The sequence below is a fragment of the Tachyglossus aculeatus genome, chromosome 15, assembly GCF_015852505.1.
Source record: "Tachyglossus aculeatus isolate mTacAcu1 chromosome 15, mTacAcu1.pri, whole genome shotgun sequence".
Taxonomy (NCBI): domain Eukaryota; kingdom Metazoa; phylum Chordata; class Mammalia; order Monotremata; family Tachyglossidae; genus Tachyglossus; species Tachyglossus aculeatus.
The window spans coordinates 21,372,115-21,512,278 of NC_052080.1; the positions used below are offsets into that span (position 1 = coordinate 21,372,115).

Genomic DNA, 140,164 nt, shown 5'->3' on the forward strand with positions numbered 1-140,164 from the left:
ATCCTCATTTACACCTTAAATTTTCCCATCTACTTATGAAAACACTAGCAAGAAGCAAATTTCTGGGAATAAAAGTCAGATTCAAAGCGGAAGCTGTTTTTTCATTTTGTTCTTCAAGTCAGTAAAACTCCCGCAAGCTCCCAGAGTGATTCTGCTCTCGGACTTGACGAAACCAGGCTTCCTGGAGGTGGTGTGGCCTAGTGGAAATAGCATTTCTCATCCCAGACCACAGGTCTGATGTGCGACCGTGGGCAAATCACTTGATCTCTCTGTGCCCCAGGTTTCTCACCTGGAAAATGGGGATCAGTTTCCTGTTTTCCATCCTCTTAGACTGAGAGCCCCATGTGGCTCTGAGACTGTCCAATTATAATAATGAAGCTAATAATCGTTAGGTGCTTATTATGATGGTATTGATGCCTGTCTACTTGTTTTGTTTTGTTGTTTGTCTCCCCCTTCTAGACTGTGAGTCCATTGTTGGGTAAGCATTGTCTCAATCTGTTGCCAAATTGTACTTTCCAAGTGCCTAGTACAATGCTCTGCACACAGTAAGCGCTCAATAAATACGATTGAATGAATGAATCTGCCAAGCACTGGGTTAAGTGTAGGGGTAAATACAATCACAATAGACAAATTCCTTGTCCCACTCGGGGCTCACAGTCGAAGTAAGAGAGAGAAAAGGTGTTGAATCCCCATTTTACAGATGAGGAAATTGAGGTATGGAGCAATGAAATGACTTGCCTGAGGTCACACAGAAAGCAAGTAATGGAGCCAGGATTAGAGCCCAAGACCTCTGACTCCCAGGTTGTGCTTTTTTGGTCAGTCAGTCAGTCATATTTTTGGAGTGCTTACTGTGTGCAGAGAGAAGCAGCGTGGTCTAGTGGAAAGAGCACAGGCCTGGGATTCAGATGACCTGGGTTCTGATCCCGGCTCCGCTGCTTATCTGCTGTGGGACCTTGGGCCAGCCGCTTCACTGCTCTGTGTCTCAGTTCCCTCATTGGTAAAATGGGGATTTAGACTGGGCGCCATATGTGGGACATGGACTGCGTCCAACCTGATTATCTTGTATTTACCCCAGCACTTAGTACAGTGCCTGACACATGATAAATACCTAGCAAATACCCTAAAACAAAAGAAACAAATACTAAGTGCTTGGGAGAGTTCAGTATAACAGAGTTGGTAATAATGATAATAATTGTGACATTAGTTAAGCGCTTACTAGGTGCCAAGTGCTGTACTAAGCACTGGGTGGATACAAACCAATCAGGTTGGACACTGTGGGTCTCCACGTGGGGCTCACAGTCTCAATCCCCATTTTACAGATGAGGTAACTGAGGCCCAGAGAAGTGAGGTGACTTCCCCAAGGTCACGCAGCAGACAAGTGGCAGAGCCGGGATTAGAACCCATGACTTTGTGCCTGAGGGGCCCGTGCTTTATCCACTAAGACAAGTTCCCTGCTCATGGGCTGTGTTACTTCCCAACTGTGGTTCTGGTGGGTTCTGGTTCAGAATAAGGTGAATGAGACCCCCTCTCAGTTGGAGACAGAGACCCCCTCTCAGTTGGAGACACACCTTCCCCCGCTGTCCCCGGAACCCAGGCACCCAGACCCGGGAATAGGGTCCCCTCCTGAACACCCTTTGGCTGTTTTGAGCACCAGGGTGGTCTTGTCAGTCATTCAGTCAATCGTATTTATTGAGCACAGCACTGTAATAATAATAATAATAATGATGGCATTTATTAAGCACTTACTATGTGCAAAGCACTGTTCGGGGGGCTCACAGTTTTAATCCCCATTTTACAGATGAGGTCACTGAGGCACAGAGAAGTTAAGTGACTTTCCCCAAGTCACACAGCTGGCAATTGGTGGAGTTGGGATTTGAACCCATGACCTCTGACTCCAAAGCCCGGGCTCTTTCCACTGAACCACACTGCTCTTATATTTATGTCACATGGGAGCCCACCCTCTTTCCTTGGAAAGAGGAAAGAGCTCTAGTGGTAAAAGCTCGGGCCTGAAAATCAGAGGACCTGGGTTCTAATCCAGCCTCTGCTGCTTGTCCACTGTGTGACTTCAGGCAAGTCACTTAACTTCTCTGGACCTCAGTTATCTCATGAGAAGCAGCATGGCTCAGTGGAAAGAGCCTGGGCTTTGGAGTCAGAGGTCATGGGTTCAAATCCCGGCTCCACCAATTGTCAGCTGTGTGACTTGGGGCAAGTCACTTCACTTCTCTGTGCCTCAGTTCCCTCATCTGTAAAATGGGGATTAAGACTGTGAGCCCCACGTGGGACAACCTGATCACCTTGTATCCCCCCAGGGCTTAGAACAGTGCTTTGCACATAGTAAGCGCTTAACAAATACCATTAAAAAAAAAATTGGGATTGAATTCCTGTTCCCCCTCTTATCTAAACTTAGTGCCCCTTTGGAAGAGGGACTGTGTCCAACCTGATTGTATATCCACCCCAGCGCTGAGAACATAGTGCTTAACACATGCCATTGTCATTATTATTACTACTATTGTATTATTAGTAGGGATATCCCCTAAAAAGTCTGTTGCATTCTGCTTTCCCGAGTACTCAGTACCGTGCTCTGCACACAGTTAAGCGCTTAGTAAATACCTAGTAGTAATGATAGTATTTGTTAAGCACTTAATCTGTGTCAAGTACTGGTGGGTAGAAAGAAGATAATCATGTTGGACATAGTCCCTGTCCCACGTGGGGCTCACGGTCTAATAAATACCATTAATTGATTATTAATCTCCCATCCAGGTTGCTGAAAGACCCCAAGGGCCCAAACTCCTTGAACATTCTGTGGATTTGCCTCCTGATTCTCCAGATCCCTTAAGACACCAATCCTCAAGGATGAGATTGACTCTTTCTTGGACTCCTTCTCTGCTGGCAAAGCATCTGTGAGTAAAGTAGCCCAACAAGGCTTCGCCCCCATAGTCCTGGACCCCCCCGAAACACACAGACACCTCCCTACACCTTGGCTTAAGACAGGTCCTCAGTCAAAGAATCTCCCCTTCGTAGTCAGTCAATCCAATTTATTGAGAACTTAACATGTGCAGAGCACTGTACTGAGTGCTTGGGATTGTATAATATAATGGATACATCCCCTGCCCCCAGTGAGCTTACAGTCTAGAGGGGGAGACAGACACTGATATAAATAAATCAATTGCAGAAGTGCTGTGGGGCTGGGAGGGTGATGAGTAAAGGGAATAAGTCAGGGTGACACAGATGGGAGTGGGAGAAGAGGAAAGGAGAGCTTAGGGAAGGCCTCTTGGAGGAGATGTGCCTTCAGTAGGGCTTTGAAGGGAGTGGGGAGAGTAATTGTCCGTCGGATTTAAGGAGGGAGGGCGTTCCAGGTCAGTGGCGGGTTGTGGGCTGTGAGACAGATGATACCGAGGTGAGAAGGATGGCATTTAGAGGAGCAAAGTGTGTGGGCTGGGGTGTAACAGGAGAGTAGTGAGGTGGGAGAAAAGCAGTGTGGCTCAGTGGAAAGAGCCTAGGAGTAAGGACACCTGGGAATTAATCTCAGCTCTGTCACTTCTCTGCTGTGTGGTCTTGCACAAGTCCCTTGAATTTCCTGAGGCTCAGTTTCTTCGTCTGTAAACTGGGGGTTAAATGCTTGAGCCCCAGTTGGGACAGGGAGGGTGTCTGACCTGATTTTCTTGCCTGTAGACTCTAAGCTCATATAAAACCAACTCTGATACATTGTAATATCCCAAGTGCCTAGTACAGTGCTCTGCACACAGTAAGTGCTCAATAAATACAGTTCACCGATTGTCTCTACCCCAGTTCTCAGGATAGGGCTTGGCAAAGAGTACAACCGTTAATAATTGTGGTATTTGTTATGTGCCTACTATGGGCCAGGTATTTTCATTCAATAGTATTTATTGAGCGCTTACTGTGTGCAGAGCACTGTACTAAGTGCTTGGGAAGTACAAGTTGGCAACATATAGAGATGGTCCCTACCCAACAGCGGGCTGTACTAAGTGCTGGAGGATAATAGTAATTATAATGATGGCATTTGTTAAGTGCTTACTATGTGCAAAGCATTGTTCTAGGCACTGGGGAGATTATAAAATGATCAGGTTGTCCCACGTGGGGCTCACAGTCTTCATCCCCATTTTACAGATGAGGTAACTGAGGCCCAGAGAAGTGAAGTGACTTACCCAAAGTCACACAGCCGACATTTGGCGGAGCTGGGATTTGAACCCATGACCTCTGACTCCCAAGCCCAGGCTCTTTCCACTGAGCTACACTGCTTCTCATAGGAGGGAGTGGGATTTAATACCCATTTTCCAGATGAGGTAATTGAGGCATAGAGAAGTGAAGTGGCTTGCCCAAGGTCACACAGCAGGTAAGTGGTGGAACTGAGATTAGAACCCAGGTCCTCTGACTCTGACCAGGTCCTCTGAGGAACTGGGTTCTAATCCCGGCTCTACCACATGTCTGCTGTGTGACCTTGGGCAAGCCGCTTCACTTCTCTGTGCCTCAATTACCTCATCTGGAAAATGGGAATTAAGACTGTGAGCCCTGCCTGGCACACAGTGAGTGCTTAACAAATATCACTATTGTTGTTATTATTATTACTACTACTACTAGTAATAATTATGATTATTTTTACAGGCTCTAGCAGCTAGTTCTGGAGCTCTCAGGGCAGAAGCAGAGAGAGATGAGTGCACCATATCGGATCCAACCCACGAAGAAGGACAGTCTGTCCTTTATCAACGGCCAGACCGAGAACGTCAAACAATTTCGAAACTCCATCTCGAGGAAGAGGCCAAAGAACACAAAGCCGTCACCCCGCGGGGAGGCCAAAACCCCTCCAATTAATCCGGCCCCGAGTCAGAGCTGCCTTGGAATAGCATTTTCTCGTCCCTTTGGCTCATCCGGAGGGCTGCAGATTTTTCCCTTCCGTCAGAAGCCGGGTTTGGCCCTGGGCTGACCGGAGTGTCGGAAAAAGAAAAAAAAAAATGAGAGACACATCTGTACTAAATCTTGTTTCCCTCCAGAGGCCAAATACCTTGGTCCGCTGCCAGGGGTTAGGTTCCAGCTCCGGCTGGCCGTCGGCTTCCCGATGGCGAGTCCTCCACGGGCGAGGTCACCCGAAGAAGAAGCGGTTGGTGGCGAGAGCCTCCCGTGACACTGGAGAAGGTTTTTGGGAACCTAGAGATGAAGTCACCCTCCAGCAGCTATAAAAATTGAGGCCCCAGCCCAGATCCTGAGGTCCTGGTGGACTCCTATAAAGTCTGTGGTTCGAAGAAGAGATCGTTAACCCTCAGCTCGTTGGCTGTCCCTCGGAGAGAGATCGCCTCCACAGAAGTTTCGGGTTCATCATCCCGAACCCAGAAAGATATCGTGAAACACCGACCATCCCCGTGAAAATACATAAAGGGCTGGACTCCCTTCCGGATCTGAGTCTTGGACCTTCCCCAGAAAGATGGGTTTTAAACCGGGCTTGCAGATAAGAGCTGACCAGCCTTCGGCTTCATTCATCTTGCATACGCCAGCATGGTTTTTGGGGTTTTTTTCAGGGATATTTATGGTGCTCCTAGTGAGTTCCAAGCACTTGGGAGCGGACAACAGATTCAATAATAATTATATAGCATTGAAGCGCATACTATGGGCCAAACGCTGGGGTAGATAGAAAGGTAATCGGGTCAGCCGCAGTCCCAATTCCACATGGTGCTCATGGTCCAAAGTGGAGGGAGAACAGGGATTTAATTCCCGTTTTCAAATGAGGAAATTGAGGCACAAAGAGGTTAAGTTGTTTAGTGACTTTCCTAAGGTCACACAGCAGGCAAGTGGCAGAGTCAGGATTAGAACCCAGGTCCCCTGATTCCCAATTGTGAGCTCTTTCAACTAGGCCACACAGCTTCCCTGTCCTCAAGAAGCAGGCAGTCTAATGGGTACAGACATATAGAGAAGTAGCGTGGCTTAATGGATAGACGACGGGCCTGGGAGTCAGAAAGAGCTGGGTTCTGATTCCGGCTCAGCCGCTTATCTGCTGTTCGAACTCGGGCAAGTTACTTCACTTCTCTGTGCCTCAGTGACCTCATGTGTAAAATGGGGGTTAAAACTGTGAGTCCTATCTGGGACCTGGACTGTGTCCAAACTGATTAACTTTTATCTTCCCCAGTGCTTAGTACAATGACTGGCACATAATAAGCACTCAACAGCCAACATTCAAAAGGAAAAAAAAATGGGCTTCAAGGGCACAATAGAAGAATTAACATCCAATAGCTTAGGTGATGCCGACAATAGGTCTCTTATTATATGCAACCTAATTTTCATTCTAGTATTCCATAGAGAAATAACAGAACTTCTCACTGAATTTGAATATAACATGCTTCGAGTCTGCTAACTTATGCTTTCTTCCCTGTGCAGATCTAACTGGAAGAGGAGGTATACATGATTGACAGCTGATTCCTGGGGTGCTGGAGACCCCTAACCCCCCCAAACTCCCCACCCTCTATCCCTAAAAGCCCCCTGAGGGATAAGGACCGTTCCAGTTCCAGCTGCATATTCTTTCCCAGAGTTAATAAGGCACTCTGCACACAGTAAGTACTTAATCAATTTGATTGCTACTATAAACTGTCATCAGTGGCACTTTGGGAAGTGTACTGACTCTCCCAGGAAATCAGTGTAGTAGTTTCCAAGAAGCTGAAGACCGTCCAGAAGTGTCTGGTTACAAAAAGGGTTTGTCTTCTGCCTGAGCAAGAAATGGCCTGAAGTGAGGCATGAACCCTAGGCAAATCCCGCCATCACGGCCACCTGTCTGAACCAGTTAACAGTGGCACGGCCTTAACTTGGTCTTAAAAATGCGGAAGTGGCTTCACCACTCCAAAGGGCTATTGAATGGATGTTAACTTCGCGAAGGTCTTTGCGATAACAAAGCTTCCAAGTTTCGAAAGGCCCTCCTTGGTTTGATCGAGTTACACGTTTTAAAACCAAATGAGAGAATTTGTATATTCAGTAATTACTTGAAAGGTGGGTTTTTTTTAAGTTTTCTATACAGCAATTGCTTAAGGAGTTTTAATTACCAGTTTCTCGGGCTGTCAACGTGCTTGGAAGACGAGACTATAATTTAAGTCCTAAGGATACTATTTATGCTGATTTTTTGTGGTGGTTATGGTATTTGTCAAGCACTAACTATGTGCCAGGCACTCTACTAAGCACTGGGGTAGGTATAAGCAAATCAGATTGGACACAGTCCCTGTCCTGCCTGGGGCTCGCAGTCTTAATCCCCATTTTACAGATGAGTTAACGGAGGCATGGTGAAGTTCAGTGGCTTGCCCAAGGTCACACACTAGTCAAGTGGTGGAGCCGGACCTAGAACCCAGGTCCTTCTGGCTCCCCGGGTCTGTGCTCTATCCACTAAGCCGTGCTATTGATAGAAGTATTTTCAAGATACTAGTCTTCACTGAGGCTGAACACACCAAGTGATGTTTTCAAACAGTAATCATAATCATCAAAAGAGTAGCCTAATTCCTTTCAGCCGAGGAAATTTGAGCATGTGAGGTGGAGGCAGATCTCCAGTGATTTTCCAAACAAAAGGCATTTAGAAAACTCTAAAAAGGGGTTTTCCCGGAAAAATTCATTTCAGTTTTAAATTTATCACTCCTTACAGACCTAGATCACCTTGCCTCTTCAGTCACCAACTGGAGGTCACAGAAGTTTCTTGAGTCTTGATTTTTGAACCTAGTTATCACAAAGGAGGCCTTCCCACATTGATCCTCTTCCTTCCTCTCCCCGTCGTCCCCCTCTCCATCCCCCCATCTTACCTCCTTCCCTTCCCCAGAGCACCTGTATATATGTATATATGTTTGTACATATTTATTACTCTATTTATTTTACTTGTGCATATCCTATTTATTTTATTTTGTTAGTATGTTTGGTTTTGTTCTGTCTCCCCCTTTTAGACGGTGAGCCCACTGTTGGGTAGGGACTGTCTATATGTTGGCAACTGTACTTCCCAAGCTCTTAGTACAGTGCTCTGCACACAGTAAGCAATCAATAAATACGATTGATAAAGTTTTCATGATTCTAATACCAGGTGATGAAATCCTTTCCCCAAATGAGGTCCGATGGAGAGAAATCCCTAGTTTCGAAGTATAACTTGTTGTTGCGCTCAAGGCCTAAAATATTTGTACCTCTTTTATCTATCAGTCAATCTACAATATTAATTGAGCACCTATTGAGATCTTGTCCTTCACTCTGCCCAGAAGTGACCTAAAAATAAATAGAGTATTGTGACAGTGCTGGAATCACCCTTGCTGCCTTTGATAAGTTCTGAAAAGATTTCTTTTTCTCCATCCAGATTCTGATATCTTTTGTGCATTTTGGAATCGAACAGCATGTGGAGGAAATTTAAAAGAAGGAGGAATGATATTAAAGGTAAGGGAATATTATTTTTCTGATCATTCATTATGTAAAAGGCATAACAATAACTGGAAGTCTCAGAAATATGGTCATTAGAATTGAGCTGAAAAGGCTCGTGAGGCTGACAAGCTTCTTTATTCTTTCCTTAAAATAAAGCCTCTATTATTCCTTGTTGCCCATTTTGTCGATTTTCCTTTAGCTTAGGAGGATCTGTCTGGTGGAGAAAAATGCATGCTGAGTTGCCATTTCCTTCTTAGAAAGGCAACAATGAACAAAAGACATTTCTCTTCCAATGCCCCCAAGTCCAGAAAGTTACCGTTCTTGGTGTATTGTCATAGCTCCCTGAAATCAGACTCAGTAGAAATTTCTCGTTGGAAGATTTCAGCCTTTGGCAGGGACTTTGAACGGCTGGGGACAGAAGCAGGCTGTCGCGTGTGGCTTGTCCTCTTTTAGATCACCGGAGTTCTTTTTCGTTGTTTATTTTTCAATGGTCTAGTTGAAGAAAGATTCTCCTACTCGGACTTCAGCTCGGCTCTGGAAAAGAGATTTAGCTGAGCCCTACAGGATCGTTTTAGCTTTGAGCCTTGTGGCCCGAATGTCGGCTTTATGAGAACTAGACGCTAATAACTGTGGTGTCTGCTAAGCGCTTTCTATGTGCCAAGCACTGTACTGAGCACAAGGGTAGAGCCAAGACAATCAGGTCAGGTACAGGCTCTCCCTGCCCTTAATGGAGCTTATGGTCAAAGAAGGAGGGGGAACTGGTGTTTGTTCCCCATTTCCCAGAGGCGTGGAAAAGTGAAGTGAATTGTCCATGAGCACACAGCAGGCAAGTGGCTGAAAACGGATTAGAACTCAGGTCTTCTGACTTCTAGGCCTGTGCTCTTTCCACTAGGCTGTGCTGCTGCTTCTCGAGTTTAAATGACTAGTGGTGGCTTTGTTGAAGAATTGCTGTTTGTTTCAAAAACAGGGACCTTTGCCAGGCCTCAATCGATCCTTGGTATTTATTGAGCACTTACTGTGCACAGAGCACTGAACTAAATGCTTGGAAGAATGCCGTAATAGCAATAATAATAATAAGAAGAAGAACTGTGACATTTGTTAAGCGCTTACTATGTGCCAGGCACTGGATTAAGCTCTGGGGTGGATTCATTCATTCAGCCGTATTGAGCGCTTACTCTGTGCAGAACACTGTACTAGGTGCTTGGGAAGTACAGTTCAGCAACAAATAGAGACAATCCCTGCCCACATGAGCTGACAGTGTACAGGGGGGAGGCAGACATTAAAACAAGTAAATAGGCTTCAGTAGCATCATTTTAAATAGAAAGTATTATAGCTACAAGGCAATCAGATTGGACATAGTCCCTGTCCCACATAGGGCTCACAGTCTTAATCCCCATTTTCCAGATGAGGGAAACGAGGCCCAGAGAATTCAAGTGACTTGTCCAAGATCACTTAGCCCAAGCACTTAGTACCGTGCTCTGCACACAGTGAAGTGCTCAAGAAATACCAGTGATGATGGGTAATGATGAATTATTATCATTACAACAATACAAAAGAGTAGGTAGATGAGATCCCTGCCCCCAAGAAGTTTACAGATTCAAAGATTCCCACTTCTCAGGTCACTATCTCCTCCAGCTCTTTCTCCTGGGGAAAAACCAATTGTGAAACTCCTTCTTGGAGAAGGTCTGGTTGAGAAGTAGGGGTGGGAGAGGCCCCGAGAGGAGAGCAGGTTTTCAGGAGGAGAACAACAGATCAAATCACAAAACCCCCGCCACCTTTCTGGATGACAAATTAGGCTCAGACCACAGTTTGTCCTGTTCCAAGAGGCACTGGAGAATGAATCACTCAATCAGTGGTACTCACTGAGCACTTAATATTTGCATAGGACTACACTAAACCCTTGAGAGAGTACAATATAGCAGAGCTTGTAGGCATGTTTCCTGCCCACAAGGAGTTTCAGTCCAAAGAACTGCGTCCTTCTAGTTCCCTCACCCCGCCACCTTTCTTTTTTTTTTTTTTTTTTTTTGGGTATTTGTTAAGTGCTTACTAGGCACCAGGCACTGTAGTAAACCCTAAGGTTTACTACAAGCTAATCAGCTAATCAGGTTGGACACAGTCCATGTCCCTCGTCCCAGTCTTCACCCCATTTTACAGATGAGGTAACTGAGGCCCAGAGAAGTTAAGTGAGTTGACTGAGTGACCCAGCAGACAAGCGGCGTAGTCGAGATTAACACCCAGGTCCTTCTGATTCCCAGGCCCATGCTCTATCCACTAGGCCACACTGCATCTTACTGCCACCCCTCAGGGTAGCCTCGGGCACGGAGAAACAGTGCTGCCCAGTGGAAAGAGCACAGGACTGAGAGTAGAAGACTTGGTTCTCTGCCATTTGCCTGCTCCGTGACTTTGAGCCAGTCATTTAACCTCTCCGCCCCTCAGTTTCCTCCTCTGTAAAATAGGGATGAAATATCTGTGATCCCTCCCAATCAGTCTGTGTCCGATCTGATGGTATTATAATACTAATTGGAGTACTTAAGTACTTACTAGATAAAATGCGATTAAATCTGACAACACCCATGTCCTGCTTGAGGCTCAGGATCTAAGCGGGAGAGAGAAAACTGGGATTCTGTCTTCCCCTCTGGACCGTGAACTCATTGTGGATAGGGACTGGTTCTGTTGTACTCTCCCAAGAGGTTAGTACAGCGCTGTACACACAGTAAGCGCTCAATAACTACGACTGACAGACTGACTGGAAGGCGTTTCATCCCCATTTTACAGATGGGGCCAGAGAAGCCAAGTGACATGCCCCAGATTCCCCAGCAGACAAGAGGAAGAGCCGGGCTTAAAACCTAGGTTTCCCGGCTTTGGGACCCGCTTCTCGTGCTGCCTTACCCACCCCGGCGCTCGGTACATAGTAAGCGCTTAAAGGATGCTATGATGATTAGAAGCCGGCTCCCCTCTTCCTCTCTTCACCGAGTTAAATTCCCCCGGTGCCCGTGCGGCCTCCGGATTGCCCCAGTTTTGAGATGTTAAATGAGCACCAGGGCCTCTGGTGAGTCAGGCCCACTGCATTTTCCCTGCCAAGAAAGTACTGGAGAGCCCTGTGGTCTCGGTCTCTCCTTGCAGACAGCTTTGATCACAGTGGCCAGCTGCTTTTACTGCTGCTGCTGGAAATGGTCCCCTTTTGGAAGGAGCCTCTGTCTTAACAAGTCCTCTCACTAGTTTGGGAGTAAAAGCTGTAGAGATCCCTTCCCGATGGGATAAAACGGGTGGTTAAGCGCTTGCTACGTGCTAAGCGACGGGGTAGGCGCAATCGGCCAATTCATTGTTGGTATTTATTGAGCGCGGGCTGAGTGCTGTACTGAGCACTTGGGAGAGTACACTATAATTAATTTAAAATGGTATCTTTGAAGCGCTTAATGTGTGCCAGGCACCATACTAAACACTGGAGTGATAACAAGCGAATCGGGTTGGACACAGTCCCTGTCCCGCATGGGGCTCCTAGCCTAATAATAATAACAATAATTGGGGTATTGGTTAAGTGCTTACTATGTGCTAGGCACTGTACTAGGCACTGGGGTGTATACGAGCAAATCGGGTTGGACACAGTCACTGTTCCACGTGGGAATCACAGTCTGGATCCTCATTTTACAGACGAGGTAACTGAGGCCCAGAAAGGTGAAGTGACTTGCCCAAGGTCACACAGCAGACATGCGGCGGAGCCAGGATACGGGCCCTACCCAACAATAGGCTCACAGTCTAGAAGGGGGAGACAGACAACAAAACAAAACAAGTAGACAGGCTTCAATACCATTAGAATAAATATAGTTATAGCTATATACACATCATTAATAAAATAAATATAGTAAGTAAGTACAAGTAAAATAGAGTAATAAATATGTAGAAATATATACAAGAGATGTGGTGAGAGGAAGGGATAGGAGCAAGGTGGGACGGGGGCGATGGGGAGAGGAGAGCTAGGCATTAGTAGAAATAAATTAGTAGACATCAGTAGAGATAAATAAATTACGGATATGTACGTGTAAGTGCTGTGGGGCTGAGGGAGGGATGAAGAAAGGGAGCCAATCAGGGTGACGCAGACGAAAGTGAGAAAGTCCGAGTGAAAGGGCGACGCAGCAGGGAGTGGGAGAAGAGTAGAAGGAAAATTGATTTAAGAAGCGGGAATGTCACTGTAAACCACTTCCCCACAATACACCCCAAAAGTTCCCTATCTCCCAAGTTTCTGAAAATAACTGTGTTTTTTGGGTAGTGAGAGATGGAGCAGGGAAAAACATATGCTATTGTTTAGCTGAATGTTAAAAGTGACCTAATGCAAAAAGAGTGGTTTCTGGGAACAAAAATGTAGAAACATCATCATGAATGGTATTTATTGAGTGATTACCATATGCATAATGCTTAGGACAGTACAATGCAACAGAGTTGGTAGACACATTCCTTGCCCACAGTGAAATATCTTCACAAAGCAACACGAGCCCATGGAAAACGAAAAAGTGCCCCAAACAGCAATTTGAGATGAAGCTTAGCAATTTTTTTTGTTCCTCCCCAATAGTGTGTATGTTGACTTTTCCCCGGAAAAACCTAAGCCACCATCTCACCCCAGTGGTGAGGTGAGACAGGCAGAAGCAGGGCAAGGATTTTGTTTTGGGGGGAGTTTTTTGGTATCGGTTATGTGTGTCAAGTACTATTCTAAGCTCTGGGGTAGGTACAAGATAATCAGGTTGGACACAGCCCCTACTCCAAATGGGGCTCATGGTGTAAGTCGGAGGGAGAACGAGAGTTGAATTCCCATTTTACAGATAAGGAGATTGTGACCCAAAGAAGTGAAGCAACTCCCTTAGGGTCAGACAGCAGGCTGAGAAGCAGTGTGGCTCAGTGATTAGAACACAGGCCTGGGCATCATAAGGAGCTGAGTTCTAAGCCTGGTTCTACCACTCATTTGCTCTGTGACCTTAGGCGAGTCACTTCACTTCTCTGTGCCTCAGTTGCCTCATCCGTAAAGCAGGAATTTAGACCGTGAGCCGCGTGTGGAACATGGACTGTGTCCGACCCAATTAGCTTGTGTCTGTGCCAGTGCTTAGTACAGGGCCTATATGAAAACAGAAAAGCAACAAGTGTCAGATCCTCTGAGCCACAGGCCTGGGCTCTTTCCTCTAGGCCACACAGCTTCGACCGAAGAATTGCGTAGGTTGACTGGGTTGGTGGTCTGGCCCGGGGGGAGCATGGGTTACTAAGGCAGCTCCCCTGGCAACCACCTGCAGGGCTAGATTGCTATGGACACAGCATCAGAACCATGCTGTGGTCATTTGTGCATTAAATGTTTTTTGTACATTAAATCTGGCATACATTTAGGCCTGTGAGGGACCGTCCTGTCTGATGATCTCATATCTACCCCATCGTTCGGCACCTATTGATCACTTTACAAATACCACGATATTATCATTATTCTCTAGACTATAAGCTGGTTTTGGGCAGGGAATGTGTCTACCCACTCTGTACTGTACTCTTCCAAGTGCTTAGTACAACGTTCTGCACACAGTAAGCACTCAATAAATGCCGCTGATTGTTATTTCAACTGTGTCTCTTAAAGCACTGAATCACTCTGCCCCCTCACACCTTCCATCCCTGATTTCTTGCTACAGCCCAGCCCATACGCTTTGCTTCTCTAACACTAACCTACTCACTGTCCCTCGATCTCTTCTTTCTCCCCACTGACCCCTAGCCCCCGTCCTGCCTCTGGCCTGTAACGCCCTCCCTCTTCATATTCGACAGGCGATATTTCTCCTCTCCCTCAAAAATTTTTTGAAGGGATGTCTCCTCCAAGAGGCCTTCCCTGACTAAGCCCTCATTTCCTCTTCTCCCCCTCCCTCTGCATCTCCCTTGTGCTTGGATTTGCATCCTTTATTCATCTCTCCCTTAGGCATTCATTCTTTCAATCATATTTATTGAGTGGCTACTGTATTCAGAGTACTGTACTAAATGTTTATAATTATGGTATTTGTTAAGCACTTACTTTGTGCACTGTTCTAAGTACTAGGGTAGATACAAGGTAATCAGGTTGGGCACGGTCCCTTTCCCACATCAGGCTCACAGTCTTACTCCCCACTTTGCAGATGAGGTATGGGGCACAGAGAAGTTAAATGACTTGCCCAAGGTCACACAGCGGACAAGTGGCAGAGCTGGGATTAGAACCTTAGGCCCACAGCATTTATGTACACACCAGTTGACAGACTGACAAAATCGGTAGCTCCTGTCCACAAAGAGCTTACCTTTTCAAGGGGGAGACAGATGTTTCAAATGTATTATGAATATGTAGGCAAGTGTTCTGGGGCTGAGGGTGGGGTGAATATCAAGTGCTTAAAGAGTACAAATCCAAGTGCTAGCGCGGCGCAGAAGGGAGAGGGTTCAGGTGAAATGAGGGCTTGATCATGGAAGGCCTCTTGGAGGAGATATGCTTTTAATAAGGATTTGAAGGTGGGGAGAGTGATTGTCTGTCATCCAGGGCGATGGTAATAATATCAATATAATAATAATAATTAATAACTGTGGTATCTGGTCAGTGCTTACTATGTGCCAAGCAATGGTCTAAGTGCTGGGGTAGATCCAAGATAATCGGGTCCCACGGAGGGCTCACAGTCTAAACAGGAGGAAGAACAGGCAGTGTGGTTCAGTGGAAAGAGCCCAGGCTTTGGAGTCAGATGTCATGGATTCAAATCCCGGCTCCGCCAATTGTCAGCTGTGTGACTTTGGGCAGATCACTTAACTTCTCTGTGCCTCAGTTCCCTCATCTGGAAAATGGGGATTAAGACTGTGAGCCCCACCTGGGACAACCCGATCACCTTGTATCCCCCCAGTGCTTAGAACAATGTTTGCACGTAAGCGCTTAACAAATATCATCATCATTATTATTATTATTATCCCCATTTTGCAGATGAGGGAACTGAGGCACAGAAATGAAGCGACTTGCCCAAGGTCACCCAGCAGGCAAGTGGCAGAGCTGGGATTAGGACCCAGGCCCTCTGAGTCCCAGCCCCATGTTCTTTCGGCTAGGCGAGCTGCTTCCCAGCACAACCTTCTGCTAATCAATCAGTGTTATTTATTGAACGCGGCTGTGTGCAAGCACTGTTCTAAGTGCTTGGGAGAGTACAGCGTAACAGAGTTGTTAGCATGTTCCCTGCCCCAAAGGTGCTGGTTTTGCAGGCTCTAAAATAGCTGGGATGTAAAGCTGCAGAGCTTCCAGGCCGGGCTTTATTCGAGCCCCCGGCCACTGGGGTAGAGAGAAAAAAATCTCTCCTTCAAGGAGAGATTTCTTTCCTCTTTGCCATTTAGTCTAAAGTAGAGGTCCCGGACACCACACCCAGGAGGGTGAAATAGGAGGTAATTTTCATTTAATGTGCATGTTGTTTGTTTATGCACTCACTGACCGTGCAGTCTGCTTTTTCAGAAAATGTTCTTGTTTAAAATGCTATCGCCGTTTGCCTTGAAATGGTCGTTCCTCGATGTTTCCCTTCCTGTTCCTTCTCCCCCATCCATTCTCACTGATCCACAGCCCTCACCCCAGAAATATGGGGCAGGAAGACAGCATGGGCTAGTGAACAGGACCCAGGAGACCTGGGTTCTAATCTTTGCTCTGTCACTTGGCTGCTGTGTGACCTTAGGCAAGTCACTTAACTTCTCTGTGCTTCAGTTTCCTCATCTGTAAAATGGGGATGATGCCCATTCCCCCTCCCTCTTAGTCAACCCAGTGTGGGACAGGGACTGTGACCTCTCTGATTCTCTTTTCTGATTCTCTGTTGCCCAGCACGGTGCTTGGCTCACTTTAAAAACTTTCTAAATATCACCATCGTAATTATTATTAGGGAACTGTGAGTTCCGGGTTGGCATGAGCTGTGTGTCTTTGAGATAAGGACTCTTGGTGTCATTTGGGAAAGTGACGCTGGTGGAGACTGTGTTTTTGTGCCCGTAACCATGGCATATCTGAGCATTTATGAGTTAAACTGCTCCCAAAAAGCAGACTTAGGGAGATTCCGGAGTTGCGGGGGTGGCGGGCAATGCCTCTCGTTGTGGGCAGGGAATGTATCTGTTATATTGTACTCTCCCCGGGGCTTAGTACAGTGCTCTGCACACGGTAAGCATTTGGTACATAGGATTGATTGATAGGAAGAGGCCACCCACCCCTGGTCAGTGAAGTGTGTCATTCCCTGGGAAGGAGGACGGATGAATCTTGAGTTCTGAGCCAAATCCTGGGACTGCAGCCTGCTTGTTCTGGGCAGGGAGCCAAGTCGGCTTCCCCCCAGGAAGAGCTAAGAGTGGAGATGGAAAGGGTCAGTCTGGAGCGGTCATTTGGACTGACCCCAGCCAGGATCAGGGTAGAAGACCCCCAGGAGCCCCACTTGAAGCAGCCCCTTGGTCGGATAGGTGGCAGAGGTAGCGATGAAAGGGGATGAGAATTTCATTTTTTTAGGGGTATTTGTTAAGCGCTTATTATGTGTCAAACATCATTCTAAGTGCTGGGGTAGGTAAAAGTTAATTAAGTTGGACACACTCCCTGTCCCACATTGGGGGCTCACAGTCTAAGTAGAACAGGTACTCCCATTTTTACAGCTGAGGGAACTGAGGTACAGAGAAGCAGAGGGACTTGCCCAAGGTCACACAGCAAGCAATTGGCAGAGGTGGGATTAGAACCCAAGGCCTTCCAACTCCAGGCCCGGGCTCTGTCCACTAGACCATATTGCCTCTTGAGGTTGATGTCCCAACCCATCCTCTGTGGGTGAGAATCTGTGAGGCCCAGTGAAAATAGCATACGACTAGAAGTCGGGAGAGTGGGGTTCTAATCCCGGCTCTGCCACTTGCGGGCCGTATGACCTTGGACGAGTCGCTTCCCTTCTCTGTGCCTCAGTTTCCTCATCCGTAAAAGGGGGAGTCCATATCTGTTCTCCCTCCCCCAGCCGGTGAGCCCCAGGTGGGATGGGGCCTTGGATCTAAGCGTATTGTATCTTCCCCAGGCTCTTGGCACATAGTTTCTTTCAACAACGATTATATCTATCGTTATTTATGCCCACTTAAGCGATCCCAGAGGAAAGGTGAGGGAGGGAGGCGATGGCCGAGGTCAGGCCGGGGGGAGGGCGTGGAGCCTGCTGGGGGCAGAACTGGGCGGGGAGAGTTGACCGGAGATGCCCGGCGGGGCAGATGCCAGCTCGTAGTGGGCGGGTAGAAGCGCGTGCTCCAGGCCAGAGAGGGGGAGAAAGGCCGACAGGCCAATGTGGAGGGAAGGGAAGGAGGGAGGGAGGGCCAGAGGCGGCTGGGAGCAGACCCCTTGCCCTGTCCCATGGAGGACAGTACAGCCCAGGGCACCCTGTTACCTCTGCTGCATAAAATTCCTCGCTTGCCCTTCACCCCCCTTGGTGCCCTTCCCTTGGCAGCTGCCAGGCTGGGACACAGCCTTCCTCCCTGCCTGCAGCTGCAGGAGCAGCAGGAGGAGGAGCAGCAGCAGGAGGAGCAGGGAGAGCAGCAGCAGGAGGAGGAGGAGGAGGGGAAGCAGCAGCAGCATTAGTGGGAGCAGGGAGAGCAGCATCCTCTGGGAGAAGCTCCGAGAGCCGCAACCGTTCTTCTCCCCGGGATCCGGCTATCCTGCTCTACTCTCTCTCCTCCTCCTCCCGGCTCTCCTCCCGCACCTCCTCCTCCTCCCGGCTCTCCTCCCGGCTTTCCTATTGCTGCTCCTCCTCCTCCCGGCTGTTCTAGTGCTCCTCCCTCTCTTCCCGGCTTTCCTATTGCACCTCCCGGCTCTCCCCGTGTTGCTGCTGCTCCTCCTCCTCCCAGATTTAGCTCTTGCTGCTCCTCATCCTCCTTTTTCTTCTCCTCCTCCCTCCTCCCGGCTGTCCTCCCAGCTTCATCTCTTGCTCTTGCTGCTGCTTCTTCTCCTACTCCTACTGCTGCTTCTCCTCCTCCAGGCTCTCCTCCAGGCTTTATCTCTTGCTCCTCCTCCTGTTCCTCTCCTCCTGCTGCTGCTGCTCCTCCTCCTCCCGGCTCTCCTCCAGGCTTTATTTGCTGTTCCTCCTCCTCCTGCTGCTGCTGCTGCTCCTCCTCCTCCTGGCTGTCCTCCAGGCTTTATCTCCTGTTCCTCCTACTCCTCCTGCTGCTGCTGCTGCTCCTCCTCCTGGCTGTCCTCCAGGCTTTATCTCCTACTCCTCCTCTTCCTCATCTTCTTCTCTCCCTCCTCTTTCTGATCCTCCTCGTCTCGGCTCTCCTCCAGGCTTTATCTCCTGCTCCTTCTCCTCCTCCTACTGCTGCTCCTCCTCCTCCCAGCTCTCCTCCAGGCTTTATCTCTTGCTCCTCCTCCTCTTCCTCTCCTCCTGCTGCTGCTCCTCCTCCCGGCTCTCCTCCAGGCTTTATCTCTTGTTCCTCCTCCTCCTCCTGCTGCTGCTCCTCTTCCTCCTGGCTGTCCTCCAGGCTTTATCTCCTGCTCCTCCTCCTCCTCCTTTTCCTCTCCTCCTTCCCCTCCTCTTTCTGCTCCTCCTCCTCCCGGCTCTCCTCCAGGCTTTCTCTCTTGCTCCTCCTCCTCTTCCTCTCCTCCTCCTCCTCCTGCCCCCCGGGCTCACTGCCGGAACTTCACCTGCCACGGGTGCCCACCCCTGCCCACCCCTGCCCATCCCTGCCCACTCTTGCCCACTCTTGCCCATCCTCTGCCCACCCCACCATTGGAGAGTCCCGGTGCCCGGCCTGTGCCCGCCCCGGTGTCCACCGCGGTGCCCAGCCTGGTGCCCGCCGGGATGGGCCGGGGCCGCCGTCGTGCCCGCCTGCTGACCGTGCTGCTATTCGGGGCGCTGCTGTCCGCCGACCTCTACTTCCACCTCTGGCCCCGGGTGCGGCAGCAGCGGAGGACTCAGGCATCCCCAGTCCCCTGCCCCTGCCCTCCGGGGCCCCCCTCCGGACGCCCGAGGGCCCCCCCTCTGGTCCGCTCCAAGCTGCGCCTCCTCTTTGCCCACCCGCTGTACAGTGGGCCCCAGGGGCAGGGGTCCGGCCCAGTCTCCACCCAAGGGGCCGCCCCGGACCGGGGGGCGGCCGACCCCTTGCTGGCCACCCAGGAAGCCGTGCGCTACTACCGGAGGAAGCTGGCCCGCTGGAATAGGTGAGCCCAGACTCGCCCGGGACCCCCTTCCTTTCCACGGCCCCTTCCGGACTTCATCCCCCCCACCCCTCCCTCAGGAACACCCAGCAAAACTTTCCATCCCCGCCCCACCCCCCAATTTCACCCCAAAGCATTTTCATCCCCTCCCTCCCCGTCCCACATTCCTTTCCAAGACCCCTCCTGGACTACATCCCCCCCTCCATCCCACCCCCACCCCCAGGAAGACCCAGCCAAAGTTTCCATCCCCCTCCCACCCTGCCCCCCAATTTTGCCTCAAAGCATTTTCATCCACCCCTGCCCCCATTCGCTTCCAAGACCCCTCCTGGACTGCATCCCCGCCATCCCACCCCCAGGAACACCCAGCCAAAGTTTCCATCCCCCTCCCACACACTCCCCAATTTCACCCCAAAGTATTTCCATCTCCACCCACCCTATTCCCTTCCATGACCCCTCTCGGACTGCACCCTCCCATCCCACCCCACCCCCAGGAAGACCCAGCCAAAGCTTCCATCCCCCTCCCACCCATCCCCACCCCCCAATTTCTCCCCAAGGCATTTTCATCACCCCCCTCCCATTCCCTTCCAAGACCCCTCTCGGACTGCAATCCCCCCATCGCACCCCACCCCCAGGAAGACTCAGCCAAAGTTTCCATCCGCCCCCTCCCACCCACCCCCAATTTCACCCCAAAATGTTTTCGTCATGTCCACCCCTGCCCCGCACTTTGCTCTGCACTCTGAACTTTTTTCCCCGTAGTCCGGTTTCTCGGCCAGTCCGTCCCTGAACTGGTTTTCCAGGATTTGCTTCCCAACGGCAACACCCGGGAGAGAGTTGGATTAAAGCCCTTCTGAGCTTTTGGTTCAGCCCAGCTCTTGGGCTTAACCCCTTAGCGCTCCTCTCCTTCTGATGGTCATTTTCCTGTGTCCTAGGTTTAAAAGAGGGCAGGACCCTGGAAAGCTAGCAGGGGTGGGAGGAGGGGTTTGGTTTGGGAGGAAGAGGAGAAGTAGTGTGGTCTAATGGTCAGAGCCCGGGCTGGGGTGTCAGAAACACCTGGGTTCTAATCCTGGCTCTGCCACCTGTCTGCTTGTGTGACTCTAGGCCAATCACTTCACTTGTCTGTGCCTCAGTTCGCTCATCTATAAAATGGGGATTAAGACTGCGAGCCCCTTGTGGGGCAGGGACTGTCTCCAACCCTTATATCTACCCCAGTGCTAAGAAAAGTGCCACAGTAAGCACTTAAATACCATTAAAAAAGACCAAAAAAATAGGAGGAGAAAGGTATTCTTCAGTGCCGAAAGAGTCAGAGAATTTTCCTGGACAATAATGGCATTTTATTAAGGGTTTACTATGTGCTAGTAAGGATATGATATCACCGGACCGGACACAGACGCCGTCCCGCATGGTCCCCCCGGTCTGATTTAATCTCCGGTTTACAGATGAGGGGAGGGGGAGCTCAGAGAGGTTGAGTGACTCGCCCAGCGTCACACAGCCGTCCAGTGGCCCAGCTAGTCCCAAATACAACAATTTAGGACTAGTAGAACCTGCCAGCCCTGTGCTCCTTCTACTAAGTAGGCCACACTGCCTGAGGGAGTTGCCTGCCTGATCACCCTTTGAAACAGTTATTTTCTCCTGCCAGCATTTCAACTCGATGGCAGTTTTATCACCTCCCGGTGGATCTGCCTCACACGTCGCTTCCTCATAGAAGGCGGTGATCCGCCAGGGTGTTAGAAAAGCTCCGGACCAAAATGGAATGGAAAATATCAAATGTGTTTAAATTGGATGTTTCCCCATTGGAGACTTATTTTTGCAAGGAGGGTTTGGGAGGCAGAGTGCTTATGGCTGGAAGCTTCCAGATCGTGATAAATGGCCTCTGTGGTGGGCGTAACAGACTGAATCGGAGGGAGAAGGAGTCGATCCCCATTTGACAGATGAGGTAACCGAGGCCCAGAGAAGTCGAGTGAGTTGCTCAGTCAACTGTCAGAGATGGGATGAGAACCCAGATCCTCTGAGTCTTTCCACCGGGCCACGCCACTTCTCGTTTCCAAACTCCATTTCTAAATATCATCCCTCACCCCACCCTCTCCGTTTCTTCCAACGAGAGATTTTAAAACAGAAGGAAATCTGACCGTTGTGTGATCTCCGTGGAAGAGAACGTAAGCCCTACGTTTCTCCACCCCGTGTTGGCTCTTCACCGTTTGTGCCGTTTCTCCGAAGTTATCGCCGTGAGGTTGGAGATAACTTTCGGTGGTCAGAAGCCAGAGAGCGAACAATTTCATTTTTTTTTCCCAAAGAGAGAACCACCGGCCGTTGTCCCTGAAGCAAAGTCCAACTGCAGTTCTACTTCTGTGGACATTGCCGCTTGAACCTGGAGAGGAAAACCAGAATAGACTGGTTGCTCACTGTGGGGCCTTCCAGGAGCAATTTGGGATTGCTCTGTGTGCTAGGATATTTAGCGTTACCTTTATAGTGGATATAAATGCTAGCAGATACCTAACCGGCAAGGGATATTTGATAAGGAACAGTAAAAAGGATTGGAAATTTACCCCAAAGCGAGAGGCTTCAAGGAAATAATAATTGCGATATTCGTTCAGCGCTTATTGTGTGTCAACCAGTGGACCGAGCACCTTGGTAGATTCGAGATAATCAGCTTGTGCACAGTCCCTGTCCTACATGGGACTCACAGTCGAAGCAGGAGGGAGAGCAGGTGTTGAATCCCCATTTTACACATGAGGAAACTGAGGCACAGAGAAGTTTGGTGACTTGCCCAAGGTCACACAGCGGGCAAGTGGCATTGGCATTTTGATTTGGGACAGTGGCGGGGAGACTGGAGGCAAAGCCACTTGGGAACTATTACCTTTGTCCCTTCAGTGGCTGTGTTGGTTTAGCTATTTACCTGGGAACATTTAGAGTTCTCAGTGTCACTTTGACACCGCAGAAAATATCCAGGCGGAAATTTGGGCAGTGCAGCAAAAATCCCTATCACCGACCCGCTCGGCTATCTATCCTGGACACGGTCCTCAAACGGTGCAGCTTAAAGTCCCCCAGAACCATTTAGCAATGAGAAATTATCTTGGCTCTAGAGGGAGATCGATGAGGTGGGAGACCTTGCTGCGTTTGGTGGGCAAAGAAGAGTTCAGGGTTTATGGGTGGGATGTGGCAGAGCAGATAAGAAAGCTCTACTCTCCGCTCCCAGCGTCTCTAAGTCGGGTATAGATGCCGCAGCAGGACACGGGGAAGAGACAGGTTCTGGAATGAAGGAGCTGAGTCTGACAAACTCCTCCATTCCCCCTTGGTTAGAAATGACCGTGAAATGTCAGCGTGATCCCCCAGTAACACCGTTGGATCTGTCAGTCAGTCAATCATATTTATTGAGCACTTGCTGGGTGCAAAGCACTGTCTTAAGCGTTTGGAAGAGTGCAATATAACGGGCAGACACATTCCCTGCCCGCAACGAATAGAGGGGGCGAGGCAGCGTGGTGTATTTCACTTCATGTTGCTGCACATTTTGTTTCCCCATCTGATTCCCAGTCCCCTATTCCAGCTGTCAATTCCAACTCCCCTTTTCCCGGCCCCACCTTCACCACCCCGGCTCTTTGAATCAACCAATCGGTCTTTCTTATTGAGCGCCCACTGTTCGCAGGGTGTAGTTCTAAGCGTTCGGGAGAGTACGATATATCGCAGTTGGTAGACACATTCCCTGCCCGCAACAAGCTTACAGTCTAACCACCATCCCTGCAGATTCCCTACAAGCCCCCGCCCCGGCAGTGTCCGAGATTCCCCAAACCCACACCCGTTCCTGAAGTCTCTTCCGCCCCCTCCTCATTACATATATATATATGCATATATATATATGCATGTAATGCACATTTTATGCAACAGTTGTTAGGCAAAAACCTGGCTTAGAAAATGGTCTGTTAGCCACATAGCCTTGAGGCTGGAGTCAGGGACTACTAAATCAGTGAAATAGTCAACAGAACATGGTGCAGGATTGCCAGGGTGATCAGTCATGTTTATTGAGTGCTTACTATGTGCAGAGCATCATCATCATCAATGGTATTTATTGAGCTCTTAGTACGTGCAGAGCACCGTACTAAGTGCTTGGGGAAGTATATTGTAAGAGTCGGTAGATCCATTCCCTTCCCATGACAAGCTTGCAGTTTACAGAGGAGCTTACGGTCCAGAGGTCCCTCTTTAACCCCCGGAACGTGTTTCTGCCCACCCCCACGCCTCTCGGAAATTTCTCAGTAACGCTTTCTATATTTCTTATAGGTGTCGGGATCTTTGGCTTGGAAGGTGACACTGAGTGTTGAGAGTTTATCTAGGTTGTGAGGTGTGAAAGACAGACAGATGTGTGAGAAAAGGATTTTACTGTCAGTGGTGGCATCTTCTGAACGAAGGGTGGCTCTCTCTGGATGTGTTTACATTCTCCTACTTTTCCATCTGAATCAGTTCTGTAGTAACCTTGTTGTTTTGTCACACTAGGTCAGGCATATGAAGGACCAGCAATTGGAGCCTAAACGTGACTCTTTCTCTCTCATCCTTTGCCCTTTGTCATCGAAGTTATTCCTCGTCCTCCGGTGACGGGGACATCTCCTTTTCCTCCAGATTAATCAATCAATCAGTGGTATTTATTTATTGAGCAGTTCCTATGGGCAGAACACTGTACTCAGCGCTTGGGAGAGTACAACAGAATCAGCAGATCCCCTGTCCATAACGAGCTTCCAGTCTAGAGATGAATCCATTTCCAGGATTCCGGTTGGCATTACCCGGCGGAAGCCACAGTCTTCCTTTCTCCTCCCACGTACTTGCTGTCGCAGCAAGAACACCCCGGCCCCGGGTTCTGGTTTGAAAATCATAGCAGAGAGCCTGGGCAGCTAGTCAAACGTGACAGTCGTTCCAGGAGGAAGGGGGAACAGTTTGCCTGAATTCTTTCCTCTGAGGGGAGGCTTCTACGAGTCTGGAAAAGGCCCAGCCCAGGAAACGACACAGGGGAGGGAGCGGTGTGAAGGAAGGTGAGAAAGAGACTGAGGGAAAGTAAAATGCAGAAACACTTCATCAAACATCAGCTCCCTTCTGCCATCCGGTCTCCGTTCCCGCACCCGTCCCACGGGCCCGGATTGGGCGGATCGGCCTTCCCCGAGTCCTAGTAGTTTCTCGAGCCCTCTTAATTGCTAACCACAGAGTTGTGTGGGCAGCGCCCGCTTACCATTTTGCAGAATGAGCCCTGGTGTTGGCTTGGAAGAGAGACCCAGCGGGACGTGGAGGAACCCATACAGGAAATGACTTTTCAAAACTTGACTAGAGACCAACTCCTTCGACCACAACTGGTGTGTGTGAAAAGCAGAGGTGGTGGGGGTTAGGATTTCTTCATTTCCTTGGGTCGCCCAAGATGAAAACCCAGCCCTTTCTCGCAGTGGAGGTTCGTGTTTTTACTATCGCCCGTTCCTTGGGCTTTAAAGAGGGAGAAGATGTGCCCCGTAATTTCAATCCCGCCAGGTTTCTGGATACAGTGGGTTCTTTTAGAAGGCTTCCCCTGAGAGGTCCAACTCTGTACAACCCTATTTGCTTGTGTTCTCCCCACCCCTCCAGCGCTTCGTACAGTGCCTGGCATATAGTGAGTGCTTAACAAATACCACAATTATTATGATTACTATTATTGTTGTTCTGTCTTTCCTAGCCCTTCTCCTCTAACATTCCTCCTATTGCCTGGATAATAGTGACAGCTTTCTACTGGTAATCGTGCAATCTCTGGAACCACTGTCCATTTCTGTGGGGGTAAATAAGGAAGTGGGGAGGGGACTGGAAGCCAGGGTGAAGGAAGGCTCAGGGAAATTACGTGACTTGCTCAGTAACTCACGGAGAAATCTTGCTTGGGAGAGCACCGGTCTCGATCCGTGTTATCCCCACCCGCTAATTGGTGCCACTGTCTTCCCGGCCACGTTCCCAACAGTTACCTCTTGTGTTTTCCCTCCTTTTAATTTTTTTTCCATCAATCGGTAGTATTCTCTGAGCGATAACTCCATGCAGAGCAGCTGGGAGAGCACAGTATCATCAGTAGACATGAGCCGTGCTCTCAAGGAGTTTACAGTCTCGTGGGGGAGACAGACAGACTGTAAAATTCATTTTAGGTTGGGGAAGCAATAGAGTTTAAATATGTGTCCGCGTGTGCTACAGAGTGGAGAAGGAGTGAGTATAAGTGCTTAGGTCGTGAAGTGGCTTTAGGAGGGGAAAGAGGTTGGGGAAATGAGAGATTAATCAGGGAAGGCTTCTTGGAAGAAATGTAATTTCTGAAGGGCTTGGAAGATGGGGAGAGCAGTGTCCCACAGGAGGTGAAGGGGGAGGGAGTACCAGGGAAGGCGTGAGGATGGGGTAAGAGTAAGGAAAATGAGAACAAACAGTATGGCCTAAAGGACAGAGCATGGGCCCGAGAGTCAGAATGACCTGGGTTCTAATCCCGGCTCTGCCATTTGACAGCTGTGTGACCTTGGGCAAGTTACTTAACTTCTCTGGGACTCAATTACCTCATCTGTCTAAGAGGAATTAAGACGGAGAGAGCCCCGTCTGGGTCCAACCATGTATAAGTACAATAATAATAATAATAATAATTTTGGTACTTTTAAGTGCTTACTATATGCCAAGCACTGTTCTAAGCGCTGGAGTCTTGCCTATGTTGCTGAATGGTTTCTGACCCATAGCTATTCCATGGATGTATCTCTCTCCATCTGCAATCATTCTGGTAGTATATCTGTAGAGTTTTCTTGGTGAAAATACAGAAGTGGTTTACCGTGGCCGCCTTCCATGCAGTCAACTTGAGTCCCCGCACCCAACTCTCTCCCGTGCCGCTGCGGCCCAGCACCGGTGAGTTTTGACTTGAAGCAGATTGTCTTCCCCTTAGTAGCCACTGCCCAAGCAAGGAATGGAACGGGTATGCCTCTGCCTGACTCTCTCTCCTGTAGCTGAGACCAGCTGCTTGACTCTCTCTCCTGTAGCCGAGACCGGTAGAATACCTGAAACTCTCCAGGCATCATCCTGAGAGCAGAAGCGCTGGGAAAGATACAAGTTAGTCGGGTTGGACACAGTCTCTGTCCCAACTTGGGGTCCAAATCTTAATCCCCATTTTTTTACAAATGAGTTATCTGAGGCACAGAAAAGTGAAATGACTTTCCCAAGATCACACAGCAGAAAAATGGCAGAGCTGGGATTAGAACCCAGGTATTTGTGGCTTTTCAGGCCTGTGCTCTATCCACGAGGCCACGCCGCTTCTCTTAGAGGATGGCATTCCTGGGACCGTCTTGGTTTGGGCCTGGGCGCTTTGAGAGACAGCGGTAGGGAGTGTGAACTTACCGATGTTCTTTTCCCCGGGTAGGAGAGCTTCCGACAAGGGCTGCGAGTAGAGCGGGGATAATGGGGAGGCAGTGACCGGGGGAGATCGAAGGCTGGAAATAGCGTAACCGGAATTGAATCCCAGCCTCCCGGCTCCCGGCTGTGAATTCGGACCCCAGTGAAAGTCCGGTAGCAGCCGATCAAAGGGAAGGTCGGAGTGGCCGGAGGAAAAAGGGCACGATGACAGACTGCGCGCGTTAAGGGACCGTAGACCAGGTTACCCGGGAAACAGGTGGGCTCTTGGAAAGCAGAAGACGGTGAAGGGAAAGTTGTTTAGGTGTTTCACCCAAATGATCTTTGAACCGACATCCTAAATGACCCCGTCTGACCGAGGGTTGTAGAAGCAGCACGGTCCAAGGGCAGGGGTCTGGGCGTCACTTGTCCACTGTGCGACGCTGGGTAAGTCACTTCACTTTTCTCGGCCTCAGTTTCCTCATCCATAAAATAATGAAGATGGTGAGCCCCTTGTGGGACAGGGACTGCATCCAACCTGATAAGCTTGCACCTACCCCAGCGCTTAGTACGGTGCATGGCACATAGTAAGCGCTTAGAAATACCATTTAAAAAAAGGCTGGGATTGGTGAACGTGAAACCTAAATTTGGGCAGATTAGCCTGTTAACCTGTCTTGTGATGAGAGCAAAGAAATCTCCTGCTCTATTTGTGTCACTGGATAGGAAGGCTTATACACTCTTCACATGCAAGACTGTCGAGAACCAGGGTTCATGTCTCATTTCCGCTTGTATACTCTTCCCAAGGGCTTAGTAATACTAATAATACTAATCATGGTAGTCGTTAAGTCCTCACTATGTGCCAAGCACTGTTCTAAGTGCCGGGGTAGATACAAGCTAAGCAGGTTGGATACAGTTCTGTCCCACATGGGGCTCACAGTCTTAATCCCATTTTACAGGTGGTGGAAATGAGGCCCAGAGAAGTTAAGTGACTTGCCTAAGATTACACAGCCGACACGTGGCGAAGCCGGAATTAGAACCCGGGTCCTTCTGACTCCCAGGCTGGTGCTCTATCCACGAAGCCACGTGGTTTCTTGCTAGTGCAGTGCTCTGCACCCAGAACGTACTTGGTAAATACAGTTACTGCTACTCGTAGGGTTCTGTTGAATGGATGCCCAAGGAAGCTGTCTAATTAGTGGGGGTGAGTAACACCATTAGCTTGGGTGTGTACGGACTACCAGAGTGAACAGTTGGTTGCCGTGAGAGAGGCTCCAAAACTTCGCCCGGAGGGTGGGAGAGCAGCGCCTGAACAAGTTGGCCTTTCCAGTCACGTAGACTGTAAGCTCATTATGGGTAGGGAACGTGTCCCCTAATTCTGTTGTATTCGGTTGCTTTCTGTGTGCAGAGCCCTGGATTAAGCTCTTGGGAGAGTACTGTATAACAGAGGTGGTAGACATGCTCTCTGCCCACAACAAGCTAATGGTCTAGAGCGAGAGACTGATGTTGATATAAAAAAAAATACATTATAGTTATGAACTTAAGTGTTGTGGGCCTAAAGGAGGAGTGAGCAAAGGGTACAAATCCAAGTGCAAGGCTGAAGCAGGAGGGAGAAGAGGAAGCGGCTTAGCCTAGTGGATAGAGCACAGGCCTGGGGTAATACTTCTAATCGGTCTAATCACGGTTCCGTCACTGGGCTGCTGTGGGACCTTGGGTGATCAATTTATTTCTCTGCGTCTCAGTTACTGCAGCTATAAAATGGGGACGAAGACTGTGAGCCCCATGAGGGACAGAGACTGAGTCCAACTTGTATCCACCACAGTGCTCTGTACAATGCCTGGCACTCAGTAAGTGCTTAACAAACGCCATTTAAAAAAGGAAGTGGGAGAGGTGGCAGAAAAATGGTGGGAGGAGGGAGAAGAGAGCCTGAAAACTTGTTCCTATCCTATCTAGACTGTAAGCCCTATTCTGTATGTACCCTAGAGCTTAGAACAGTGTTTGGCACATAGTAAGTGCTTAACAAATACCAAAATTATAATATTATTAATAATAATTGGCCCAGGGCCCCACGAGAGAGGCGGGTCACCACCTCTCTGCCCCTTCGGAAGAGTGGGGGCGGCAGCGGCAGCGGAATCCTTTCCACAAAGACGCGGTCCCTCTCGGGAAGTGGGTTCATCTCTCCAAAAGGAAGCGGTCCTGTCAGGAGCATCCTCAGGCAGCATAGCCTATTGGAAAGAGCAACAGGACCGAAAGCCGAGAAACCCGGGTTCTAATCCCCTCTCCGCCTCTTGCCTGCCGGGCGACCTGGGGTAAGTCACTTGGCTTTTCTGGGCCTTGGTTTCCTCATCTGTAAAATGATGGTTAACTACTCGTTCCCCCTCCCTCTTAGACGGCGCTCCCTGTGTGGGGCTGGGACTGTACCCATCCCCATTCTTTTCCGTCTACCTCGGTGCTTGGCATCTACCGTCTACGTAGAATTAAGAGCCCCGTGCGGGACGGGGACTGTGTCCAACCTGAATAGCTCGTGTCTACACCAGAGTTTAGGACAGCGGTTGACACATAGTAAGTGTTTAAGCAATACTGTTATTATTATAGTATCTAACTCTTATCTACCCCAGTGTCTATAACAGTGCTCGACACAGAGAAAGCACTTAACAGATACTATAAAAAAGTAAGCCCTGAATACCATCATTATTTACTTTTCCAAACAGCTAGATGACAGGCCCATTGAGCCATTAGGCTCAGAAAATCAGGGGGGTGTTTGCTGAGCAAATGCACTGTGAGAATTGAAAAGGAAATCCCTGCTTAGAGCCGCTTAGCTAACATCCTTCAACAGCAGCCTTCCCCACCCACAGACATCATCCTTCTCTAGCCTAACCTGGAACATTATTATTCATTTGTTATTAAGTCACCGTCCAGTAAATCTAAAAGTAATTTGAATGTCTGTCTCCCCCCTGCGAGACTGAGAGCTCCTTAAGGGCGGGGGTCATGTCTGTGAATTTAAGAAGCCGCGTGGCCTTGTGGTTAGAGCACGGGCCTGGAAATCAGAAGGATCCAAGTTCTCATCCCAGCTCTGCCACTTGATGATGGCATTTGTTAAGCGCTTACTATGTGCAAAGCACTGTTCTAAGCGCTGGGGAGATTTCAAGGTGATCAGGTTGTCCCACGGGGGGCTCACAGTCTTAATCCCCATTTGACAGATGAGGTAACTGAGACACAGAGAGGTTACGTGACTTTCCCACAGTCACACAGCTGACAAGTGGAGGAGCCGGGATTTGAACCCATGACCCCTGACTCCCAAGCCCGGGCTCTTTCCACTGAGCCACGCAGCTTCTCTGCAACGTGCCGAGCACCGTTCTAAGGGCAAGGGTGGATCCAAGCAACTAGGGTTGGGCAGGTTATCTGCCCTTCATGGGGCTGACCCTCTTGATCCTCATTTTACAGATGAGGTAACTGAGGTCCAGAGAAGCAAAGTGACTTGCCCAAGGTCACACAGCAGACATGTGGCGGAGCCTGGATTAGAGCCCAGGGCCTTCTGGCTCCCAGGCCCATTCGCTATCCACCAGGCCACGCTGCTTCCCTAGAATATCTAGCGCACCCAAGCCCCCTTCTCCGCTCTCTCCTCGATCCTCCCACGCATTCATACGCCCAGACTCTATACAAGTTCATGCTTCAACATGAATGGCTTTGATAAAAGCTGTTCCCCAAAGCCTCATTAACCCACAGGTTTATTAGCACATGCACAGGGAGACTCCAGCTCCATCTCCACCCGTCATGACACATTGCTATTTTGTGCCAATAGAAATAATCATAAGTGGGGGCGGCGGTCCATCCGACAAAAGTGGGGGAACTTGGAAGGCAGGGAAATAATGCTATTTCCTAAGCATTTACTATGTGGCAAGCAGTGCATTAAGCACTGAGAGAGCTCAATCTTTGGCATTTATTCAGCGCTTACTGTGTGCAGAGCAATGTCACGTCATGCAGAGCACTGTCACATGAGACAGCCCCGTCCTTTCACCTCTATTTTCAGATAGGGAAACTGAGGCACAGAGAGGCTAAGTGACTTGCACGAGGTCATGCAGCAGGGGAATGGCGGATTTGGGATTAGAACCCATAGGGTAAGGATGTAGGGGCAAGGCAGAGGCAGGAAGAGAAAGGCGTGGGGCAGAGTGAGAAGGGCAGAAGGAAACCTAGGAGGAAAAAAGGAGGAAATGGTTAAAAGGAAATGGAGGGGGAAAGGGACAAGAGGGTGATTTTCTGACTGGCTGCCAGTCTTCTCCTTAGCGGACAATCATTATTAGTATTACTATTATTATTATTATTATGAATATAGTAAGTGCTTAATAAATATCAGAATAATTATTATACACTGAAATCCTGATTTTTTTCCCATACTGTACAAAAGATGACATATACGATTATGCCTCCAGTTTCTCAAAAGATAAATTTCTCCTTCCTTCCCCACGCCATCCATTAATTTCCCCATTGCTTGCAGTCACCTTATCCATTTCTAAAGGAGCCTAGGTACTTGTTAAGCGCCTACTTTGTGCCTAGCCCTGATACGGTGTTTGCAGATGGGACACAGGCCTTGTCCCACAACAGGCTCATAGTCTAAGGAAGAGGGGACCAGGTGTTGAACCCCCTTTTTACAGATGAGGAAACGGACGCTAAAAAGTGCAGTAAAATATCTAAGGTCACACAGCAGGTAAGTAGCAGAGTCAGGTTTAGATGGTGTCAAATAATTTGTCGACCTTAATAATAATAATAATAATTGTGTTATTTAAGTGCTTATTTTATGCCAGACACTGTAATAAGCCCTGCGGTAGTGACAAGATAAACAGGTTGGACACAGTTCCTGTCCCACAGAGGGGTCACAGTCTTAATCCCCATTTTACAGATGAGGAAACTGAGGCACAAAGAAGTTCAGTGATTTGACCAAGGTCACAGAGCAGATAAGTGGCAGAACCGGGATTAGAACCCACTTCCTCTGACTTTTAGGCCTGTGGTCTTTCCACTAGGCCATGCTGCTTCTCCTATCTGCCCCTGCACTTAGCGCTCATATCAGCCGATTAAGGGTATTTGTTGAGCGCTTACCCCGTGCAGAACGCTGTAGTAAGCCCTTAGAAGTCATAATAATAATACTTGTGGTATTTGTTAAGCACTTACTATGTGCTAAGCATTGGGGTAGACATAAGATATTCTAGGCAGACACGGGCTTTGTACTACACGGGGCTCACAGTCCTAAATTGAGAAGCATCATGGCCTACCCCAGCGCTTAAAGAATACCATCATCATTACTATTATTATTATTTATTGTGCACTTAATAGAGAAGCAGCCTGACTCAGTGGAAAGAGCCCGGGCTTGGAAGTCAGAGGTCATGGGTTCTAATCCCGGCTCTGCCACTCGTCAGCTGTGTGACTTTGGGAAAGTCACTTCAATTCTCTGTGCCTCAGTTCCCTCATCTGTAAAATGGGGATTAAGACTGTGAGCCCCACGTGGGACAACCAGATCACCTTGTATTCCCCCCCAGTGCTTAGAACAGCACTTTGTACATAGTAAGCGCTTAACAAATGCCATCGTTAATTAATTAAGGTGTGCAAACCACTGGGCTAAGCGCTTCGGGGAGTCCAATCTAACAATACAGCAGGCAGATTTCCTGCCGACAGCGAGCTTCCTCTACCTGTTTCCTCAGGCGCCACAGAATGTACCGAGAGGAGCTGAACGTGACGTCCCCGGAGCCCCCGCTGCAGTTTCGCCTGGAGGCCAGCTGGCTTCAGTTCCACCTGGGCATCGACCGGAACGGGCTCTACCCTCGGGCCGGCCCCGCCGTGGATGCCCTCCTACGGGACATGAGGCGGTTGAGCACCGTCAGCGCCGGTGAGGTGCCCCGGTGCCCTGCCGCGACCCAGAACCGGTGGCGTCGACCGCCGTGGTGCTCGAGAAGCGCGGCCTACGTGCCGGCGGGCGGAAGCCGTATGGCCTAGTGGAAAGAGCCCGGCCCTGGGAGTCAGAGGACCTGGCTTCTAATCCCGGCCCTGCCGCTGGCCTGTTGGAGCGTGCTTGAGCCATTCGCTTGACTTCTCCGGGCCTCGGTTTCCTCACCTGTAACGTGGGGATGCAGTACCGGTTCTCCCTCCTATTTAGACTGCGAGCCCATGCAGAGCAGGGACTGTGTCCATTCCGTTTGTCTTGTAGGTACCCCGGCGCTTTGTACAGTGCTTGGTGCGTAGTGAGCACTTCCCTGCTATTGTTATTATTATCATCATTCATTCATACCTATTGGGTGCTTACTATGTGCAGAGCACTGTACTAAGCGCTTGGGAGAGAATGATATAACAATAAACAGACGCATTCCCTATCATCATCATCCCTGTCATTATCATTATTATTATTTAAGCACTGTAATCAGATCGGACACAGTTTCCACCGCATGTGAGGTCATAGTCCAAGGGGCAGGGAGAAGGGGCACCGTACCCCATTTTACAGATGCAGACACCGAGGCCCAGAAAAGTTAAGTGACTGGCTTGAGGTCAGCGGCAGAGCGGGGATTAGAACCCGGTGTGGGGGCAGGGAGGTGAAGCGGGGTACCCTTGAGACCTTCCGTGGTCATCACCGACTTCATCTGCCTCTTCCGACCATCCCCGGTGTGTCGGGTGGAGGGGACTGCGGTCCCTGGGATCTGAGGCTGGGGTTGGAGAGGGGTCTCTCCCTGGCACGGTCGCTCCCAGACCCCGGCCGGGGGAGGGAAAGAGGCTGGCTAGGTGGAGCGGCCCTCTCCCCTCCCCAGCTTCTCACTCAGCACCGTTTCTTCGGCAGACTACAGTCAGGATGAAAAGGCCCTGTTGGGAGCATGTGACTGCAGCCAAAGTAAGTGACCCCCCCTCCTGATCCTCCTGCCACTCCTCAGCCCCTGACACACAACCACTGCCCAGGGCAGGCTGAAAGAGTCACTGGGCAAGTGGGCACATGCCCTGGGACAATGCCTGCAGGGGTCACCCCCCCCCCCACCACTGCCGCCACATCATGACTCACAGGACCAGCTTCTTTGGCCAGTCCGATGCCCTTCCGTTTCCTCACTCTCCTTTTCTCCCTTCCACCCTCCCCACTCAGATCCTGCTTCCCCTTCATGTGCCACAACGGGCACCAGTAACCCTGAAAAACTTTGGGGGGCCAGAGGGGTGGCGATTGCCAGGGTAGAGGCACCTGGAGACAACAAGAGGGGTCCACTGCACTGGGCAGTGGCTTCCCACGGGCTTGGCTTCTGCTGCCAGGGTTATAAAACTGGACAACTGAACCTGAAACTGTCCTGGGATGACCCCAATGCTCAGGACTCAGAGAAGCAGCGTGGCCTAGGGGATAGAGCACAGGCCTGGGAATCAGAAGGCCACTTGTCTGCTGTGTGTCCTCGGGCAATTCACTTCACTTGTCTGTGTCTCAGTTCCCTCACCTATAAAATGGACAGTAAGATTGTGAGCCCTACGAGGGGCAGGGACTGAGTCCAACTTGATTAGCTTCTACCTACCCCAGTGCTTAGTACAGCACCTGGCACATAGTAAGCGCTTTAACAAATAACGTTAAAGAAAGGGGGCGGAGGGGAAGAATACCAGCCGGGTGCCCGCAGTCGGCCTGTCTGCTACAGATGGGGGCCCGAGGTGTCCAGTGGTGAGGGAGGGAGTCAGATGACCTTGGGGGAAGCAGCCTTTAACGTGCCCTCTCACCCTCCGGTGCCTCCTCAGTTGTGAAACCCAGTGGCGTCCACCTGAAGCTGGTGCTGAGGTTCCAGGACTTTGGGAAAGCCATGTTCAAGCCAATGAGGTAAGCGACCGCCGGCCCGATTCCCGTCACGATATTCCCAACCACCTCCTTCGTTCCCTGATCGGGGGAGGTGGCGCAGTGGGAAGAGCGTGGGGCTGGGAGTCGGGAGACCTAGGTTCTAATCCCCGTTCCTCCACACTTAACCTCTTCCCAGGCCTCAATCTCCTCAGCTGTAAAATGGGGGTGAACCATTCTCTCTTCTTAGACTGTGTGAGCCCCACGTGGAACTGTGCCTGACCGGATTGTCTTTTATGTTTTCCCTTCATCTTAGACTTCATGAGCCCTGGGAGGGGAAGGAACTGTGTATGACCTGATTATTTGGTATCTGTCCCGGCACTTAGCACATCGTATTCATCACTGTGGTATTTAAGGACTTAATCTCTGCCAAACCCTGTGCTCAGTGCTGGGGCAGATATAAGCTACACTGTCCTTAATAGTATAATACAGCGCTTAATAAATACCATCAGCATTATTTATGACTTTCCCCCGTGGCCGGGGAGAGTCCATGGAAGGTAGTAAGCTGGAAAATTCTATCCTGCTGGCTGGTAACCCTTTCCCTCCTTCCAGACAGCTGCGGGAGGAAGAGACGCCAGAAGACTTCTTCTACTTCATCGACTTTCAGAGGCACAACGCAGAAATCGCTGCATTCCATCTTGATCGGTAGGCTCCACGCTTCCCTCTCCCTTCCTGTCCACATTTCCCTCTCCCCCTCTCTCCTCCCTGCCTTCCTCCCCCCTTTCTCTTCTGCCTCCCTCTCCCTCTCCTCTCCTGTCTCTCCTGCTCCCCTCCCTGCCTCCCTCTCTCCTCTCCCTTCCCTGTCTGGCAATCTCCTTTACGGTTTCCTTTCCCTTATACGCTTCCCTCTGCCATCCCCACTTCCCTCATAATCAATGGTATTTATTGATTGCTTCCTATGTGCAGAGTACCGTACTAAGCGCTACCCTTCACATTTCCTTCTGCTCTCCACATCACCCTCTTCTTTCAACATCTCCCTCTCCCTGCCACATCTCCCTCTCCTCACCACATCTCCCTCTCCTCACCACATGTCCCTCTTCTCTCCACATCTCCCTCTTCTCTCCACATCTCCCTCTTCTCTCCACATCTCCCTCTTCTCTTTACATCTCCTTCTCCTCTCCCCATCTCCCTCTTCCTTATCTACATCTCCCTCTCCCTCCATCTCCCTCTTCTCTCCACATCTCCCTCTCCTCTCCACATCTCCCTCTCCTCTCCACGTCTCCCTCTCCCTGCCACATCTCCCTCTTCCTGACCTATCTCCCTCTCCTCTCCACATCTCCCTCTTCTCTCCACATCTCCCTCTTCTCTCCACATCTCCCTCTTCTCTCCACAACCCCTCTCGTCACTATGTCTCCCTCTCCCTGCCCCATCTCTCTCTTCTCTCCGCATCTCCCTCTCCTCTCCATATCTCCTTCTCTTCTCCACATCTCCCTCTCCTTTCCACATCTCCTTCTTCTCTCCACATCTCCCTCTTTTCTCCACATCTCCTTCTTTTGTCCACATTTCCATCTCCCTGCCCCATCTCCCTTTTCTCTCCACGTCTCCTTCTCCACGCCTCATCTCCTTGTTCTGGGCAGGGATTGTCACTCTTTATTGTTGTATTGTACTTTCCAAAGTGTAGTGCTTAGTACACTGCTCTGCACACAGTAAGCACTTAATAAATGCAGTTGAGTGAAGTTCCAAGCTTCTCTTGACCAACGCTACCCCCATTTTCCTCCCCTGCCCCACTCCTGCTACAAATTTCCTCTTAGAATTGAATGGACTTTGAGGACCCCTAATAATATACCTCATAATAACAGTGGTAATTGCTAAGCGCTTACTATGGCCCAGGCACTCAACTAAGTGCTAGGGTACATAGAAGGTAATTGGGTTGGATAATAATAATAATAATGGTTATGATATTAAGTGCTTACTGTGTGCCAAGTACTGTTCTAAGCCCTGGAGTAGATACAAGGTAATAATAATAATGGCATTTATTAAGCGCTTACTCTGTGCTAAGTTCTGTTCTAAGCGCTGGGAATCTGGTTGTCCCATGTGGGGCTCACAGCCTTAATTTCCATTTTACAGATGAGGGAACTGAGGCACAGAGAAGTGAAGTGACTGCCCAAAGTCACATAGTTGACAAGCGGCAGAGCTGGGGTTAGAACTCACGACCACCGACTCCCAAGCTCGTGCTCTTTCCACTAAGCTACTCTGTTGCTAAGAAATTGGAGATGCCGGAGTTCGAACCCGGGAACTCATACATGCAAAGCATGCGCTCTACCACTGAGCTACATCCCCTCCCTATCGCTGTCCCCGTCCCACATAGGGTTTACAGTCTTAATCCCCATTTTACAGATGAGATCACTGAGGCCCAGAGCAATGAAGTGACTTGCACGGGTCACACAGCAGACCTGTGACAGAGCCAGGACCCTTCTGACCCCCAAGCCCGTGGTCTATCCACTAGGCCATGCTGCTGATGTAGGGATGAGAGGAGGGAAGGGAGCAAAAAGGCTTTCCTTCAGGCGGCCTGGACACATTCAATCCAGGTTGTTGGCAGGAGAGAACGGAAGGGGAAGCCTTGGGTTTCCCCTCCCGAGTGACCACGTGGCATCCGCTGTTGCTAAGGACCCCACTGTCTGGAGTCTAGCAGAAAGAGCTGTCCTCAAGCGGTCAGATGACCCGTGTCCAAGACCCGAATCCATCCCTGCCCTGCTGTGTGATCCTAGGAGACTCTGTTAACCTCTCTGGGCCTCAGTTTCCTCATCTGTAGAATGGGAACAATATACCTGTTTATTCCTCTTGGGCTACGAGCCCCAGGTGAGCTGGGAACTATGTCCAATATGATTATCTTTATATCTACCCTGGTTCTCCGCTCAGTGCTCGGCACCATAAAAATAATAATGATGATGATGAGTGTTTATTAAGTCTCGACGTCTTGGTTAGAGTCCCTTCCCCTCAACTCCTCTTGACTGAAACCTTATCGTGGGCAGGGAACGGGTCCGTTAATTTTGTCGTTCTGGATTCTCAAGCACTTAGTACAGTACTCTGTACACGATAAGCACTCAATCAGTACCACCGACGGATTGATAGATTGACCCATGGGCCGCCTTTCAGGACTGATCAGATTTCCTCCTCTCGCAGGATTCTGGATTTCCGCCGGGTGCCCCCAACGGTCGGGAGGTTGGTGAATGTGACCAAGGAAATCCTGGAAGTCACGAGGAATGAGATTCTGCAGAGTGTTTTCTTTGTTTCCCCAGGTAATAATAATAATAATGGTATCTGTTAAGTGCTTACTATGTGCCAAGCACTGTTCTAAGCACTGGGGTAGATACGGGGTAATCAAGTTGTCCCACATTGGGCTCACAGTCTTCATCCCCTTTTTACAGATGAGATAACTGAGGCACAGAGAAGTGAAGTGACTTGCCCAAAGTCACACAGCTGACTAGTGGCGGAGCAGGGATTAGAACCCACGACCTCTGACTCCCAAGCCCGTGCTTTTTCTACTAAGCCATGCCGCTTCTCTCCCTCAGCGGGTAAAGGGAGGGAAGGAAGGAGGGAGGAAGGGGGGAAGAAAAAAGGGAACGATGGAAAAATAATAATTAGAGTATTTGTGAAGAGCTGACTATGTGCTAAGCATTAGGGTGGACGCAAGATCGTCAGGTTGGACACGGTCCTTGATCCCTACAGGGCTCACAATCTTAAGGGGGTGGGAGAGGAGTTGAATCCCCATTTTCCAGATGAGGAAACTAAGGCACAGAGAAATTAAGTGACTTAAGATCACAGAGCAGACAAGTAGCGGAGCCAGGACTAGAACTCAGGTCCTTCTGACTCTCGGGCCTGTGCTTTATCCACCTGGGCCAGGCTGTTTCTAGAAAGGGTCTATCACATCAACTACCAATGAGAAGGGCCTAGGGGAAAGATTAGGGGCCTGGCAGTCAGAGGACCTGGGTTCTAGTCCTGGTTCCGCTACTTGTCTGCTCTGTGATTTTAAGCAAGTCACTTCATTTCTCTGTGCCTTAGTTTCCTCATCTGGAAAATGGGGATTCGACTCCTCTCCCACCCCCTTAAGATCGTCACCTGTCTGCTGTGGAACTTGGGTAAGTCACTTTACTTCTCTGCACCTTAGCTTCCTCATTTGTGAAATGGGGATTAAGTAGACTCGTTGTGGGCAAGGAATATGTCTGGTTACTGTTATATTGTACTCTCCCAAGTGCTTAATACAGTGCTCTGCACATATTAAGTGCTCAATAAATACGATTAAATGAGTGAGCCCCATGTGGGACAGGGATTGGGTCCAACCTGATTAGCTTGTGTGTACCCTTGCGCTTAGTACAGTGCCTGGTGCCTAATGATGGTGATGATGGCATTTATCAAGCGCTTACTAGGTGCAAAGCACTGCTCTACGCGATGGGGAGGTTGCAAGATGATCAGGTTGTCCCACGGGGGGCTCACAGTCTTAATCCCCATTTTACAGATAAGGTAACTGAGGCGCAGAGAAGCAAAGTGGACTTGCCCAGAGTCACACAGCTGACAAGTGGCAGAGCCGGGATTTGAACCCATGACCTCTGACTCCAAAGCCCATGCTCCTTCCACTGAGCCACGCTGCTTGTAGCTCAACAAATGCCCACAGTTACAATTATGTGTTCAGCGCTTACTCTGCTCCTGTAAGTGCCAGGGTTAGTCCAAGTAGGAGGGGGAAAAGGTAGTGAAGCCCCATTTCGTGGGGGTCCCGCCCACGGCTCCTCATTTCTCTCTTCCTCCTCCGTCCTCTCCGGCCGCCCGTCACCAACCCCCGCCCTCCAGCCAGCAACGTGTGCTTCTTCGCCAAGTGCCCTTACATGTGCAAGACGGAGTACGCGGTCTGCGGCCAGCCGCACCTCCTCGAGGGCTCCCTCTCGGCCTTCCTGCCCTCCCTCAACCTGGCCCCCCGCCTCTCCCTGCCCAACCCGTGGATCCGCTCCTACACCCTGGATGGAAAAGAAGAGTGAGTCGCACCTCCATGGTCCTCTGGGGCAGGGCGGGGAGGATCACAGGAGCCAGACGAGAAAAACCCAGATTGAGGGTCGGGGAGATGGGGGGAAGCTTCCAGGGGGCCTTCCCCAACTAAGCCCTCCCCTCCTATTGCTCCTTCATTCATCCTCCCTCCCATCGTCACAGCACAAACACACATATATGTAATTTATCCGTTTATTTTTAGTAACGCCCGTCTCCCCCTCTAGACTCCGAACACGCGGCGGGCAGGAACGTGTGTGTCTGTCGTTATAGCATACTCTCCCGAGCGCTTAATACAGTGCTTTACACACAGTAAGCGCTCAATAAATATGATGGAATGAACGAACGGGGAGGAGGAGGAGCTGCCTTGTTCACCTCCGGGATCCTTTGACCTCCGCAGGTGGGAGGTGAATTCCCTGTACTGTGACACGGTGAAGCAGATCTATCCGTACAATAGCAGCAACCGGCTCCTCAATATAATCGACATGGCCATATTCGACTTCCTGATAGGTAGGTGGGAGAGCGTCCGAGGCCGGGAGGGGGACGACGGAGGGGAGGGGGAATCGATCGAGCGGTCGCTGCAGGCAGGGCGCCGTACTGAGCGCTCGGGAGAGGACGATCCAACAGAGCCCACGGCGAGCTTAAAATCTAGAGTGGGAGATGGATGAGAAGCAGAGGTCATGGGTTCAAATCCCGGCTCTGCCACTTGCCAGCTGTGTGACTTTGGGCAAGTCACTTAACCTCTCTGTGCCTCAGTTACCTCATCTGTAAAATGGGGATTAAGACTGTGAGCCCCCCGTTCGGACAACCTGATCACCTTGTAACCTCTCCAGCGCTTAGAACAGTGCTTTGCACATAGTAAGCGCTTAATAAATGCCATTATTTTTATTATTATAAAAAAATGATGCCACGGGGTTGAGGGTGGGGAGAATATCAAGCCCCTAGAGAGTGCAGATCCACGTGCAGTGGGGTTAGATGGGATCATAGAGTTGCTGTGTGACTCTGGATGAGTGACTCGACCGTCTCTGGGCCTCTGTTTCTCCCTCTGTAAAGTGTGAAGAATGTCCCTTCTCCGTCCACATGCAGAGGCTCTTATGAAGATTCGTGACCTATAAAGTCACTTGGCTTACTGGGAGCCAGAGGCCCCGTGCCTGCTGTGTGACTGAGGACACGTCAATTAACTTCTCTTTGCCTCAGTTTTCTCATCTGCAGAATGGGTATTTAATGCCTGCTCTCCCTCCTACTTAGACTGTGAGTCCGATGAGGGACCTGATAAACTCGTATCTACCTCAGCGCTTGGCATCGAGTAAGCGCTTGAGAAATACCACAAGTTAGCACTATTTTAAATGGGAAAGAGTTTGGTGCTCTCTGAAATAACAATAATAATAATAACTATGGAATTTGTTAAGCACTTACTCTGTGTCAAGCACCGTTATAAGCATTGGGGGGAGAGGGGAATGCTCGTAACTATAACGATGAGAACGGCAGCGATGGAGAAGCAGGGTGGCCTAGTGGATAGAGCCCGGACCCGGGAGCCAGAAGGACCGCCTGGTTTCTGACCCCGGCTCCATCGCCCGTCTGCTGTGTGACTTTGGGCAAGTCATTTCAATTCTCTGGGCCTCAGTATCCTCAGCTGTAAAATGGGGATGAAGACTGTGAGTCGCTTGTGGGATAGGGCACTGTGTCCAACCTGATAATCTTGCCTCTACCCCGGCATTTAGTCCAGTGCCCGGCAATCAATGAATCAATCCATCGGTGGTATTTATTGAGCACTTATTATCTGCAGAGCACTTTACTCAGAGCTTGTAAGAGTACGACACAACAGAATTAGTAAGCCCTTAACAAATACCGTAAAAAAAGTCTCTGACTCTCTTCTCCTCTCAGGGAACATGGACCGCCATCACTACGAGATGTTTACCAAGTTTGGAGACGACGGCTTCCTCATCCACCTGGACAATGCCAGGGGGTAAGACATAAATCAGTCAGTGGTATTTATTGGGCACTTATTAAGAGCAGAGCACTGTACTAAGTACTTGGGAGAGTAAAATAGATTGATCTCGCAGCGACCCTTTCCCCTGCAGCCCCCTGACCCCTTGTGCTCTGCCTTTCCTTCTTCCTGAACCAGTTATGGCCGAAGGTTCTAATGTGTCTCCGTCGCCCTTGGGAGCTAATGTGTCCCGGGGGGAGGAGACACACCGGAGGGAAGACAGGGATGGATGGTTCAGGATCTAGGATGAAAAACTTCAGTCCGGGCAGCGTTCCTTGTTCTCCGGAGTTTCCACCTGTACGAGCATTTGTCGCTCCCGATTCAGTCTGGCAGGGTCCGAACATACCGGACTGGATCGGTGGAAACGTGGCCGTCCTCCCGCGGGTCCGCTTCCTGGGGCGAGCCTGCTGATTGATCGGGAAAATGTCTGATGGACAGCCGGTCCCCCAGGGGACTGGTGGCCCTCCTTTCCCCTTCAATTGCTGTCATTTAGACTCTGGGCTTCACCCCGAGTTCCTCCAGGCTGGGTTAAAGCAGAGGGTCAGAGAAACCGAGAAACGCTACCGGTCCCTAGCAACCGGGACGGGCCTCGGGGTTGCCCAGTTGTTATCCGGCATTGGGATGAAATTGTATTTTCAGCAGAAACATTCTCTCCCCAAAGCAGTCAGACAAGTACCCCCCTCACGATCCCAGGGAAAACCAGTGAATTCTTGTTTTTTCCTCCTAGGTTTGGTCGCCATTCCCGCGACGAGTTTTCGATCCTCTCCCCGCTGTCACAGTGCTGCTTGTAAGTCTTTTCTCCTCTTTCCTTCATGTGCTTATGCCAGCGCCTGCGCCTCAGGGAGGGTGGTTGGCTTGTACCCACCCCAGCACTTAGTACAGTGTCTGGCACATAGTAAGTGCTTAGCAAGTACCATTGTTATTATGATTATTTGAATGCCAGAGAAGTGGTGATGTGGGGGGAAGGGCAGGTTGGATGGATGCTTGTGGGCTGGTGCTCTTGGTACCTGCTGCCTGCCATCAGTCAATCAATCAGTAGTATTTATGGAGCGCTTACTCTGTGCAGAGCACTGTACTAAGCACTTGAGAGCGTGGCCTACCGGATAGAGTATCGGCCTGGGAGTCCGGAGGACCCGGGTTCTAATTCATTCATTCATTCATTGTCGTATTTATTGAGCGCTTACTGTGTGCAGAGCACTGTACTAAGCGCTTGGGAAGTACAAGTTGGCAACGTATAGAAACGGTCCCTACCCAACAACGGGCTCACAGTCTAGCAATACTGGATTTGCCACTTTTCTGTGTGGCCTTGGGCAAGTCACTTCACTTCTCTGGGCCTCAGTTAGCCCATCTGCAAAATAATAATGTTGGCATTTGTTAAGCGCTTACTATGTGCAAAGCACTGTTCTAAGCGCTGCGGGGGGGTACAAAGTGATCAGATTGTCCTATGTGGGGCTCACAGTCTTCATCCCCATTTTACAGATGAGGTAACTGAGGCTCAGAGAAGTTAAGTAACTTGCCCAAGGTCACACAGCAGACATGTGGCGGAGCCGGAATTCGAACCCATGACCTCTGACTCAAAAGCCCAGGCTCTTGTAAAATGAACCCTTTGTGGGACAGGGACTGTGTCCAACCCCGTTTCCTTGTATCTCACCCCGGTTTCAGTATAGTGCCTGGCACGTAGTAAGCGCGTAACAAACGCAGGACTAATGCACCGAGGGTGGATGGAGCTAGACAGGAAAGACCCTGGGAATGAAGGAAAACTGTCCTCCTTGCCCCTTCTCTACCTGAGGAGCAGCATGGCCTAGTGAAAAGAGCACTGGCCTGGGAGACGAAGGACTTGGGTTCTAATTCTGGCACCGCCACTTGCCCGCTGTGTGACCTCGGGCCACTCGCTTCCGTGCCTCATTGGTAAAATGGGGATTCAATGCCTGTTCTCCCCTCCCACTTCCACTGTGATCCCCCACGTGGACCGGAGACTCTGACCTGATTATCTTTCGTGTACCTTGGTGTTTTGGGCGGTGCTTGGCCCAAGGGATGTGATTAACCAATACTGTGATTATTGTGGCAGTGCCTTGGCTTAGAGGGCTGTTTTGCTCTGAAATCTGGAAGCTATGACGTCTAATCTTACTCAGCCCCAGGCTCAGTAATAATAACAATGATGGCATTTATTAAGTACTTACTATAATGATGGCATTTATTAAGCGCTTACCATGTGCAAAGCACTGTTCTAAGCGCTGGGGGGGCTGCAAGGTGATCAGGTTGTTCCACACGGGGCTCACAGTCTTAATCCCCATTTGACAGATGAGGTGACTGAGGCCCAGAGAAGTTAAGTGACTTGCCCAAAGTCACACAGCTCACAATTGGCAGAGCCGGGATTTGAACCCCTGACCTCTGACTCCAAAGCCGGGCTCTTTCCACTGAGCTACTATGTGCAAAGCACTGTTTTAAGTGCCAGGGAGGTTACAAGGTGGTCAGGTTGTCCCACGGGGGGCTCACAGTCTTAATCCCCATTTTACAGATAAGGTAAGTGAGGCACAGAGAAGTTGAGTGACTTGCCCAAAGTCACACAGCTGGCAATTGGCAGAGCCGGGATTTGAACCCATGACCTCCGACTCCAAAGCCCCTGCTCTTTCCACTGAGCCACGCTGCTTCTCCGTGGTACTGAGTGCTTACTGTGTCCAAGCACTTGGAAAAATAACGATAATAATAATTTTGGTAGTTGTCAAGCACTTATTATGTGCCAAGCACTATGCTAAGTGCTGGGGTAGATACAGGTCGATCAGGTTGGACCCTGTCCACATCCCACATGGGGCTCACAATCTAAGGAGGGGGGAGAAAAGATATTTAATCCCCATTTTACAGTTGAGGTAACTGAGGAACAGAGAAGTGAAGTGACTCACCCGAGGTCACACAGCTGGGATGAGAAGTGAGGTCCTCTGATTCACAGGCCGGAGCTCTTGCCACCGGGCTATGCAGACAGGAACCGCGCCTCGCTCCCGTGTCATTGTTCCCTTTTGTGCAACTGGAGAAGAGGAAGTCTTTCAGTCCAGGTTCATTAGCCCAAGAATGAGCCCAGAATGCCTTTTTTTGTGGTATTTGTTAAATGCTTATTATGTTGTAAGCACTGAGTGCTGGGTAGTTACAATCTAATCAGGTTAACCCAAGTCCCAGGGGGCTCACAGTCTTTTACCTCATTGTGCAAATGAGGTAAGAGAGGCCCAGAGACGTGAAGTGATTTGTCCAAGATCACACAGCAGGCAAGTTGGGGAGCTGAGATTAGAACCCAGGTCCTTCTCAACTCCCAGACCTGTGATCTGTCCACTAGACTACCCTGCTTCTCATGCTTTCTGCCCCTTAGATTGAATAATAAATCCTAAATATAGTATTTGTTAAGCATTTACTATGTGGCAGGCAATGTACTGAGCGCTGGGGTGGATACAACAGTGCCCAGCGCTTAGAACAGTGCTCCAGCGCTTAGAACAGTGCTTTGCACATAGTAAGCGCTTAATAAATGCCATCATTATTGTTATTATACAAGCAAACAGGGTTGAACGCAGTCCCTGTCCAACATGGGGCTCACAGTCTTGATCCCCATTTTACAGATGAGGTAACTGAGGCACAGATAAGTCAAGTGACTTACCCAAGGTCACACAGCAGACAAGTGGCGGAGCCAGGATTAGAACCCCTGAACTTCTGATCCCCAGGCCCGTGCTCTATGCGAACCCTGATTCCTACTTTCCTCCTCTTCCTCCCCCTGGCCGTCTTTGGCCTCTCCAACTGGGAGAGAAGCTTTCTGGATTACCAGCAGGAAAGATTTGGGTTCGTTGAAGGAAGCGATTCTCATTTCCTCTTCTCCTACTCCCTTCTGCGTCGCCCTTGCGCTTGGAATTGCTGTCTTTATTCGCCCCTCCCTCGGCCCCACGGCACTTACGTATATATCGGTAGTTCACTTATTTTAATGTCTGTCTCCCCTTCTTCACTGCAAACTCGTTGTGGGCAGGGACTGTGCCTAATCACTCTGTTATAGTGACCTCTCCTAAGTGCTTAGTACAGTGCTCTGCACGCAGTAAGCACTCAAGAAAGACAAATGATGGATTTATTGATGGACTGATAGTGAAGGTTGCAAGATAGGAAGGCTTAGGCCAGTTGAGGGATCGGTAATAGTGCTTGCTGAGTACCTACTTGGTGAACAACGCTTGGGAGAATACCACTGGTGCCATGATCCCTGTCTGTGCCAAAATGACTATGTAGGGTTGTGCCTGCCTCTGGCAACGCTTGATAAAAGGAGAGTCAACTCATCCGGCAGGGGCGAAAACAGGGGGATAGACTAGATGAATCAATGGTATTTATTGAGCGTTTACTGTGTGTAGAGCACTGTACTAAGCGCTTGGGGGAGTAGGCAGTGAATCATATTCATTGAGAGCTTACTGTGTGCAGAGCACTGTCCTAAGTACTTGGGGGAGTCATCAGTCTGTTAATCCTGTTGAGTGCTTCTGTGTGCACTGTACTAGGCGTTTGGGGGAGTGGTCAGTTAATCGTATTTATTGAGCGCTTACCGTGTGCAGAGCATCGTAATAAGTGCTTGGGAGAGTAAAGTACAGTAGTAAACGGACACATTCCCTGCCCACAATGAGCTTACAGTGTACAGGGGGAGACAGACGGTCATCTCAATGCTGTGAGGCTCGCGGGGGTGGGGATGAATAAAGGGCAATGCAGAAGGGAGTAGAAGAAGAGGAAATGAGGGATTAGTCAGGGAAGGCCTCTCGGAGGAGATGGGCCTTCAGTAAGGCTTTGAAGGGGTAGAGTTATTGTCAGTCAGATATGAGGAGGGAGGACGTTCCAGGCCAGAGGCGGGAGGCGGACGAGAGGTCGGCGGCGAGATAGCCGAGATGCGGGCACAGCGAGAAGGTTAGCGTTAGAGGAGCGAAGTGTGCGGCCTGGGTCGTAGTAAGAGAGTAGCGAGGCGCAGTAGGACGGGGCAAGGTGATTTGAGTGCTTTAAAGCCAATGGTGAGGCATGTGGTACAGTACAACAGAATGGGGAGACGTGCTCTATGCCCAGAGTGAGTTTACAGTCTAGAGGGAGAGATGGAGATGAATTACAATAAAGGAATTACAGATACAGACACTTTATGACACTTTAGGGAGGCCAAAAGGACCTTTGACGCCATCAGGAAAGCAGCGCGGCGTAGTGGGTAGAGCACAGGTCTGGGATTCAGAAGGTCAAGGGTTCGAAGGCCGGCTCTGTCGCTTGTTTGCCGTGTGGCCTTGGGCAAGTCGCTTGGTTTCTCTGTGCCTGTTACCTCATCTGTAAAATGGGGATTAAGACTGTGCGTCCTATGTGGGGCATGGAATCTGTCCAATTTGATTTGCTTGTATCCACCCCAGTGCTTAGTACAGAGCCTGTCACATAGGAAGTGCTTAACCGATGTCATAATTATTATTATTATTATTATTCTCTGGGCCTCAGTTTGCTCATCTGCACCATGGGATTCAGTACCTGTTCTCCCCACTGGTTGGGACCATGACCCCAGTTGAGATGGGGACCTTATCAATCAATCAATCAATCGTATTTATTGAGCGCTTACTATGTGCAGAGCACTGTACCCACCTGATTGTCTTGTAATAGTGTTTTGCATATAGTAAGGTCATTTTTAATGGTATTTTTAAGTGCTTACTATGTGCCAGGCAGTGTTCTAAGTGCTGGGGTAGATACAAGGTAATCAGGTTGGACACGGTCCGTATCCCACCTGGGGCTCTAAATCTTAATCCCCATTTTACAGGTGAGGTACAGGGAAGTGAAATGACTTGCCCAAGATCACATAGCAGACAGGTATAGCATGGCTGAATAGATTGAGCACGGACCCGAGAGTCAGAAGGACCCGAGTTCTAATGCCGGCTCTGCCACGTGTCTGCTGTGTGACCTTGGGCGAGTCACTTGACTTCTCTGTGCCTCAGCTACCTCATCTGTAAAAATGGGGATTAAGAGTGTGAGCCTCATGTGGGACAGGGACTGTGTCCAACTTGATTAACTTCTATTTGCCCCAGTGCTTAGAACGGTGCTTGGCACATAGTAAGCGCTGAACAAGTATCGTAATGATGATAATAGTTAATAATATGTGGCGGAGATGGAATTAGAACCCAGATCCTTCGGACTCCCAGGCCAATGCTCTGTCTCCTAGGTTATGATGCTTTTCGATTACCTGCTTAGCAAATACTTAAGAAGTCGTATTTATTTTTGCTGTCGTTATTATCGCTCATGAATACGCTTCTCCTCCCGGTTTTCTATTCAGTTCAAAACCCATCACCTCGTATTCCCGGCTAAGCAACATCTTTTTTCAGTCGACCAAAATGAGATGAGGGAAAGATGGCAAGACTTCTCTTGCCCAAAGCCTCTCTGGCTCACATGACACCCAGCCTATTTCCGCACAACTTCCCATCCTTCGGCCGCACTTGCTGATTGTCCTCTCTCTCCTTGCTCGGCTAAAATCGGCAGAGTTAATTTTAAAATCTGCGATTTATATTTAGCAAGCCTTTCCTTTCCAGCTGGAGATCTGGGAGCAAATCACACTAGTAGTTTCTTGTTTTAAATTAAGTTCTCTCCTACAATGGCAGTTCCAAGGGCTTTAGCAATAATCATGATGATGGGATTTGTGAAGCGCTTACTATGTGCCAAGCCCTGTTCTAAGCGCTAGGGTAGATACAAGGTAATCAGGTTGTCCCACATAGGGCTCACAGTGTTAACCCCCATTTTACAGATGAGGTAACTGAGGCCCAGAGAAGTTAAGTGACCGGCCCAAAATCGCATAGCTGACAAGTGGCGGAGGTGGGATTAGAACCCCTGACCTCTGACTTCCAAGGCCGTCCTCTTTCCACTAAGCTGCCGCCTCCTCGTTGGGGAGAATCTCCGAAAACTAGGGTGGGAGGGACCGATCGAGGTCGCAGGGGGGCTATAAAGGGAAGGGGTCAAAGGCGGAGAAGGACTGAGGAGCGATAAGCAATCGTATTTATAGAGCGCTTACTGTGTGCAGAGTACTGTACTAAGCGCTTGGGAAGTACAAGTTGGCAACATATAAGGGAGGAAGCGAACGGGAGGAAGGTGGAAAAGAACTCACCGTCTTAGTGAGCGGGGCCATTGCCGTCGAGTTGACGTTTCCCATTGCCCCTCGCGGTCTCAGGATCAAGAAGAAAACCCTGCTGCACCTCCAGCTGCTGGCCCGGCCAGACTACCGGCTCAGCGACGTCATGCGGGAGTCTCTGCTTGAAGACCAGCTGACCCCCGTCCTCAGCGAGCCCCACCTCCTCGCCCTGGACAGGCGGCTGCAGCACGTCCTCCGGACCGTGGAGGGGTGCGTCCGGATCCACGGCGAGCGGAGCGTGGTGGCCGGCGAACCGCTGGACGAGCCCCCGCCCGCCCCCCACCCGCCCGCCAGCTAGGGCCGGAGGCGGGCGCGGAGAGACCGTGTTGAGGGAAGAGGGGGGCAGAGGATGTCCGCGCTGATCTTCTCACCACCGCCCACTTCCTCCTTTCAGCTCCCTGTAGTTCCCAGGGGCCCGTCGGGAGCCTCCATCGGGGACCCGAGGGCGGTCTCGGTCGGTCCGGGGAGTCCCACCGAGTCTGAAATCCTCCCCCGTGGGCGACGATCCCGCGGCAGTAGCCCTCCCGAGCGGCCGGGCTCCCCGCTCCCACCCCGCAGCAGGGAGAGCGATTGGTACGGGTCAGCCGGCCTCCCGTAGGGACCGGGAGGGGCCGGGACCCCGGAGCCGGGTCCTTGCCCCAAATAAGACAAAGCGCATCGGAGACGAGGACGAGGGAGCGAAAGGCCGCGGCCTCCCGTCCCGACCCGGGAGTCGAGGACGGACTCTTCTTCCCCCGGACGAAGCCGAGGGGCCCGATTGCCGGAGCGGGCCTCTCCTGCGGCGGGGGCTCGCCCGGCCCGAGAGTCGAGGTGTCTCGACCTCCAAAGAACGTTTCTGCTCAAGTTGTCCCCCGCGAGGTCTCTGGAGGCTGTACTCCGAAAAAGCCGGGTGGTGGTGAGGGGCAAAGATTAGATGCCGAGAAGTCTTGAGAGGGGCAAAGTCCCCAGCGAGCGGGTCAGGGGGCACTCCAGGGGCCGGTCTCTCCTCAGCCCCCCCCCGACCCAGCCTTGCAGAGAGCCCGTTTCCCGCTCTGACCGTTTCCTTTGCACGGAGGAAGCGCTGACACCCCTCGCTCTTCCGTAAGTTAAATCTCGCTTGGTGGATCGGCTCAGGAGATGTCTACACGGCACGGAGTCGAGCGAAGGTTTGTCAGATTCTCTCCCAAACTGGATCGCCGTAAGTGTCCCCAATTGTCTTTCAGGCCTCAAACCGGCTGACTGGTAGGTCATTTCACTTTCAGCTGGGCACCCACGGCGGGGTCCCCCACTCGATCACCTCGTCTACCGACTTGGGGGGCACGGGATCACTGGTACACGGGTGCCATCTCTGAGCCACACCCTCACAAACCGGGCCGCACGGTTTCAGGGATTAGAGGGATCCCTCCAGTCGGACCCGGGGGCCGGGTCCCATCCCCGCGGCACTGCGGGCCGCCCCCTCACCCCCCCACCCTCCCCTCACTGCTCACTCCCTCATCCCCCGCCCCCTCCCACGAGCTCAGAGGACCGATTACTGCTCGGGATACTGGTTTGGGCCGAGCCAGCGCGCACACCCGTGGGACGGGAGAGGGCGGGATCCTTGTCTAAAAAGGAAAGAGGGGGAAGGGCCCCATAGTTATTTGACATGGACTCCCAGTCTCACCCATCCCGAATCTCGGCCGAGGCCCGAGATTCTCGGGAAGCAGCGTGGCTCAGTGGAAAGAGCACGGGATTTGGAGTCAGAGTTTATGGGTTGAAATCCCGGCTCCGCCACTTGTCAGCTGTGTGACTTTGGGCGAGTCACTTCACTTCTCTGGGCCTCAGTTCCCTCATCTGTAAAATGGGGATTAAGACTGTGAGCCCCCCGTGGGACAACCTGATCACCTTGTAACCTCCCCAGCACTCAGAACAGCGCTTTGCACTGGGTAAGCACTTAATAAATGTCATCATTATCATTATTATTATTATTATTCTCCAGTGAGAACTGGCGAGACCCAAAAAGGCGGGTCTCTGGCCCATCTGGCCCTGTGAACCCGTCTCCCTCCCAATCTCCCCTCACCCTAAAATCCCTGCTCCTCTTCACCCCAATCTGTCATCTGAGGGTGGGCCAAATTTGGAATCTCACTGAGGCTTAGGGATAAAATCCCTATAAAGCTGGCCCCCGATTGCTTTCTTTATCAGCCGGGCTGCCGCAGAGGCGAGGAATCGAGCCGTGTCTCCCCTCCCCACCGCCCCGTTGAGTGGAGCACGGACGTGTCCGATCCCGTGTCCCGTTGGCCCGACCTCATCCAGACATTCCAGTTTTCTGTATGTCAAAGATCCTAAGGGAAGGGGCTTCTCCCATTTCTCCCATTCAGAAACCACAGCAACCTGAATAAACTTCAATTTGAAAAACCGCCAAGGACTCGCGGCATCTTCATTTCGAACTCGCTTAATTTTGTGAACTGGTTCTTCCTATCCTCAGCGTTGCAGAAGATTCAAGGACGTCGACTGTGGTTTGTTTTTTGGTGTGTGTTTTGTTTTTTTCTTGTCCTTGTCGGGGCGTGGGGGAGAGAAATGGGTGGGAAGAGCTAATTTTAGTTTTGTATCCTGCCCCCAAAATCTAGGGGTCCGATGACTTTGGTTTTAATGAGCTCAGTAAATGCCTCTTGAGAACACAGCAGTGAGAATCAAAGTTCTCCATCTAGTGGCAATTTAGAAAGGTCATAAAGCTTTTTAGAACTCCTCACTAAAAATACGTAATGGGGAATCGTTAGGGGAAATGAAATATTTGCATCTAGTGGTGATTAATTGGAAATGAGGGAGAAAGAGGAGCCGGGAAAAAAAGGCAAGATGTAGTCTCGGCTTTGAACCGGAGATAAGAAATAACCCCCACACCTTTCTTGGTCAATCAGCGGTATTTACTGGGCTCTAACCGTGTGCAGACCACCGTACTGCGTTTGGGAGAGTTCAACGGAATCGGTAGACGCTTTGTCCGCCCACGACAATCTTAGAGTCTAGATCGGAAGAGAGATCCAGGCCGGTTGCTATGGTGAAAGAGGAGGTAAAAATCCACCTTGAAGTGTGCTAAGCCCTCAACCCGAGGTTATTTTCGAGAGGGTAGGAGCAGAAGCCACCTCTCAGGAACGCCCCTGGAAAGTTTCCAGTACTCTATCAGTCTCGGCTACGGGAGGGAGAGTCAAGCGCCCATTTCCGTTCCTAGCTTGGTAGTGAGTGGCGGGCCATCAGCTCAAAGTCAAAACTCACGTGCGCTGGGCAGCCGCGGTACAGGAGAGAATCAAGGACGGATGTTCAAGTCGACTGCGCGGAGGGAGGCAACGGTACACGCTTAGAACAGTGCTTTGCATGTAGTAAGTGCTTAACAAATACCATATTTATTATTCTATGTATTTATTTCCCCCTTCTAGACTGTGCGCCCACTGTTGGGTAGGGACTGTCTCTATGTGTTGCCATCTTGTACTTCCCAAGCGCTTAGTACAGTGCTCTGCACACAGTAAGCGCTCAATAAATACGGTTGATTGATTGATTGATTCTGTAGCTTTACCAAGAAAATTATGTATCTGCTACCGGAACGATTGGAGATGGAAGCAGGGTGTTCTGGGAGAGACGTGTCCATGGAGTCGCTATGGGTCCGAAAGGATTTGAGAGCATAAGACGAGGGGCAGAGGGGAAAGACTTTTCCGCTGGGCTTGCGTGGGGTGTCCGGCCGTCAGCTAATTGATGTGGGTTGAACTCGGGACCCGTAGCAGGTCGATACGTTCCTTCGGTTTCACGAACCTGAGAAGCGGCCTGGCTTAATGGAAAGAACCCGAGTTCGGGAGTCAGAGGTCGCGGGTTGTAATCCCAGCTCCGCCAATTGTCAGCTGTGTGACTTTGGGCAATTCTCTTGACTTCTCTGTGCCTGTTGCTTCATCTGCAAAATGGGGATTGAGACTGTGAGCCCCACGTGGGACAACCTGATTACCTTGTATCTAGCCCAGTGCTTAGAACAGTGCTCGGCACACAGTAAGCACTTGATACCATCATTATTATTATTATTATGAACCGAGTCACGGGGCTCTAACTCCGGCCCACCACCGGGCCAAGTGGTCGGGCCCGGGCGGCGCCCGTCCGTCAGTGACTCGGGGCCGAAATGGGCCTGAACCCGGTCTGGCCGTCTGGGCTGGAAAGTGACAGGATGGAGAAACGTTCTCCTAGGGGAGCGACGGACACCCAGGCTGGACATCCACGTGCCGCTTGCTGCTTGAAGGAGACTCTTCCCCGGACTCAGACGTTGAGTATAAATGGAGGGAAGGGACGCCCTGGATGAAGGTAAGCACTAGAGGTGTCAAACCCTCACTTGGGCCCTCACCCCGTTCTCTGGGTCACCTTTATGTCCGACTCACGTGCGGGAATAGGAAGCAGTTCTCCCCGAGCTTACAAAACCCCAAGGTCTCCCAGGACGACTGTGGTATCTACCCCAGTGCCGATGCTTGGCGCGTAGTAAGTGCTTAATGCCGTATGTTGCCAACTTGTACTTCCCAAGCGCTTAGTACAGTGCTCTGCACACAGTAAGCGCTCAATAAATACGATTGATGATGATGATGATTAAAAAAAATCCCGACGTGGATCCGACCGCCCTCCCCGTAATTTGGTGTAAACAGGTTAAATTATCCCACGGACCCGTTCGAGTCCTCTAGTGCCGATTTGATCCGGTCTCCGGAGCTAACTCATCCGTCAGCGGTATTTCTCGAGCGCATTCAGTGCGCACGGCCTGGGAGAGTCCGATCCACAACAGAGTCGGCAGACCCGTCCCCGCCGCGTCACTTTGATCCCCGCCCCCTGGGAAGACGTGATGGGGGAGGGAAAGAAAGAAAAGACCGATTGCCTTTAAGAATTTCAATCATTTTTATTGCTTGACCTGCCATTAGGACAATCTATAACAAAAGGAATAAGATAGATCAGCACGTACAGTATATCAGACCGGAAGTCGAGTAACGATACAAAAATGGTCCTCTGGCCATCTCTAGCTGTCTAGGGCGGGAGGTGGCTCCAGTTCCCTAAATGGGCCGGGCCGAAAGGACCGCCAGCGCCCTGGCTGTTTGCCAAAGTGAACTCTGCCCACAGTGGCTTCTACGACCTATTGAAGTTGCACGCAAAGTTAGAGCTACGACGGTGATTAATATTTAACTCAGACATAACTGGCTTGCCTTAAAATCTTTTAGGTGAAAACGACAAGGGACCAAAACCGCGAGATGAGTCAGCAGCAAAACTAAAGTCTTTTTATAGTCATCTAAATAGGTATGGATACAGATATATATATATCAAAGTGTGCCTCTCGTGGCCTTCTAAATAACCTGTTTAGATATACTGTTGGTGCTTCAACCAAGACCAAATCAAGCTTCAAAAAGAACAGAAGATCTGGATAATCAAAACATTAATAACAAAAACTTGGCAAAAAAGGAGTTGCCTACGAAGGAAAGAACTAGTGAACGACACTCGTTAGATACGGTCTTGTGAGAAACCGAGAATATCTGCCCACGGCCTTGGTTTTGTCCGATACCAAAATGAACTAAAGATTCTCCCTGCAGGACGGAGCCCTCCATTTCTCTCTCGGCCGCGTAGAAAGCGACGGCAACGCGAGACGACGACCCTGCCCGACTCGACCTGGGAAAAGGTAGGAAGGAGCGGGGGGATTTTTAAAGCCAAACGCCGCACAAAAGCCAAAATGCTTGTCGTCATTCCCAATTCTAGATGAATTATGGATCAAATGAACCTTAAGTTGCCCTCACTACAGAACTGTGGAATTCTTTGAAAAACAAAACTGTCAGACATTACTGGTGTGACCACGATATATTGTGACCCAAAGATGGTAAATACTGAAATATAGTTAGGACTCAGCAACAAGTCTTACTTTAAAAAAAAAAATGATTTTTACCATCACGCTAAGATGGGTAAACAGGCAGAATTATCGGTAAGATGGGTGGGGGGTTGACCAGCTTTTAAGAACACCCAAAAAGTAGACCCACCCCATTCACCAGAACACCAGCTGACACGTGAAAATAAACGAGAAATTGAATCTAGCGGGAGAGAACGGCATTTCCTCTATCAGTCATAAGTCCCTCCGTGTTGCTTTCAGGACTGCTGTTCCAACCCACCTGCTGGGAACGGAGGACACGTGAGCGGAAGGAAGCTCAGAGCGCTCCTAAGTAACCCGGACCCGACCCAACGGAGGAGAAAACCGGGGGCTTCGCCTTAAGCGGAAAGCAGCAAGGTAAGACCATTAGAAGGTGGGTCGCCTCAAATTCAAATAGTGCGGTGCTCCCCTTTACCATTTGGCACGAGCTGGGTGGAAGGGGAGGAACTATCGGGGTGATTTTTGGAACCGAAGATCTTTCGACCCAGTCTGGAGGGCGGGGGGACGGGGGTCGAGCCCCAACAGGAGAAGCGCGGGTCGGGGGCCGAGCGGGTAAGAATCGGTTAAGCTGTGCTGACCAAAATCCCTCAAAGCTCGGAACGCTAAACTCTACCATTGAAGCTACATTAAAACTAACGGACGTGGGCCTGTTCCCCGCTCCCCGCTACTCTCTGAATTTAGGCCCACGCCCCTCTCCATTGCGCCGATTGCGGTACCCAGAAAACGGTCTACCTTCGTGGAGCTCGGTGAGTCCCTTGGTTTAGTTTAGCTCAAGAAATACAGCAGATTATGACCACGGCCTAAAATATGCAGACAGTAATTCGAAAAGCACGTATCGTATTAAAAAAATATTTTCCGCTGTTACATCCTCGCTCTATGGTGATTCGTTTGGGTCTGGAGTGGGGGAGAGGGGTTTTCCCTCCCCCCCCCCCGCAAAACACGGCACCCGAGGCCGGAGTCGTGACGTGAACACTGCACAGAGAGAAGCAGTAACAGCCAAGTCTCCACTGAACTCTTTCTAAACTGGAGGTTGGAGCGCTTCAACTAATGCTCCAAATTAAACACGGTGCAATGAAAGCTACTTTTTATACATACACATATATGTATGTGTGTGTTTGTGTATATATGTATGTGTGCGTGTATGTATGTAATATATATATATATATTTATAAAGAGACAGGAAGCTGTAACGCCAGGGGCCACGAGGCCCCGCGAATGGAGAAAAGAAAGCAGTCTGCGTCGGCGAAGCCCGGACGGAGCAGGGGAGCGGCGTTTTCAGACGGACAGTGAGACGAAGCTGTTGTACTGCTGGATGTTTCTCTTGAGGATGTCCGAGCAGGGACCCAGGACGCGCTCGAACCGGGGCCTGTCCAGCTTGACGCATTTCAAGGGGCCCCGGGCTACCACGGTGGCGGCCCGAGGGCGGTTCATCAAGAGGGCGATTTCACCTGGAGCGAGAGGAGGAGGAGGAAGTGAGCGGGACAAAGGAGGTCACTGAGAACTAGCGGGCAAAGGCCCTCGGAGTGGGGGCGGGAGGGGGCCGGGGATACGTGAGAACAGGGTCTACCACGGCTCGGCCGCGTCCCCGTGGTCGCTGACCGGTTCGACGGCCCCGACGGCTCGGCGATCTCGCCGCCGGGTCCCGCTATCGAACGGGAAGAATAACGGGCCGACGGCGACGACCCCGGGGCCTCCCGCTTATCCCCTTGGGGCGCGGGAAACCGAGGCCGAGGCCATCGAGACGAGGGATGAGGGAAGAGACGGCCGTTGCTCACTGGCAGGGGGAGGAACTCCGCCGCGCAAAAGACACCTCGTACCGAAATAATCCGAAGGCCCCAACCGTCCCACTTCGACGAATTCTTCGTTTTCCGACCGGCGCTGGAGCACGGCGGCCGAGCCCTGGAACGGAAACGAGCACAGGGCGGTTCCGGAGCGGGTTAAAACGCCCCGGGGCCCGATTGGGTTCAGCACGGCCGCCGCGGCCCTCTCCGTGGCTCACGGACGACGGCCACGGCTCGGCCCGGGGCCGAGCGTGGGAGGGGTCCCTCGGGTCCCCCACCGAAGACGGACCCACGGCCGGGAGCATCGGCGCAACCGGCCGGCCTCCTTCCGGGCCTTCCGCTCCCCGGGGATCTTGGGCCGTGCGGATGCAGGGTCGAGGCTCTCTGCCGTACCGTTCCGGCCTCCGAGGGAGCCATTTCGGGAAGCAGGTAGGACTGCCCGAGTTACTAGTTTCTTCATAAGGACGACACGGGCGGTGCGGAATCCCGGCCATTTAATCGCCCGTTAATACGCTCAACAGTTGGGTCGGGGCACGTTTTGGAAGACGCGGGGTTCTGATGGTTTTGTCCTCCCCTCCCACCCCCGTTTTTTTTCTGGTATCTCTTACGCGCTTAGTATGTGTCCAAGCACTGTTTAAAGCGCTGGGAAAGACTCTGGTTATTCGGGTCGGACAGAGTCCCTGACCCACGTGGGGCTCACGGTTCAAGTAGGTAGGAGAACGGGTACGGAATCTCCATTTTACAGTTGAGGAAACCGAGGCACCAAACGGTCAAATGACTTGTCCTAAGTCGCGCAGCCCGAGTGTGGCAGGTGTGCGGTTAGAAGCCCGGTCCTTGACTTCCTGGTATGTGCTTTTATCCACTAGACATTCAAGCTGCTTCCCTAATTCACCTCTAAGGAGGGCCTTGCCTGCTCTTGAAATCAACCCTCGAAACAGCAGTGGCTCAAAAAGACCAGCCAGCCATTGATCCCCCTATGTCACGGATGCTGCAAAACCCAACTGGAATCCAGGTTTGTCATTCAGTTTTATGTTTGGGGATTGGTTTCTACGCTTGAGGAACCAAATGAAAGTTGCTTTTTCTGCCCCCCGGATAAGAAATCTTTGCTTACCTCTAAGATAATGAAGAACTCATCTCCTGGTTCTCCTTGCACCACAATCTTCTGCCCATCCTCAAATTGAACAGGTTCTAATGCATCAGCTACCGTCAGACGCTCCCATTTGTCCAGTGATTCTGTAAGGTAAGAATCGAAGGTGGGCGTGTGTGCTTTGTTTTTACTGGTATCTGTGAAGCGCTAACTTTGTGCCAGGCACTGTATTAAGTCCTGGAGCGGAACAAGGTAATTGGGTTGGACTCAGTCCCTGTCCCACACGGGGCTCACGGTCTCAATCCCCATTTTATGGACGAGGTATCCGAGGCACAGAGAAGTTAAGTGACCTGCCCGGGGTATCACAGCCAAGTAGTGGAACTGGAATTAGAATGCACGTTCTATGACCCCTGGGCCTGATGTTTTTTCACGAGGCTATGCTGCTTCTCTACAGTCTCTAAATTCTGCTAAATTATTCAACCTGCAGCTCTGGACTTTCTCTAACACTTTCCTGTCTCTGGGAGAACCAAACGGGGACCACGCTTCACCTGTCCCAGGAAACCGAGAGGCCGCGGCTTTTCCACTGCGTCATTTTTCAGACGACCTCCGACGCGGCAGCGACGAAGGTGCACCACCTCCTCCTCGTTGGCATTTTACCGGTACCGTTTCAAACTGACACACATTGGCACTGTTTTGAGCGAGCTGTGGGGCACTGAAAAGCCATTCATTTCTACCAATTGAGAGATAGGAATCGAGTGGACCGATGACAAAGTTCTGTGGCCAGTCGGGGACTCTTTCTACTTGGGTAGGTTTAGGTGATTAGCTAAGTGATGTTGGTAGATCTCTGGGGTTATCTGTTAGACTGGAACAATCTCTGAACGGCGAGGTCGTTCTTCCCGGGAGCGCCGTCGTGCCGATACGACGACCGATACGATTCACAACCCTCCCACTCACCTAATATAGATACTTTACTCAGGAATTCTTCATACATCTTTCGCTTCCTCAGGGTGCTTCCCTGCAAAAGGAACACGGAAAACTGAAATTTAGATGTTCCGATAAACCGCCAGGCTGGAAGAGCCAATTAAAAATAGGACTGGGAAAGAGCGAACTTCATAATCACGGTATTTAATGATAATCATTATGGCATTTATTAGGCGCTTATTATGTACCAAGCACTGGGGTGGATATGAGCAAATTGGGTTGGGCACGGTCCCTGTCCCGCAGTCTCAATCCCCATTTTAAAGATGAGGGAACTGAGGCCCAGAGAGGCGAAGCGACTTCCCCGAGGTCACTCGGCAGATTAATGGCGGAGCCGGGATTAGAACTCATGACCTTCTGGCTCCCAGTGCATACAGCGCTGGCCGTGCTGCTTCCCACCCTAGAGTGCTCGATCCGTTAAGCGCTGTTTGTCAAGCACTGACCCAAGTGCTACGGTAGATACAAATTAATCAGTTCAAAGTCCCCATCCCACATCATCATTAATGGTATTTATTGAGCACTTAGTGCATGCAGAGCACTGTACTAAGCACTAGGCACATGGGGTTCAAAGTCTAAGCAGTAAATGGGACCTTAGTGGAAAACTTCTCTGTGGATCTGATAATCAGAAAAAGATATCTGTACTTTTATGTCGTGATGCGATGGACCAGATCTGTCACGCTCACCCAGGGCTGGGGGTAGAGCAACGGCTAGTCGGCTCCACTACCCGACGCTCTCTAGTTAAACGGCGACTGGCACTCGAAACTCCAGGGATGCGTTTGTAGAAATCGAGGCCGGGCTCTTCGACCGAACCCTCTATCGCCATTTCGGGAGGAGCCAGGTTAGTGGTTTTGGCACCGCGGGTGCCGTAGCACAGACACCGACAGCTCTAGACTCTTTCCTGTTCAGTCCCGATCACATAAGGAAACTGGCTCACCATAAGGATTCTTCTATAGCTGTCTCTATCAATTCCCCACAGCTTCACATTCGTCTTTGCTTTGACAGTAGCCGCTCTGGGTGTTCCATAAATTAAAGCAAGCTCTCCAAAGCTCCCTCCTTCTCCGACGTTGGTCGCCCACTCATTGTTGACATAGACCTGAAAGGCAAGTGATCTTAATAGGTAGCTCTGCTCGCTCTCTCTCACTCACTCACTCACACACACACACACACACACACACACACACCTAGAAACAACCCTTGAGACCATTTTAACGCGTCTATTTTTCCTTTTCCCCCCAGTTTCAGGGTAGGAAAGAGTTCTTTTTCAAGACAGAGCAGAGAAAATAGCAGTATCACCTAAAGAAGAGCATTTACGCCTTTCCTGTTTGGCTAAGGAGTGATTCCAACACAGGGCATTAAACTGCACTTCTGCCCTTGCAGACAGCACGAGGGGAAAAGGTAAGGATGTCCGTTACGCTGGACTTGGACTCCAGGGTCCAAATACCCAGCGCCACCAGCCCCATTCCTCCTGTTTGAGGATATTAAGGACTTACAAAACAATTCAAACATGTCTTTCGAATATTAAAATCTTACATCCATTTCTCCTTGATCAACCACGTAGAAGTTATCTCCTTCATCACCTAAGAATAAGAGAAGGGGAAGGAAAAAAAAAAAGGCATCAGAGGACATCGCGTACGATCCTGTGTACCCTGAATTCACAAGCGGACGTTTGAGTTCAAGAATCTTTACTAGAAAATGCTAGGCTAGGGGCTGACACGGAAACAGGATGCGTTTCCTGGCCAGTGAAGGATTTTACTTTGGTGGATTGAGTGATAAGACTTGAACCACAGGGGACAAAATGTCCTGAGCGAACTTGGGAGGAGAAGTTCGTGAGGTAACAATGAATGTTGCAAGGCTCAATGAAAACAATCACGCAAGTTAGAATATACCTGATAGTTCTGCGTCTAAAAAACTAGAGGGCCCCGAACATCTCCAAATTGCTTTTCGTTCCTATTTCCTTGCAGTCTGGTTTTCGTGACTTTTCATTTTCTTAAGACAGAGCGGCGGCCGCAGGGGGAGGCTTGTTTTCAGTCCGGCCCAGCGAGATGGGAAGCGGGAGCAGTCGAGAGCGTTGAGGGCGGGTAGGGGTGTTACGGGTAAGATTCGGGACATCTGATGAAAATCAGATCCACGGGGGGAAAATCTATGCCCGTCAAGAGGGAGCTGGTTGGCTCGGGAACAAGAAACCTGTATTTCCTTGCGGGAAACTCCAGCTCTGGTTACGGAAACACCCGACCTGTTTTTCCAGCTGCCCGTGCGGAACGCGTATCGGCCGAAGGGTCGGGGGAGGGGGCCCGGGGCGGGAGGGAGACTCGAAGATCGAGTAGAAATTTTCTCCGCTCACCTTGCTGTATTACTGTCTCTCCGGCGATATAGGTGACCGGGAACATGGCATCAAAAATATCACTGCAAGGACAGGATACCTGACGTTACACTTCAGAGTATGACTTTCCACTGACAAGGGAGCGTGGCTACTGGCGGATTTTCCCTTTCGTGTTGCCATCAAGGTGTCCGGGCAGTGTCTGCAGGTGAGGTTCCCTGTCACTATAAAAGATATGCTCGCGGGCCCAGAGCCGGTGGTGTGTGGTAGCCACTGCAGGGGACAGACCGGGGCAAGGGCACTCTGGCCCTCGCTCCTTGGGTGACTCATCAGGGCACAGCTGGGAAGGAGGCTTCAACCCCAACCCCCCTGAGGTGGCCTGGACGGTCCAACCCGAGTGGGACAGTCCGGGAGACGAGGAGGGGGGAGAAGGAAGACAATCGGACCGCGGCCCGGGAAGGCTCCGGCTAACGGTTCCTGATAACGTCCCGGCCTGTCGCCGCCGCCGCAAATTACAAACTTGCTAGATCTGGATCCTTGCGTAGCTGGGGAAGAAAGCCACAGGCCTCAACTTCCTCCTCAACTGCTAGCCTGGCCTCCCTGAGGCCGCGGCTCACTCAGACACCCCGGTTCTAGAAAAGGGGTGTACCAAGTATTTTCGGTCACACACCAAGGTAGCAAAGCCCAATTACGTCTTCCTAGGCTGGAATCACGTAAGTCGACGGCAACGGTAGATCGAAGAGATTTTTGACTACCGTCTAAACCTAGTCTGGGTACCGGTCCTGATCTCCACCTCCCCCCGAACATCGACACACGTATTATCTTTTCTCGTCACGGAGATCTCGGGCGTGGGGTTTTATCTGTGGCCCAAAACTCCTTCGCCTGGGAGTAGGGAAGGTGAGAAGTGAGGAGATTTCACCTCTGTCTCCCTATCGGGAGAAGCAGCGCGGCTCAGTGGGAAAGAGCACGGGCTTGGGAGTCAGAGGTCGCGGGTTCTGATCCCGGCTCCACCGCTTGTCGGCTGCGGGACCCTGGGCGAGTCGCTTCACTTCTCTGGGCCTCAGTTGCCTCATCTGTAAAATGGGGATTAAGGCTGAGCCCCACGTAGGACAACCTGATTACCTGGTATTGCCCCCAGCGCTTAGAACAGTGCTTGGCACATAGTAAGCGCTTTACAAATAGCATCATCATTATTATTATTTATCACTGAACCTTTCCTCCTGATCTCCTATCTGTCCCCTGCCTCTGTTGGAACCAACAGACCTCCGGCGGATCGTCACCGGGTGGGCGAGGGGGTCGCTCCGGGAGCGACTGACAAGGTACGCGACGGGCGTGAAGCCCGCCGTTCCTCCTCCCGATGCCCCGCGAGGTCAAGGCGGACATTCACGAGTCCTGGTGGCCCGCTCCCCCGGGGAGCGTTTACCCTGAACTCCAGCTCGGGCCGTCGAGGGAGTCGTAAAACCGAACGAAACCGGATCGGGCCGTACCTTCTCTCGTTGTCATCGAGGTGGGCAAACAGTACGTTCTTCTCGATTGCTTTAGCCAGAGCGGCCATAGTCTTGTAATCTTTTGGAATCACCTAGGGAAGTGGAAACGATTGAAGATCACCCCCGGGGATCTCAGTCGACCGAAAGGGCGTCCGAATGTTAACGCGGCCGTCTCGGCTCTTTTATCGTCTCACGCTTATGGAGTACTTTGGATCTGCCTAGTGTTTCACAGATGCCAACAAACAGATTTCTCAATCCCGTTGAAAATCTGACATTGCTGTTATTTATTGAGCGCTTACAGTGTGCAGAGCAGTGTACTAAGCACTTGGGAGAGTACAATACAAGAGAGTTAGTGGATAGATCTGTGCCCTGAATGAGCTGATACTCTGGAAGGGGAGAAAGAGAGAGGACTCGCTCAAGGTAGCTGTCTGGCAGACAGGTCTTTATCCCAAACACAGGACTAAAGTGGATTCCAGCACCTTCCTTAGCTGTTTTCTCTGTGTCTCTTTCACCACCACCACCCCCGGGCTCTTCTCATCGCATAGGCCCTGTGGGAGCGGACAGAAACGGGGGTTTCCAGAAGTGGGTAAAGAAAACCAGAGAGGGCAATAGAAAGGGCAGATGCCAGGAAAATGTGAGTTGTCGGGGGGAGACGGGATGGCCACCATCCCTATCACAGGAAAATAAAAATCGGACACTTGCCCCTTATGGGCTCCGAAAAACCTGAGGTAAAATTCTCATCGGGCCTACGTTTTTTTCCTAAATGACGCTGTGTTTTGCAGATGACGGCAGGGAAAGGAAGCCCCCACTGTCACCGTGTTCCTGCCCTGAAAGGAAGGCATCTGAGAAACTTGGTAATGGCGGCGGTTCGGTGTGTGGGGAGAGGCTGATGACTGAGCCCAGGTTGTGGCCTAGGTCTGGTTCCCGGGGAGGGATTCTCTAACCTAAAATGGACGAGAGGCGGTTGATTCAAGGAGGGTTACGAAGTACGCCGAGAAGCAGTGCACCCTACTGTATAGAGCACGGGCCTGCGAGTCCAGAGGACCCGGGTTCTAATCCCGACTCTGCCCTTTGTCTGCCGCGTGACCTGAGGCGAGTGACTTAACTTCTCTGTGCCTCAGTTTATTTTATCTGTAAAATGGGGATGAAGACCGTGAGCCCCCCGTGGGACACGGCCTGTGCCCAACCCGATCTGCTTGTGTCCGCCCCGGGGTTCAGTACTGTGCCGGGCACAAAGTAAGCGCTTAAAAAATACCGTAACTACACGTGACGGTTTTTTTGTTTTGTTTTTTTTCGAGGGGTTGGGGGGGTGTCCTGGCATTTATTAAAGCTACTATGTGTCAAACACTGTTCTAAGTGCTGGGCCCGGTCCAAGTGAATTAGGTTGGACACCATCCCTGTGCCACGTGGGGCTCACAGTCTAAGAAAGTTGCCTCCAAAGGAAGGAGTTCAGAGGTAGGAAGCGGGCAGGACTCGGCTTGGTCCCGCCGTGTTCTCAAGAGGTGCTTTGGGCACGGGGCGGGTACTTTCCCGTCCCATTCCCAGTCCGCAAATTACCAGACACCGTGAGAGGAGCCACGGCCCGGTTTCACTCTTCCTTGCCTCCCTTAGCTCGTCGGCTCCCCGGGGGTAGGGATTGCGTCTTTTGCCTTTAGCGTCCTAAGCGCTTCAGCCGGCGCTCCGAACGAGGGGGAAGGTGCTCACTAAAACCCACCGACAGATCTGCAGGGGAAACCGGTTCCCGGTTCGCCCGGCGTGTCACGTCGGTCTCCTCTAGTTTAACAGTTTGAGAGGCAAGACGAGCCGAGGACCGTGGATCTGCCGCCCTCGATCGTCCTCTCCCCGGCCCTCGGCGCGGTGCTCCGCACGCGACGGGATTTACCGAACGCCGCCGCCGAAACGGCGTCGCCCGAGCCGCCTCCCCGTGACGCGAGTGGTGAGCTACCTTTCTGACGTAGGACGCGGCATCCTCCTCCGTGTACACTTCGGCGCTGATGGCGCCCCGTCGCCTCCGGCCCTTGACCACTGGGTTCATGGGAGGCGGGGGAGAGATTTCATCCTCGCGAGAATCTGAACGGGAGCTTGCTTTCTGCAGGTTCTGGAGCTGTTTGGCCTCCTCCTGCGAGAGACAAAATACGTCCGTCACGTGGCCCTCGGGTAGTTCGGGATCCTCCTTCGGACACACTGGGATTCACGCGGTAAACACGAAATATCTCCTCTTCTCTTTTGACGGCCAAGAGGGAGGGAGAAGTGGAAATCCGAGCGCCCGGTATGGGAGTGAGCGCTCGGTAAAGACGATGAATGGATCTAAAGGGGGAATACGGAGAACCCTGCCAAACCTTCTAAGAAGAGGGCTCGGTTCTCGGGGTTGTTTGTTATAGGTGTTATTTCCTTATGATGTTAATCACGTTTTGGATTTTTGTTCCCTCTCCCACCTCATAAGACGACAGCATCCGGAACAAAGCTCGGTCCCTAACGGGTGAACGATAACCGGGAAGTGACCAAGATGCGCCGAGATCCACCAGCCGAAAACGACTTATCCAGAGCGTGGCATTTCCACAGTACGGCTCCGGGGATCTCCCAAGGACCCAGAGGTAGGAGAGGTCCTCCGCTCCCCCACCTGCAACCCAACAATTCTTTAGGGTCACGTGTGTTGATCTGGACGTGACGGTCCTGGACCTGACCATTTGCAAGTGACTCATTTACAAGTCCCCCTGTTATGGCTTTGAAGAAGGCTTCAACCTTGCCAGACAAATTCTTACAATGTCTTTGGTCTTTGAGAGACTAGGTTCTCTGCCTTGATCTCTTGATTCACCGAACCCAGTTTCTGTACAGTTGTTCACAGACACCTGCACTAGTGCACTGCTACTCTTAGGGTGACGGAGGGGGGCAAGGGAACTGGTCTTCAACATGCCCGACTGGTTCGTGTAGGGGGGCGACAGCAGCCGCTTTTGAAAATTCCCTGACGTCCCCTCCCTGATTTATCTTCTGAGTTATAATGAGCTTCAATTCTGGTATTATATTGGTAAGCATCGTTTCATTTCTGTAGCTGCAGTGAGCTGTCAAATTTCCATCCTTCTTGACAGCGGGGGTTTGTGTCCACTGGTTTTATACCCCCCAAACCGAGTGGTGGCAGGGGATAAAAAAGCCGAGATTTCTGAAAAGTCATTCAAGTTTCCTCCCTACCTTATCTTCTGAAATGTCAAGAGCATTGTTCCTAGTATTAGAACGGTAAGCATTATTTCACTTCTGTAGCTAGAGTAAACAATCTGTTTCTGCAGCGAGCGGTCGGCTTTCCGTCCTGTTGGCAGCCGGAGACGGTACTTCCGGGAGCTGTTTACCGAGTACGAATGGAAGTAGATCAACAGCTCCTCAGAGAAAGTTTACCGATTAGTCGGTGCACTTTAGGGGGCTACGAAGCGGGTGCGGTTACTGGCCAGAGGCTCCGTTCTTTCCCCGGATTATAGATCAAATGACATTTTATAAGGAGCGATTGTCCCACCCGCTGAATCTGCAGAAACACCCCTACCGCCAAACGGGCTCCTTCCCTCTCGGTCAGGACTGCTCTTCTGACTGCCGGGAACCCGTTCTTCCGGGTCTAAACTGGAGTGGATGGCGTAAAATCTCTCTCGGGCCTTTTCGGCAAGCCAAGGCTTTTACCTGGAAGAATTCTTAGACCCGAGCACAGAGCTCCGAGGGCAAAATGGAAACGTGTCCTGCCTTTCTCCCTTTCTTAAGACCCAGTGATGTGCTGAAAATGAGGCCCCTAGGCTACGGGTCCCCTGGGTATTTAAAGTTATGGTTCTCTAGTTCGAACACGTGATCTGAGAATTCCCCCTTCTTGACTGTGAGCCCACTGTTGGGTAGGGATTGTCTCTGTCTGTTGCCGGATTGCACTTCCCAAACGCTCAATACAGCGCTCTGCACACGGCAAGCGCTCAATAAATACAACCGAATGAATGAATTCCTGGGAGGGTGGGGGTGCCGTCTTTCACTTGACTATGTACATCGGGTGAAATCAAAGAAGGCACTACCCTCAATTGGGGATCGTAACACGGATGTGAAGAAGCACTTTTTGAGCTTTCCCCCCCTCGCCAGGTTTCTCTTTACCTTCTCCAGCCTCTCGAAGATATCCCGCAGGAAAGCCATGGGTCTCTCGGGCCGGGCGGTGCACAGCTGCACGATGCAGTCCTTGAGGAGTGCCTGGATGTTGTGCTTCTGGACATAGTGCTCGCACTCTCGGAGGCTGCGCTCTTCCTCGCTGCTGGAGCTGCCCGAGGCCATCGTTTTTATCTATAAGACACACACGCACGGGCGCACCTTTCCGTCAGCCGTCCTTAAGGGCCCCGCTTCTGACCGGCTCGAGAGGAGAGGGCACCGGGAGGGCCGTTCCGACCTGCCCCTGGTGAGTTACGTCTACGTCTCCGAGAGGGGCGTGTGGCGGGGAGGGGGGCCTCGATGGGCACGGTTCTGTCAAATAATAAGAATGGCTTACGCGGTTCCCGAGGCACACCTCGGGCTCCGCGGGCAGCGAGGGACGACAGGAGGGAGCCGATTTAGCTCTAGGGACAGGGCGGAATCCCCGGGGTCCCCGGGGTTGCTACGGAGTTGAGCCGCTAGGGAGTGGCGCTCGGTCGTCCCCAGCCAGAGAAATCACGGTGCCGTGCGCCGGCTGAATGGGCCGGGGAATTCGGAGGGCACCGAGTCGGCGCTATGCGCAGTCGGGGAGGTGTGATCCAAAACGCCCGAGACTTACTTCCTGCATCTCTTATCCAATGAGAGCTCCACAGGCCACTAGGGTGTGGTTTCCGGTTGGTCAACTGGAATGGCAATTACTTGGAAAAAAAAAAAGAATTAAAAGAAAATAAGATGGGAACGCGGAGTCTTATTTTGTCATCTCCGAAAGGGAAGCTAGCTTAGATCTTCTATGGACTGTCTCTATATGTTGCCAGCTTGTGCTTCCCAAGCGCTTAGTACAGTGCTCTGCACACAGTAAGTGCTCGATAAATACGATTGATTGATTGATTGATCTTCTAGCAACCTTTTATCGGAGTACCGGCACTACTCCAACTTGAAGGACCCATAAGGGGTTCATTAAAAAAACATTAAACGTTCAACGTGTTTGCTGGGAAAAGACCCGAGCGGCGCTTTAAATGTCGACGGACGCCCCGAGACACAAATACAATGGGTAGAGCAGATGGATTATTAACAATTCAACTACCTTGGCGTTACGGACCTAAGAGTGGACCGATGCCACGACCAACCTAACGATTATATCGATGTCTTCTTCTGTTCTTTTCTTTTTTATGGTGTTTGTTGGGTAATAATAATGATGGCATTTGTTAAGCGCTTACTATGTGCAAAGCACTGTTCTAAGCGCTGGAGAGGATGCAAGGTGATCAGGTTGTCCCACGTGGGGCTCACGGTCTTAATCCCCATTTTACAGAAGAGGTAAGTGAGGCACAGAGAAGTCAAGCGACTCGCCCAAAATCACACAGCTGACAACCGGCAGAGCCGGGATTTGAACCCAGGACTTATGACTCCCAAGCCCGTGCTCTGAGCCAGGCTGCTTCTCTTAGGTGTTTACTATGTACCGGAAGCTGTGGGGTTAATAGAAAAAAGTGAGATTTGTTAAAGGCTTAATCACAGAAACCATCTGTCATCCTAAAGCTCTTCGGTCACGTCCTACTGATGACAAATAGAGTAATAGGTCAATTGGGAGGGAAGTCTCTGAGGACGAAAGTGTATTACCTATCGTCAGTTCCACATCTAAAAACTATAAGACAACTGAAGTTATTAATGAGGCAGGATCCACACAGAGTTTTGAGTGAAGGCTGGTAAAAATTAATTAAACGCAAGTATTGTTCTAATGTTCTACACTGTTGCCGCTTTTGTTTTGACAACTCTTAAGGTAAAGGTCAATACTAAGTAGTCTAATTAACTGTCCAAAGAGAAACCCCGTGGCTCCATGAGAGCAGAACAGATTACAGCTCATGGAAAAAGCATCACACTTTTTCAGTTACAGCCGTAGACGTATGACACGGGTCGCTACGGCACATACCCCGGGAGGGGAAAAAAAAAATTAGGTCACATTAAGAATCATCTATCTTTTTTAAAGCCCGTCGGACCACGTATCTGATGAGGGTTAAGTGCTGGACTAGAGATTGAAGTCATTTTAGGTGACCAAAAACAACGGCAGAGCAGATCTATTATTCACAATATATGTATAAACAGCAAATACCCGAATGCATTCAGTGATTATAAGGCGGAGCTGAATGACCTGCTAGGTTTTTCATGGGATGTGTCTGATGGGGTGGTTCAAACGGTGGTTTTTAAAAGTACGACAAACCACAGAGCCAAATGTCAACGTTAATCTAAAGTAGGACTGTACGTGAAAATGCTAAAAAAAAATAAGCACGCCCCAGTAGCTGAACCCAGGATTAACCCAAGCGTGGACATAACAAATAAAATCCAGAACCCTCTCGTTCTAAAATCGGCCCTCCCAATCTAGAAATCCCCCCTGTCAATTTTGACTAGCGATGGGATTTTGCATTGCTTTTTTCAGCACCTGATTCACAAATTGTTCTACCTGTCTCTTTTGCGGGAGATTTAGGGAAGAGAGTACATCTGCCTCGTGGCCCGCCGCCCAGCACTACACACGGCACCCATCTGGGAGATCGATAAAAGCCGCCGATGCCGCGAAGGACGCCGCTCGGGGAAGTTTAGCATCACTCCGATGGACGATCTGTTCCCGGGGAACGGCTCGCCGGCCTTGAGAAGTTGGCGAAAAACGCTGTGTTTTGGAGGAGGAAAAGCATTTTACGCCTGGGAGGTTCTCCCTCGACCTGGAACGAGGTAAGGGTCCTAATAATGATAAATCGGCTGGTCCCCGAGGTGAAGGAATCGCAAGGCCGGGGTGCCCGGAGGAGGACAGGGGTCGGGTCTCCTAATTTTTTATCGTACCCCCAGAAGCATCTGGGGCAGCCCTCCGTACCCGGTAGACGGTGAGCCCCTTGAGGGTCGGGGTCGTATCCCCCGACTCTCCCGTGCCCTCCCAAGCGTTCAGTGTCGTGCTCCCGCTCAGAGTTCGTTCTCCATCAATACTACCGATCGATCAGGAATCACGCTGCGAAAGGAAACCGGGGTGACAGGGAAAGGGCGGAAAGCAGCGGCCGAGCGGCCTAGTGGACGGAGCACGGGCCCGGGGGGGCGGGTGACCTGGGTCCTGATCATCATCATCATCATCAATCGTATTTATTGAGCGCTTACTGTGTGCAGAGCACTGTACTAAGCCCTGCTAAGTACTGAATCTGGCCCTGCCGCCGGCCTACTGTGTGACCTCGAGATAGTGACTTGATTTTCCTGTGCTTCGGTTTCACGATCTCCGATGTCTCCCCACCCTCAGACCGCACGACGGGGCTGAGTCCCACCTGCCTTCCCCAGGGCTGGGTGGTCTAGGCGCTTAACAGATATCACAATTATTACTATTATCGTTGTTACCGGCTGGCACAGCAGGGTGGACAACTAAAAGGATCGTGACCTAGGGGACAGAGCACGGGCCTGGGCGTCAGAAGGATCTGGGTTCTAATCCGGACTCTGCCCCTTACTGTTATCATTATTATTATTAATAATCATGTTTATTGAGCGCTTCCGGTATTCAAAGTACTGTATTAAGCACTTGGGAGAATACAACATCGGAGGCATATTCCCTGCCCTCAACGAGCGCACCCTCGTCTGCGGCGCGACCTCGGGCCCGTCGCTTCACTTCCTCTGCGGCTCGGTTTCCTCATCGGCAACCCGGGGGCCGGTCTTGCACCCTAACCAGATTAGCTCGAGGAAGCAGCATGGTTTAAGGGGCCGGGGCCAGAGCCCGGGCTTGGGAGTCAGAGGCCACGGGTTTTAATCCTGGCTCCGCCGCTCGTCCGCTGCGTCGGGCAAGTCGCTTTACTTCTCCGGGCCTCAGTGGCCTTGTCTGTAAAATGGGGATCGAGGCTTGGAGCCCCATTTGGGACGGGGACTGTGTCCAACTCGATTTGCTTGTGTTCGCCCTGGCGCTTATCACGGTGCCTGGCACGTGGTAAGCATTTAACAAATACCATCACTGTTATTATTATTATCGTAACGTGGTGCAGCCAGATTACCACGCATTTACCTCAGCGCTTGGAAGAGCATTCGGCACACTCTAAGCACTTAAATACCATCGCTATTATTATTTATTATCATTACGTGGGAGAAACTGATTACGGTGCATCTACCTCAGCATTGAGAACAGTTTTTGGCACACAGCGAGTGCTTAACAAATACCATCGCTATCATTATTATTATTATTATTACATTATCACTACCATCGCTATTATCATTATTATTATTACGAGTGACAGCATGACTAACTGGCATCTACCTCAGCGCTTAGTGTTTGGCTCACAGTAAGCGCTTAACAGATACCATCGCTACTATCGTTGTGATCATTACGTGGGCCGGCCTGATTACAGTGCAGCTACCTCAGTGCTGTGAACGGCGTTTGGCACGTAGTAAGCGCTTACCAAACACCATCGCTGTTATTAATATTATCACGATCACATGGGCCGGCCTGATTACCAAGCATCCACCTCAGGGCCGAGAAGGGTGCTTGGCACGTAGTAAGCGCTTCTTATTATCATCATCATCATCACATGGGCCAGCCTGATTACCGTGCAGCTACCTCAACACTGTGAACAGCGTTTGGCACACGGTAAGCGCTTAACAAATACCAATAAATACGACTGAATGAATGAATGATTGTCTCTACATTGCTGATTTGTACTTCCCAAGCGCTTAGTCCAGTGCTCTGCACACAGGAAGCGCTCAATAAATACAATTGAGCAAATGAATTCAAACCCACAACCTTCTGCCATCCGGGCCTGGGCTGTAGCCCCCAGGCCGTGCTGGTAATAATAATAATAATGATGGTATTTGTTAAGTGCTTACTAAGTGCCAAGCACTGTTCTAAGCGCTGGGTGCGGAGGAAGAAGGGGTTCGGCCACAGATCACCTCATTGGGCCTCGATTCCCTCATCTGGAAAACGGGGTTAAAGACCTTGAGCACCCCCCCCCCCCCACGACCCCGTGGGGCAATCTGTTAATAATAATACTGGTATTTGTTAAGCGCTTACTATGTGCCAAGCACTATTCTAGGCACTGGGGGGGATACAAGATAATCAGGTTGTCCCTCATGGGGCTCATGGTCTTCATCCCCATTTGAAAGATGAGGGAACTGAGGCCCAGAGAAGTTAATGATAATAATAATAATAATGTTGGTATTTGTTAAGCGCTTACTATGTGCCAAGCACTGTTCTAAGCGCTGGACAGGCTCTCCCCCTCCTCCCCCTTCTCCATCCCCCCTGCCGTACCTCCTTCCCTTTCCCACAGCACCTGTATATATGTATATATGTTTGTATGTATTTATTACTCTATTTATTTTACTTGTACATATTTATTCTGCTTATTTTATTTTGTTAATATGTTTTGTTTTGTTCTCTGTCTCCCCCTTCTAGACTGTGAGCCCTCTGTTGGGCAGGGACCGTCTCTATATGTTGCCAACTTGTACTTCCCAAGCGCTTAGTACAGTGCTCTGCACACAGTAAGCGCTCAATAAACACGACTGAATGAACGAATGAATAATCAGGTGGTCCCCTGTGGGGCTCTCAGTCTTCATTCCCATTTGACAGATGAGGGAACTGAGGCCCAGAGAAGTTAATAATAATAATGATGATGATGATGATGGTATTTTTGAAGCGCTTACTATGTGCCAAGCCTGGTTTTAAGTGCTGGGCGGGATACAAGGTACTCAGATTGTCCCACGTGGGGCTCACAGTCTTCATCCCCATTTGACAGATGAGGGAACCGAGGCCCAGAGAATAATAATAATAATGTTGGTATCTGTTAAGTGCTTACTACGTGACAAGCACTGTTCTAAGCGCTGGGTGGGATGCAAGGCAATCAGGTTGTCCCTCGTGGGGCTCACGGTCTTCATCCCCATTTGACAGATGAGGTCACTGAGGCACAGAGAAGTTAACAATAATAATAATAATAATAATAATGGTATCTGTTAAGTGCTTACAATGTGCCAAGCCCTGTTCTAAGCGCTGGGGGAGATACCAGGTGATCAGGTGGTCCCCCGTGGGGCTCATGGTCTTCATCCCCATTTGACAGATGGTGGAACTGAGGCCCAGAGAAGTTAATGATAATAATGATGTTGGTATCTGTGAAGTGCTTACTGTGTGCCAAGCCCTGTTCTAAGCGCTGGGGAGGGCGGGGTGCGGAGGAAGAAGGGGCTCGGCCATGGATCGCCTCACCGGGCCTCGGTTCCCTCATCCGGAAAATGGGGGTAAAGACCACAAGGCCCCCCCCCCCCCCAACGTGGGACAACCTAATAATAATGATAATAATGGTATTTGTGAAGCGCTTACTGTGTGCCAAGCACTGTTCTAAGTGCTGGGGGAGATACAAGGTGATCAGGTGGTCCCATGGGGGGCTCATGGTCTTCATCCCCATTTCACAGATGAGGACCCAGAGAATAATAATAGTAATAATAATAATGATGGTATTTGTTAGGCGCTTACTATGTGCCAAGCACCGTTCTAAGCACCGCGGGGGATACAAGGTGATCAGGTCGTCCCCCGTGGGAATCAAGGTCTTCGTCCCCGTTTGCCAGATACATTCATTCATTCGGTCGTATTTATTGAGCGCTTACTGTGTGCAGAACACTGTACTAAGTGCTTGGGAAGTACACGTCGGCAACCTAGAGACGGCCCTTACCCGCCAACGGGCTCACAGTCTAGAAGGGGGAGACAGACAACAGAACGCGTAGACAGCGTCAAAGTCGTCAGAACAAACAGAATTAATGGCCACTGAGGCACAGAGAAGTTAATAACAATAACGCTGGTATTTGTTAAGCGTTTACCATGTGCCGTGCACTGTTCTAAGCGCTGGGGGAGATACAAGGTGATCAGGTCGTCCCCCGTGGGGCTCACGGTCTTAATCCCCATTGGACAGATGAGGGCCCAGAGAATAAAACAGTAATAATAATAATATTATTATTATGTATTAAGCGTCTGCTATATGCTGAGCACTGTTCTAAGCGCTGGGGGAGATACAAGGTGATCAGGTGGTCCCCCGTGGGGCTCACGGTCTTCATCCCCATTTGACAGGTGAGGGAACTGAGGTCCAGAAAAGTTAATGATAACAATGATGTTGACGATGATGGTATTTGTGAAGCGCTATGTGCTAAGCGCTGGGGAGGGTGGGGTGTGGAGGAAGAAGGGGCTCGGCCAGGGATCGCCTCACCGGGCCTCGGTTCCCTCATCCGGGAAATGGGGGTAAAGACCACGAGCCCCCGCCCCCCCACTCCCCCGGAGGACAATCTAATAATACTGATAATAATGATGGTATTTGTGAAGCGCTTACTGTGTGCCAAGGACTGTTCTATGCGCTGGGGGAGATACAAGGTGGGGCTCACGGTCTTCATCCCCATTTGACAGATGAGGTCACTGAGGCCCAGAGAGGTTAATGACAATGATGATGGTATTTGTGAAGTGGTTACTATCTGCCAAGTACTGTTCTAAGTGCTGGGGGAGATACAAGGTGATCAGGTGGTCCCCCGTGGGGCTCATGGTCTTCATCCCCATTTGACAGATGAGGTCACTGAGGCCCAGAAAAGTTAACGACAATGACGATGATGGTATTTGTGAATCGCTTACTGTGTGCCAAGCCCTGTTCTAAGCGCTGGGGAGGGCGGGGTGCGGAGTAAGAAGGGGCTCGGTCATGGATCGCCTCACTGGGCCTTGGTTCCCTCATCCGGAAAATGGGGGTAAAGACCATGAACATCCGCCCCCCCCCCCCCCCGGTAGAACAATCTAATAATAATAATAATGGTATTTGTTAAGTGCTTACTGTGTGCCAAGCACTGTTCTAAGCACTGGGGGAGATACAAGGTGATCAGATGGTCCCCCCTGGGGCTCCCGGTCTATATCCCCATTTGACAGATGAGGTCACAGAGGCCCAGGGAAGTTAATGACAATAATGATGATGATGATGGTATTTGTGAAGCGGTTACTTTGTGCCAAGCCCTGTTCTAAGCGCTGGGGGAAATACAGAGTGATCAGGTGGTCCCCCGTGGGGCTCACGGTCTATATCCCCATTTGACAGATAAGGTCACTGAGGCCCAGAGAAGTTAATGACAATGATGATGATGGTATTTGTGAAGCGCTTACTGTGTGCCAAGCCCTGTGCTAAGCGCTGGGGGAAATACAGAGGGATCAGGTCGTCCCCCATGGGGCTCACGGTCTATATCCCCATTTGACAGATGAGGTCACTGAGGCCCAGAGAGGTTAATGACAATAATGATGCTGATGATGGTATTTGTGAAGCGCTTACTGTGTGCCAAGCACTGTGCTAAGCGGTGGGGGAAATACAGAGTGATCCGGTGGTCCCCTGTGGAGCTCACGGTCTATATCCCCATTTGACAGATGAGGTCACTGAGGCCCAGAAAGGTTAATGACAATGATGATGATGATATTTGTGAAGCACTTACTGTGTGCCAAGCCCTGTGCTAAGAGCTGGGGGAAATACAGAGTGATCAGGTGGTCCCCCGTGGGGCCCACGGTTTATATCCCCATTTGACAGATGAGGTCACTGAGGGCCAGAGAGGTAAATGACAATAGTGATGCTGATGATGATGGTATTTGTGAAGTGCTTACTGTGTGCCAAGCACTGTTCTAAGTGCTGGGGGATATACAAGGTGATCAGGTCATGCCCCGTGGGGCTCATGGTCTATATCCCCATTTGACAGATGAGGTCACTGAGGCCCAGAGAGGTTAATGACAATAATGATGCTGATGATGATGGTATTTGTGAAGCGCTTACTGTGTGCCAAACACTGTGCTAAGCGCTGGGGGAGATACAAGGTGATCAGGTCCCCCGTGGGGCTCATGGTCTATATCCCCATTTGACAGATGACGTCACTGAGGCCCAGAGAAGTTAATGACAATGATGTTGATGGTACTTGTGAAGCGCTTACTGTGTGCCAAGCTCTGTGCTAAGAGCTGGGGGAAATACAGAGGGATCAGGTGGTCCCCCGTGGGGCTCACGGTCTATATCCCCATTTGACAGATGAGGTCACTGAGGCCCAGAGAGGTTAATGACAATAATGAGGATGATGATGGTACTTGTGAAGCGTTTACTGTGTGCCAAGCACTGGGGGAAATACAGAGTGATCAGGTGGTCCCCCGTGGGGCTCACACTCTATATCCCCATTTGACAGATGAGGTCATTGAGGCCCAGGGAATTTAATGACAATGATAATGATGATGACAGTATTTGTGAAGCGCTGACTGTGTGCCAACCACTGTGCTAAGCGGTGGGGGAAATACAAAGTGATCAGGTGGTCCCCCCTGGGGCTCACGGTCTATATCCCCATTTGACAGATGAGGTCACTGAGGCCCAGGGAAGTTAATGACAATAATGATGATGATGATGATGGTATTTGTGCAGCGCTTACTGTGTGCCAAGCCCTGTGCTAGGCGGTAGGGGAAATACAGAGTGATCAGGTCGTCCCCCGTGGGGCTCATGGTCTATATCCCCATTTGACAGATGAGGTCACTGAGGTCCAGAGAGGTTAATGACAATAATGATGATGATGGTATTTGTGAAGCGCTTACTGTGTGCCAAGCCCTGTGCTAAGCGCTGGGGGAAATACAGTGATCAGGTGGTCCCCCATGGGGCTCCCGGTCTATGTCCCCATTTGACAGATGACGTCATTGAGGCCCGGAGAGGTTAATGACAATAATGACGATGACGGTATTTGTGAAGCACTTACTGTGTGCCAAGCCCTGTGCTAAGCGCTGGGGGAAATACAGAGTGATTAGGTGGTCCCCCGTGGGGCTCACGGTTTATATCCCCATTTGACAGATGAGGTCACTGAGGCCCGGAGAGGTTAATGACAGTGATGATGATGATGGTATTAGTGAAGTGCTTACAATGTGCCAAGCCCTGTGCTAAGCGCTGGGGGAAATGCAAGGTGATCTGGTGGTCCCCTGTGGGGCTCCCGGTCTATATCCCCATTTGACAGATGAGGTCACTGAGGCCCGGAGAGGTTAATGACAATAATGATGATGACGGTATATCTGAAGCGCTTACTGTGTGCCAAGCCCTGTGCTAAGCGCTGGGGGAAATACAGAGTGATCAGGTGGTCCCCCGTGGGGCTCATGGTTTATATCCCCATTTGACAGATGAGATCACTGAGGCCCAGAGAAGTTAATGACAATGATGATGGTATTTGTGAAGCGCTTACTATGTGCCAAGCCGTGTGCTAAGCAGTGGGGGAAATACAGAGTGATCAGGTAGCACCTGTGGGGCTCACAGTTTATATCCCCATTTGACAGATGAGGTCACTGAGGCCCAGAGAGGTTAATGACAATAATGATGCTGATGGTATTTGTGAAGTGCTTATTGTGTGCCAAGCCTTGCGCTAAGAGCTAGGGGAAATACAGAGTGATCAGTTGGTCCCCCGTGGGGCTCACGGTTTATATTCCCATTTGACAGATGAGGTCAATGAGGCCCGGAGAGGTTAATGACAATGATGATGATGATGATGACGGTATTAGTGAAACACTTATTATGTACCAAGCCCTGTTCTAAGCGCTGAGGGAAATGCAAGGTGATCAGGTGGTCCCCTGTGGGGCTCCCGGTCTATATCCCCATTTGACAGATGAGGTCACTGAGGCCCGGAGAGGTTAATGACAATAATGATGATGACAGTGTATGTGAAGCGCTTACTGTGTGCCAAGCCCTGTGCTAAGCGCTGCGGGAAATACAGAGTGATCAGGTGGTCCCCTGTGTGGCTCATGGTTTATATCCCCATTTGACAGATGAGATCACTGAGGCCCAGAGAGGTTAATGACAATGATGATGATGATGGTATTTGTGAAGCGCTTACTGTGTGCCAAGCACTGTTCTAAGTGCTGGGGGATATACAAGGTGATCAGGTGGTCCCCCGTGGGGCTCCCAGTCTATATCCCCATTTGACAGATGAGGTCACTGAGTCCCGGAGAGATAATGACAGTAATGATGAGTATGGTATTTGTGAAGTGCTTACTGAGTATGGTATTTGTGAAGTGCTTACTGTGTGCCAAGCCCTGTGCTAAGAGCTGGGGGAAATACAGAGTGATCAGGTGGTCCCCTGTGGGGCTCACGGTTTATATCCCCATTTGACAGATGAGGTCACTGAGGCCCGGAGAGGTTAATGACAATGATAATGATGATGATGATGATGATGATGATGGTGATGATGATGGTATTAGTGAAGCACTTACTATGTACCAAGCCCTGTGCTAAGCACTGGGGGAAATGCAAGGTGATCAGGTGGTCCCCTGTGGGGCTCCCGGTCTATATCCCCATTTGACAGACTAGGTCACTGAGGCCCGGAGAGGTTAATGACAATAATGATGATGACGGTATATGTGAAGCGCTTACTGTGAGCGATGCCCTGTGCTAAGAGCCGGGGGAAGTACAGAGTGATCAGGTGGTCCCCCGTGGGGCTCACGGTTTATATCCCCATTTGACAGATGAGGTCACTGAGGCCCGGAGAGGTTAATGACAATAATGATGATGATGGTATTTGTGAAGTGCTTACTGTGTGCCAAGCCCTGTGCTAAGAGCTAGGGGAAATACAGAGTGATCAGGTGGTCCCCCGTGGGGTTCACGGTTTATATCCCCATTTCACAGATGGGGTCACTGAGGACCAAAGAGGTTAATGACAGTAATTATGCTGATGGTATCTGTGAAGTGCTTACTGTGTGCCAAACCCTGCGCTAAGAGCTGGGGGAAATACAGAGTGATCAGGTGGTCCCCCGTGGGGCTCCCGGTCTATATCCCCATTTGACAGATGAGGTCACTGAGGCCCGGAGAGGTTAATGATGATGATGATGATGGCATTAGTGAAGCACTTACTATGTACCAAGCCCTGTTCTAAGCGCTGGGGGAAATGCAAGGTGATCAGGTGGTCCCCCGTGGGGCTCCCGGTCTATATCCCCATTTGACAGATGAGGTCACTGAGGCCCCGAGAGGTTAATGACAATAATGATGAGGACGGTATTTGTGAAGCGCTTACTGCGTGCCAAGCCCTGTGCTAAGCGCTGGGGGAAATACAGAGCGATCAGGTGGTCCCCCGTGGGGCTCCCGGTCTATATACCCATTTGACAGATGAGATCACTGAGGCCCAGAGAGATTGATGACAATGATTGTAATGGTATTCGTGAAGCGCTTACAGTGTGCCAAGCACTGTGCTAAGCGGTGGGGGAAATAGAGTGATCAGGCGGTCCCCCGTGGGGCTCACGGTCTATATCCCCATTTGACAGATGAGGTCACTGAGGCCCAGAGAGGCTAATGACAATGATGATGATGATGGCATTAGTGAAGCACTTATGTACCAAGCCGTGTTCTAAGCGCTGGGGGAAATGCAAGGTGATCAGACGGTCCCCCGTGGGGCTCCCGGTCTATATCCCCATTTGACAGATGAGGTCACTGAGGCCCGGAGAGTTAATGACAGTAATGATGAGTATGGTATTTGTGAAGTGCTTACTGTGTGCCAAGCCCTGTGCTAAGAGCTGGGGGAAATACAGAGGGATCAGGTGGTCCCCTGTGGGGCTCACGGTTTATATCCCCATTTGACAGATGAGGTAACTGAGGCCCGGGAAGGTTAATGACAATGATGATGATGATGGTATTAGTGAAGCACTTACTATGTACCAAGCCGTGTTCTAAGCGCTGGGGGAAATGCAAGGTGATCAGACGGTCCCCCGTGGGGCTCCCGGTCTATATCCCCATTTGACAGATGAGGTCACTGAGGCCCGGAGAGGTTAATGACAATAATGATGATGACGGTATTTGTGAAGCGCTTACTGTGTGCCAAGCCCTGTGCTAAGCGCTGGGGGAAATACAGAGCGATCAGGTGGTCCCCCGTGGGGCTCCCGCTCTATATCCCCATTTGACAGATGAGATCACTGAGGCCCAGAGAGATTGATGACAATGATTGTAATGGTATTCGTGAAGCGCTTACAGTGTGCCAAGCACTGTGCTAAGCGGTGGGGGAAATAGAGTGATCAGGCGGTCCCCCGTGGGGCTCACGGTCTATATCCCCATTTGACAGATGAGGTCACTGAGGCCCAGAGAGGCTAATGACGATGATGATGATGGCATTAGTGAAGCACTTATGTACCAAGCCGTGTTCTAAGCGCTGGGGGAAATGCAAGGTGATCAGACGGTCCCCCGTGGGGCTCCCGGTCTATATCCCCATTTGACAGATGAGGTCACTGAGGCCCCGAGAGGTTAATGACAATAATGATGAGGACGGTATTTGTGAAGCGCTTACTGCGTGCCAAGCCCTGTGCTAAGCGCTGGGGGAAATACAGAGCGATCAGACGGTCCCCCGTGGGGCTCCCGGTCTATATCCCCATTTGACAGATGAGATCACTGAGGCCCAGAGAGGTTGATGACAGTGATGCTGATGGTATTCGTGAAGCGCTTACTGTGCGCCTAGCCCTGTCCTAAGCGGTGGGTAGGGCGGGGCCTCGGCTGGCCTCACAGGGCCTCGGTTTCCTCATCCGGAAAATGGGGGTGAAGGGCCCCCCCCCACCTCCCCACCCCTCCCCGACGACTTGGTGTCCCCTCAGTCCGGTCCGGGCCGGTCCGGGCCGGTCCGGGCCGGGCGGTTGTCGCCTAGCAAAGCGATGCAGGCCCGCGGCGATGGGGCCGGGCCGCCGCCCCTCCCCCCCCCCATCGGATCGGGCCGGATCGGGGCGGATCGGGGCGGGCCCCAGGCCGCCATCTTGTCGGGTCCGGACCCTGACACTCACCCGGGCGTCGGGCCCCAGCGGCGAGGCTCGGTGCCCCCGTCGTTGCCCTGTCGCTCGCTCGCTCTCCCGCCCGCTGTCCCGCCCGCTCGCTCGCTCGCTCGCTCGGTCTGTCCGTCGGCGGTGAGGAGGGCGGCGATGGCGGCTGTGAGGATCGGATCGGACCGTACCCTGTCGTACCCGGCGCCTCCCTCAGCCCCCCTCGGCCTCCTCTGAGGCGATCGCGGCCCCCCACCCCCCAGGAAGTGCTCCCGCCCGCCCGCCCGCCCGCCGGCCGCAGCCAATCAGCGCCCGGGCCGTGACGTCAATGGGCCTCGCTCCGCCTCCTCCGTCTCCCGGGGCAACCTGAAAGGGGCCTCCCCGCATCCGGGCCCCTCATCCGGGGCCCTCTGCCCTCCCTCCCTCCCTCCCTCCTTGTGTTTCCTCAGGCTCCTCCCTCTTGGCTCATCCCGGGCTTCTTTCCCTCCCCCTTCCTGCCGTCTCCTCCTTCTCACAGCCTCCTCTGCCCTCCTTCCCTCTTTGTCTTCCCCCGGGCTCCTCCCTCTTGGCTCATCCCGGGCTTCTTCCGTCCCCCTTCCGGCCGTCTCCTCTTTTTCACACCCTCCTCTGCCCTCCTTCCCTCCTTGTGTTTCCCCAGGCTCCTCTCTCTTTCCTCATCCCGGGCTTCTTCCCTCCTCCTTCCGGCTGTCTCCTCTTTCTCATACCCTCCTATCGTCTGTCCTCAACACGCCGTCCAACCTTGGCTTCACAGACTCCATCCTCTCCTGGTTCTCCTCTTATCTCTCCGGCCGTTCATTCTCAGCCTCCTTTGAGGTTTCCTCTTCCCCCTCCCATCCCCTTACCATAGGGGTTCCTCATGGGTCAGCTGCCTTCGACACTGTGGACCACCCCTTCTCCTCAACACGCTCTCCAACCTTGGCTTCACAGACTCCATCCTCTCCTTGTTCTCCTCTTATCTCTCCGGCCGTTCATTCTCAGTATCCTTTGAGGTCTCCTTCTCCCCCTCCCATCCCCTTACTGTAGGGGTTCCTCAAGGGTCATCTGCCTTCGACACTGTGGACCACCCCTTCTCCTCAACACGCTCTCCAACCTTGGCTTCGCTGACTCCGTCCTCTCCTTGTTTTCCTCTTATCTCTCCGGCCATTCATTCTCAGCCTCCTTTGAGGTCTCCTCCTCCCCCTCCCATCCCCTAACAATAGGGGTTCCTCAAGGGTCAGCTGCCTTCGACATTGTGGACCACTGTGGACCACTCCGTCTTCTCCTCAACACGCTGTCCAACCTTGGTTTCACAGACTCCATCCCCTCCTGGTTCTCCTCTTATCTCTCCGGCCGTTCATTCTCAGTCTCCTTTGCGGGCCCCTCCTCCCCCTCCCATCCCTTTACCGTAGGGGTCCCTCAAGGGTCAGTTCTTGGTCCCCTTCTGTTCTCGATCTACACTCACTCCCTTGGTGAACTCATTCGCTCCCACGGCTTCAACGATCATCTCTGCGCCGATGACACCCAAATTCGCATCTCTGCCCCTACTCTCTCTCCCTCCTTCCAGCCTCGTGTCTCTTCCTGCCTTCAGGACATCTCCATCTGGATGTCTGCCCACCATCTAAACCTCAATTTGCCGAAGACTGAACTCCTTATCTTCCTTCCCAAACCCTGCCCTCTCCCTGACTTTCCTGTCACTGTAGACGGCACTACCATCCTTCCCGTCTCACGAGCCCGCAACCTCGGTGTCATCCTCGAGTCCGATCTCTCGTTCAGCCCTCACATCCAAAACCCTCACATCCAAAACCCACCGGTCTCACTTCCACGACGTCGCCGAGATCCGCCCTTTCCTCTCCATCCAAACCGCTACCTTGCCGGTTCAATCTCTCATCCTATCTCGTCCCCCTCTCGTCCCCCTCTCCATCCCCCCGCCTTACCGCCTTCCCCTCCCCACAGCACCTGTATATATGTATATATGGTTGTACATATTTATTACTCTGTTTATTTATTTATTTATTTATTTTACTTGTACATTTCTATCCTACTTATTTTATTTTGTTGGTATGTTTGGTTCTGTTCTCTGTCTCCCGCTTTTAGACTGTGAGCCCACTATCAGGTAGGGACTGTCTCTATGTGATGCCAATTTGTACTTCCCAAGCGCTTAGTACAGTGCTCTGCACATAGTGAGCGCTCAATAAATACGATTGATTGATTGATTGATTGATTGATCCCGACTGGATGACTGCATCAGCCTCCTCTGATCTCCCATCCTCCTGTCTGTCCCCACTTCAGTCTATTCTTCACTCTGCTGCCCGGATAATCTCTGTGCAGAAACGCTCTGGGCATGTCACTCTCCTCCTCAAAAATCTCCAGTGGCTGCCCGTCAACCTACGAATCAAGCAAAAACACCTCACTCTCGGCTTCGAGGCTGTCCATCCTCTCTCCCCCTCCTACCTCACCTCCCTTCTCTCCTTCTCCATCCCAGCCCGCACCCTCTGCTCCTCTGCCGCTCACCTCCTCGCCGGGCCTCGTTCTCGCCCATCCCGCTGTTGAACCCCGGCCCACGTCCTTCCCCTGGCCCGCAACGCCCTCCCTCCGCACATCCGCCAAGCTAGCTCTCTTCTTCCCTTCAAAGCCCTACTGAGAGCTCACCTCCTCTGGGAGGCCTTCCCAGACTGAGCCCCCTTTTTCCTCTCTTCCTCCTCATCCCCCCCGCCTTATCTCCTTCCCCTCCCCACAGCACTTGTAGCTATATTTGTACAGATTGATTAATCTATTTTACTTGTACACGTTTACTATTCTATTTATTTTGTTAATGATGTGCATATACCTTTAATTCTATTTGTTCTGACGATTTTGACACCCGTCTACGTGTTTTGTTTTGTTGTCTGTCTCCCCCTTCTAGACCGTGAGCCTGTTATCGGATGGGGACCGTCTCTGTACGTTGCCGACTTGTACTTCCCAAGCGCTTAGTACGGTGCCCTGCACACAGTAAGCGCTCAATAAATGCGATTGAATGAATGAATCATTATAACACTGCTTCTCCCCTCCCTTCTCTCTCTCTCTCTTCACATTCCCCTTCTCTCTCCCCATCTCTGGATTCTGATATTTTTTAAGCACTTACTAGGTGCCGGGAACTAGAACAGTGCTCAGTGCTTAGGACAGTGCTCAGCGCTTAGGATGGTGCTCGGCGCTTAGAACAGTGTTCACTGTTTAGAACAGTGCTTGGTACATAGTAAGCGCTTCACAAATACCATCATTACAGTACTACCTCTCCCGCCTTTCCTCCCTCTCCCTTCACATTCCCCTTCTTTCTCCCTTCCTCTAGATTCTGATATTTTTTTAAGCGTTTCCTAGGTGCCAGGAACGAGTAATAATAATAAATAATGATGACATTTGTTAAGCACTTACTGTGTGCCGGGCACTGTACTAAGCACTGGAGCGGATCCGAGCAAATCGGGTTGGACACGGCCCCTGTCCCAAGCGGGGCTCACAGTCTCAATCCCCCTCTTACAGATGAGGAAACCGAGGCCCAGAGAAGTGAAGCGAGTGGGCCGAGGTCGCACAGCAGGCAAGCGGCGGTGCCGGGATCGGAACCCACGACCTTCTGACTCCTATGCCCGTGCTCTATCCATTAAGCCGAGCCCTGAGGTGAGATCAATAGACGGCATTTGTTGAACGCTTACTATGTGCAGAGCACCGTACTGAGCCCTCGGGTCAGTACAGTACAGCCGAACGGGCAGGCACGTTCCCCGCCCGCAGATGCGGTTACGGTCTAGAGGAGGTGCGAATGGATGAGTAATTTTTAACGTATAAATTAAAGGAATGTAGCTGTGAGGTTGGGGCAAAAATCAAATGTTCAAAGGGCACAGATTGAAGAGCATGAAGTACGTAGAAGGGAGAGGGAACGGGGGAAAGAGGGCTCCGTCGGGGAAGGCCTTTCGGAGGAGATGTGACCTTAATAATGTTTTGAAGGTGGAGCGAGCGGTGGTCTTGGAGTATCTGGAAAGGGAGGGAGCTCCGGGATAGGGGGAGGATGTGGGAAAGGCGGGAAGTGGAGTTTTTCGAAAGGGCGGTGAGTCGGGGATCGCAAAATTAAAACGGAAAGACTTGGCCCGGCGGCGCCCATGGGTTCCTCGGAGAAGGCACGGGATCTTTATTAACCGTGCGGGCGAAATGGGGAGCGGGTGGCCTGATTTCTCATCTCTCATCTCAGTCGGAGCGGAAGCGACGTGGATCTGGTCCCGCACCTCCCAGACGAACCAGAGCTCTCAGAGGGTCCTTTTAATCAAGAGCCCGTGTAAGGGTTTCGGGTCGGGACCGGTTTTTTTTGGTTCATTTGTTTGTCTTACGACATCCGTAAAGCGCTTACTACGTGCCGGGCGCCGTTCCGAGAGCTAGGGCCGTTAGGGGCGAATCGGGTCGGACGCGGTCTGTCCACGGTCTTAATCCCCATTTTACAGACGAGGCGACTGAGGTCCGGAGAAGTGAAGCGAGTTACCCGAGGTCACATGATGGACAAGAGGCAGAGCCGGGTTTAGAATCCGGGCCCTCCTGACTTCCAGGGTCTTGCTCTATCCACTAGGCTATGCTGCTTCTCGGGTATTAATTAATTCATTCATTCAATCGTATTTATTGAGCGCTTACCGTGTGCAGAGCACCGTACCGAGCGCTTGAGACATACAAGTCGGCAACATATAGAGACGGTCCCTACCTGGCGACGGGCTCACGGTCTAGAAGGGGGAGACGGATGACGAAACGAAACACGTAGACAGGTGTCAAAATAGTCAGAACAAATAGAATTAAAGCTAGATGCACATCATCAACAAAATAAGTATAATAGTAAATACGTACAAGTAAAACCGTAAGGGCAGCCACGGATGGCCGCCATATCGGCCCCGCGGATAAGTAAGCGCTTGCAGGCCGGAGTCCTTGGAGAAATCCGATTAGATGTAAAAGAAAATAAACCAAGGAAAGGATTGTAATCGAAATGGAAGATAGGACTAAGCGCTGCAATTACGGTGAGCCCCAAGCGGGACGGGGGCTGTGTCGGATCCGATTATCTTATAGGTGCCCGACGATCTCAGTTGTCCCCCAGTTTTTATCTGGACGGTTGGCTCGTGTGAGAGCGTAGCAGATATTATCCCGATTGTCATGATTAGTAGTATTTTTATTAATGATGATTATTACTCTGTCATTTCAGGGAGCCGACGGCCACGACCATCGGAAGCCTCACCGTTACGGTATCGGCCAAATCGGGAGGGATTAAATGAGCGTCAGGAGGCGTTTTCGTGCCCGTCGGCAATCAAGAGCGGAATCTTCCGGTCCACGGCCTTGCTCTTCCCGGGGAAGATCGCGTATGAATTTGGGGAGGACGCCGTCCTTCTCGACGAGAAAAGGAGCAGTTTCAACAAGGAGGAAAAGGGTCTCTCGGCGTCATTATTTTCACATCTAGAACTTCTCGACCCCTCCCCGCGAGGACGGCCGCCTCAGAAGGACGTGGGTGAGCGTCGCCGTCGGACTTCCGCGTTTTACCCAAAGCTTTCATCTGATATTACGGGGAGAGGAAGCGGGGTGCCCTGTCGGGAGGAGCGGAGGCCTGGGAGTCCGAGGACCCGGGTTCTAATCCCGGCTCTGCCCCTTACCTGCCGGATGACTCCGGGGCAATTCTCTTAACCACTCCGTGCCTCCTTTTCCTCATCGGTAAAAGGGGACTCGATCCTACTCCGTCTTTCTTAGGCTTTGAGCTCACGTGGGATGGGGACCGTGACCCGCCCGTTTACCTTGTATCTACCCCAGTGCTTGGTAGAGTGCTCGGCACGTAGTCGGCGCTAAGCGACTACTGTTATTGTTGTCATTATTATCGTAAGTGCGCAGCGAGGGCAAGTACAGTACTTTTGATTTACGATCACCGCCACGCCGCCTCCGGCCGAGAGCCGAACGAAGCCGTCACGGCCCGGGTGTCCTGAGCATGCCGGGGATGAGATAGAGAGAACTAGGACGGAAAGATTCCCTTCTCCCCGAAGGTCAGTCTGCACGGTGCCCGGCGCGATGAAACGGTGAGCGTACGGCCAAGTTTAAATCAGGAAGGGCCTCGGATCCGGTATCCTTTTCCTAGGGGAAACAGAGAAGGACATAGGATACGTGACCTTGGCTGGCATTTAGGAGAAACGGATCCGGTTGTGTTTACGAGGAGTCGGTCGGGGGGAGAGGGACGGCGGGGAGGGGGAGTATCCGGTTTTCAGTCCTATGAATCGACAGTCGTCATTGTGAATAAATAATCGAAACGGTGTAGCCTAGTGGAAACGTTATTGCACGGTGGGTTCCCGGGCACTTAGAACGGTGCTCTGCACACGGTAGGCGCTCAATATGTGACTTGTCGGATAGAGCACGGACTTGGGAGTCCGGGTCCAGCTACCTCGTCTGTAAAATGGGGATTAAAACCGTGAGCCCTCTGTGGGACTGGATCCGCATCCGACCCGATCGCCTCGCATCTACCCCGGCACTCGGGACAGTGCCTGGAACAGAGTTAGCACTTAACAGCTGCTCAAGGAATAAACACTCAAACAGGCCAAAAAACCCCAAGTACCTCAATTCCTCAGTGGGATCCACGAGGATCCAATTCAAAGCTTCCAAATTGGATTCGGAAAACCCTCCCCGCCAAACACCCACCTCCTGTCGGCGGCACCGAATATCTCAGTGCCCTCAATCACCGGCCGGAGACGCCTGCCTCCTCCCTCCCGCTGGCCTTCTCGCTACGCGTGACACCAGGCCCCGAGGGACCGAGAAGACGGGGCAGACCCGGGCCACGTCAGAGGTTTCCGCTCCGCACTCCTCCCCGTGCTCTCCGGACCACGGGGAACGTCCGGCCCGGAGCATCGGCTCGTCTCCCCCGCCGTCCTCTTCTTCTGTTGCTTGCATGGCACGGTCCATATTGAGAAAGGCCAGCCGACGGCCGTCCGCTCCCAACGGCCGCGCCGGCTCCGACGCCGATCTCTGTTCTTCATCGGACCCCCCTGAGCTGAGACCCTTTTGTTTTCGGTCTTAAGACCTCTACTAATAATTGTGGCATTTGTTTAATGCTTCCTGTGTGCCAGGAAGCGCTAAGCGCTGCAGTAGGTACAAGCAAATCTAGTTGGACACGGTCCCTTCCCGCAGAGGGCTGACAGTCTTATTCCCTGTTTTACAGATGAGGTAACTGAGGCCCAGAGGAGCGAAGCGACCTGCCCAAGGTCACACAGCAGACAAGGGGCAGAACTGAGATTCACCCCCACAACCTCCTGACTCCCACGCTCATGCTTTGTCCGCTACGCCGTTCATTCAGTCAATCGTTAAATCATATTTATTGAGCGCCTACTGTGTGCAGAGCACCGTACTAAGTGCTTGGAAAGTACAATTGGGCAACAGATAGAAAGACAATCCCAGGCTGCTTCTCTGGCTGGGTCAGGGTACAGATATAAGTTTTTGTACGGATGGCGGAAAAATACTAGGTTGGTATTAAAAATGTATTAAGCATTTATGGACGTGGCCGTAATTTGCTTTTAATTTTTTTTTTTCAGTAATCGTTAAGCGCTTATATTTTGTGCCGGACACCGTACTGCCTCTGGAGTTGATACGAGCCAGTCGGGTTGGATACCGTCTGTGAACCATACGGTCTTCATCCCCATTTTAAAGAAGGAGGAACTGAGGTACAGAGAAGTAAAACGACTCACCCAAGGTCACCCAGCAGACCGGCGGCGGAGCCGGGGTTAGAACCCGAGTCCGTCCGACGCCCACACCCGGACTCCTTCCGGCGGGCCAGGCTGCTGATCGTATTAATGTCTGTGTCCCCCTCTAGTCCGTAAGCACCCGGTTGGCGGAAAACGTGTCTACCGCCTCTGTTGTATTGGACTCCCAAGTGCTTAGTACAGTGGACAGAGCCCGGGCCTGGGAATCAGAAGGACCTGGATTCTAATCCTGACTCCCCCACATGTCCTCCCCCACAGGAGAAGCAGCGTGGCTCAGTGGGAAGAGAACGGGCTTTGGAGTCAGAGGTCATGGGTTCAAATGCCGACTCGGCTGACTGTCAGCTGTGTGGCTTTGGGCAAGTCACTTAACTTCTCTGTGCCTCAGTTACCTCATCTGTAAAATGGGGATTAAAACTGTGAGCCCCCTGTGGGACAACCTGACCACCTTGTAACCTCCCCAGTGCTTAGAACAGTGCCTTGCACATAGTAAGCACTTAACAAATACCATCATTAAGTCCGCTGTGTGAGCTTGGGCAAGCAGCTTCACTTCTCTGGGCCTCAGTTACCTCATCTGTAAAATGGGGATTGAGAGGGTGAGCCCCATATGGGACAGGGACTGTGTCCAACCTGATTAACTTGTATCTACCCCAGTGCTCAGAACTGTGCTTGGTACCTGGTCAGCTCTTAACAATTCCCATCATTATTATTGTTATTATTAATGTCCATGGATTGATTTTGTGCAAACTACTGGGGGAATGGATACAAAGTTATCAGATCGGTAATAATAATAATAATAATGGCATTTATTAAGCGCTTACTATGTGCAAAGCACTGTTGTAAGCGCTGGGGAGGTTACAAGGTGATCAGGTTGTCCCACGGGGGGCTGACAGTCTTAATTTCCACTTTACAGATCAGGTAACGGAGGCACAGAGAAGTTAAGTGACTTGCCCGGAGTCACACAGCTGACAGTTGGCGGAGCTGAGATATGAAGCGCTTCTCTCCCAAGGGCTTAGTACAGTGCCCTGCCCACGGTAAGAACTCTATAAATACCATTGATTGATTGAGAATGCCCTTTGCGGTCAGCTGGGTTACCAAGAAACGGACTGGAGGATTTGTTTTTGGCACATAGTAAACGTTTAACAGATACCATCGTCGTTATTATAACTGACCTCGCGCAAGTCACTGAACTTGTCTGTGCCCCGGTTACCTCATCTGTAAAATGGGGAGGAAGATTGGGAGCACCACGTGGGTAATGGCCTTTGTCCAGCCTGATTATCTTGCAAAGCGCTCAGTTCAGTGCCTGGCCCCGGGCAAGCGCATAACAAAGATCCTCAAGTCATAAAAACAAGTAGAGAAGCAGCCTGGCTTAGTGGCAAGAGCCGGAGGTCGTGGGTTCTAATCCCGGCTCCGCCGCTCGTCTGCTGGGTGACGTTAGGCAAGTCACTTGACTTCTCTGTGCCTCAGTTACCTCACCTGTAAAATGGGGAAGAAGACTGTGAGCCCCATGTGGGACAACCTGATTACCTTGCATCTACCCCAGAGCTTAGAACAGTGCTTGGCACATAGTAAGCGCTTAACAAATGCCGTTATTATCATTAAAAAGCCAAAAAAACCCTCTGCTTACAAAAATTGAACAATAGGCTTGTCGTCACTAGGGCGCACCATTTCCTAGCTGCTGCAGGAGGTTTATTCATCGCCTTTCTAGTGTATGGGGTTCTTGGCAAATATACTCAATTTATTAGGAAAAACCAACTCCTCCAAAAGAACTTACCCGCCCCACAGACATTTCCCTACCCCACAGGGAGGTTGTGGGGGATAGAATGAGATTTGGGAGGGGATGAAAGTGATTCGGAACTAGAGACTGCGCTCCCAACTCAAGGGAAAGAACAGGAAAGTTTGTGTGCTATGTGTAGCAACCTATATGCTGTCAGCCAGCCAATCGTAATAATAATAATGATGATGGTATTTGTTAAGCGCTTACTATGTGCCGAGAACTGTTCTAAGCCCTGGGATAGACGCAAGGTCATCAGGTTGTCCCACGTGGGACTCACTGTTCTAAGTACGTAGCAGAATATTGTTGATACTTGTGGGCAGGGAATGTGTCTGCTTATTGTTGTACTTTTCCCAGCACTTAGTACAGGGCTTGGTACACAGTAAGCGCTCGATAAGTATGATTGACTTACTAAGAATAATAATTGTGATCTTTGTTAAGTGCTTACTTTGTGGCAGACATTGTCCCGAGCCCCGGGGCGCGCACCGGGAAATCGGGTTGGACACGGTCCCTATCCCACCCGAGGCTCGCGGTCTTACTCCCCATTTGACAGATGTGGAAAGTGAGGTACGGAACAGTGAAGCGACTTGCCTGGGATCACACCGAGTTAGGGTCACGATGCAGGCAAGCGGCAGAGCCGGGATTGGAAGCCAGATTCTTCTGCTTCCCGGGCCAGCGGTCCATCCACTAGGTCACGCTGCTTCGGGCAGTTAAGTGTATCTACCGAGCGCTTACTGTGTGCAGAACGCTGTTCTGAGCACTGGGGAGGACGATCAAACAGACGCATTCCCTGCCCACGGGGAGCCTACAGTCCAAACGGGGAGAGGGACGCTGAAACGGATGACAGATGGGGGAGGCGGGCGATTCGGAGGATGCGGGCCGAAGTGTCGGGGGGCTGATATTCCCGCCTCTTCCTGAGCCTCTTTCTTCACTTGAGTTGCTCCTAGTTTTGCCGGATGTTTGAGAAGCAGGAGGTGATTTCCCGTGAGTCATTTTTAAATAGAGTGGGTTGCAGGAGAAGGAGGGGGTGGTATAGGGGTTCCTCCCGGAGTCCAATTATAGACTACTAGCACGAGAAGCAGCGCGGCCTAGTAGAAAGAGCCGGGGGCCGGGAGCCAGAGGACCTGGGTTCTAATCCCGGCCCCGCCACTCGTCATGTCGTGTGACCTTGGGTAAATCACTTCTCTGTGCCTCGGTGACCTCGTCTGTAAAGTGGGGGTTCAGATTGGGAGCCACGTGATGTGTGTCCCACCTGATTAGATTGTATCTACTCCAGAGCTTAGTACGGTACCTGGCGCGTAGGAAGCACTTAACAAATACCTTTAGAAAAATTAAGAAAGACTCGTAAAAAAAGTTCAAGGAAGCCGTTAGTGTGATTGCCCTTTGACCTTCAGTGGGGAGTTGGGCTGTACGTGGATGAGAGGAAAAGGAGTTTACGCCATCACATTTGCCCCCGAGAGGCATAGATCCGCTCGGCCCTCGTCTCCGGCCACGCGTTCGATCGTATTTATTGAGCGCCTGCTGTGTGCAGAGCACTGTCATGAGCGGCTGGGCCTCTGAAGCGGCCCCGGTTGCCAGAAAAATGGGGACGAGGGAAATGGCCCCCCGGGAAGGGAAGTGCGCATTGTGGGTACAGATGCTAAGCGAACTAAGTAGGGACAGATGCTAAGTGAAGACGTCGCTATGACTTCTTCCAATAAAGATGTTTGAATCCCACTACTTCCCGCGTTATACGCCCTTTTGTTCTCTGTGGAAGGAGTTTACCTGTTAAAGAGTTCCTCGAACTTACCGTTCCCTCTAAAAATAAGTATGACTGTTTGAGGAGGAGAAGGGCGCTTGGGATTTCTCCCTGAAAACAAACATAAGACTCGCCCTTCCTTGAAGAGGAAGGATGTTCGGACGGCAGCCTTCTCGCGGCCGCCGTTCCCCCTCGCTTCAAAGGCCGAAGGGAGTCTCACGTTGCAACGGGACCCTTTAATGTCCATAAAATTGCATCATCATTTACGGAAAGCCCGCTTCTTCCCTGACCCGACCCGGTGAATGAGCACGATTACGCGTCCGCCGCCGGAAAAAAGGAATCGGAAATCTCCCCGTCCGCCCGTCCCCTTGGCTTTCGTGCGGCTTTGTAAGGGGACCCCAAAATCGATCCATCCATCCGTCTGTGGTATTTATTGATCGCTTGCTGTGGGCGGAACACCGTCCTAAGCGCTTGGGAGAGTATGCCGCAACGGAATCGGTACGCGCGTTCCCTGCCCACGGCGAGCTTATGGCCTAGAGGGGCGCGTGAAAAGAAATTACGGCCACGGACACGAGTGCCGTGGGGCAGCGGGCAGACCGAATATCAGGTGCCCCGAAGGGTTGGAAAGTAGCACGTGGACAATGTGGGAGGGAGAGGGAGAAGGGGGGGATGAGGCCTTAGTCGGGAAAGGCCTCTGGAGGAGATGTGACATATTGTACATATTTGTTACTCTATTTATTTATTTATTTATTTTACTTGTACATATTTATTCTATTTATTTTATTTTTTTAGTATGTTTGGTTTTGTTCTCAGTCTCCCCCTTTTAGACTGTGAGCCCACTGTTGGGTAGGGACTGTCTCTAGATGTTGCCAACTTGTACTTCCCAAGCGCTTAGTACAGTGCTCTGCACACAGTAAGCGCTCACTAAATACGATTGATGATGATGATGATGATGATGATGTGACTCGAATCGGGCTTTGAAGGTGAAGAGAGGGGAGGTCTGTCAGCTACGAAGGGGGAGGGAGTTCCACTCCAGAAGCAGGATGTGCGGAAGGGGTCCGCGGCGAGGTAGGCGAGCTCGAGGTACGGACCCCCGGAGGTTTTGAAGATCCACGGGAAGGCTGATCGTCTCCGGTTCAAAAGGCGGTCGATTCGGATACGAAGTTAACTGTTTGCAAAACCCATCTATCAGTCGATCGGTGGGGTTTACCGAAGGCTTCGTTCGCGCAGACCCCCGTACCGAGCACCAAGGAGAGCGCGATGGGTCCGTCCGATTCGGTCCCTGCCCTCGAGTGCCTGACAGACACCTGACGTAAAGGTATCTTACGCAAAATACGGGGAAGCAGCGTGGCTCGGAGGAAAGAGCCCGGGCTTTGGAGTCGGAGGTCGTGGGTTCAAACCCCAGGTCCGCCAACTGTCAGCTGTGTGACTTTGGGCAAGTCACTCTACTTCTCTGTGCCTCAGTTACCTCGTCTGTCAAATGGGGATTAAGACTGTGAGCCCCCAACCTGATCACCTTGTAACCTCCCCAGCACTTAGAACAGTGCTTTGCACATAGTAAGCACTTAATAAATGCCATTATTATTATTATTATTAAAAGGCAAGTCACTCGTTTGGGTTTCATAAGAGTCCTATTTCTCTGTGATCGTTTTTAGTAGTCTTTTTTATGTGCATCTGAGCGTCTACCTCCCTGCCCCCTCTCTGAATCCTCACCTCAATCTGACCTCACCTCTCCCTGGCTGTCTGCTTTCGCCACCTTCCCAGCCCTTCCCTGCAAGTATCCATCAATCGGTCAGATCAGTGGTATTTAATTGAGCGCTTACTCGGCGCAGAGCACCGTACTGAGCGTCTGGGAGAGTCGTTCCCTGCCCACAGGGAGTTTAAGGTCCAGTGGGGTCCCGCCTTCAACTCACTTTTGAGTTTCCCCAAATTCGGGCGCCTCGCTTTCGGGCCGGGGTCGGGCTCGGCTCTCTCGACGGGGCCCTCTCATTTTCCGACAGCCCTGCGAGGATGCCCGTGCCGCTCCTCCCGTTGGGGCTGCGGCCCGGCTCGCCCCGGGCTCGGGCCGCCCGCCGGCCTCCAGAAATAGAAGCCGGAATTACCGGCCGGCGTCGCAAGGTCCTAACCGCAGTGTCCTGCTTCCCTCTCCAAAATAGAGTGCCGAGTCGGTGACTGATGGAGCAAATAGGAATTCCATCCTTCCCACTTTAAAGTGCTCGATCGTCTCTTCAGCCCCAACCTTTCCTTGCCGATCGCAGACCACGACCCAGCCCCCTCACCTGGCTCTTCCAACGCGGGCCTAAACGCCGTACCTCGGTCAATCAATCAATCAATCGTATTTATTGAGCGCTTACTGTGTGCAGAGCGCTGTACTAAGCACTTGGGAAGTACAAGTTGGCAACATATACAGTCCCTACCCAACAGTGGGCTCACAGTCTAAAAGGGGGAGACGGAGAACAAAACCAAACATACTAACAAAATAAAATAAATAGAATAGATAGGTACAAGTAAAATAAATAAATAAATCCATCCGTATTTATTGAGCGCTTACTGTGTGCAGAGCACTGTACTAAGCGCTTGGGAAGTACAAGTTGGCAACATCTAGAGACAGTCCCTACCCAACAGTGGGCTCCTAGTCTAAAAGGGGGAGACGGAGAACCAAACCAAACATACTAACAAAATAAAATAAATAGAATAGATATGTACAAGTAAAATAAATAAATAAATCCATCCGTCTCCCCGCCCGCGTCCTCCCTCTGGCCCAGAAGTCCCTCCCCCTTCGTATCTGACAGACATAATTATGTTATTTGTTAAGCGATTGTGAGCCCACTGTTGGGTAGCGACCGTCTCTATATGTTGCCAACTTGTACTTCCCAAGAGCTTAGTCCAGTGCTCTGCACACAGTAAGCGCTCAATAAATACAATTGAAAGAATGAATGAAAAGGTTAAAGGGCAAGTGTCACAGTCTTCTAGACTGTGAGCCCACTGTTTGGTAGGGACCGTCTCTGTATGTGGCCAACTTGTACTTCCCAAGCACTTAGTACAGTGCTCTGCACACAGTAAGTGCTCAATAAATACGATTGAATGAATGAATAAATTACTCTATTTTATTTGTACATATTTATTCTATTTATTTTATTTTGTTAATATGTTTTGTTTTGTTGTCTGTCTCCCCCTTCTAGACTGTGAGCCCACTGTTGGGTAGGGACCATCTCTATATGTTGCCAACTTGTACTTCCCAAGCACTTAGTCCAGTGCTCTGCACACAGTAAGCGCTCAATAAATACGATGGAGTGAATCAATGAATAAATTACTCTATTTTATTTGTACATATTTATTATATTTTTTTCATTTTGTTAATATGTTTTGTTTTGCTGTCTGTCTCTCCCTTCTAAACTGTGAGCCCGCTGTTGGGCAGGGACTGTCTCTATGTGCTGCCGACTTGTACTTCCCAAGCGCTTAGTCCAGTGCTCTGCACACAGTAAGTGCTCAATAAATATGATAGAAGGAATGAATGAATAAATTACTCTATTTTATTTGTACATCTTTATTCCATGTATTTTATTTTGTTACTATGTTTAGTTTTGTAGTCTGTCTCCCCCTTCTAGACTGTGAGCCCGCTGTTGGGTAGGGACCCTCTCTATATGTTGCCAACTTGGACTTCCCAAGCGCTTAGTACAGTGTTCTGCGCACAGTAAGCGCTCAATAAATATGATGAAATGAATGAATGAATAAATTACTCTATTTTATTTGTACGTATTCTATCTATTTTAGTTTGTTAATATGTTTTGCTGTCTGTCTCTCCCTTCTAGACTGTGAGCCCGCTGTTGGGTAGGGACTGTCTCTATGTGCTGCCGACTTGTACTTCCCAAGCACTTAGTCCAGTGCTCTGCACACAGTAAGTGCTCAATAAATATGATTGAAAGAATGAATGAATTACTCTATTTTATTTGTACATCTTTATTCTATGTATTTTATTTTGTGACTATGTTTTGTTTTGTTGTCTGTCTCCCCCTTTTAGACTGTGAGCCCGCTGTTGGGTAGGGGCCGTCTCTATATGTTGCCAACTTGGACTTCCCAAGAGCTTAGTACAGTGCTCTGCACACAGTAAGCGCTCAATAAATACGATGGAGTGAATGAATGAATAAATTACTCTATTTGTACATCTTTATTCTATTTATTTAGTTAATATGTTTTGTTTTGTTTGTCTCCCCCTTCTAGACTGTGAGCCCGCTGTTAGGGTAGGGACCGTCTCTAGATGTTGCCAACTTGTACTTCCCAAGCGTTTAGTCCAGCGCTTCGCACACAGTACGCGCTCAATAAATATGATTGATTGATTGATTGTACACTGTGAGCCCACTGTTGGGTAGGGGCCGTCTCTATATGTTGCCAACTTGTACTTCCCAAGTGCTTAGTCCAGCGCTCTGCGCACAGTAAGCGCTCAATAAATACGAGGGAATGAATGAATGAATAAATTACTCTATTTTATTTGTACATCTTTATTCTATTTATTTTATTTTGTTACTATGTTTTGTAGTCTGTCTCCCCCTTCTAGACTGTGAGCCTGCTGTTCGGTAGGGCCCGTCTCTCTATGTTGCCAACTTGTACTTTCCCAGCGCTTCGTCCAGCGCTCTGCGCACAGTAAGCGCTCAATAAATACGATGGAGTGAATGAATGAATAAATTACTCTATTTGTACATCTTTATTCTATTTATTTAGTTAATATGTTTGGTTTTGTTTGTCTCCCCCTTCTAGACAGTGAGCCCGCTGTTGGGTAGGGCCCGTCTCTAGATGTTGCCAAGTTGGACTTCCCAAGCGTTTAGTCCAGCGCTTTGCACACAGTATGCGCTCAATAAATATGATTGATTGATTGTAGACTGTGAGCCCACTGTTGGGTAGGGGCCGTCTGTATATGTTGCCAACTTGAACTTCCCAAGTGCTTAGTCCAGCGCTCTGCACACACTAAGCGCTCAATAAATACGATGGAATGAATGAATGAATAAATTACTCTATGTTATTTGTACATATTTATTGTATTTATTTTATTTTGTTACTATGTGTTGTTTTGTTGTCTTTCTCCCCCTTCTAGACTGTGAGCCCGCTGTTGGGTAGGGACCCTCTCTACATGTTGCCGACTTGTACTATCTGAAGCGCTTAGTCCAGTGCTCTGCGCACAGTAAGCGCTCAATACATACGATGGAGTGAATGAATGAATGTCACCCTATTTTATTTGTACATATTTATTCTATCTATTTTACTTTGTTAATATGTTTTGTTGTCTGTCTCCCCCTTCTAGACTCTGAGCCCACTGTTGGGTAGGGCCCGTCTCTCTATGTTGCCAACTGGTACTTTCCCAGCGCTTAGTCCAGCGCTCTGCACACAGTAAGCGCTCAATAAATACGATGGAGTGAATGAATGAATAAATTACTCTATTTGTACATCTTTATTCTATTTATTTAGTTCATATGTTTGGCTTTGTTCGTCTCCCCCTTCTAGACTGTGAGCCCGCTGTTGGGTAGGGCCCGTCTCTAGATGTTGCCAACTTGGACTTCCCAAGCGCTTAGTCCAGTGCTCTGCCCATAGGAAGCGCTCAATAAATACGACTGATTGATTGATTGATTGATTGATTGATAAATATGACTGAATGAAGGGGTGAGGCATTCGGCTTCCCCTCCCCCGAGCAGGCCCGGGCGCTGACGAGAGCAGCCGGGGTCACGTGGGCGGAGGGGGGCCGCCCTCTCCGATTGGCTGGGAGCGCGGGGGGTCCCGCCCACCGGGGGGAGCCGGCCAATGGCGGGCGACGTCGGCGCGGGCGTGCGTGCGTGCGTGAGTGCGGGCGGGGCCGCCCCGGCGGCGCGAGGGCGGCCGTTGAGGGTGGGGGCGGGGCCGGGCCGCCCCACCTGAGGAGAGCCCGTCGCGGCCTGTCGCCACCCCCGTCCCCCCTGTCGCGACAGCCCCCCGACATCGCCCCCGACGACCCCCCGACATCCCCTCGACGACCCCCCGACAGTTATGGAGGCGGCGGAAGCCCCCGCGCTCAGCTGCTTCTCCTTCAACCAGGACTGCACGTAAGGCCCGCCCCCCGCCCTACGTGGCGTCGTCCCCCCATTGGGAGGGGCAGCTTAGCAATCAATCAATCAATCAATTGTATTTATTGAGCATTCACTGGGTGCGGAGCACTGCACGAAGCGCTTGGGAAGTACAAGTTGGCAACATCTAGAGACAGTCCCTACCCAACAGTGGGCTCGCAGTCTAGAAGGGGGAGACAGACAACAATCAATCAATCAATCAATCGTATTTATTGAGCGCTTCCTGGGTGCAGAGCACTGGACTAAGCGCTTGGGAAGTGCAAGTTGGCAGCATAGAGAGACGGTCCCTACCCAACAGTGGGCTCGCAGTCTAGAAGGGGGAGACAGACAACAATCAATCAATCAATCAATCGTATTTATTGAGCGCTTACTGTGTGCAGAGCACTGGACTAAGCGCTTGGGAAGTCCAAGTTGGCAGCATAGAGAGACGGGCCCTACCCAGCAGTGGGCTCGCAGTCTAGAAGGGGGAGACAGACAACAATCAATCAATCAATCAATCGTATTTATTGAGCGCTTACTGTGTGCAGAGCACTGGAATAAGCGCTTGGGAAGTACAAGTTGGCAGCATAGAGAGACGGGCCCTACCCAACAGTGGGCTCGCAGTCTAGAAGGGGGAGACAGAACAATCAATCAATTATATTTATTGAGCACTTACTTTGTGTGGAGCACTGTACGAAGTGCTTGGGAAGTCCAAGTTGGCAGCATAGAGAGATGGTCCCTACCAAGCAGTGGACTCACAGTCTAGAAGGGGGAGACAGAACAATCAATCAATCGTATTTATTCCCTGCTTACTGTGTACAGAGCACTGGACTAAGCGCTTGGGAAGTCCAAGTTGGCAGCATAGAGAGACGGTCCCTACCCAGCAGTGGGCTCGCAGTCTAGAAGGGGGAGACAGAGAACAATCAATCAATCAATCAATCAATCAATCAATCGTATTTATTGAGCGCTTACTGTGTGCAGAGCACTGGACTAAGTGCTTGGGAAGTGCAAGTTGGCAGCATAGAGAGACGGTCCCTACCCAACAGTGGGCTCACAGTCTAGAAGGGGGAGACAGACAACAATCAATCAATCAAGCAATCGTATTTATTGAGCGCTTACTGTGTGCAGAGCACTGGAATAAGCGCTTGGGAAGTCCAAGTTGGCAGCATATAGAGACGGTCCCTACCCAGCAGTGGGCTCGCAGTCTAGAAGGGGGAGACGGAACAATCAATCAATTGTATTTATTGAGCGCTTACTGTGTGCAGAGCACTGTACTAAGCGCTTGGGAAGTACAAGTTGGCAGCATAGAGAGACGGTCCCTACCCAGCAGTGGACTCACAGTCTAGAAGGGGGAGACAGAACAGTCAATCAATCAATCATATTTATTGAGCGATTACTGTGTGTGGAGCACTGGACTAAGCGCTTGGGAAGTCAATCAATCAATCGTACTTACTGAGCGCTTACTGTGTGCAGAGCACTGGACTAAGCGCTTGGGAAGTCCAAGTTGGCAGCATAGAGGGACGGGCACCACCCAACAGCGGGTTTGCAGTCTAGAAGGGGGAGACAGAACAGTCAATCAGTCAATCAATCATATTTATTGAGCGCTTACTGTGTGCAGAGCACTGGCCTAAGCGATTGGGAAGTCCAGGTTGGCAGCATAGAGAGACCGTCCTTACCCAACAGCAGGCTCACAGTCCAGAAGGGGTAGACAGAGCAATCAATCAGTTGTATTTATTGGGCGCTTACTGTGTGCAGAGCACTGGACTAAGCGCTTGGGAAGTCCAAGTTGGCAGCATAGAGAGACGGTCCCTACCCCACAGTGGGCTCGCAGTCTAGAAGGGGGAGACAGAACAATCAGTCAGTTGTATTTATTGAGTACTTACTGGGTGCAGAGGACTGTACTAAGCGCTTGGGAAGTACAAGTTGGCAGCATAGAGAGATGGTCCCTACCCAGCAGTGGACTCACAGTCTAGAAGGGGGAGACAGAACAATCAATCAATCGTATTTATTGGGCGCTTACTGTGTGCAGAGCACTGGACTAAGCACTTGGGAAGTCCAAGTTGGCAGCTTAGAGAGACGGGCCCTACCCAACAGCGGGCTCGCAGTCTAGAAGGGGGAGACAGACAACAATCAATCAATCAATTGTATTTATTGAGCACTTACTGTGTGCAGAGCACTGGACTAAGCGCTTGGGAAGTCCAAGTTGGCAGCATATAGAGACGGTCCCTACCCAAAAGTGGGCTCACCGTCTAGAAGGGGGAGACAGACAACAAAACAAAACATATTAACAAAATAGAATAGATATGTACAAGTAAAATAAATAGAGTAATAAATATGTACAAACATATATACATGTATACAGATGCTGCGGGGGAGGTAAGGAGGTATGTCGTGACACACGCTGTCCCCGGTCCCCCCACCCCCAACTCATTCATTCATTCAATCGTATTTATGGAGTGCTTACTGTGTGCAGAGCACTGTACTAAGCGCTTGGGAGAACAAGTTGGCAACATATACAGATGGCCCCTACCCAACAGTGGGCTCACCAACTCCCTGGAGCCAACTTGTCCCCCCCCGCCCCAGTGGTCTCCCCAGAAGAGTTATGTCACGATAATAATAATAATAATAATGTTGGTATTTGTTAAGCGCTTACTATGTGCCAAGCACTGTTCTAAGCACTGGCACTGTTGGGTAGGGACCGTCTCTATATGTTGCCAAATTGTACTTCCCAAGCGCTTAGTACAGTGCTCTATACACAGTAAATGCTCAATAAATACGATTGATTGGCACTGTCCTAAGCGCTGATAAGGGGACAAACCCTTAGTACAGCGCTCTGCACACAGTAAGCGCTCAATAGATTGAATAATAATAATGGTATATGTTAAGTGCCTACTATGTGCCAAGCACCATTCTAAGCACTGAGGGGAGATATAGGGTGCTCAGGGTGTCTAATAATGGTATATGTTAAGTGCTTACTATGTGCCAAGCACCATTCTAAGCGCTGAGGGGAGATACAGGGTGATCAGGTTGTCTAATAATGGTATGTGTTAAGCGCTTACTATGTGCCAAGCACCGTTCTAAGCACTGAGGGGAGATACAGGGTGATCAGGGTGTCTAAGAATGTTAAGCGCTTACTGTGTGCCAAGCACCGTTCTAAGCGCTGAGGGGAGATACAGGGTGATCAGGTTGTCCCACGGGCGGCTCACACTTTTACTAGTAATAATAATAGTGGCATTTATTAGGTGCTGCCTATGTGCAAAGCACCGTTCTAAGCGCTGAGGGGAGATACAGGGTGATCAGCTTGTCTAATAATGGTATATTTTGAGTGCTTACTGTGTGCCAAGCACCATTCTAAGGACAGTTCTGAGCGCCGAGGGGGGAGATACAGGGTGGTCAGGTTGTCTAATAATGGTATATGTTAAGCGCTTACTGTGTGCCAAGCACCGTTCTAAGCACTGAGGGGAGATACAGGGTGATCAGGTTGTCTAATAATGGTATATGTTAAGTACTTACTGTGTGCCAAGCACCGTTCTGAGTGCCGAGGGGGGAGATACAGGGTGATCAGGTTGTCTAATAATGGTATATGTTAAGCGCTTACTGTGTGCCAAGCACCGTTCTAAGCGCCGAGGGGAGGTACCAGGTGATCAGGTTGTCTGATAATGGTATATGTTATGCGCTTACTGTGTGCCAAGCATCGTTCTAAGCACTGAGGGGAGATACAGGGTGATCAGATTGTCTAATAATGGTATATGTTAAGTGCTTACTATGTGCCAAACACCGTTCTAAGCATTGAGGGGAGATACAGGGTGATCAGGTTGTCTAATAATGGTATATGTTAAGCGCTTACTGTGTGCCAAGCACCGTTCTAAGCGCTGAGGGGAGATACAGGGTGATCAGGTTGTCTAATAATGGTATATGTTAAGCGCTTACTGTGTGCCAAGCACCGTTCTAAGCGCCGAGGGGAGATACAGGGTGATCAGGTTGTCTGATAATGGTATATGTTAAGCGCTTACTATGTGCCAAGCACCGTTCTAAGCGCCAAGGGGAGAAACAGGGTGATCAGCTTGTCTAATAATGGTATATGTTAAGCGCTTACTGTGTGCCAAGCACCGTTCTAAGCGCTGAAGGGAGATACAGGGTGATCAGGTTGTCTAATAATGGTATATGTTAAGCGCTTACTATGTTCCAAGCACTGTTCTAAGCCCTGAGGGGAGATACAGGGTGATCAGCTTGTCCCGAGGGTGGCTCACACTTTTACTAGTAAGAATAATAGTGGTATTTATTATGTGCTGCCTAGGTGCAAAGCACCGTTCTAAGCGCTGAGGGGAGATACAGGATGATCAGGTTGTCTAATAATGGTATATATTAAGTGCTTACTATGTGCCAAGCACCATTCTAAGCTCCAAGGGGAGATACAGGGTGATCAGGTTGTCTAATAATGGTATATGTTAAGCGCTTACTATGTGCCCAGCACCGTTCTAAGCGCTGAGGGGAGATACAGGGTGATCAGGTTGTCTAATAATGGTATATGTTAAGCGCTTACTATGTACCAAGCACTGTTCTAAGCCCTGAGGGGAGATACAGGGTGATCAGCTTGTCCCAAGGGTGGCTCACACTTTTACTAGTAAGAATAATAGTGGCATTTATTAGGCGCTGCCTATGTGCAAAGCACCATTCTAAGCACTGAGGGGAGATTTAGGGTGATCAGGTTGTCTAATAATGGTATATATTAAGCGCTTACTGTGTGCCAAGCACCGTTCTAAGCGCTGAGGGGAGATACAGGGTGATCAGGTTGTCTAGTAATGGTATATGTCAAGCGCTTACTGTGTGCCCAGCACCGTTCTAAGCGCTGAGGGGAGATACAGGTGATCAGGTTGTCTAATAATGGTATATGTTCAGTGCTTACTATGTGCCAAGCACCGTTCTAAGCGCCGAGGGCAGATACAGGGTGATCAGGTTGTCTAATAATGGTATATGTTAAGCGCTTACTGTGTCTAGCACCGTTCTAAGCGCTGAGGGGAGATACAGGGTGATCAGGTTATCTAATAATGGTATATGTTAAGCGCTGACTGTGTGCCAAGCACCATTCTAAGCACTAAAGGGAGATACAGGGTGATCAGGTTGTCTAATAATGGTATATGTTAAGCGCTTACTGTGTGCCAAGCACTGTTCTAAGCGCCGAGGGGAGGTACAGGGTGATCAGGTTGTCTAATAATGGTATATGTTAAGTGCTTACTGTGTGCCCAGCACCGTTCCAAGCTCCAAGGGGAGATACAGGGTGATCAGGTTGTCTAATAATGGTATATGTTAAGCGCTTACTGTGTGCCCAGCACCATTCTAAGCGCTGAGGGGAGATACAGGGTGATCAGGTTGTCTAATAATGGTATATGTTTAGCGCTTACTATGTGCCAAGCACTGTTCTAAGTGCCGAGGGGAGACACAGGGTGATCAGGTTGTCTAATAATGGTACATGTTAAGCGCTTACTGTGTGCCAAGCAGCGTTCTAAGTGCCGAGGGGAGGTACAGGGTGATCAGGTTGTCTAATAATGGTATATGTTAAATGCTACTGTATGCCAAGCACCGTTCTAAGCGCTGAGGGGAGATACAGGGTGATCAGGTTGTCTAATAATGGTGGATGTTAAGCGCTTACTGTGTGCCAAGCACCGTTCTAAGCGCTGAGGGGAGATACAGGGTGATCAGGTTGTCTAATAATGCTATATGTTAAGCGCTTACTATGTGCCAAACACCGTTCTAAGCATTGAGGGGAGGTACAGGGTGATCAGGTTGTCTAATAATGGTATATGTTAAGCGCTTACTATGTGCCAAGCACCGTTGTAAGCGCTGAGGGGAGATAGAGGGTGATCAGGTTGTCTAATAATGGTATATAGTAAGCGCTTACTATGTGCCAAGCACCGTTCTAAGCGTCGAGGGGAGATACAGGGTGATCAGGTTGTCTAATAATGGTATATGTTAAGTGCTTACTGTGTTCCCAGCACCATTCTAAGCGCCGAGGGGAGATACAGGGTGATCAGGTTGTCTAATAATGGTATATGTTAAGCGCTTACTATGTGCCCAGCACCATTGTAACCGCTGAGGGGAGATACAGAGTAATCAGGTTGTCTAATAATGGTATATGTTAAGCACTTACTCTGTGCCCAGCACTGTTCTAAGTGCCGAGGGGAGGTACAGGGTGATCAGGTTGTCTAATAATGGTATATGTTAAGCGCTTACTGTGTGCCAAACACCGTTCTAAGCGCTGAGGGAAGATACAGGGTGATCAGGTTGTCTAATCATGGTGTATGTTAAGTGCTTAGTGTGTGCCAAGCACCGTTCTAAGCGCTGTGGGGAGATACAGGGTGATCAGGTTGTCTAATGATGCTATATGTTAAGCGCTTACTATGTGCCCAGCACCGTTCTAAGCGCTGAGGGGAGATACAGGGTGATCAGGTTGTCTAATAAAGGTATATGTTAAGCACTTCCTGTGTGCCAAGCACCGTTCTAAGGACCGTTCTAAGTGCCAAGGGGGGAGATACAGGGTGATCAGGTTGTCTACTAATGCTATATGTTAAGCGCTTACTGTGTGCCAAGCACCGTTCTAAGCACTGAGAGGAGATACAGGGGAATCAGTTTGTCTAATAATGGTATATGTTAAGCGTTTACTATGTGCCAAGCACCGTTCTAAGCGCTGAGGGGAGATACAGGGTGATCAGGTTGTCTAATAATGGTATATGTTAAGCGTTTACTATGTGCCATGCACCGTTCTAAACCCTGAGGGGAGATACAGGGTGATCAGCTTGTCCCACGGGCGGCTTACAGTTTTACTAGTAATAATAATAGTGGCATTTATTAGGCGCTGCCTATGTGCAAAGCACCGTTCTAAGCACTGAGGGGAGATACAGGGTGATCAGCTTGTCTAATAATGGTATATGTTAAGCGCTTACTGTGTGCCAAGCACCGTGGTGAGTGCTGAGGGGAGATACAGGGTGATCAGGTTGTCTAATAATTGTATATGTTAAGCGCTTATTATGTGCCCAGCACCGTTGTAAGCGCTGAGGGGAGATACAGGGTGATCAGGTTGTCTAATAATGGTATATGTTAAGCGCTTATTGTGTGCCAAGCACCATTCTAAGCACCGAGGGGAGATACAGGGTGATCAGGTTGTCTAATAATGGTATATGTTAAGCGCTTACTGTGTGTCTAGCACCGTTCTAAGCACCGACTGGAGGTACTGGGTAATCAGGTTGTCTAATAATGGTATATGTTAAGCGCTTATCATGTGCCCAGCACCGTTGTAAGCGCTGAGGGGAGGTACTGGGTAATCAGGTTGTCTAATAATGGTATATGTTAAGTGCTCACTGTGTGCCAAGCACCGTTCTAAGCGCTGAGCGGAGATACAGGGTGATCAGGTTGTCTAATAATGGTGTATGTGAAGCGCTTACTGTGTGCCAAGCACCGTTCTAAGTGCTGAGGGGAGATACAGGGTAATCAGGTTATCTAATAATGGTATATGTTAAGTGCTGACTATGTGCCAAGCACCACTCTAAGCGCTAAAGGGAGATTCAGGGTGATCAGGTTGTCTAATAGTGGTGGATGTTAAGCGCTTATTGTGTGCCAAACACCGTTCTAAGCGCCGAGGGAGATACAGGGTGATCAGGTTGTCTAATAATGATATATGTTAAGCGCTTACTGTGTGTCAAGCACCGTTCTAAGTACCGAGGGGAGGTACTGGGTGATCAGGTTGTCTAATAATGGTATATGTTAAGCGCTTACTATGTGCCAAGCACTGTTCTAAGCGCTGAGGGGAGATACAGGGTGATCAGGTTGTCCCACGGGCGGCTAACACTTTTACTAGTAATAATAATAGTGGCATTTATGAGGCGCTGCCTACGTGCAAAGCAACGTTCTAAGCGCTGAGGGGAGATACAGGGTGATCAGGTTGTCTAATAATGGTGTATGTTAAGCGCTTACAATGTGCCAAGCAGTGTTCTAAGCGCTGAGGGGAGATACAGGGTGATCAGCTTGTCCCACGGGCAGCTCACACTTTTTCTAGTAATAATAATATTGGCATTTATTAGGCGCTGCCTATGTGCAAAGCACCATTGTAAGCATTGAGGGGAGATACAGGGTAATCAGGTTGTCTAGTAATGGTATATGTTAAGCGCTTAGTGTGTGCGAAGCACTGTTCTAAGCGCTGAGGGGAGATACAGGGTGATCAGGTTGTCTAATAATGGTATATGTTAAGCGCTTACTATGTGCCCAGCACCGTTCTAAGTGCTGAGGGGAGATACAGGGTGATCAGGTTGTCTAATAATGGTATATGTTAAGCACTTACTGTGTGCCAAGCACCGTTCTAAGCGCCGAGGGGAGATACAGGGTGATCAGGTTGTCTAATAATGGTATATGTTAAGCGCTTTCTGTGTGCCAAGCACCGTTCTAAGCGCCGAGGGGAGATACAGGGTGATCAGGTTGTCTAATAATGGTATATGTTAAGCGCTTACTATGTGCCAAGCACTGTTCTAAGCCCTGAGGGGAGATACAGGTGATCAGCTTGTCCCACGGGTGGCTCACACTTTTACTAGTAAAAATAATAGTGGCATTTATTAGGCGCTGCCTATGTGCCAAGCACCGTTCTAAGCACTGAGGGGAGATATGGGGTGATCAGGTTGTCTAATAATGGTATATATTAAGCGCTTACTGTGTGCCAAGCACCGTTCTAAGCGCCGAGGGGAGTTACAGAGTTATCAGGTTGTCTAATAATGGTATATGTTAAGTGCTTACTATGTGCCAAGCACCGTTGTAAGCGCCAAGGGGAGGTACAGGGTGATCAGGTTGTCTAATAATGGTATATGTTAAGCGCTTACTGTGTGCCAAGCACCGTTCTAAGCGCTGAGGGGAGATACAGGGTGAGCAGGTTGTCTAATAATGGTATATGTTAAGCGCTTACTGTGTGCCAAGCACCGTTCTAAGCGCCGAGGGGAGATATAGGGTGATCAGGTTGTCCAATAATGGTATATGTTAAGCGCTTACTGTGTGCCAAGCACCGTCCTAAGCGCTGAGGGGAGATACAGGGTGATCAGGTTGTCTAATAATGGTATATGTTAAGCGCTTACTGTGTGCCCAGTGCTGTTCTAAGCACTGAGGGGAGATACAGGTGATCAGTTTGTCTAATAACGGTATATGTTAAGCGCTTACTGTGTGCCAAGCACCGTTCTTAGCGCTGAGAGGAGATACAGGGTGATCAGGTTGTCTAATAATGGTATGTGTTCAGTGCTTACTATATGCCAAGCACCGTTCTAAGCGCTGAGGGGAGATACAGGGTGATCAGGTTGTCCCACGGGTGGCTCACACTTTTACTAATAATAATAATGATGGCATTTATTAGGCACTGTCCATGTGAAAAGCACTGTTCTAAGCGCTGGGGAGGTTACAAGGTGATCAGGTTGTCCCACGGGGCGGCTCACGGTCTGAATCACCATTTGACAGATGAGGGCACTGAGGCCCAGAGCAGTAAAGCGACTTGCCCAAAGGCACACAGCTTACAGTTGGAGGAGGAGGGATTAGAAGCCACGTCCTCTGACTCCCAAGTCCCTGCTCTTTCCACTGAGCCACGCTGCTTCTCTACAGTGCAGTAGAGTATGGTGCTCTGCACACCGTAAGTGCTCAATAAATGCGACTGAATGAATGATAAGGGGAGGGTCGTGATGAACCCCTTACCCACCCGCCCCGTGCCCCTCCATCCCCACATTCCCGGGCTGCTTCTTCCGAGGAGCCCGCGACTCAATCGGAGGGGAAGGGCGAAGGGTCCGGAGAGCGAGATGGGGGAGCGGGGAGCCAGAGGGGTAAACTGTGGCAAGCCCCATCTGGTTGTGGCCGCGGGATCCGGCGTGGCGTGACCCTCCACCCCATTCCGTATGACCCAGTGTGTCCTCCTCATCATTATGGTATTTGCTGAGCACCGCTTATCCGCCTGCCTAGTGGAGACGTGGCAGCCGGGCTGGGGCCTGGACAAAAAGCGAGTCGACTGTCGCTTAGGCTTCCGTCGGACAGTCGACCGGTCAAGCGGGGGGGATTGATTGAGTGCCGGCTTTGTGCAGAGCGCTGCCGTATTAAGCGTCGGAGGGAGTCCAGTACAAGAGGCTTAGCAGAAAAGTCCCCTGCCCGTAATGAGTTTACTCGCCAGCTCAGTCCTGGTGCCGGAGTCCGGGATGGCCTCGTCCCCGCCCGGGCCGTCCCCGTCGCTCCTTCCAGGCCCGAGTCCTCTGGGATCCCCATCGGAGCGACGAGGCTTCCCTCCCCCCGCCCCACTCCTCCCGCCCCGAGACAAGCGCTTAGTACAGTGCTCCACACACAGTAAGCGCTCAATAAATACGATTGATTGATTGAGACACGTCAGACCCAGGGGCCCTCGACGTAGCATTTGACAAGGAGTCGTTCTGGTTTCTAAGTTTCTCCACCGTTGGTATTTGCCGAGCGCTTAGGCGTTCCGCGCGTAGACCGCTTGTACTGAACGCTTGGGAGAAGACCAGTGGAATGGAGTCAGTAATAGTCACGAAAATAATGAAGGTATTTGTTGAGCGCTTACTGCGTGTCGGGCACCGTCCTAAGGGCTGGGGTAGATATAAGGTAATCGGGTTGGACACGGTCCCCTTCCCACAGGGGGCTTACAGATGAGGGAATCAAGGCATAGGGACTAATAATACTAATTATAATGACAGTGGCGTTTGTTTAGCCTTGCCTATGTATTTTATCTATTGATTTTTAATTGTTCATATTTACTGTATTGATTTTATCACCGATGCACGTTCAGCTGTAACTCTGTTCCTTCGGGTGGTATTGACACCCGTCTACTTGTTTTGTTGTCCGTCTCCCCCAGATAGGCCGTGAGCCCATTGTCGGGTAAGGACCGTCTCTGTATGTTGCCGATCTGTACTTCCCAAGCGCTTAGTACCGCACTCTGCACGCAGTAAGCGCTCGGTAAACACGATTGAATGAATGAACTTATATGCAAAGCGCCGTTCTAAGCGGTGGGGGGATGCAAGGGTTGTCCCAGAGTGTGCTCACAGTCTTAATCCCCATTTGACAGATGAGGGAACTCAGGCCCGAGATGTGAAGTGACTTGCCCCAGGTCAGTCGCCGGACAAGTGGCGGAGCCGGGATTAGACCACCTAACTCTCAGGACATTCATTCAGTGCTATTTATGGAGCATTTACTGTGTGCAGAGCACTGTACTAAGCGCTTGGCACTGTACTAAGGCCATTCTGCTTCTGCCCTGGAGGAGTTTGTCTTTCAAATACTCGTGGGTTTGTCACCCGGGGGTGACCTCTCGGGGTCACGGCGGGTAGGTGGGTCACCTCGGTTCTCTTCCCTATGGTGTGGTGACCCCGGGCCTCAGACGATCCCAGAAAAGACAGCTCCAGAAAAGCCATCTCCCTGCCCTTGAGATACCCGCAGTCCGCACCGGTTCTAGAAAAGCAATCCCCTCTCTCCTGGCGGCTGGCTCCAGACGACCGGGGCCCCCCGCCCTGACGTTCTCGGGCCCGTGCTAGACGAGACGGTCGTGGCCGTGGGGTCCAGCGTGGCGGGACGCTCTGCTCCGTTCCTTATGGCCCGGTGCGTCGTGATCGTGATAATAATGATATCTGTTAATGTGTTAATAATACGATATCCGTTAAGCACTCGCTGCGTGCCGGGCACCGTCCTCAGCTCTGTGGTCGATACCAGCTCGTCACGGCCTTTGACACGGTCCCCGTCCCGCGTAGGGCTCTTGATCTTAATCCCCATTTTACAGGGGAGGGAACCGAGGCACAGGTCAGGGCAGTGAGTGGCCCCGGGTCACCCGGAAGACGAGCGACAGAGCCGAATTAGACCCCCGGGCCCGGGGTCTATCCGCCGGGCTGCGCTGCCGTGGCCGTCCTTCCTGGGATGTCCTCCCCGGGCGGGAATCTCAGGGAGCTGGCCTGCTTCCCATTTCCCACTTCCCGCCGTACCCGTCTCTGTCGGGTCCCTCTGTTTTGACTAGGTCGTGCCGAGGCCTCGGCGGGCTGAGCCACACAGTTATGGATCGCTCGGGCCTCTACTTAAGGCCGGCGTGTACCAGACGTAACCCCGTCCCCCTCTCAGTCCGTTTTGTTTTCAAACCCTCGACGTACGACGCGTCTCCGCGTGGGCCAGAGACGTCTCGTTCGGCCTTTGGGCCGTTCAGTCGATAACCCGTGGCCGTTCCGTCGGGTACGTTTTGCAAGAGGGTGAAGCCGTTGCAACGCCCGGGCGATGTCGCTCCGTCGGTTAAAGCGCCGCTCTGTCCTCGTTGCGTCGATCCCAAGTCCGTAAGCGTCCGTTTTTACCGGAACGAGCCATTGACGTGACGAGTGGCGAAAGCCCGGGAAGGTCACGTGAGTTGGCTGGGTTTGGAAAGTTTTCTACTTGTTTCTTGTCTTTTTCTTTCCACTCGTCCCCTTAGCAAGTCAGAGAACGGGCTCGGCCACCCCAGCCCGCTCGCCCGCCTCAGTCGCTCCTCCGGGGTCCGGCCGGCCCTCGACCCTCCGTGGAGAGACGGATGGACCCGGGGCGTGCTCTCCCGCAGAGACAAGGTCGTCCTGGCCTAGGGTTGGGCAGAGCGCAGGTCCCAGTCGTTGGAAGGGTCCCCAGAAGCTCGGGCCGGCGGTTCTCCCACCCGAGTCTCCCCCGACGTCCGGAAAGCCGGCGCCGCCAGCGTGCCCTCGCCATCGAGTGGCCGGCCCCCCCCGGAAGCCCCGGATGTCCCGGGCTCTTTCCACCTGGCCGCACCGCCTCCGGATGGGTAGGGATCGGTTTGGCCCCCTTTCCTTGTCTTCCGCAACCTCCCCCCCCACACACACCGAAGCCGCTCTGAATTACATCTTGTGATCAAACCGGTGGGAAGCCTGGAAGATTTCTACGTCCCATTCGTCATCAGGTTTGTCTTTTAACGGATGAATCGATGGTAGTTATTGAGTTTGTACCGTGTCGAGCACTGTGGTGAGCGTTCGGGGCGGGACGGCGCAACAGAGTCAATGTCGACTAGAGATAGGCGAGCGGTTGGCCGGCGACACGGCCCGGACAAAAGATCATGGGCTTCGGGCTCAGAATAATTAGGTTCTCATCCCAACCCCTTCGAGGCCGGATGGCCTTGGGTAAGTTACTTGGCTTTCCTGGGCCTCCGTTACCTCGTCTGTAAAATGGGGATTGAGACCGTCGGTCACATGTGGGACAGGGACTGCGTTTAACACGAGCGTTCGTATGTTCATCCATTCAGTCGTAATTATTGAGCGCTTACTGTGTGCAGAGCACTCTGCTGAGCGCTTGGGAAGTACAAGCTGGCAACATACAGAGACGGTCCCTACCCAACAACGGGCTCGCGGTCTAGAAGGGGGAGATGGACTACAAAGAAAGCGTGTGGTGAGGTGTCAAGTCATCAGGATAAATGGAAGTAAAGCTAGATGCGCATCGTTGACAAAATAAATAGAATAGCAAATACGTACAAGTAGAATAAATAGAGTAAAAAATCGGTCCAAGCGTATATGCAGGTGCTGTGGGGAGGGGAAGGAAGTAGGGTGGGGGGGATGGGGAGGGGGAGAGGAAAAAAGGGGCTCATTCAGGGAAGGCCTCCCGGGAGGAGGTGAGCTCTCAGTAGGAGGATGTGAGCTGTCGGTAGCCAACGGTGCGAAGCCCTTCTGAAACGGCCTTTCTTTCGGGAGGCCCGCCCCGATTCACATCTCCCTTCACCCCGTTCCCAGCCGCCCCGTCAGCACTTCCTCGACCCAATCTGTCATTTTAGCGTCAGGCCTCCCCCTCCGGTCTGTCGGCTCCCCGGGGGCGGGGCCCGGGTCCGCGAACTCTTCCGTACGGTCCCGGGCGCCGCGCCCCACCCCGGTGTACGTTTGGCCGACGTCCTCGACGTCTTCACGGTGTCTTGCAGATCCCTGGCGATCGGAACCAAAACCGGTTACAGGCTGTTCTCGCTGGGTTCGGTGGAGCAGCTGGACCAAGTCCACGAAAGCAGTAAGTCCGGGGGCCCGGTGGGGAAACGGAAACCCGAAGCGGTCCCGAGCATCCTCCCGCTTCCGGATCCCGGGACCCTTCCCCTTCGGGCTGAGGTGGCGCGGGGAGGGCCCGGCCCCGGGCTCGGCCGGGGGGCCCTTGGTCGCTCTGCGATCCCCCCGTTTGGAGCGGGGGGCGGGGTGGCGGGGTCTCACCGAGCCGCCGCTCCCCTCGGTTTTCACGGCGGACCCCTCTCGTCCCCTCCCTCGCCCCCAGGGCGGCCGACGCCGGCCGGCCCGCGCGGTCGTCTTCCGCCCTCGGCCTCACCGGGAATAGATCTCTCGGTCCCGCGCTGAGGCCTCCGGGAATCGGCGGGAGGTCCTCCTCCTCCTCCCGGGCTCCCCGTCGGACGGGGCCGAGCCATTATGGGGGGAGGGGAGAGGAGAGGAGCACGGCCCGGGCGCGGGCCGGCCCCTCGGGGGTCCCGCCCGCGTCCTCCTGCTCTTCCGCTTCCAGCATCACGGCCGTGGAGTCTCGCCGTCTCCCCCGTGGAGAGTCAGTCGCAGAAAAGAGACACGGGTGGCCGGGAAGGGCGGAAGGATAGGGCGCTCGTGGGGTCGGTCTGGGGAGGGCGAGGGCAAGCGGGTCGACGTTGACGATGCCGATGATCGTGGCGTCCGTCGAGCCTCCGCCGTGCGCCGGGAATCGTATCGAGCCCCGGGATCGGCGGGGGGCGAGCGGGTCAGACACGGTCCCCGTACCACACGGGGTCCCCAGCCTCAGAGGGAGGGAGGCTAGGTATTTCATGCCCATTTTCTCAACGAGGAAACCGAGGCACGGGGAAAGGAAGCGACTCGCCCGGGGTCACGCGGCGGGGCGGTGGCGGAGGCGGTATCGGGACGCGGCCGTCCGACTCCCGGGCCCAGACCCTCTCCGTCCGGCGAGCCGTACCGCGGAAGGACGCCACGGAGCTCGAGCGTGTCGCGGCAGGCGCGGTGACCCGGACGCTGCCGATAGATAGCCAGGGTCCGCCTCCAGACGTCTCGCTCTGTCCGTCTCGGTTTTCTGGGCCGTCGTCGACTCCTTTTCAGCCGTTCGGTTAGCCGCGGGCGGACCTGTCCCGGCCAGGCGATCGGGCTGCTGGACGCGGGCCTTGAGCCCACCGGTTTGACAGGAGACGGCCAGCGGTCTCGGTGGTCTGGTTAAAAAACGCTGAAGACCTGTTGACCGCCTGCAGGAGTTCCCTCTAGTTCTCACGCTGTGCCCGGGTGGCAGGAGTAATAATAATGATAATGATAATAACAATAATGGTGGTATCTGTTAAGCGCTTACTATGTGCCAAGCACTGTTCTGAGCACCGGGCAGGGATACGAGGTGATCAAGGTTGTCGCACGTGGGGCTCACGGTCTTAGTCCCCTTTTTAGAGATGAGGGAACTGAGGGCCAGAGATGTTAAGTGACCTGTCCGGGGTCACACAGCTGACAAGCAGCGGAGCCGGGCTTCGAACCCACAAGCTCTGACTCCCCATCCCGTGCTCTTTCCACCGAGCCACGCCGCTTCTGTCTTCCGGGAAGAGACCGGCGATTTTTTCCGTCGGCGGATGGAGGCGATCCGATCGCCTCGGATCGACCCCGGTGCCGAGTTTGGCGCCTGGCGTGTAGTGAGCGCCAGACCAGTTCCATAATCCTTCTAACCGGTCACGCGACCGCCCCGGGCGGGTCTCACGCCGTGTCGGCCGGCGCCGTCGGCCGAGGACGAGGAGCGGTGTGGCCGAGCGGATGGACCCCGGGCCCGGGAGCCCGGCGGACCTGGGTTCTGATCCCGGCTCCGCCGCTCGACCGCCGTGTGACTTTGGGGCGACCGCTCGACTTCTCCGGGCCTCAGTTCCCCCCATCTCTCAAGTGGGGATGAAGACTGTGAGTCCCGCGTGGGGCGGGGACCGTGTTCAACCTGGTTAGTCTGTAGCCTTCCCGGCATTCGGTATGGCGTCCCGCGCATAGTAAACGCTTAACGGATGACGTAAAAAAGAGAAAGCACGCCGCCGAGCGAAGGGGGAGCAAACCCTCGGACTCGAGGTAGGGCCTCCAGGCCCTCGCTCCCCGTCACGATAGAAGGGGCCGGCGGAGGGCGGGGCCGGTGTGGAGACCGGGGGTCGGGGGGCCGCCGTCGGCGAGACCGGGGGCCGGGACGCCGAGCGAGTTAAGCCGCGTCACCCGGGGTCCGACCTCCTCCCCCGGTCCCCGGGTGGCACTCGAGGTGACCCGGCGCTCCGTGGCGTTCCCCCTCCCAGATGAGATCCCCGACGTGTACATCGTGGAGCGCCTGTTCTCCAGCAGCCTGGTGGTGGTGGTCAGCCGCTCCAAGCCCCGCCAGATGAACGTCTATCACTTCAAGAAGGGAACCGAGATCTGCAACTACAGCTACTCCGCCAACATCCTGTCCGTCCGCCTCAACCGGCAGGTGGGCTCCCGCCGGGGCCCCCCGGGGGTCGGGCCGAGGACCCCCGCGGGCCACGGTTCCGAGGAGTCGCCCGCTCTCCGCCGGAGCCGTCCCCGGGAGGGTGACTCTCGACTTTGAACCCTAAGGGGCCGCCCTGGGGTGAAGTACGGAGGGCGGGGGGCGGTGCCCGCCGGGCCTCGGCCCTCTCCGCCCCCGTCGGATGTCCCGACGAGAGGGCGTCGGGATCCCTCCACGGCCACGGGAGAGGCATTCTGAGGGTGCGCCCGGTTCTGTGTCGTTTGTAGAGGCTGCTGGTTTGCCTGGAGGAGTCTATCTATATTCACAACATCAAAGACATGAAGCTTTTGAAGACCATCCTGGAAACGCCACCCAACCCGACCGGTGAGTCCCCCGACCCGCCCAAGTCAAACGCCCCGGGGCCTAGGCCAAAGCCCGCGGGGCCTCCCGGGTAATTCCGTGACCTCCCGGGATCTTCCCGGAGTGGGGGGGGGGGACGCGGAGAGGGAGGGGGCGGTGGCGAGAGCCTCCCCCCGGGTCCGTAGCTGAGCCCGGCCGGGGGATTCCTCCCCGGGGGGCACGGGTGACGGACTCCCAAGGCCTGCTCAGCCGAACCGCGGGGCACACGATCGGCGGGCCCCGTCCCCGACCTCCGGAGCGGGATTTCCGTGAACGCGTCCGGCCACGGGCGTCGTCGTGCGGTAGTTTTGCGAGCTCCGAGTTCCCGGGGTTTGAGCGATCGATGGTACTTATCGAGGGCTCACTGTGTGCGGAGCGCTTTTCTCTGTTTTTAGGAGAGTACCGTAGAAGGAGGCTCGGTCGATACGTTCCTTCACGGTCCCGGGCGGGTCGTTGAAATAGAGTAGGGGGATTCCCGCATCACAGCCGGTACTTTTCGGCATCGGTTTTTTCCCCCGACCGGCCCTTGTGGTTCGGATCGTGTCCGGGCCGAGTCGACGGCTGCGGCCTAGAGCCCGCGAGCCCTCGGGGACTCGTTTCCGTCCCCCGAGGGTGGAGCACGCGCGGCCGGATCCTTAAACGTTGCCGCTCTCTGCCGGCTCGTCCGTCGACGGGCCGTTTGTGTCGAGCGCTCGGCGTGTACCGAGTGCCTTACCGAGCCCTCGGGAGAGCGCACCGGACCTTTGGTGTCGTCAGAGGATGTCGTCCCCGAAAGCCGGGGAGGCCAGATGTCTCCCTGACCCGCACGGCTCCAGGCCGTGGTTTTTGGCCCGATGAAGTGGTGGAGAAGGCGGCCTCTGTGCCTCCCCGTGACTAGATGGTGTTTATTGAGCATTTAGTGGGTGCGGAGCACTGCGCCCGGCCCTCGGGAGAGTGAAGTATGCTAGATTCCCGGCTACGGGGATTTTACGGTCCAGAGGCGGTCGTCGACATCGATCGGTGGCGTTTATTAATCGATTCCAGTGTGCGGAGGGCTGCGCTGAGCGCTTGGGGGAGAATAGTTACCGCGGAGACACGGTAGACACGTTCCTCGTCCCCAGAGGAAGTTACGGTCCAGAGAGGGAGACGGACGGGAGACGAGATATTGGTTGAAATGAGATTGAAGAACTCTGAGTGGAGTAGACTGAAATAAATGGCAGATGGGGGAAACGGCAGCGTAGAAAGATACGTATGTAAGCGTGCCGGGAGCACCGTGATCATCCAGGAGGCTAAGCGGTTCGGATCCGAGCGCGTCGGCGACGCAGGAGGGACGGTGAACCGGGCGGGGAGATGGGGGGGATCCGGAAAGGCGTCTCGGAGGCGACGCGATTCCGATCGGACTCCGCAGGGCGGGGGGCGCGGGGCGGGCGGCGAGGAGGACGAGTCAGAGGCACCGCGAGGCGGCCCGGTCAGGGGGGAGCGGAGCATGCGGCCGGGCCGTAGCGGGCGAAGGGAGACGTGAGGTCGGAGGGGACGAGGCGACGGCGGCAAGGAGTTCGGGTCACTAGGGTTCTGGGAGAGCGGGGCCCGGTCCTCTCGTACGTGCCCCGTCCAAGCAGTCTGTCTCACCGTCTTCACCGCGTGCCAAGTCCCACGGGTCTCTCTTGTCTCATCTTCACGGCACCATGTCTGGTCTCAGAGACCCGCGGTCGCCTCTCCGGCGGCCGCCTATGTCTTTTCGGTTTTCTACCCGTTTGTCGGGCGCCTTTGCGTCTAAGCCTCGACCGGCCGGACATCGTGGCCCGTCCCGGCCCCCGGAAAGGCATCGGAGGCTAAAGTGGATGGAGCACGACGGAGAAGGGACGCAGATGTGACTCGGGGCTCCCGGGGTTGGGGAGGGGGAGCTGTCCAGAGCGAGCCCCCGCCTCCTTGAGGGATAAAGGCGAATCCTCGTCCCCCACAGAGTCTGGGTCCGTCTGGCCAGAAACCTCAACGTCCGGCTCGAGGACGGCACCCCGGCCAAAGCCTCTCGGTGCTGGGGGGAGTAGTCGAGGCGAACGGCCTAGCCGGCGAGTCTTCGTCCAGCTCCCGGCAGGTGACGCCGCAGCCGAGACTCTGGCGTCCCGCGCTCTGTCCGTCCCTCTCTCCTCCACCCAAAACCCACTTCTTCTTCCTCCCGTTCCCCCTCTTTCCACCGCCAGGTCTGTGCGCCCTCTCGATCAACCATTCCAATTCCTACGTGGCCTACCCCGGAAGCCTAGTGACCGGCGAGATCGTCCTATACGACGGAAATCACCTGGTAAGTTGTCGGCTGACGGGAGGGCTTCACCCTGCCGCGTGCCACGCGACACGTGTCGAGCGCCGCGTCCGGTGCTCTGGAGAGTAAGGTGTAACGAGAGTCGGTGGGTACGGGCTCCGTCCGTGAGGTGCTCACCGTATAGACCGGGGAGAGGGGCCTCGAAGAGGGATCCGGCGCGAGGAGGCATACGTGAGGGTCGCGGGGCCGGGGCGGCTAGAGACCCCGCTCGAGGAGGGCCTGTCCGAGTGCAGGGGGGCCGCGGGCAGGGAGGGGAGGGGAGGGCTCCGTCACGGAAGGGGTCTAGGAGGAGAGGCGATGCCGGAGGAACGGCGGACTGTCGGGAGGGAGATCCGAGCGCATGGGCGCCAGAGGGGCGAGCCGTGCGGGCCGTTTCTGACCCCCGCGCGTTTCAGCCGGGCTTCTCGTCATTTCCCCGCAGAAGACCGTCTGCACCGTGCCCGCCCACGACGGGCCCCTGGCCGCCATCGCCTTCAACTCCACCGGCTCCAAGCTGGCCAGCGCGTCCGAGAAGGTCGGTTGGGTCTTGTCGCCCGTGAAGGGCCCGGGGCAGGGGATGGAGGGCCGGGGGCCGGGCTTCCCCTCCCCCTCTGAGAGGGGGCCACGCGGGCCCGGCCGAGGAGGCGCTCCGGACGCCGGGGCGGGTACGGGGCGGGAGGCCCCGGCGACGGTCTTTGGGGAGACGGCGTGAGGAAGAACGTCGACTCCTTTTCTTTCCCAGGGCACGGTCATCCGTGTGTTCTCCGTCCCCGAGGGGCAGAAGCTTTACGAGTTCAGGAGGGGGATGAAACGGTAGGTTGGTGGCGCGTGGCGTGCATGGGGGTGGGGCGGGGATCCCTCGGAGGTGGAAGCCGGGCTTCCCTCCGGCGAGCGCGACGTGTCCCGTGCCTCCCCCTGCGACGGCCAGAGTGGCGATGAACGCCACCTGGGTTTGGTTTTCTTTTCCTCGGTATCTGCTGAGTGCTTACCGCGCATCAAACGTGTGTCGTCGGGGCCAACCGATCACCTTGTATTCCCCCGGTGCTTAGAACAGTGCTTCGCACCTAGTAAGCACCGAACAAATATCATCATTATTATTGTTATTAGTATTGCACGGGGCTCACGGTCTAGGTAGGAGGGAGAATGGGTATCCCCATATTCCAGTTGCAGAAACTTGGGCCCAGAGAAGGGAAGAGACTCGCCCGAGGATACCGGGAAGAGCTGTCTTCTCCCGACCCCCGGGCCTGTGTCCTGTCCATCGGGCCGCGCCACTCTTGCGTTTATCATGCCCGGTTTATCCCGGGGGTCTCGGCGGCTCCCTCCCCCTCCCGGCCCCCGCCACCTCGGCGTCACCGACGTGGCGGGTGCCGTCGGGGGAATCGGGGCGGGAGCCGAGTCCTCCGAGGAGACCGACCTGAAAACGGCAGAGCGGCGATAGCTCCTCTGGCCCGACGGGCGAGTTGAAGGGGGAGAGGCAGTGGCGGGGTCGTGAGTCTCGGGGGCCCCGAAAGGGTTTAGCGGAGAACCGGCGGGGCCCGCCGGCGGGAGCGCGGGACGGTTCCCGGCCTGCCGCGCGTCTCGGTCCTCTCTGGACCTCAGCTCCGTCTTCTTTGAAATGAGGATGAGGTTTCCTGCTCCCCGTGACTCTTAGCCTGGGACGGCCATGACCACCTCATGCCTGCTCCCGTGCCGGCACGGAGCTGGACCGTTATCGCCATCCGGGTCGAGGGCAGGGAACGGTCACCCCGGCACGAACGGGTCGGCCCGAACCGCTCTCCCGCGGCCCTCTCTGCGGGCCTGGTTCCGTCGTCACGAGTCCCTCGCCTCCTCCCGGAGAGGAGGGGGGCCGTCGATCCGCCAGGCCCTGGCTCCCGCTCTGACCCGTCCCTTCTCCGCTCGCCCCCATCCAGGTACGTGAACATCGGTTCTCTGGTGTTCAGTATGGACTCGCGGTTCTTATGCGCATCCAGCAACACCGAAACCGTGCACATCTTCAAACTTGAGCACCTCACGGACAGGTAAGTCCCATGCCACGGTCGGGGGCCCGGCGGTTCGGGAGAACCTACCACCGGCTGCGGGGGTGCCGCAGGCTCCCGGGTCGTCGCGTGATAATGGAGCGACTGGGTCCGGGGAGGAGAAGCCAAATCCGTGGGTGTGTGGGCCGCCGTCGCCGCCGTCCGCCTGCGAGCGTGAGACGGGAATGCGCTCCCGGAGAGGGGTGGGTCGGACCGTTCACGGACACCTCCCCGACTTTGGGCAGGGGAGCGTCGCCTCCGGCCTTAGCCCTTCCCCCTCCTCCCCTCCTCTCGCCAGTATCCCCGCTTCCGGAACCAGATGGCCCGAGCGGGATCCGTAGGGTCGGTGGGTAGGAGGGCCTCTCTCTGTGGGGCACACGGGGGATCCGTGGTCTGGAGACGGTCGTCGTTCCCCTCACCGACCCCACCGTGATCTTCGAATCCCCCCACTGCTCTCAGCCCACCCCGGTCCTCTCCTCTTACCTCATCTCCTCCGCTCCCTCTACCTAACTCCCCCCCCCCCCCCCCCATTTCCTCCCTTTTCTCCCATCTCAGCGCCACCCCTCATCCCCCTTCCCCCACCCCGGCCCCCGTCGGCGCGGTCCCATCCGGACCCTCTCCGACTACCCCCTCCACAGCTGCAGCCGAGCGCGGTCCACGGAACCCCCGCCCCATCGCGGGGAACCTTTCCTTCACCGCTCACCCGTTCCCGTCTCGGTCAATGAATCACGGCTCTTCCCAGATGACGCTGTCTCCCCTGCCGCTCTCTCCTGAGGGGGCCTCGTCTTCTCCCGCTCCCCCGGACTCGCGTGGAAAGGAGGAGGGGTTGGCTTCCTTCTCGTGCCCTAGTGCCGCTCTCACCCCACTCCCCCTCCCCCGTCCCTTTCTTTCCCTTCCTTTGAAGCCCGTCTCCTCCGCCTCTACAACCCGCTCCGGATCCTAGGAAATTTCATCTGCCGACCCCCGGGTCCCACCTCCCAACTTGTTTAATCATTTTGATCTCTTCCTCACATTCCTTCTCTCTGTCTCCGTGTCCACACTGATCCCTGGGGACTCGGACAGCCGCGCCGATGTTGCGGGTGATCTCTGTGCCGCCCGCCTTCTCTCAGTCTTCAGCTGTGCCGACTTCCCGCTCCGCCCCATCTCGCCCGCTGACCAACCGGGACGCGCGCTCGATCTCGTCGTCTCTAACCGCTGCACGATCGTTACTCTCCCCGGTTCTGAAATCCTACTGTCTGATCTCTCCCTCCTCTCTTGCTTCCTCTCCCACACCCCTCCTCCCTGTAAGTCTGCGCTCTTCCCTTAGAGAGACTTCCGATCTCCGAACCCCTTCCGATTGCCTTGACTCACCGTTCCCGCTTTGCCTTCGAATCCTCACCGGCTTCCCTCGACGACCGAATGGACGCTCTCCACACTGCCCTCTCTCCCGAACTCAACTCACTCGCTACCCTATCTCTCCGTCAATCTCGTGCCGCCGACCCAGTGCCTCGGATCGCCTGCACGGACCGCCTCGTCGGCGGAAGTCTAAATATCGGGCCGATTCGGTCCGCTCCAGGTTTTTTTGCGTCTGTGTGCTTTGACTCTGTCTTCTCCTCTGCCTGACAAAACTTTTTCTGCACTGTTATCGACACCCAGGCCCAACACCCTCCCTGGTTGTTCCAGACATGTAACCCCCTCCTCGGGGCCCTCGTCCCCCCGCCTCTCCCTTCCCTCGCCCCCAGTGACCCGGCCGCCTATTTTGTCACGGAAACTGACACCGTCGGGCGCGAGCTCCCCCGGATCGGCCCTGCCTCCCCTCGGTCCCTCCGCCTTCCGGCCCCCTCTCCGACCCTTCCGACCTTCCCAGCGGGATCTCTCGCGGGGTACCCCCGCCTCCTCTCGAAAGCCATCCCCTGCGCCCGCACATCCGACCCCGTTCCTTCGCACTGTATCGAAACTATAGCCCTCTCTCTTCTTCCCTAACTAATGTCCGCTCTCCAGGGGCGCCTGTCCCACGGCTCTCCGACGTGCCCGCGACGGCCCGTCTGAAAAGAAAACCCGCCCTCGACCTCGCGGCTCCGTCCGGTTATCGCCCCGTCTCCCTCCTGCCCTTCCTCTCCAAATTCTCCGTCTGCCGTCTCAAATTCCTCTCCTTCGGGGTCTCTCCTTGACCCCCTCCGATCCGGCTTCCGTCCCCTCGGCTCCACGGAGACCGCCCTCTCAGAGGTTACCGACGTTCTCCTTCTTGCCCGATCCGGTGGCTTCTACTGCGTCCCGAACCTCTTCCACCTCAGCTGCCTCGGACACCCATGACTGCCCCCTTCTCCCGAAAAGGTCATCCAGCCTTGGCTTTGCTGACCGTCCTCTCCGGGTTCTCCTCGTCCCTACCCTGCCGCCCGTTGGCTGTGTGGCTTTGGGCGAGTCACTTAACCTCTCTGTGCCTCAGTGACCTCACCTGGAAAATAGGGATTAAGATGTCGAGCCTCACGTGGGACAACCTGATCACCTCGTATTCCCCCCCGGCACTTAGAACGGTGCTTTGCACGTAGTAAGCGCTTGACAAATACCAAAATGATTATTATAACGATCGCCTCTCTGGCCGGTCCTTCTCAGCCTCCTTCGCGAGGTCTTTGTCTGCCTCCCCCCACCAACCTGTGGGAGTTCTGGGTCGCCTTCTACTCTCCATCTGCGCCCACTCCCTCGGAGCACTCATTTGCTCCCGTGGCTTGAACTACCCGCTCCCTGTGTAGGATCCTCAAATCTACATCTCCAGCCTTGAGCCTTTCCCTCTGTCCGGTCTCACCTGATCTCCTGACTTCCAGACCTGTCTACTTCAACGTCCTCCCCTCGCCTTGAACTTACCGTGTCCAAAACGGAACTCTCCATCTCACCGCCGACCCCCTGCACTTCCCCTGACTTTCCCATCACCGTAAACGCCCCCGCCATCCCTCGCGTCTCAGGAGCCCGTAACCTCAGCGTCACCCTCGACTCCGCTCTGTCGTTCGGCGCCCACGTTTGATCCGTCGCGGGATCCCGTCGGGCCCGCCTTCCCGGCGTCCTGTCCGTCGAATCCGCCGCCGCCTTAACGCGGTCACTCGTCCCATCCCCCTGGGATGACCGCGTCGGCCTCCTCGCCGACCTCCCGGCTTCTCGTCCGTCCCCGCTCCGGTCCACGTTTCACTCTGCCGCCCGGATTCTTTCTCTCTGGCAACGTTCACGACGTGTCATCTGCTTCCTCCGAAAACTCCGGCGGTTGTCCATTCACCTCTGCGTCCCCCAGAAAGCCCTCCCCGTTGGCTTTGAAGCCCTCTGTCGCCTTGCCTCCTCCTACCTCACTTCAGTTCTCTCCTCCCGTGACCTGATCTGAACACGTAGCTCCTCCGGTGCTAATGTTTTCACCCGGGCCCGATCTCCCCGCCGCCCCCCCGCCCGTATCCCGCCTCCGGCCCGACGGACGATCGCTTTTCCCGCCTCGAAAGCCTCGTCGAAGGCTCGTCTCCTCCGGGAAGCTTGCCCGGAGTAAGCCCCTCTTTCCTCATCTCCCGCCCCCTTCCGTGTCGACCTGACTTGCTCCCTTTGCTTTTCCCCCCTACCCCACGGTACTCGTGTACATAGCGGTAATTAATTTCATCCGGCCGTGTTTATGGAGCGCTCACCGTGCGCCGGGCACCGTCCCGAGCTCTCGGAAAGTACAGTTTGGTGCTTCTTCGTTCATCCCGTTGTCCAAGTCCCCCTCTGTAGGCTGCGATCTCGCGACGGGCGGGGAACGTGTCTGTTTATCGTCGTACCGTACTCTTTTGAGGGCTCGGTACGGCGCCCCGCGTGCGGTAAGCGCTCCAAAAATACGACCGAATGAAGGAGTAAATGGTGAGGCGTTCACCGTCACCCACCTAACCGTCGGGCTTTCCGGCGTCGTCGTTTAGACGGACGGAATGTATCGGACGCTCGACGCGAGCGCCTTTTGCGGCGGCGAGCGGTCGGGGACCGTGCCGGGGCAGTCGGAGCCCTCGGGGGGTGTGGAGTCGATCCCCTAGGTGACCCCACGGGGAGGGGCGGGACGCCGGGGAGGCGAGAGGTCGGTCGGGGAAGACGGGATTTCGGCGGGCCTCCGGATACTTCCGCCTCATACGCGGCGGAGAGTGAGTTCCGGGCGAGGGGGAGGACGCGAGGCGGATCTCACCCACCGGGAAGTCCCGGCCCGGTTGGGGAGTCCGTCCGGGGACGGGGAGGGCAGAGGACTGAGGGATGAGCCAGGCGAGGCCTCTCGTCGTCGGAGGTCGTGACGGCGTGAACCGGAGCGGCCCCCCGGCGCCTCTCAGGTCACGTGGCCCCCCCTTCCCCCGCCGGGTGCCACCGCCCGAAGCCGAGGGGAGGGAGGGTCCGGGACGCCGGGGCCAAGGTCTACGGTCCCGACGCCCCTCTCCCCTTTGGACGCGGTCCAGCCGGCCGGAGGAACCCCCAACCTGGAGCGGCTACGTGGGCAAGATGTTCATGGCGGCCACCAACTACCTCCCGTCGCAAGTGTCTGACATGATGAACCAGGACCGTGCCTTCGCCACCGTGCGCCTACACTTCTCCGGGCAGAGGACCGTCTGCACCCTGGCCACGTACGTCCCGCCCCCGCCCTCCCTCCGCGCGCAGTCCCCGTCGTCGGCAGGGAGGGGGAGACCGCGGGGGTCGGGGGGACGGGCCCCGGGGGACGGGAGCGGGGCGCCCGGTGCCGGCCTGAGACTCCCCGACGTCCGGCCCCGATCTCTCTCCCTCGCCGCTGCCTCGCGTTTTCTCCTGCCTTCGAGACGTCTCTCCTCGAATATCCTTCCGTCACCCCCGGCCGAGCGTGTCCCAAAGAGAACTCCTCGTCTTCCCGGCCTCTGTCCCTTCTTCGGCGGAGCGCTCCCGCGCTCATCCGAGAACTTTGCCTGTCCCGCCTTCGGAACGTCACCGAAATCTCCGTTTTTCTCTCCGTCCCAATTGAATTCAGGATTCAGAAGTTACCTCGCCTGATGGTGTCGTCGTCGGACGGTCACCTTTACATCTACAACGTCGACCCTCAGGACGGAGGAGAATGTGTCTTGATCCAGACCCACAGGTGATCGAGTCCCCCCACCGCCGGGTCCTGGGTTCGGCCAGCTCGCGACCTGTCGGTGGCGGGGAAGGGCTCCGCGGAGGGAGCGGGTTCGAGCCCTTACTCGGGGACGGATCGGCCAGAGCCGGGGAGTCCCCCCCTTTCCCCGGAGGAGGAGGCCCGTCTCCTAGGCGGCGCCCACACCCAACTGGCTTTCTCGGTCCTCTGACTTTCGGGGATCTACGGCCCTGCCCGCGGGCCTCGCCCCTCCCCTCGCTCGGCGTGTCGTGGGCGGCGCGGGCCGCGGAGCAGAAGTCGATGATGACGACGGCATCTGTCGAGCGCTTACTGCGTGCCGAGCACCGTTCCGAGTGCCGGGGGGGGATACGAGGCGATCGGGCTGTCCCACGTGGGGCTCGCGGTCTTAATCCGCAATTTACAGATGAGTTAACTGAGGGTTCAGAGAAGCGAAGGGACTCGCCCGGGGTCACGCGGCGGAGCTGGGATCGGAACACGTGACCCGGCTGCCGAGCCCGGGGTCTCTCCGCTGAGCCACACCGCTTCTCCGAGTTAGGCAACGGTCTCGGGGCCCGACCGCCTCGGCGTCGGCCCCGTGGCCGGAACCTTCTCCGCGGGACGCGGTCGTCCGACGGGAGGCCGCGGCCCCGCGTCCGTCCGGGTGACGGTTCCGCCTTCCTTTCCCCCCTCGTCTCCCAGTCTGCTGGGTTCCGGAAAGACGGGAGAGGACCCCGGCACCACCGCCGAGCTTCCGTCGCCCCAGTCTTACGCCGCCACCGTGGCCAGGCCGAGCCCGGCTTCATCGGGGTCGACGGTGCCGGGTGAGCGGGGCCGGGCCCGGGTCGGCTCCCCGGGGTGGAGGGCGCCCCGGCCTCGTCTCGTCCCGGGGTGGGGGGGAATCGCTGCGGAAACTCCTCCCCTCCACCTTCCACCCTTCCCTCCCCCCGGCCAAGCGGGCCGGGGATCCCGTCGGCGGCCGAGCCTCCCGGAGGCGTCGGGGCGGATCTCGTTTCTGTTCCCCTTCCCCTCGGCGTCTCCCGCCCCTCCGTCCCCCGCCCTCGCCCGTTCCGACCTCTTTTCTGATCCCCTTCCAGGTTACTCGGAGGACGGCGGGGCCCTGCGAGGAGAGGTCATCCCCGAGCACGAGTTTGCCGCCGGACCGGTGTGCCTCGACGACGAGACCGAGTTTCCTCCCGTGAGCATTAGGAGTCCCTAGGAGACGCTCCGCGGGGTCCCGGAGAAGAGCGCTCCCCCCCGCCCCCCCGGTTCCTTCCCACACACCCCCTCGCCATCCCCGTGTTTCCCCGTGACGTCTAGTTGTTTCTCTTCGCTACCACCGGCTTTTAAAGGGCGAGAAACTTTGGTAGCGTCAGGCCCTCGGGGGTCGAGAGAGGCCCCGTCGGACGCGGGGCGCCTCGGTCGGCCTCGATAGAGCTCGGGATCGTCGCACCCCGAGGCTCCGGGCCGGGGCCGAGTGCGTCGGGAGGGCGGAGATCCTCCCGCCGACCTGTCCGAGCGGGTGCCTCGGTTCTGTCTGTAAACTGAATCTTCCCCAGGTTTCTGAGAACGCCCGTGTCACGGGCCGCTTTAATGAGGATATTAACGAGCGCCAAATCCCGGGGAAGGTCCCAGGCGATCGGACGGCACGCGGTACGCGATTGAGAGGGAAGCGGGCTGGGATGTCGGCCCGGTCTTACAGATGAGGAAGGCGAGGTGAGGCGCCGCCCCCGCTTCTCCGCGGCCCCCGGTCCCTTCTCCCGGCTCCCCCGGGGGCGGTCGGGACGGAACCCCGCCGGCTCCGGTTTGCTTTTCCGGGAAGATTTCGGAGCGGCCGCTAGCGGGACCGCGGTCCTCGTCAGGAGTAGGGCAGAGCGGGGCCGCCGGCCACGGGGCCCGGCGCCGCCGCCCGGCGGATTCCTCTCCGGCGGTCCGGCCCGCCTCGGCCCCGCGGGGCGGAGAGGTCCCGGGAGTCGCGTCTAGGCCGGGGAATCCCGGGACGGTGACGTGAGTGAAGCGGTCGGGTCTCTCTTCTGTCGGGAAAGGGTCTTCCCCGAAGGAACGGGTCCGAGCCCCCAGGGCGAGACGTCCGCCGTCCCCGTCGCCCGGTCCCGGGTCCCGCCGCGGCCCTCGGGGATCCTTCCCCGCCGAGGAAGGCCCCGAGGCGGTTCGGAGCAGTCGAGTCCGTGACGTCCGCCGACCTTCCGAGCCGTAATTTTTTTAACTAGACGTATTTTTGTAGCTCCTGCTCTCTGGCGAGGCACGAAGGACCGGCCCGCCCCCGCCCCCCGCCCAGACGGCCCGGCCCGACTCCCGCCCCCGTCGCGCGCGTCCGTCCCCGCGCACCGATCCGGAGGAGTAAGCCCGTTCTGTTTTGATTTCGGTAGATTATCTCGTGCCGTGGGAGTCAGAAGGGCAGAGCCAAGCGGTCGTGAGGAGGCACCCGCCTTAGAATTCGGGAGGAAGAGCGGAGGTGTGCCGGCCCCAGCGGGACAGGTCGCGGGGGCGGGCGTCACGGCCCTCCGCGCCGCTTCGCGGCGACCGCGGCCCGACTAGCTTAGGACCGTCTTTTTAAGAACGGGGTTTTCCTTTTTTAACTTATGGTGTTATTCTCTGTACAGTATATATATAAACATATATATATATATATAAATATATATATACCTCTATATATTGTACTCTGGAAAATGATTTTTGCAACAAATAACGCGGTGACTGAAAAACGAAGAATAAAATCAGATACGTCTAACGGCGGTGTCGGAATTCATTTGGGGAGTCGGGCGCCGGGCGACCCCCGCTCCGGGAGAGGCGAGCCGTCCCGACGGACCGACGCGCTTGGGAAAGCATCCCTCTCGCCTGCGGACACCCGGCCGCCCCTCGCCACGCTCTCCAAATCAGTCGGTCCCAACGAAGTTCTCGTGGTCCGGGGCCCGGCGGTTCCGTCCTGAGCGCCGGGCCCGCCTCTCGTGCTCGCCAAGTGACCCCGTGATAACTCAATCTCGGAGCTCTGCCTGTCAGAGAGACAGTAGAGAGAGAGAGAGATGGTCGACACGGTGACCGTCTTTTTTTAAAAATTTTCTTTATTTCTTAAAGCGCTTACTCCGTGCCAAGCCGGCGTCCAGCCGCCGGGGAGGTTACAGGGTGATCAGTTTGTCCCACGGGGGGCTCGCGGTCTTCATCCCCATTTTACAGATGAGGTAACTGAGGCCCGGAGAAGCGAAGCGACTCACCCAAAGTCACACAGCCGACGGTCGGCGAAGCCGGGATTCGAACCCCTGACTTCTGACTCCGAAGCCCGGGCCCTTTCCACTGAGCCATGCCGCTTCTCATCTGCCTCCACGCCCTAGACCCCCGGAACCCGTGACCGACGGGCCCGGGCGGGTCCCTTGTCCAGGGGCTGAAGATGTGCGGGGTGCGCGGCTCGGCGGCAAGGGCACGGGCCCGGGAGTCGGAGGTCCTGGGTTTGAATCCCGGCCCCACCAGCTGCACGACCCCGCGCAAGTCGCCTCACCTCTCTGGGCCTCGGTTTCCTCCTCCGTAAAACGGGGACCAAGACCGGGAGCCCCACGCGGGGCGACCCGTCGACCTCGTGTCCACTCCAGCGTTTAGAACGGTGCCCGGTGCCTAGCGGGCCCTTCCAAAATGCCATTATTATTAGAGAAGCGGCGTGGCTCGGCGGAAAGAGGCCGGCCTTCGGAGTCGGAGGTCGTGGGTTCGAATACCGACTCCACCCCGCGTCAGCTGCGTGAATTTGGGAGCATCACTTTGCTTCTCTGGGCCTCGGTGACCTTATCTGGGAGAACGGGGATGAAGACGGTGAGCCACGCGGGACAACCCGACGATCTCGTATCTCTCCCCGCGCTTAGAACGGTGTTCGGCACCTAGCGGGCGCTGAACGGATACCGAAATGACTATTATCATTGTTATTATGACCCTGCGGACCAGACTGCGAGCACAAGGAGGTTTGACCCATCTATAGAATTAAGGTCCCCAGTAGTTTTGAGTCCCACCGTCGAGTCAGAGACGGTTCCCTAAATCGAGCCTTAGCCCCCGATTCCAGAAACGGGTTCGGTCCTGGGAATGGTATCCCTCACTTCACTCTTCCCGCCCCAAAGCTAACCCCATTGTGCTTTCTCTCTCTGTCTCTGTCTCTCTCTGTCTGTCTGTCTGTCTCTCTCTCTCTGAAGCACACACAGAAGCACACACACACACACCCCAACACCCCACCACCTCCCCACCCCCCGACCCCCAGCAAATCACTAAACAGCCTTTCCTTTCTGTTGGCCACATGGCCCATAGTTCAATCCGTCAGGGGTGGGGCAAGTCCCTGAATGGGCTTGATCGTGCCCACGCTGCAAGGAGATAGTCCTCCGGGCCAGGGCAATATGTCGAGCAGCATCAGTTAGCAGAGAAATAGCCAGTTTGATTCCTCCCTGAGCCAACGTACCCTAAGCTGTGTTTTGGAGGGCTTCTTTTCCTGTCTGAGCCAGCAAAAAAGTGGACCTGGGATGTGTGTGTGTTAGCTGGAGGGAGGGGGCGGTGCTGGGAGAGGAGAGAAAAAAAAGAGCCTGGAGCTTCACCCCTCCTGAGCTTCTGGTTCCAGGGCAGAGGAGCCCGGAGCATCACTCTGAGGGAAGTGAAGCGTCATTGCAGCTTCTCCACACGTCCTGCCCAAAATCCAGTTGGGCCTGAGGAACCTGACCTTGGAAGACCCACGTGGATAAGGGAGCCCGTGGGGCCCGATCCCCCCCGTCCTGCGTTTGGAGGTCCTCGTGTGTCGCCAGACCCTTTGGTTTCCGGGATAATAAGTTATGTCCTGTCCGCAGAGAGAACGGTAGGAGATTTCACCCCTCTAGGAGATTTCTCCTCACCCTCGGCTTTACGGCTGTCCATCACCTCACCCCCTCCTACCTCACCTTCCTTTTCTCCTTCTACAGCCCAGCCCGCACCCTCCGCTCCTCTGCCGGTAATCTCCTCACCGTGCCTCGTTCTCGCCTTTCCCGCCGTCGACCCCAGGCCCACGTCATCCCCCGGGCCTGGAATGCCCTCCCTCTGCCCATCCGCCAAGCTAGCTCTCTTCCTCCCTTCAAGGCCCTAATGAGAGCACACCTCCTCCAGGAAGCCTTCCCAGACTGAGCCCCTTCCTTCCTCTCCCCTTCGGCCCCCTCTCCATCCCTCCCATCTTACCTCCTTTCCTTCCCCACAGCACTTGTATATATGTATATATGTTTGTACATATTTATTACTTTATTTATGTATTTTACTTGTACATATCTGTTCTATGTATTTTATTTTGCTAATATGGTTTTGTTCTCTGTCTCCCCCTTTTAGACTGTGAGCCCGCTGTTGGGTAGGGACTGTCTCCATATGTTGCCAACTTGTACTTCCCAAGCACTTAGTACAGTACTCTGCACACAGTAAGCGCTCAATAAATACGATTGATTGATTGATTGATTTCAGGCCGCCTCGTTTGTTTTTCGGCCCAACGCCGTTTCCCTCCCCAGCACCCAAACCCTGACCTTAGTGTCAGGAGAGGTGAGGTGTACATACGGGAGACCACAGGTAATGCGGCAACGATACTGTACCTTAGTAACGTTTGTCCGTCCCCCCGCTCGGATCGTCAGTTCTGAATCCGGGAAGGGCCCACGCTCCGGGGACCGGAGGTCCGGCACGACCGCACGGTTCAATTTCCAGCCCCGAGCCCGACCGATCCCCGCCGACTTGGTCTCGGATGGGAGTCCGCGTCAATCTCCTTCTGAGCGAAATGGGGCGGATGCATTCGTGTCACCCCGTCCTCTCCTGATCTGTGATTCCTTCCAGGGGAACCCCCACGGACAAGCCCCGTAGGGTCCCTTCTGCGGGGGCCATAGATGCGCAGGCTGTCTCCGTAGTAGGGACCTTGGGAACGGGGAGGTTCGACCCGTCTCTAGAATTTAGGGTCCCGGCTCTTCTCGGGCCCACGGTCAAGTCAGACCGGACCACTGCCCTAGATCCATTTTCCAGAATCAGCCTCCCTACCAACTGTGGCAGCTTCTTCCACCAGATCTATCCCCCCAAAGCTGATATCATTATTTTCATACCCCAAAGGCTTCCCTCTGAGGCGGCCCCGTGGACCACGTTACCGTCTCTCAGCGGTACGCCGAGGCCGGGATTGGAATCGACCGTGCCCACACTGCAAGGGGTTGGTCGTCAAGGCCAAAGAGATGTGTTGAGCACCATCTCTTTGAAAAGAATCAGCCCGTCTGATTTCTCCCTCGGTCATCCTGTTCCGATCTGTCCGTCTGGGGGCTTCTTTCCGGATCTGACCTAGCCGAACAGATCTGGGAGGTGTGTGTTTTGGCGGAGAGAAAAGAGGTCAAAGAAAAGGAAGAAAAGCAACGTGAGAGACCGGTGATTCCCCACCGACGCCGTGGCCGCCGGAGACGTCCCTTGCACAGGCCCCGGGTCATCCGTCGTGATGGACTCAGGGACGAGAAGAGAACTGGAATGGAGAAGGGGAGGGCGCGTGGGTGTGCCTCAGAAGGCGACCCCTTCTAAGTTTGGGGAAGCTCAGAGTCCTTGCGGATCCCTAGAACTGCCTTCCTACCAGGCCGGAGCCGGGCGGGCACCCGAGCGGGCCACCGGGGCCCGAGAGGCCGGCGGGAACCGGCGGGGCGACTTTCCGAGCCACGGGCCCTCCGGTCGCCCGCCCGGAGATCGGCCGTGACGCGGGGATCCGGAGGCGCCCGGGCCGCTCCCCCGAGGGCGGCGGAGGCGGGTGACGGGCCGATCCGAAGCCCGCGCAGCCCGTCGTCCGGGGTCCGGACGGAGTCCGACTACGGACTTCCTCGCAGACCCCCTCGGGCTCTTCTCACGGGTCGTCGCCATTTGGGGGATTTCTCCCAAGCGCTTTCATCGACCCCGAAACCGTCCCCGGGTGCCACGGAGAAGCCACCTGGCCCAGGAGATGGAGCACGGGCCCGGGAGTCGGAAGGGCACGGGTTCGAATCCCAGCTCCACCCCTTGGGTGCCGCGTGACCTTGAGCGACTCGGTTCTCAGCGCTTCGGCGACCTCCTCCGTAAAACGGGGATGAAGACCGTGAGCCGTCCGCCGTCCGGCACCGAGCCTTCTCGCTCCGCTCTTCCCCACCCGAATCCCAGCCGATCCGTTCTCCGCTCGGAGGCCTCTCCGCTGTGCCTCTCGGAGAAGAACGGGGTGGACATCCGGCTGCCGCCCTCCCCTGCTCCTTACAGGTGACCGTCCCCAGCGGACCCCACCGGAAGCCCCAGAAGGTCTCTCCTTCGGGGACCGAGGCCGTGTGCCGCCCTACGGTCGGGACAGTGGGCGCGGGGAGGTTCGACCGTCTACCCGATCAAGGATCCTGGGTTCTCCGTCTCACGGTCAAATCGGATCGGGTCAGTGCCCCAAATGGGCCTCGGATCCGGTCTTTGGAACCGACCTCCGTGTGGAGAGCGGCAACCTTTTCCTCACTATCTCTTGCCCGAAGCTAACCCCGATATTCTGTCTCGATCTGACACGCAAACATACACACATATACGATAGAAATAAATGGAATGATAGATCTATAGACATCACAAATAAAATAAATAGTACAACGAATACATACCCAGATACCCGAGCGCCGAGGGGCCGGGAGAGGGGTGGAGCCGAAGGAGGGAGCCGGGCCCAAGGGGAGGGGAGGAGGGGCCGAAGCAAAGGGGGGCTCGGCCCGGGAAGGCCCCGTGGAGGAGGCGGGCTTTCCGTAGGGCCCCGCGGGGGTCGAACGTGCCGGTTCGACGGCGATGAGGAGGGAGGGCGTTCCGGGCCAGATTGAGGATGTGGGCCGGGGGTGGACGGTGGGACGGGCGACGGAGGCCCGGCGAGGAGGCGAGCGGCGGAGGAGTAGAGCGCGCGGGCCGGGCCGGAGAAGGGGAGAAGGGAGGCGAGGCGGGAGGGGGCGAGGGGACGGAGCCCCTCGTTTCGCTCCGAAGACGGCCAGGCCGGCATCGGAGATCTCAGAGGCCGGGGGCGACCCGGCCGGACCGTTTCCATAGAAAGATGTTCCGGATGGATGGGAGAATCGAGGACCGGAGAAGAGAGGCGACTCGGCCCAGATCATCCAGCGGTCAAGCGACGGAGCCGGGGCGAGGAGCCCCGATCGCGACGGGATCCATCTGGCGATCCCCAGGCGCCGGGCACCGTCCCCCGCGCCGGCATAGATCCGAGCCCGTGCGTCTGACCCCCAGTTCCCGTTCTGCCGGGCTCACGCGCCCGGATGTGCGCCCCCCGGTCTACGTTCCCTTTTCCCTGACGAGGTCACCCAGGCCCAGAGAAGTGAGCCGGCCTTCACCGGGTCACCCAGCAGACCGGCGGACCCGTCCGACCCAATCAGGCAACCCCTCGTCTCCCCCGGGCCGTACCTGGCGGCCCCGGGCACGCCCTTCGGGCTTCCGGAAGAGGGCCCATCCTGCGGGAGCGAACCCTCAATCAATCAATCAATCAATCGTATTTATTGAGCCCTTACTGTGTGCAGAGCACTGTACTCAGCGCTTGGGAAGTACAAGTTGGCAACATATAGAGACAGTCCCTACCCAACAGTGGGCTCACAGTCTAAAAGGGGGAGATGGAGAACAAAACCAAGCACACTACAAAACCAAACAAACCAAACCCTCGTCGGGCCCCGCCCCATTGTTTGGATCAGGGTACAGGTCGGGGTTCGTTTTAGAGTTGGGGTCAAGCGGGAGGTCAGGAGGAGGGCTAAAACCGGGTTCAGGGTTTGGGCCGGGGCGAAGGTTAGAGTTCAGTGTGGGGCTAGGGCGACTCGAGACGCGTGCGAGGGTCAGGGTTAGGTCCAATTCAGGGGTGCGTGCAGGCTCGGGCCAGGTCCAGAGTGGCACCTCGGGGGAGAGGGGGGCAGGGGATTCCCACGGGGCAGTATGTGAGTCCACTCCGGGGTCGGGTCGGGGGTTCGGGTTTCCTCCTGACGGATGGGATGCGGAGGCTGAACGGTCTGGGGTCCCATTCGCCTTAAGGCGCGTGGAAGGGCCAGGGTTCTCGTGCGGCCCGGCTCCGGAGGCGCGTCAGGGGAGGGATCGGGGTTCGGGGTCGGTTCCAGGCCGAGAGTCCCGGTTTCGGGGCCGGGTCGGGATCCGGTCCCTCCCCCGTTCCGTCGGTCTGACAGGGCGCTTCCCGTCCCGAGGGTCCAGGGGCCGTCCAAAGGCCGTACTGAGCATCGGGGAGAGTCCGCTCTAACGGCGGAACCGGACCCGGCCTACCGCACGATCACCGTCTCGAGGGGGAGACCCTTGTCCGCATTCCCAAAATAAATCCGTCGAGAAACACGGCAACGACCCGCAGGTCCGGATCTGTCCCCGTGTGCCGTGGGGAGGGGAAGGTCGACGGAGGAAGCGGCAAGTCTGAGCGTCCCAGAAGGGAGTGATAATAATAATGGCCTTTATTAAGCGCTTACTATGTGCGACGCACCTTTCTGAGCGCTGGGCGGGATACAAGGCGATAGGGTTGTCCCAAGGGGGCTCACAGTCTTAAACCCCAGTGTACATACGAGGTCACCGAGGCGCGGAGAAGCGAAGCGACTCGCCCGAAGTCACACGGCCGACAAGCGGCGGAGCCGGGATGCGAACCCACGCCCTCGGACTCCAGAGCCCGGGCTCTATCCCCTGAGCCGTGCTGCTTCTCCAGGGTGAAGATCAGGAGAAGAGGAGAGGAGGGCCCCGTCAGGGCAGGCTTCCCGGAGGAGACGTTCCTTCGCTAAGGCCCGGCGGCGGGGGAGATCGATCAACTGTCCGATACGAGGAGGGCGGGCGTTTCGGGCCCGAGGCGGGACGTGGGCCAGAGGGCGGCGGTGAGGTGAAGGGGATCGAGGCCCGGCCCCGGAGGAATCGAGCGTGAGGGCCGCGTTCCAGGGGAGCGGCGAGGTGAGATCGGAGCGGGTGCGGGGGTCAAGGGCTTTGAAGCCATCGGCGGGGAGTTTTGGGCCGGCAGTGGAGGCGGACGGGTGACTCCTGGAGTTTCCAGAGGAGCGGGGAAACCTAGTCGGAACTCCTTTGAAGGTAAAGGGCCCGGGTGGCCGAGTGGACCACGGACTCAGGGGGAAGGAGACGGGAGAACGGGAGGTCGGCCGGGAGGCCGAGATGACGATCCACGTGGTGCGGGGCGAGCGGTGGCATTTATGCCGCAGCGGTTTGGACGGAGAGGAAGGGGCAGCGTTCGGCCCCGTCGTCCGGGCGGAACCGACGAGATCTAGAGGTCGCTGACCTAAGCGGGTGGAACGAGAGAAAGGAGTCAGGGATCCTACCGAGGTGACGGGCTCCCGAGACAGGCCGGACCACGGTCCTGTCCACAGAGAGGGGAAGGTGAGCAGGAGAGCGGGGCTCGGGTGGGAAGCAAAGAATTTCAGTTTTCGCCTTTCGAAGCGCGGGGCGAAAGGAGGACCTCCGGGCAGAGATGTCCCGAAGGCGGGCGGAACGGCAGGGTGCTCTCCGGGCCAGGGGAGGACGGCGTCGGTCCACGGAAGGGCCAGGGTGAGGTCACCGTCTAGCGTCCGGGTTCGGGTCGGGGGGACGCGGTAATGAGAATCCTAGTAATGATGGCATTTATCAAGCAGCACCGGGGAGGTTACAAGGTCCGGCCCACATCGTCCACCGGTCCGGAACGCCCTCCCTCCGCACATCCGCCAACTAGCTCTCTTCCTCCTCTCAAAGCGCTACCGAGAGCTCACCTTCTCAAGGAGGCCTTCCCGGACTGAGCCCCCTCCTTCCTCCCCGCCTCCTCCTCCTCCCCATCCCCCCCGCCTTACCTCCTTCCCCTCCCCACAGCACCTGTATATATGTATATATGTGTGTACATATTTATAATAATAATAATAATGGTATTTATTAAGCGCTTAATATGTGCCAAGCACTGTTCTAAGTGCTGGGGAGGTTACAAGGCGATCAGTTTGTCCCACGGGGTGCTCACAGTCTTAATACCCATTTTACAGATGGGGTAACTGAGGCCCAGAGAAGTGAAGTGACTTCCCCAAAGTCACACAGCTGACAAGTGATGGAGCCGGGATTTGAACCCCTGACCTCCGACTCCAAAGGCTGGGCCCTTTCCACTGAGACAGGCTGCTTTATTACTCTATTGTACTTGCACATATTTATTCTATTTTATTTTACTTTGTTACTCTGTTTTGTTTTGTTGTCTATCTCCCCCTTCTAGACTGTGAACCCTCTTTTGGGTAGGGACCGCCTCTATATGTGGCCAACTTGGACTTCCCGAGCGCTTAGTGCAGTGCTCTGCACACAGTAAGTGCGCAATAAATATGACAATGAATGAAAAGGCGATCGGGTTGTCCCTCAGGGGGCTCACGGTCCTCGTCATCATCATCATCATCATCAATCGTATTTATTGAGCGCTTACTATGTGCAGAGGACTGTACTAAGCGCTTGGGAAGTACAAATTGGCAACATGTAGAGACAGTCCCTACCCAACAGTGGGCTCACAGTCTAAAAGGGGAAGACAGAGAACACCAAACATACTAACAAAATAAAATAAATAGAATAGATATGTACAAGTAAAATAAATAAGTAAATAGAGTAATAAATATGTACAAGCATATATACATATATACAGGTGCCCATTTTACAGATGAGGTCACTGAGGTGCAGAGAAGCGAAGCGACTCGCCCAGAGTCACACGGCCGACAACTGGAGGAGTCGGAATTCGACCCCGCCACCTCGGACTCCAAAGCCCATGCTCTTTCCACTCAGCCACACCGCTTCTCACGGTCCACCTTGGGGGCTCGGGGGGGCCGGGGGCGCGGGGTGTGTGCTAACAGAGGGTTCACCTCTGTGATCTCTTTCGGTCTTGTCCCCCGGCCTTGATCCGTCCCTCGCTTGCCCATTCCACTGCCCTGGACGGCAGGGTCCGGATGGAGCCCGGGCCCCGCTGGCCCCCTCCAGCTCCTCCTCCCAGATCATCCCGATGAGCATCACTTCCCAGAGGCGTCTCTCACACTCTGAGCGTTCACACAGACCTCAGGCCATCGAGCTCCACATCCCCTCTCTGTACCTCTCTCGTGTTTTTTTGGGGGGGGCGGGGGGGAAGGATTTTACGGACGAGGTCACCGAGGGCCCAGAGACGTGCAGTGCCTCGCCTAAAATCCCACCTGGAATTTCGGGGGGACTCGGGAGGAGAATCTTTTTATCTGTCAGGACTCAGACGTTGCCGGTGAGATGGGGGACATAAGACACCCGATGGGGACACGGTTTCTTCTCCGTTGGGGGTCCCGAGGGTGGCGGGGACCCGTTTGGGAGGCTAAGGATGCGGCCGGGGCCGACGGAGGAGGGGTTCGCCGAAGCGATCGGGGTGGGGGGTTATAATAATACCAAGAAATGGTATTTGGGAAGCGCTTACTAGGTGCAAAGCACCGTCCTCCCTGCGTCCAGGGGCTGGAGCCCCTCTCTCCCGCGTCACTGGTCCCAATTCTTCTTGTCACCCGTGGGTCCGAGCGATCCCACATCCCTTTCCCGCGAAGGGAAATCGTGGATTAGCCTAGGAGAGACAGGGCAGGTCTAAGGGGCGGGGCGGGATTCCCTGGGCCCCGGAGTCCCCCCTCCGATGTGTTTTCCCACCCAGACCGACCCCCGGGGGTTGATCCCTCCGTGCCCCCCGTCCCCCCCCTCCTCCTCCCGGTTCGGAGGTGTTTTCCAGGTGTTGGGAATGACGAGTGGAAGCGGGTTGGGGACTCCGCCCCCTTCCATGGCTACTTAAAGCGGTCCCGGAAGGCTGGCATTTGCCATGCTTTCCGAGCTGCTGTCAGGACCGGCTGGACTTGGGGCGTCCCGGGAGGCTGCGGGGACAAGGTGAGCACCGGAGCGGCCCCATTTGGGGGCCCGGCGGCGCGGAGGGGCCCAGGATCTTGGGGCCCCTCGGAGGGGTGACTCCGGCGGGAGAGAGTCGCCTTGGGGGGCCGGGGAGGAGCGGCCCCCTTTTGTCGGGGTGGCTTGTTCCTGGAAGCCCCCGGGCCCAATGGGCGCGGTGGCTTTTTACTGATAATGGCGTTTATTTAGCGGTTACTCTCTGCCAAGCCCCGTTCTAAGCGCCGGGGAGGTCCCAGGGTGATCGGGTTGTCTCCCTGGGGGCTCCCGGTCCTCACCCCCATTTTACAGATGAGGTCACTGAGGCCCCGGCAAAGTAAGCGGCTTGGCCGCAGTGACCCAGCAGGCAAGTGGCGGAGCCGGCCTTAAAACCCCCGATCTCCGACTCCAAAGCCCGGGCTGCTTCCCCTCTAGGCCCTCAGCCCGGGCAGGGCCCCGATTTGGCGTTGGTGGATTTTTTGGGGGGGTCGATTTAGTGTTCTGAGGGCCGGGCCCGAAGGCGCAGAGGTGCAGGCAGCACGGGAACTCGGCTTCTGAGCCCTTCCCCGCCGCAGGCCATCTCCATGATTGCCTGCAATTCACATTCACAATGAGGATCTGGTGCTCGTAGCCGAGGACAGGTGTTTTGTTTTGTTTGGGTCTCGGCCTGTGACTCATAGGATTAGCTCGCAGGGCGAGGAGGAGCCTCCCCCCGGGAGGGAGGAGGTGGGGGCTGGAAAAGGGGCCGGCGGCTCTGTTTGGGGGCGTGGCCTGTGGGCTGGATCTGGGCTCTAAAAGGGATTTTTTTTATAAAGATGTCACCTCCGTGAGCCCTAAGTCCCCCGGCCAGGTCTGTTCTCAGATTCTCGTGAGCTTAGTGCAGAAGCAGCCTGGCTCGGTGGCCAGAGCACGGGCTCTGGAGTCGGAGGTCCTGGGTTCAAATCCCGCCTCCGCCCGTAGCCCAAAGTCACACAAGTCACTTCACTGTCACTTAAGTCACTTAGGTCACTGTGTCTGTTACCCCGTCTGCAAAAACGGGGATGAAGACCGCGATCCCCCCGTGGGACAACCCGATGGCCTCGTAACCTCCCCAGCGCTCAGAACCGTGCTTTGCGCACGGTAAACTCTCATAACTGTCATTATTATTATGAGCCAAAAATTCTCATCAGGAACATCACCCTACTGATACATGGTGTTTGGATCGGCCCCCGGTAGGTGCCAGGAACAGAAATCCTCCGCGGGACGCATCCCGTCCATTCGGCTCGCACGGGCTCGTCGTTCCCTCCGGGGCCCACGGCGTTCTTCCGCGTTTCCCAGCCGAGCCCCCCGAGAAGCGAAGCGCCCGTCCCGAGGACGCACGGCGGAAGGGCCGTCGAGCCGGGCCGACGACCCTCGAGGTCCCGAGTCTCGGCTCCGTGGCCCGTCTTCCGTGCGCCCGGACGTCCCGGTACGCTTCCGCTTCCCGGTCGTGCCGTCGTTCCGGGGCACCCGGGACGGGCGGGCGGCAGATGTGCCGTCGCCTGTCCCGTTCTCATGGGTATGACTTTTATTTATAATTTTTTTTTAAATATTACAGACGATATAGAGCACTGAGGGAGTAACACATTGGGAGCAGGCGGCTGCCTGAGAGTAGGGTCGGGGTCAGGGCTAGGGGTTTAGGTTGAGCCGGGCCGAGGGAGAGGGTACGGAAGAGAAGGAGGCCACCGTGGACTCGGGCCAGGCAGCTGGGGCTCCGTGGAGGGAACGGGTCCCGTCAGGCTGGACCGTGGGTCCGAGGGGACCCGGGGACCCTCATTCGCTAGATGGGTCTCGACCCTCGGTGCTCACGGCCCCGTCTTCGGAGTCGCTCCGTCCGTCCTCGGTCGCCTTCGAGGGGACCCTTCCGAGCATCACGGTCGCCCGCTGGGTTGTGGAATTTTCTGGAGCGATTCGGGAACGTCGGCCTCTCCTCCGGGATGGATGGGCGGAACGCCGTCTTGTCTGCGACGGTGTATTTTATTAACTTTTTGTTCCCCTCCTCCGGAGGAAGATGGGAGAGGCACGTCGAGGCAGGATGCGGAACGGGACCTCACGCGGGACCACCCCCCCAGCCCAAGGAGTCGGGGTCGTTTCGACGCGTCGGCCGTACAGGGAGGCGGCGGCCCGTCCGGAGGTCCCGTCACGTAGGTCCGGAGAAGTTCGCTCCGTTGTCTTTCGGAGCTGGCGTCTCTCGTACGGACAGGGGGAAGAAAGGGGAACGGATCGACCGAGTCCCGGCTCCCTTCCGGCCGACCGTGATGAAGCACGCGGAGTCCCTGGGGTTCCCGCGGCCTTGGGGATGGTGACCGTGAGGCCACGGGAGACGCCGGATCCGAGAGAAGGTGTCGGGCTTGGGGACGGACGTACGTGCGTGTGTCTGTGTGAGAGAGTAGAGCGGGTCGGGTAGAGGCGGGTGGGGGGGAGAGGGTCCGTAGGTGGGGTCGGGTACCCTGGCCCCGGAAGGCGCTCCCGGAAAAGGGGTCCGGGGCTCCGGGCGGGGACCGGATTCCACTCGGCCGGACCGTGAGTCAGAGGAGGCCCGGGGCCCTCGATTCTATAGACGGGTCTCGGCTCTGTACGCCCACAGTCTGTCCACGGAGTCGCCCCGTACGGACCCCGTCTTCCCGGAAGGGACCCTTCCGGGTGTGACGGCAGCTAGGCCGGAAAGGAACGGAGAGGCGTCCGGCGAGGACGGGTGCGGGGAGGTTCCTGGTGTCCGTGATCCTCTTTGGAGGAATAAAAAGTATAGGGACTTTAATGGGAGGTGGCCGTCGGAACGAGCGGTTGGCGGTCAGTTTCTGGAGAGTCCAACGCCGAGTTAGGAAAAGGGACCCCCGAGCACGGGAGCAAGGGAGAAGAGCGAGACTGTCGTACCTCAAGAAGGGGGCGTGCCCTCGTATTCGGGGTCCAGCCGGGAGGCAGGGCCTTCCCCCGTCCGTCCGTGGGCCCCTTCCTAAAACATTAACGGTCATTTGAGTCCTCCTTCTTAAACCCAGCCTCATCTTTGTCCACAGGGGGAAGAACCCGGAACGTTCGCTTCGGCGTGGACCGTCTCGTGCCGACGTGGAGGCGATACGCGGACCGCTCGGAGTCTCTGTGACGACGAGGATCATCCCCCTGTAGTGGAGTGAAAAATGGAATCTAAGGGAAGGTGGTGGGTTTAGTGAAATACAATTTTCTTGTGTGTGTGTGTGTGTGTGTGTGTGTGTGTCTTTGAGAGAATCTTGAGGGGTGCGGTTGAGTCAGGGTTGAGAAAGAGAGCCAGGAGGCAGAGGTGGCCACCGTCGAGTCAGAACGTGGTTCCGGATCTGGCGCCCGGGGCTCCGTGCGGGGAACCGCCTCCGTGTGGCCGGACCGTGGGCGTGAGGAGGCCCAGGGCCCTTAATTCTATAGACGGGTCTCGGCTCTGGGTGCCCACGGTCCGGTCTCCGGAGTCGCTCCGTACGCCCTCCGTCGTCCTTCGAAGGGACTTTTTCTGGGTCCGACGGTCGCTTCCGGGGTGGAGAACGGGAAGGTGTCATTTGAGGAGAAAGGCGGGCAAGTTCCCGGCCCGCCCCGTGGTCATTTTGGAAAACGAACCCCGGAGACTCGAGCGTGAGACGGATTTCGGCGTCAATCGGGAGGGGAAGGAGTTTC

General features: G+C 53.5%; 3 protein-coding genes, 1 long non-coding RNA gene and 1 other non-coding gene across 10 annotated transcripts; 3 read left to right on the top strand and 2 right to left on the bottom strand.

Moving 5' to 3' along the window:
- Positions 1-8,317: 8,317 nt before the first annotated feature.
- FAM20A (FAM20A golgi associated secretory pathway pseudokinase) lies at positions 8,318-50,501 on the top strand. 4 transcript variants are annotated; one of them, XM_038757477.1, is made up of 11 exons: positions 8,318-8,394; positions 32,542-32,726; positions 33,666-33,716; positions 34,586-34,664; positions 35,232-35,324; positions 37,803-37,918; positions 39,465-39,645; positions 40,054-40,163; positions 41,538-41,619; positions 42,368-42,427; positions 48,818-50,501. In XM_038757477.1, exons 2-11 carry the CDS (start codon positions 32,552-32,554, stop codon positions 49,074-49,076), a joined length of 1,206 nt encoding a protein of 401 aa, XP_038613405.1. In that variant the 5' UTR covers positions 8,318-8,394; positions 32,542-32,551; the 3' UTR covers positions 49,077-50,501. The 4 variants fall into 4 exon arrangements, with proteins under 4 accessions (XP_038613405.1, XP_038613404.1, XP_038613407.1 ...); XM_038757476.1 differs by lacking the exon at positions 8,318-8,394 and adding an exon at positions 18,917-19,522; XM_038757479.1 differs by lacking the exon at positions 8,318-8,394 and adding an exon at positions 24,478-24,846.
- Positions 36,888-36,959, bottom strand: TRNAA-UGC. Its single transcript has one exon. It is a non-coding gene; the product is annotated as a tRNA-Ala (tRNA).
- Positions 50,502-53,617: 3,116 nt separating the features above from the next.
- Positions 53,618-80,394, bottom strand: PRKAR1A (protein kinase cAMP-dependent type I regulatory subunit alpha). Of its 2 annotated transcripts, none has more exons than XM_038757030.1 (12): positions 80,191-80,394; positions 67,057-67,135; positions 66,411-66,593; positions 64,246-64,419; positions 62,301-62,392; positions 60,838-60,899; positions 60,027-60,073; positions 59,431-59,589; positions 58,473-58,533; positions 57,543-57,664; positions 56,468-56,549; positions 53,618-56,098 (listed from the first exon to the last, which is right to left on the bottom strand). In XM_038757030.1, exons 2-12 carry the CDS (start codon positions 67,063-67,065, stop codon positions 55,926-55,928), a joined length of 1,164 nt encoding a protein of 387 aa, XP_038612958.1. In that variant the 5' UTR covers positions 67,066-67,135; positions 80,191-80,394; the 3' UTR covers positions 53,618-55,925. The 2 variants fall into 2 exon arrangements, with proteins under 2 accessions (XP_038612958.1, XP_038612959.1); XM_038757031.1 differs by lacking the exon at positions 80,191-80,394 and adding an exon at positions 68,890-68,984.
- A 3,980-nt stretch (positions 80,395-84,374) lies between these two features.
- On the top strand, positions 84,375-87,845 carry LOC119937506. Its single transcript, XR_005454135.1, has 4 exons — positions 84,375-84,463; positions 85,367-85,666; positions 86,034-86,189; positions 87,723-87,845. It is a non-coding gene; the product is annotated as an uncharacterized LOC119937506 (long non-coding RNA).
- Positions 87,846-97,287: 9,442 nt separating this feature from the next.
- WIPI1 (WD repeat domain, phosphoinositide interacting 1) lies at positions 97,288-126,419 on the top strand. Of its 2 annotated transcripts, XM_038757330.1 has the most exons (14): positions 97,288-97,467; positions 111,404-111,486; positions 113,756-113,925; positions 114,210-114,306; positions 116,502-116,599; positions 117,039-117,131; positions 117,339-117,409; positions 118,507-118,614; positions 123,033-123,197; positions 123,572-123,679; positions 124,373-124,494; positions 124,768-124,868; positions 125,230-125,386; positions 126,058-126,419. In XM_038757330.1, the coding sequence occupies exons 1-13, from the start codon at positions 97,412-97,414 to the stop codon at positions 125,374-125,376; spliced, it is 1,419 nt and encodes a 472-aa protein (XP_038613258.1). In that variant the 5' UTR covers positions 97,288-97,411; the 3' UTR covers positions 125,377-125,386; positions 126,058-126,419. The 2 variants fall into 2 exon arrangements, with proteins under 2 accessions (XP_038613258.1, XP_038613259.1); XM_038757331.1 differs by lacking the exon at positions 125,230-125,386.
- Positions 126,420-140,164: the final 13,745 nt, after the last annotated feature.

What these genes read in the sequence shown, in the direction of transcription:
- FAM20A (XM_038757476.1), top strand. Translation starts at nt 19,164, where the DNA reads ATGGGCCGGGGCCGCCGTCGTGCCCGCCTGCTGACCGTGCTGCTATTC. An exon ending in GTTGAGCACCGTCAGCGCCG is followed by an intron (nt 32,727 to 33,665) that starts GTGAGGTGCCCC and finishes TTTCTTCGGCAG; the next exon opens with ACTACAGTCAGGATGAAAAG. An exon ending in CATATTCGACTTCCTGATAG is followed by an intron (nt 40,164 to 41,537) that starts GTAGGTGGGAGA and finishes TTCTCCTCTCAG; the next exon opens with GGAACATGGACCGCCATCAC.
- WIPI1 (XM_038757330.1), top strand. Translation starts at nt 97,412, where the DNA reads ATGGAGGCGGCGGAAGCCCCCGCGCTCAGCTGCTTCTCCTTCAACCAG. An exon ending in TATACGACGGAAATCACCTG is followed by an intron (nt 116,600 to 117,038) that starts GTAAGTTGTCGG and finishes ATTTCCCCGCAG; the next exon opens with AAGACCGTCTGCACCGTGCC. An exon ending in ATCGGGGTCGACGGTGCCGG is followed by an intron (nt 124,495 to 124,767) that starts GTGAGCGGGGCC and finishes ATCCCCTTCCAG; the next exon opens with GTTACTCGGAGGACGGCGGG.
- PRKAR1A (XM_038757030.1), bottom strand. An exon ending in GCTATAGAAGAATCCTTATG is followed by an intron (nt 58,534 to 59,430) that starts GTGAGCCAGTTT and finishes TTCCTTTTGCAG; the next exon opens with GGAAGCACCCTGAGGAAGCG. An exon ending in GGGGCCTTCGGATTATTTCG is followed by an intron (nt 56,099 to 56,467) that starts GTACGAGGTGTC and finishes CTCTCGCTCCAG; the next exon opens with GTGAAATCGCCCTCTTGATG.